General features: G+C 48.4%; 4 protein-coding genes across 4 annotated transcripts; 2 read left to right on the forward strand and 2 right to left on the reverse strand.

Moving 5' to 3' along the window:
- Positions 1-12,878: 12,878 nt before the first annotated feature.
- LOC110260333 (hydroxymethylglutaryl-CoA synthase, mitochondrial-like) lies at positions 12,879-31,640 on the forward strand. The gene is made up of 10 exons (XM_021089968.2): positions 12,879-13,031; positions 16,056-16,510; positions 18,764-18,889; positions 19,432-19,596; positions 21,426-21,591; positions 24,938-25,108; positions 26,409-26,515; positions 27,528-27,653; positions 29,122-29,230; positions 31,268-31,640. Exons 1-9 carry the CDS (start codon positions 12,928-12,930, stop codon positions 29,226-29,228), a joined length of 1,527 nt encoding a protein of 508 aa, XP_020945627.2. The 5' UTR covers positions 12,879-12,927; the 3' UTR covers positions 29,229-29,230; positions 31,268-31,640.
- A 3,844-nt stretch (positions 31,641-35,484) lies between these two features.
- On the reverse strand, positions 35,485-43,273 carry LOC100156167 (D-3-phosphoglycerate dehydrogenase-like). Its single transcript, XM_001926763.5, has 6 exons — positions 43,031-43,273; positions 39,217-39,349; positions 37,922-38,052; positions 36,939-37,176; positions 35,709-35,880; positions 35,485-35,599 (listed from the first exon to the last, which is right to left on the reverse strand). Exons 1-6 carry the CDS (start codon positions 43,256-43,258, stop codon positions 35,485-35,487), a joined length of 1,017 nt encoding a protein of 338 aa, XP_001926798.5. The 5' UTR covers positions 43,259-43,273.
- Positions 43,274-48,298: 5,025 nt separating this feature from the next.
- On the forward strand, positions 48,299-67,621 carry HMGCS2 (3-hydroxy-3-methylglutaryl-CoA synthase 2). The gene is given in 10 exon segments (NM_214380.2): positions 48,299-48,449; positions 51,962-52,416; positions 54,646-54,771; positions 55,314-55,478; positions 57,285-57,450; positions 60,775-60,945; positions 62,251-62,357; positions 63,759-63,884; positions 65,338-65,446; positions 67,516-67,621. Coding segments are annotated over 9 exon segments (1,527 nt in total). The 5' UTR covers positions 48,299-48,345; the 3' UTR covers positions 65,445-65,446; positions 67,516-67,621.
- Positions 67,622-73,287: 5,666 nt separating this feature from the next.
- Positions 73,288-105,437, reverse strand: PHGDH (phosphoglycerate dehydrogenase). Its single transcript, NM_001123162.1, is given in 12 exon segments — positions 73,288-73,594; positions 74,655-74,892; positions 75,644-75,774; positions 76,939-77,071; positions 80,763-80,915; positions 81,799-81,947; positions 82,487-82,619; positions 93,032-93,130; positions 93,216-93,270; positions 96,568-96,633; positions 99,361-99,512; positions 105,150-105,437. Coding segments are annotated over 12 exon segments (1,602 nt in total). The 5' UTR covers positions 105,288-105,437; the 3' UTR covers positions 73,288-73,439.
- Between the last annotated feature and the right edge of the window lie 37,190 nt (positions 105,438-142,627).

Consider the following 142,627-nt stretch of genomic DNA (forward strand, 5'->3'; position numbering starts at 1 on the left):
CAGCTTTATTAGGATACTACATTTTCTAACTTCCAGTGTGATAATAAAGCAGGGGAGTACATTTAAAGTGATTTTCTGGGAGTTCCCTTTGTGGCTTGGTGGTTAACGCACCCAACTAGGATCCATGAAAATGCGAGTTCCATCCCTGGCCTCGCTCAGTGGGTTAAGGATCCAGCGTTGCTGTGAGCTGTTGGATAGGTCACAGACATGGCTTGGATGTGGCGTTGCTGTGGTTGGGGTATACGCCAGTGGCTACAGCTCCAGTTGGACCCCTAGCCTGGGAACTTCCATATGCAGTGGGTGCGGCCCTAAAAAGACAAAAAGAAAAGAAAAAATATACATATATATATACACCAGCAGCAGCACTGCAAATGGTGAGGTCTGAGAGGATATGGGCAGAGCCAGATCGCACTGTACCTTTACAATCCCAAATGTCACAAGTGTGATCACTAGACTCTCACCCTTGGAATTTAGCATCTAACCACCCTAAGAAGTGGAACAAAGAGGAGAAGATGAAGAAATATGCCTGAACTGTGAAGTTAGTGGAATCCCCAGTCTCTTCTTCTAATCTCTCCCTTGGGAAGAGAATTCGTGAATCCAAAGTTGTAAATATTTGCAAACACTTTTCTTAGGTGAAAAAAAAAAATGAATGAGAACAGTTCACTTGCTATTCACGAGAACTTCTGGAAGAACTATTGAAGGCCAGAAGGCCAGGTAGGGCCGTTCTCTGGGAGAATGAAAAAACTAGACCTTCCAGGAAACTGTGCAAAATAGGGAAGGGCCCTTGTTTGGAGTAGGAGCTGAAAAGATCCTTGAGCATGAGGGGGCAGCAGGGACACAGCCGGGAGAAGAGAGAGAGAGGGAGGACCCTGGCTGGCCGGGCAGGCCAGCAGCACCTTTGGAAAGAACAGGAATGTCTAATAAGATTTTTTCCCCCTTTTTATTGAGGTATATAAAATACACACAAAAAAAGTCTGCATGTGGCAAGTGCACACCTCAATGAATTTTCACTAACAGAACACACCCGTGGAACCAACACCCAGATCAGGAAACAGTGCGACCAGCATCCTGGCAGCTGGCCTCGCGCTCCCTCCCTGGCGTGACCTCCACCCCCAGGGGTATCCACCAGCCTGATCTTGAACAATAGGTTTAGTTTGGCCTGTTTGTTGCTTTAAATGGAGCTGTACGATCTGGACTCTCTATTCCCTTTTGTTTGCCTTCTTTCACTCCACGTTTGTGTGTGTGTGTGGCCATTCACATCCTGGCAGAGCTGTAGATCACGCCTTCTCGTGCCACATGGAGGTGCCCTCTGCAAATGTGCAGGTGTGCCAGATTTTCTGTGTCCATTCTACTGACGATGGACACGAGGGTCATTTCTGAAAAGAATTTAATTCATTTTTTGGTAGCGTGCAGTACAACCTCTTCCCGTCTTGGCACAAAATCTTTAATTGATGATGTGTGATCTGAGGACCTTCTCTAAAGTGAAGGCAAGGAACTGCCAGGGCCAGTGCGACAGGCGACGGGTAGTGTGGGGTGAGGCCAGAGCCACATAAAAATCAGCCACTTCAGGAGGATTTTGTTTTTAATATCTTGAATTACTTATTTAGAATGCATTCAACAAGAGTGCATTCAAGCCACCTAGTCAGGCTGACTGGAAACAGGCAGGTCTACAGAAAGGCCTCTCGTGAAAGCTGTTGTATTTTTGCTTCTTTCTTTCCTTCTTCAGAAATTCCATACAGTTTGGAGCTGCTGGTTATAAAATTCCACTTACTTATCAAGGGAGTGGAAATGTGACCCAATACAAACCATTTAAAGTTTGTTTTTCTGGAATTTGAATCTTGAGAATTGAGATTTGCTTGGAATTGAGTTACCTAACAGAATGTCTTTTTTTTAGGACCACACCTGTGGCATATGGGGGTTCCCAGGCTAGCGATCAAATCCAAGCTACAACTGCCAGCATATACCACAGCCACAGCAACGCTGGATCCAAGCCCTGTCTGCAACCAACACCATAGCTCATGGCAACACCAGATCCCCTACCCACTGAGGGAGGCCAGGGATCGAACCCACATCCTCTTGGATACTAGTTGGATTTGTTTCCACTGCACCACTGCAGGAACTCCCAACAGGAAGTTTTGTTTTGTTTTAATTTTCTCATGAGTGATTCTTTGAAGGTCTACTACTGTGCAAATGAAGGCAATACTACAGCTGATGTATGAAAGTATTAGGGAGGGGAGCTCTATTACTGACAAATGAGTTGTCAAAGATTTATCAGCTCTTGTTTATCATTCTTTCATGAAGGAATAGAATATAGAATAGATTGTTTGGGGTTAGAATGAGGCAATTTGGCACACGACACCCCTCCAGGAGACAATCTCTGGGCCACTGGAAGAAGGGTACCAAAGGGTGAGTAGCGGTCGGCTGAGCGGGAGGAGGCTGTTGGAGACAACAACTGAGGGTCCTCCACACCCACCGTTTCCACGTTCATGAATTCAGCCAACCTTGGCCCAAAAATACTCAGGAAAAAAAATTCCAGAAATTTGCAAAAAAGCAAAGCTCGAATGTCCCATACTCCAGCAAACTTGTACATAGCATTTACAGTCTATGTTCTATACGGCTATTGACATGGCAGTTGCATTTTGTAAGTCCTCTAGAGCTTATTTAAAGTATGTAAGGGGGTTGTGTAGGTGGTGTAAAAACGCTGTGCCATTTTGTACAAGGGACTTTTAGAGTTTAGCATTATTTAAGACCATCTGCAGATGTTGGTATTCACGGGGCTCCTGGAATCAATCTCCTAAGGATATCGAGGGTCAATTGCTTATCAGCATCATTGGCTAGGCCAAGGTAGTTTATTGTAGGTAGTCAGGACTTCTGTAGGTGGCCTCCTATCCGGAACAAACATCCCAGAAACATGTTTTCTGGTTTTGTTTTTGTTTTATTTCCCTCAATGATTCTTATGTGCAGTCAGTTTGGGAACCATGGAGTTAAGTGACGTCTTTTTTTAAAAGTTGTATTGAAGATTAGTTAATTTACATACAATGTTGTGTTAATTTCTGCTGCACTGCAAAGTGATTCAGTTATACAGATATATATACATATTTTCATATTTCCATTATGGTTTACCACAGGATATTGAATATAGTTCCCTGTGCTATAAAATGTAGCACCTTATTGTTTATCCTGTATATATACTATTTTGCTTAAATGACTTATAACAACTTTGCATTAGAGTCTCCCGCAATCTATTTCTATTTCTCATTTTACGTGACATTACTTTTCCTGAACTTTTAGAAGGTAGTACAGCTCAGGGTAGATTTTCTGATTTTACAGAGCTCTCACTTTTTTTGTTTTCGATCGGTATTCTGGGGCAGCTCGCTTTCTGAGATTTCCTGGCTGTTTCACTCTCCAGTGTTTACCTCAACCCTCTGTTTCCTTCACTGCTGATCTGGTCCTACTCAGTTTTGATTCCGCTCTCAGCAGTTTCTATTCAGTGTCCCTGCAACTCTGGAAGAGAGTCCTGGTTCTGCCCAGCGTTCACAGTCGGCTCTCACTTTGCAAGTATCAACTGTGCACATCTCTTCCCAACGTTGTGTGCATGTCAGTAGCTTGTACATGGCCATGAGGGAAATATTCAGACTATGGAAACCAGCAAACAGCACAAATTGGGCTGTTAAGCAGTTGCCAGCACACCGCTGACTACGCTGCTCTGGTGCGTGCAGTCTTACTGAGGGGCTGGGAGTTGGAGATTGCACTCCCTGGCACTGGGGTGGGCAGAACTACCCCCACTGGCAGCTGGTGCTCCTGAATTGGCCTGCCTGCTCTCCAGTGGTTTTGTTCTCACATTCCTCAGACACACCGCTGCTGTCAGCTGCCTTTTCTTTTGCAGATGCCACTGCAGGTTTTATGACTGTTGATTTATCCTCATTCACTTGTATTTTGGGGGTCACTGGGATATGCTATCACTTAGTTTTATTGCAAATGTTTATGAGATTTTTGGGGTTTCTTCTGCCTGTTTTTATGTGGGGACTCAGAGAGTCAAAGAAAATGTCACCATTATATTCCCAGAATCTACAAGTTGGATGAATTCCAAGATTTGTTCCAGGTTTTTTGTTTGTTTGTTTGTTTTGCTTTTTAGGGCTGCACCCATGGCATATGGAAGTTCCCAGCCTAGAGGTCAAATTGGAGGTACAGTTGCCAGCCTACACCACAGCCACAGCCATGTGGGATCCCAGCTGCATCTGCGACCTACACCACAGCTCACAGCAATGCGAGATCCTTAACCCACCGAGCGAGGGCAGGGATCGAACTCACATCTTTATGGATACTAGTTGGATTCGTTTCCACTGTGCCACAACGGGAACCTCCAGATTTGTTCTAGTTTTGAAATTGTCGGGGTACAAATCACTGAAAACTCTTTTGTGAATCAGTGACTTGGACCTGGACCTGTCACTGGCCTCCCATGGAACCCTCGAAGGCCTCCTTGGGGCAGGGGCTAGAGGGCTGTGTTCAGTCTCAGCAAAAGCTCTCGTAGAAATCCTTCCTCGGCTGCGAAGCTGAGCTTCCCCCCTGGGCCTGATGACTTTCCACCTGCTTCACATAGACTCTGAAGTTCCTCCAGCTTCCTGGTCACCGTTTATTGCATCAGATGCCAAAGTGATCAAGCAAAACAAAACAAACCCAGGTTTGACATCTTTAATTTCCTCATAGACTGCTACTTTTCTGGAACTGCCTCCTTCAGAAAAGAAGATTCCAGGATTCGTGGTCAGGAAATAGCTTCTCAGATTTAACATCCATTCCTTACTTGGCAAATAATACGGTTTCCACAGGACTGGAGTGGAGAGGATAGTCAAGTTACCTTGAACATTGTGGAAAGTTATGTGAGATAGAACCTTGGCATAATAACAAGGTTCTTACCCTGTTGGTCAGAGTTCTCCAGAAAAGCAGAACCAATAGGACATATGGAGAGAAAGAAAGGGATTTATTGTTAGGAACTGGCTCGTGCAATTATGGAGGCTGAAAAACCCCAAGATCTGCAAGCTCCCAGGATAGCTCGGTGTGGTTCTAGTCCAAGGGGTGGCAGGTCCCAGAGCCAGGAAGAGCTGATATGCTATTTTAACTCTGAAGGTGGGGGCGTAGTAACCAATGGCCTGGCTCGAAGGTTGTCAGGCGGGAGGAATTCCCTCCTATTCAGGGGCACATCGGCCCTTGTGTTCAGTTCAGACCTTCGACTGATGGAGTGAGGCCCATCCACATTAGGGAGGCAATCTGCCTTACCCAGTCTACTGATTTAATGTTAAACTCATTCAAAAATACCCTCACAGAAACATGCAGAATAATGTTCAGCCAAGTATCTGGGCATCCTGTGGACCAGTCAAGTTGACACATAAAATTAACCCATCACAGTCACTGACATTTATTGAGTATTTGCCCAGTATTAATTACTTACAAATGATCTCATTTAATCCTCACAACACGTCATAAAATACTTAGAGTTATTATTCCGGTTTTGCATATGAGCAAATTAGATTTTGGATGTTACATGTATTGACTGAGGTCTCATAGTGAGGAAATAGCACGTGAATCCAAATCTAGGATTTTATACCCTCCTTTCAGTTTTCCTTTCTCTCTTCCCTTCCTTTCCTCCTTCCCTCCCCCCTTTCCTCTCTCCCTTCCTCCCTTCTTCCCTCCCTCCTTCCTTCCTTCTTTCTTTCCTCTTTCCTTCCTCCCTTCCTTCTGAATTTTCACAGGAGTAGGAGTCCTCAATCCTTGGCATCACCACTTAAACAAAGCATCTCATGTTTCTGAGCCTGTTCACTCAGTTTATTTTGGTTTGAGCTTCTCTGTGAACAACAGATCATTTACAAAACTGCTTGATCACACCTCCCTTTTTTTTCTGTACCCAGTGCTACGTACTCCTGAATTTATTTCTGTTTTCATTTGCTACTTCCTCCAACTTTGTTTTCATTATGGGTCTTTGGTTACCTGAGAACGTATTTGTTATGTGCTATATTTGAATGGCCATCTGCTATGTCATTTCCTTAATTCCTTAAATATGTTACTTCACTGTCTTATTGAGTCCCATGTTGCTATTGAGAAGTGCAATGCCACTTGACTTTTGTTCTGATTCGGGTAACCTTTCTTTTTGGAAATGTTTAGAACGTCGTCTTTGTCTATACGTGCTCTACGTCCATTTTCTCCTTAACTCTCTTGCTTGTTCCTTGATAATTTCTTTTTCCAGACTGAGATGTGTCGGCTTTCTTTAACAATTAAAATGTATCTTTACTATTTCTATCAATGGCTCTCCTTTGGGGACTCGCATTATTCCAATATTGATACTTCTACATCTATTCTTCCAATCTCTTAGCTTAAAAAATTTTTTTTTCTCATTTTGTTATTTCTGTTGGCCTTTTTTTTAGAACTCCCTAATTGGATATTCCTACTCACCAATTTTTTAAGCTGTGATCCATCCTGTAATTGCTCTCATCTATAATATTCTTTTTTTTCAGCATTATATAGAATTAGTTATATATGTAATTCTTTGTTGTGATTCTTATTATTGCCCTGTCCTATTAAATTTTCCTCTCCCTTCTTAAGGACACATAGGATAATTATTTTAAATTCTTGGTCCGTTTCAAAAATTCTGTTCAGTGCATTCTCTCCCTTTTATAGACCTCACCGTATCCTTATTCTGGCATATGAGTTCATGTCCCTGGGGTAACAGTTACTCTCTAGTGCTGCATGTTGGAGAAGCACTGAAGGTCTGGCCCCCATCTGTGTTCCTCAAGGCATATTCCAAGTGAGGGGTGGGATAAACCCCACAGTGGAGAGCCCCAATCGTGACCATCCTGTTTGCTGCCACTTCACCAGGAGACTCTCTTCACTAAGGCTGGGCCACCAATTCGGGGTTTGAGCATGGAAGTCTGTTAGAGGAATTGTCAGTGTATGACTGGCCAGTCTGCAACTCTTTTCAGATCAAGGCACCAGGGTAGGGCTTTTTCAATGTTCTTCCTCCCACTGCCCCTTCCAGCCATCCTTCCTCTGCAGGCTCCAGCCCTCATCCCCCCCACCCCTCATCCCTACCTCTCTCCCACAGCTCTTGATCCATGGCATCCTTTGGACTCCTTGGGGATTTCTCACAGCTTTTTTTTTCTAAGACATTCTTCAAATGTATGTTTTACTCATTTTTCTGGTGTTTTCCTGGTTGATTTAAGAAGAGACATTCAATAGCCTATGACAGTTTGCCATCTTAACAAGTAGAAACAAACTGGACATAACATGGTATGAAATATAAATTAGGATAATTAAGACAAATGCATGATAATTATCTAACAACAAAATACTGACAGCTCAAAAAAGAAAAGGAGATTATTTGTGCAAATTAGTTATTTTGTGACATATTATTTACTATTGACATAAAATGACTGGAAGAATGTAGGTTTTTTTTTTTTTCAAACTGTTTAAATGTCTAGGAAGATGAAGGCTGGACCATAAATGCCAAAGAAGGAATGACCAATGATACCAGGGGTTGCTCATCGAGAATCATGGTCACTACACAATACTATGTCTTCCCCGTGCAAATATTGAAACTTTCCCCTTTGAGACTGGACATCATCTTACTAGGTTTGCTCCTTAGATGACAGAACAAATGCAGGGTAACTCCTGGCACAGTGGAACTCCAACAACATCACAAACACCACTGCTCAGTGTTTGCTTCTGAGATATGTCATCGGACTCCAGGCCCTTTCTCGTACTTTTCTCAGGACCTCTCACCTAATTAGATAGGAGTCTATGCATACTTCCTATAAGCCTCAGTCTTGCTCCACCACAAACGTGGGAAGCTTTGGAATCAAAGTTCTGAACTTCACCACAGGCAATCACAAAGGACAAGACCTGGCAAAGGAGAGATGGGTTAAGCAGTAACACAAGCCAGCATTGGAGTTCCCATTGTGGCTCAGTGGTTAACGAACCCGATTATCATCCATGAAAGCTGTGGTGTAGGTCGCAGACAGGGCTCAGATCCCGTGTTGCTGTGGCTCTTGCGTAGGCCAGCGGCTACAGCTCCGATTAGACCCCTAGCCTGGGAACCTCCATATGCCGCCAGTATGGCTTTAAAAGACCAAAAAAAAAAAAAAAAAAAGAAAGAAAGAAAGCAGCATTGATGCCCCCCCGTCTGTAGCAACATCCACATGTAGATGTGATGAAATATCCCCAGACTTGAAGCTACAGCAGCGATAGCTAACTGCCAGCCATTGCCATGAGTTCGTCGCATGTCCACAAGCCAGGTCACTTCATCTCTGGAAGCTTCAGTGTTCAAATCAGCTTAGAACTGGTGTCGAGTACACATTGCATGTGAAAGCATTTCAGAACTGATCAAGTACCAGATATGTTTGTATTGTTTTAGTATTAGTGTTAAGTAAACCAGGTTCTTGTCCCTAAATATGAGGACTTGTCCCTAGATCTATGCTTTCTGTAGAAATTACTTCCCTACACACTTTCCGCTGCCTAGAATTCTGAAAGCTGCTTTCCTTTAAGTTTATATATAAAGTGTAAATCTACATGAGAAGGCATTCACTTCAATTTTTCAGTCATAGGAACACTGATTAAATGCATTTTCAGGGCATTTATTGAAATGAGGACTGTGAGTTTCTGAGAGAGAAGAAGCAGATGTCACTAAAACGGTAAATCTAGATGCCTGGGAACCTTGTTTATAATTTTGCCCTTCTAAACCAGCTTTTTTTTTTTTTAAGGAGAATTGCTTAAAAAACAAACATCGTTTTTTTGAGATTCATCCTAGATGTCTAAACTTTCAGATCCACAATGTTTATCTAGTACCTGACACGTTTTGTGATTAATCAACACTCTATCTTTCATCAACAGTCCAGCTAAAGAGCTGCAGACTGGGAGCTGAAGGACCCAAAAATCTCAAAGCAAGAATAAAAATGTCTGGAGTTCCTGTTGTGGCTCAGCAGGTTAAGACCCTGACAGCTCTGTGAGGATGAAGTTTCCATCCCTGGCCTTGCTCAGTGGGTAAGGATCCAGCGTTGCCACACACTCCAGCATAGGTCACAGATGTGGCTCAGATCCGGTGTTGCTGTGGCGTAGGCCTCGGCGACAGTCCCCATTCAACCCCTGGCCTGGGAGCTACCACATGTGGCAGGTGAGGCTGTAAACAGAAGAGAAAAAAAAAGAATAAAAATGTCTGTCTTCATTTGGAAAGTGTCAAAAATATGAGCTCATCTAAGTGTTTCAGGGTTTCTTCTTTAGCATCCAGATGCTGTACTCTAGTTCCTTCAACTCTTTAAACAACTAACAGAAAAACCCATCACTGTATTGTGCTTGAGTACAATTACTTAACTAAGTCAACTACTTTCTGTTCAATATGAAAAACTACCTCCCGACGGAATCATGCTATTATTTCTCTCGATTTATACTTTACATCATGTATTCCTGGTACTTCCTCAACCTACATGTTTCCCTTATTTCAAAGAAACAGCTTAATATTAGATTTAACCGCATGACATTGCCATTTTCCAAGTCAAAGTGGTTGAACCTTGGCTCGGATTATGCACATATCCGGACAACCTAGATTCAAAGCCCATCTCAGCCACTGGCAAGGTCTCAAGCCATGCATGGTGATATAGATTTTCTAAACCTCAGTTTCCTCTTCTGCAAAATGGATGTAATAATAGCACCGATGTCAGTTGTGAGAATCGAGATAACAGCAAAAATTGCTTAGCATCGTGCCTGGCACTCAGTAATTGCTTAGTCCATGCTGAGTTTATGACTTAAAAGAGAGAAAGAAGTGGAGCTCATCCATCCACTTGTATTCCCAATGCTTAGCACAGTGCTTAACCTGTTACTTTATCAAGGTAAAAATAACTAAAATATCTAACCCAACAAAAACAACTGAAGTTTTACTGGGTTGACAGGTTTGGGGCTCTGATTGTTATCAGAATGATCTATTATGTAATTTCTTTTTTTTTTCTGTCTAAGAGCCTACTGTTCCTGTTCCGTTCCATCTATTTTCTTAGTGAAATCAGGAGTGTGTGGGAACTAGCTGGGTCGCTCCCAATTTTAGGGTTCAGAGTGAGGAGGAGCAGCTCTGAGGATAGGCCAGTGATTTAGAGGAAACCCGTGGGATTGCCAGGTTCTGTAAGCCAAACGAAAAAAGGTGTTTCAAAAAAGAGAGAGTGAGAAGACTCGCCATGTGCTCCTGAGAGGTCTAATAAGCTGAAGGTTCAGGAGCCACCATTGAATCTGGCCAAAAGGAAGAAGTCACTGATGACTTTGATGAAAGGAATTTCAATGGAACAATGGAGACAAGAGCCTAAATGAGTTGGTTAAAGACAATGAGCAGTAAGGATGTGAAACCCTGAGAAGAGACAATATTTTCATGGCTTTCGCCATGAGAGGAGCATAGCTTTGATGGCACACTCGGTAAGGTTTAGCATCTAGAGGGTGTTTTTAAAGATGGGATTGGACTGATAAGAGCTACCTAGGAGAAAGGGGAAATAATCAGGAAGAAGAGAGGGGACCACTGCAGGACTTTAGTAGTCCTGTGGAATAGAGCAATACAGTCAGGGCACAGGTGGTGACACATCCAGAGCAGGAGCTGTTCCTCTAGACAGGAACTGCAGGAAGGCAGAGTATGGAGCAGAAAGGCAGGCAATTTGCTGAATTTGCTCATGAGAGATAGAGCATTCTCTTCTGATTGTTTCTATTATCTCAGAGAAATAGGAGTCAAAGTAATCTGATGAGAAGGAGCAGAGGAGGTGGGCCGAAAGCAAAAGAGGAGGCGGGACTAGTCTTTCGGGACTGGGAGAGCGGAGGCACTAGGAAAATATAGAATCCGCAGGCTGAGCTGAGGCTCCATTTGCGATATGTGTTTGTAAATGTAAAGCTAACCCATCAGTGCCATGTTGTGTTTCTCTTCAGCCTTGGCATAGAGGCATAGAGTAGACCAAGAGTGAGTTTACTCAAAGCTGAAGGTTGACGGAGCCAGTCTGACAGAAAGAGTAAATTGCAAGGTGTGTGCCAGGTGTTATTTGCTGTAATGCACCACGGGTAATCTGAGCCGAGGAAAGAGAGAAAAAAGTCATGACGACGCCAAAAGGTGAAAAAGTGGAGGCATCAATGGTGGTCCCAGGGAAGAAAACAGTGAGGGCACTTTAAAAGTGAGCTGGGGAGATGACGTTATTAGAGTTGGGCTGCAAGAAAGGAAAACTTTAGAGGTGGTATAGATGCTGGACTGACAATGTCAAGAGGGTGAATGTGAGTGGGAGGCTGAGGTCAAGTGCAGGACGAGATCGTGGAAGTGGGAACTTAAGTGGGAGGCCAGGATGGATGATTTCTCCAAGTGAAGACTGGCATCTGCCTTAATGCCCAGAGGATTAAGGGTAGAAAGGAAAGCACCGATCCATGTGCTGTAATCTTCATTAATGAGGGAAGTGGAGCAAGACCGACAGATGAGTGGAGGAAGGAAGGGCACCAGATGGTCCCAACTGATGGCGGGTGCTTGAAGAGAAGGAGGCTGTTGAGAGGAAGGAGAGGAAAATTGCTCTGGAGGTTTCTAGTGAAGACCAAAGAGGACATCTGTCTTATTCCCGGGACAGCGTACGTCGGGTACCAGTGGCCAGGGAGTGCATTTTGTGGAAAGCAAAGAGCACAACCACCATGTGACAGCTACAGTCTGAGATCGAGAAAGAAGTCCAGGGCATCTTCAGAACAAAGATAGGAAACAAAGAATTTTCGACTGATGGCCGGACTTTGCAAACAGCTCAGTGGAAGGGCATGAGGGGACAGAGCAAAGCGGCTTAGAGCAGTAATGCACCAAGATATGTGGAGGCAAGGATCTAAAGATAATGGAAGACCTAGGAGACTTGGACTTGTGGGGGCACCTGGAAGTCCTCTGTCTTCCGGAAAACGAAGTTGTCTCTGTCTCCCCTAAAGCGGGAACCACTCTGGCTCTTCTCCGTGCCCTCCGCAGAGTCGGGAGGGACAGGGGAGTTAACTGAGTGAACTAACGAGTGAATGCATGACTTTTGGAAAAGACAGAGCAAGATCAGTGCCATGAGAGAGGGATGGAGAGAGAGATTCATTGGAAGCTCAGAGGGCAGGAAACTTTTTAATGGACAGAGCAGAATTGGAGCCAAAAATATTGTCGAGTTCCCAGCCTGTCACTTACTAGCCATAGGTCTTTGGGAAATCTAGATTACCCATCTGCATATCACTAGCCTCATCAGCAGAATAGACATTTCATCTCTAGGAGATCTTGAGCTTCAAATGACAATCACCTCTTTAAGGATCCCGTGCTTTCACGGAGGCACTTAATTTCATTCCACTTGGAAATTGTGTAAAGTCATACACATACAGTAAAAATAGAAGAAATATAACAAGTTCCATATCCCGCGAATACCCAGCCCTTTTGCTATGAGCCAGCATGCAACTACTTACAAAGCTACTACGAAAAGACTTGTTCCTTTGGGTTGTGAAAGATTTTTTTTTTCTTGTTGTGTGGAATACATTAAAATCCCAGCAGCTAACTCGACAGCTTTCTGGACCCCCAAGGGAGAGTAACTCAGACAAGAGTCCAAGACAGACCAGGTGGGGTTACTCGGGGTGTGTTAGAAGGAACACCACAGCCTCTTGAGGCAGCTGAGCATACACAGGGCTGCTGCGAGAACTCAGGAAAGCCGGAATCAAGCCACCTTTTCCTACTCATGCCCAGGAATGGGGCAGCTATGTAGGTGTTGGAGGGATGTTTTTCTTTGACTGGGCCAAGCTCTGAGTGAGACCTTTCACATAGATAAGCAGGGGCAGGGCTTCCGGAGGCAGGAGTCTCAGGGCTCTATAAAGCCTGGCCCTGGGCACGACGGGGCAACTCTCCCAAAGACTGTGAACTGCTGGCTTTCTGCTATTCCTCTGAAAATGCAGCGCCTGTTGACTCCAGTGAGGCAGGTCTTGCGAGTGAAGAGAGCGATGCAGGAAGCTTCCTTCATGCCGCCTCTCCTGCCTCCAGCAGCCCACCAAAGGTGAGTCACGTTGGTCCCAGGGACACCCCCCCCCCAGGTCACTCTCAGAAGTGGCACACAACCAGCAAAAGATGAGCAGAGAGCCTGCTCTAGGGAGAATTCCAGTCAAAAGTTGGCAAGGCTTGTGCACAGCCTCAGCTGAGCAAGTTAACCTCTCAAGGTCTCGCTTACCTCATCTCTAAACAGACAGCCCAGGTCTGTTCACAGAACCGCAGGATCCCAAACCTCTGAGACCTGACAATGCCAGCAATGGCATATTCTCCTCCTCCAGCTGCACGAAGCAGTGGAAATATCAGTACCAGCTTCTCCTTGCCACCACTGTTCCCATTTTTATTCCCAGCCCCTGCTGAGACCGCCAGGATTCTGTGCCAACTGCAGTGTTAGAACCAGCTGCTTCAAGTCACAGCTATAAGCTTCAGAATGGACTGAGGCTAAGAAGTCTTTCTCTGCTCTCTGACTTTATGAAAGAAGGAAATGAGATGTAAGGATAAGCATGTGTGCGTGTGAGTGTGTGAGCATGTGTGTGTGTGAGCATGCGTGTGTGTGCCCACACAATATGCTTATAGACACTCGCCCAGTCTGGCCCAAGGGCTTGCAGCCTCCCAGCATTGTTGGTAACACAGCTACCACCAGCAACCCTGGGTCCCTAAACCATCCACTGTACTTTAGGACTAGCCCTTTCTTACCTCCTGTTTCTACGCCACAGTCCAAGAATTTTTAGAAAAATCCCTTTGGTCTGGTGTCTCCCCTTGCCTGGCACCCAGGGAGCATGGGTGTGTGGATGCAGGGGGTAGGAGGTGATGCTCTTTAACCTTCTTTTTTTCCTCTGGACTCCCCTCCATTGTCCACACCCTCCTCCACCCCTTGCAGGCAGGCCAAGTCTCCCAGCTCAGAATTTAACCTGTTTTTGTATTTATGAGAAAGAGATTGACGTGGCTTTGCTTGTTTCAATAAACAACTGTTGGCTTTCCTCCAAGAGACTTACCTCAGAGCCCCCACCTCGCCCTTCCTTCTGATGTCCTTGGCTCAAACACCTGGCGTCATCATTCTCCTCTCCCCTTTGGTGAACTCACAGCTAATCCCGTGCTCCATGCCTTCTCTACGGCTCTCCTTTTCTCTGTATGTCTATCCCCTCGAATCCAACGTGCATCAATCAGCTCTAAATCCACCATAGCGACCTGTCCTATCTCAGGATGTACTTCACCGTCTTTAAAATTAAGGACGTGTTGTGCCCTCCACCTCCAGCTCCCCACCTGTTTGTCTCATGCGTTATCCCCTGCCCCCCTTTGCTCTCCACCCCAGGTGTCCTCACCTATTCAGTCACCCCCTGCTGCCCCTGCAGCCCCCTCCAATTCTCCATCAGCAGAAGCTCCAAGTATCCATCAAGCTTGATCTCAAACACAGCCTCCTCCATGAAGCCCCTCCTGATCCTCCCTCTCACAGGAAAGATCCACCTCTTTTGAACTCCAGTGGGATTTTGCCAACATCCCTCTTGTGGCCTTTCTCACGTTCTGACTCTCGGCTGGGTTATGTAAATGTGGGTGCCTATCACATTCCTCCCACTCGTCCAGGAGGTTCCCCAAGAACTTGGAGCTCCTCCTTTCTTTTCCCACCCTCTCTACCCCCATAGCCCTCCATGGCACAGCGCCTGGCACGGCAAAGCTAAGGTTGAAACACAGAGAAGGAGGTGACATGGAGTAAAAAAAAAAAAAGCTGGATGCATGTTCTCGAACCCAACAACACCAGAACCAACACAGTTTTTAATTAAATAAAGTGTTTACTCTTTAGAGAAAGTGCAAGATTAGAGGGACCCGCAACACTCTAGCAGTCCGAGGTTTCTGGAAACCTCTACGTGTTAACTTTTCTTCAAAGCTTTGAAATCCATTTCCAAACAAGAATCCCCTAGCAAGGGGGCTAAACATTGCCGAGTGACTGACTCCTGAAACCTCTCCTTGGGACCTGAGATGTCTAACTGGAAAGAGAGGGATGGAGTGAGCTCAGAGAAGACAAAAGGAAAGCGAGGCTGAGGGAAAGCCCAGCCCAGCCCAGCCCAGGACCAAGCTCTGGTAGCCATTAGCTCCTAGGTATGGGGGAAGCTCCTCCAGCAAATATTTGAGAGTATAAACTCCAGTTACTTGAGTGGCACCAAATAAATAAGGCAGAAAACTTAACTTCCATCCTTTGGTCAGATATGGATACACACTTCTCACTTGGTCCCACTATCTTGTGATCACATGATCCGCTTTTGCCTCACCCCGGTGCTTCAAAGTGACCTTTGTGATGGGAAAACTGGGGTTACCAGAAGCCCAGAATCCTGAGGTCGACGGATGGATTCGTTCAATCTGAGCTACAATTCCTGTGGCTTGGAGCTAAATTTATAAGTCTGCAGAGCCACCCTGTCACTTTCCATGATCAGGAATTCTGCCGCCAGATGCCCGTCCAAGGAATTTGCTGGCACTTGTGTGTTACACATTGGACTGGCACCCAAGGCAGTGAGAGGATAGAATATTTTGAACACGTGACCAAGTCAGAAGTCACTCCAAGCACATCACCTGAGCACGGTGTGCCTTGCTTTCCCCATCTGTAAAGTTAAGAATATCACCAATGTCACCAGCTTTCAGGTGCTCTCACTGGGAACAGACAGAAGCTGGGTGCGGTGAGTTCCTAACTTGTAGCTAGAGAGAGAAGCTCCAGATCTTGTCCAGGGGTATTAGCAGGCAGGGTTGAAGAGAGGTGACGGGTCCGGGAAAGAAAGAGTTTATCTCTTCCCTTTTCTCTTCTTTCCCCGTTTTTTCCTTCCCCAGCTTTAGAAGTACCCTCTCTGCCTTCTGTATTCCTAAAGGCTTTACTTGTTCCTATTTAGCTATGAAAATGCTAAAGGGACATCAAAAAAGATAAAAAGTATAAATTCAATCCTAAATTCGTATTCATCTGCTATCTTCAAAATGTACTTTACCAAATGAAATGATTGCCATATTGTCTTTTGAGACCATCATGGGATTCTGGTTGTTATGTCTAATACAGGTTTTCTACAGTCCCTGCCGTCCCCGTGGCCAAAGCGGATACTTGGCCAAAGGATGTGGGCATCCTTGCCCTGGAGGTCTATTTCCCAGCCCAATATGTGGACCAAACAGACCTGGAGAAGTTTGACAATGTGGAGGCAGGGAGGTACACAGTGGGCTTGGGCCAGACCCACCTGGGCTTCTGCTCCGTCCAGGAGGACATCAACTCCCTGTGCCTGACGGTGGTGCAGCGGCTGATGGAACGCACGCAGCTCCCATGGGACTCTGTGGGCTGGCTGGAAGTGGGCACTGAGACCATCATTGACAAGTCCAAGTCTGTCAAAACCGTGCTCATGGAGCTCTTCCAGGACTCAGGCAACACTGACATCGAGGGCATAGATACCACCAATGCCTGCTATGGTGGCACAGCCTCCCTCTTCAACGCTGCCAACTGGGTGGAGTCCAGCGCCTGGGATGGTATGAACTGCCAGGGGCTTTGCATAAGAAAGGCACCGTTTTGGAGGCTGAATCCTCTGTTTTGCTTCTCTGTTCCCGGGGGTGGGGGCGTGGGGTTCATCCAGGGAGGTAATGGTGCTAGTAACCGCTCAGGCGTGTATAGCTTTATGCCATTAACCAGGTGGCACGTTCACATAGCCATTCATTACAGCAGCCTCGTTTACAGATGAGAAAATAGACGACCTGAAGTCTTACAGGGGATGTGTAACAGGAAGAAGACTTCAAACCAAATTCAGGGAGTTCCTGTTGTGACTCAGTGAGTTAAGAACCGGACATAGTCTCTGTCAGGATGTGGGTTTGATCCCTGGCCTTGCTCAGTGGGGTAAGGATCTGGCCTTTCCACAAGCTGTGGTGTAGGTTACAAATGCTGCTCGGATCCGGCGCTGCTGTGGCTGTGGTGTAGGCCGGCAGCTGCAGGTCTGATTTGACCCCTGGCCCAGGAATGCCTGGAGATGCAAGCCTTAAAAGGAAGAAAAAAAAAAAAAAGATTTAAACAAGTTTAGGTGTTGAGGAGAAAACGCCCTTGTGAAAACAGACCCAGAGACTCACAGGTTAAACTATTACACAGAGTGTTTCTACTCTCTCTCTCTCTTGCCTGTTACCTAGGAAATTGCTTTTTGCTTCACAAATTCACATTACCCTGTATCTTATGTATAATCTTCCCTCGATGCTGTATTAGAGGGAGAACCTCTGTTGTGATGGCAAGAAAAGATCCAAGGGAAATAGTACAAGGTGAGAGTTAGAAACCTAGCTCTGTCAAAAATCGATGCCAGTGGGTTCCCTAATGGCTCACTGGCTGAGGATCCGGCATTGTCACTCCTGTGGTGTAGGTGCCCTCCTTGACTTGGGAACTTCTGCATGCCATGGGTGTGGCCAAGAATGAAAAGAAAAGAAATGAAAAAAAAAAAAAAAAAACAAAGAAAACGAAAATAAATGCAGGGAGAAGTGTTATGAGGTGTGTTGGGCAGCAAATGATTTTTTTTAAAAGTTGGGGGTGTTTCTGTTTTTGTTTTTGTTTTTGCTTTTTAGGGCCTCATCCATGGCATCTGGAAGTTCCTAGGCTAAAGGTGGAATCAGAGCTATAGCCACCAGCCTACACCACAGCCACAGCCACAGCAATGCCAGATCTGAGCTGCGTCTGTGACCTACACCACAGCTCATGGCAATGTCAGGTCCTTAACCCACTAAGAGAAGCCAGGGATCAAACCCGAATCCTCATGGATCCTAGTCAGGTTCCTTAACCACTGACCACGAAGGGAACGCCCAAGCACGTCATTTCAAATGAGTCTATTCTGCGGAGTGGTTGGGTATTCCCCAGCAGAGGGCTGCAAATGCATCCTTCCTTAAAATGGTGTCTTGATGGGAAAAAATTTTTAAACAGACCTTTAGGATGTGAATTGATAGTCTGTATTAAGACAAAAAGCATATTTAAGCTTGAGCCTAATGCCAATCGCCAGGACCAGACAGGGCGAGTATAGATGTGATCTCTGCTTCGAACCTGGCCAACCATCCACCCAGGGACCCTCAGATGGAAGGAGGTGGTTCTGGTTCTGCTTCTGGTCCCTGTGGATCATCTTCCTTAAATGGGCTTACTCAACATAAACACTCCTCACGAGACCAGGAGTACCAGATTGTTGAAAGCACGTGGTTCAGGATCCAGTGAGAACTTGGTTTGAAGACAAAATTCCATATTCACTAGGTGGGTGACCTTAGACAAATTACTTGAATTCTCTGGCAGGCAGTGTTTTCCTCTGTCAGTGTGGATGTTACCCGCCTCACTGGGTTGTTTTTAGGATTGTCTGAGGATGACTAGTGTTCATCTAGTATTTGCTGCATGAATGTCCCTCCTTAGCCCTTGGCTTTCTGTGATTCGAAGGGAATTTCCCCTATAGAACTGTAAAGTGCTGTCAGGTGATCAGTACAAACCTCAGATCCCTCAGAAGTGCCAGTTGATAAATTTTTCATTGAATTCAGAAACTGCATTCTGAATAAATGAGGATTTTACCCCCAGAGTCACGGGACACTGAGTGTTGACATTGCATTTCAAAAGTGTCATGAGAAGTTTCCCTAGAACGTGAGTTCCACGGGGCAGGAATTTCTTTCTTGCTTCACCAATCCAAGACCAGCACCTACAATTGTGCCTGGCACTCAGGAGGCTTTCGGTCTACGTGAGAACTAGTAGTGATAATAATTCTCTCTCGTCTCTCACTACAGGTCGCTATGCGGTAGTGGTCTGTGGAGACATTGCCGTCTACTCCGGGGACAACATCCACTCCTTGGGCGGGGCTGGAGCCGTGGCCATGCTGGTTGGGCCTGAGGCCCCTCTGGCCTTGGAGAGAGGTTTGTAGTAAAGAGGGGCTACCGTTCTGGGAAGCTGTGCATGGCAGAGCCAAATGACCCCAAATGGATATATCCCCATCAGGGCTGAAGCTTGGGTTTGAGGATGATATGGCTGCCTTCAAGAGACTGGACTGGGGAGCGGAGGACAGGGAGGAGGGGGAGAGAGGGGTCAGCACCATGACACAGCGGGATAACGATGTGTGCAATGGGCAGCATTGATGCTGCTGCTGGGGACCCTTTGGGAGGGAAACGCACAACTGAAGATGAAAAAAGATCATTGGCTATAAAGCAAGAGCTCTCCTTTGAGATTTTGGTGTCTATTACAGATTTTTTCAAGCCCATGTTGGTGTGGAAATGGAAACCTAAATCTCATTTATATAAAAGCGACAATCTAATCAACTGCCTTGGGACCCACGAGGGATGTTCCGTGGGCTTGGGCGTTAGACAGATAAAGACCAGGAGGCTGTTCGTTCAAGGTCTCCCCACCGTCTCTGCTCAACATGGGCGGAGTTGTCCCTGAACCTCTCTGTGTGCTTTGCCAGGGCTTAGAGGAACCCACATGGAGAATGCGTATGACTTCTACAAGCCAAATGCCACTTCTGAGTACCCACTGGTGGATGGGAAGCTCTCCATCCAGTGCTACCTTCGGGCCCTGGACCGATGCTACACATTATACCGTCAAAAGATCGAGAAGCAGTGGAAGCAAGGTATGGGGCCCAGGGGGCAGAAGGTGGGGACTCTAATGACATGAGGCCAACAGCATGTCCTAAATGCTTAAGACAAGGACACTTTTTTCTCCTCTGCAAACGATCTCAAGAGAATTGTTTCATGTCTCCTTCTTCTTACACCCTTCCCTGGGTCTATACTAAAGGTCCATTGGAAGTCATCCACAGTCAAGTGTGAAATGGCCTCTGACTTGAACAAAATGAAAGAACTTAAACAACCCAAGGCCAAAGCCAAAGCCAGTGGGTGTCAGCCCCCTGGGGAGGTTCTGGGTGGATCAGACCCACCATGTCCTATGGAATCTCGGACTAGTTTCTGTTGAAGTCAGGAGTGATTTGACTCTTGGTTTATAGTTTGCCCCCTGTTGAAATCTTGTTGATGTTGAAAATTCTCACTTATATTTTCAATAAGTATTATCAGTGATTTTTTTCCCCCCTCTGCGTGGTAGTGTTATAGGTTGACTTGAGTTTCACTTTTAATTTCTGGACATTTCTGCTAAAAAATATGTACGGATTGCCAGAACATTGTAAATCAACTCTAATATAAAAAAAAATTAAAAAGAAGAGAAACAAATCTTTTAAAAAATACAGAGAAACCGACCTACTTCAAAAAATAAAATAAAAAGAGTTCCTACCTGTTCAGCCACACCCGGGGGGGGGGGGTGTGCCTGAAAAAGCCAGTGTGGGAAAAGGCATGGCTGAGCATAGATAGGGTAGCCCATGGAGTCACTCCTTGTGCCCTGGGTGGGATACTGGCCACCCCATGGGGAAGGAGTAGATGTGGATCTCTCTGCCTCTGCCCACACTCTGTAACATTACTCTTGGCTAATGGCTCTTGTGTCCTCTGAATTCTCTAATTGCACTCCTTATTATCATGTGGAATTTGGTGGATGCTGCTTTGGATCTCAGCACCAAATTTTAAACTTTCCCAAGGGCGGATGATACTTGGCCCTTCTCTTCCACCTGAGAGAGAATCTGGAGTGTAGAGTCAGAAACAGCAAAACAGTTCCCGTTGTGGTTCAGCGGAAACGAATCTAACTAGCATCTGTGAGGACACGCGAGTTCAATCCCTAGCCTCGCACAGTGGGTTGAGGATCTGGTGTTGCTGTGAGCTGTGGTGTAGCTCGCAGACATGGCTTGGATCCTGTGTGGCTATGGCTGTGGCGTAGGTAGGGCAGCTGCAGCACCGATTCAACCCCTAGCCTGGGAAATTTTGTATGCCATGTGTGCGGCCCTTAAAAAAAAGAAAGAAAGAAAGAAACAAACAAACAAACAAAAATCTAAGTCCAAAGCCAGCCAAAGAGGCTGGATGACTTTGAACACAGGTTAGCTTCATATTTTGGAGACTTTTTTTGGAAAATAGAGAAAATAATAGAGTATCAGGTTGATTTGAGGAATTACCTGTCATAGAGAGCAAAAAAAAAGTTCCTTCCCTTCTTTCTTTATGAATAGGGTGCTTAGCAAAATGCTTGTAGGAGTTCCCACCGTGGTGCAGTGGGTTAAGAATCCAACTGCAGTGGCTCGGGTTGGTGCAGAGGTGCTGGTTTGATTTCCCGACTGGGTTAAAGGATCCCGTGTTGGTTGCAGCTGCAGCTCATATTCAGTCTCTGGCCCAGAAACTTCCACATGGCACAGGTGCAGCCATAACAACAAACAAATAAACAAATGAAATGCTTGTAAAATGAGTGAGCAAACCTCTACGCTTTTGCCGGCGGTAGGAGCTCGTTCTCTGGGAGGCCTCAGCACAGGTGGATCTTGCAGAGTAGGTCCAAGCGGCTCACGCCACATGCTTGCTTTTACGCTTCCTCCTCCAGCTGGCATCGAGCGACATTTCACCCTCGACGATTTACAGTTTATGATCTTCCACACACCCTTCTGCAAGTTGGTCCAGAAATCCTTGGCTCGCCTGATGTTCAGTGACTTCCTGTTGGCCGACAGCGACACCCAGTCCAGCCTCTACAAGGGGCTGGAGGCCTTCAGGTGAGTCCTCTTCACAAGGAGCCGGGAGGCTCATGAGGGTGAAAAGGAGGCGGCTTCATCAAGTCTGGAGCTGGACCAGCACGCACTCCTGGGGTGAAAAAATCAAGTGTCCACAACACTGTAGAAAGGACAGCAGGTCCTTACGCAGGTTAGTGAGTTATTGTCTGCATAGGTTCAGGGAGCACAGGGACCCTGCCAGCACCAGGTGACCATGAGAAACTTCAGAGAATAAGAAAAAGGGGAAAGAGACTATGACTAAATCATTCAGCCAATAGCAGCAGAAACGAATCCGACTAGGAACCATGAGGTTGCGGGTTCGATCCCTGGCCTCGCTCAGTGGGTTACGGATCTGGTGTTGCTGTGAGCTGTGGTGTAGGTCACAGACGCAGCTCAGATCTGGCGTGGCTGTGGCTGTGGCGTAGGCCGGTAGCTGTAGCTCCGGGATTAGACCCCTAGCCTGGGGACCTCCATATGCCACGGGTGTGGCCCTAAAAAGACAAAAAGACAAACAAATAACAATAATAAAAAGAAAAGAAAAGAAATAAATCATTCAGCCAATAAGTACTTTATGAACATCAGCTATGTCAGGCAACATACGAAATTCTAGGGACGCAAAAGTGAATGTGTCTCCACGACCTCTGCCTCGAGGGGCTCACGGTTTGTACAGGAAGAAACACCTAGAGGCAAATACAGGATAGCAACTTGGGGAGTGTCTGGTCTCACTCATTGCCACTGGCTTCATTGATGTCTTGCTTGTTGCCTCAAAAGCCCCCTCTATAAAATAGGAATAGTTCCAGCTCAGCCCCCTTAGATGGCAATAGCGGGAAGAATGCTGTTTCTTGATAACAATACCCCAAGACATTTAAGGAAGAATCCCCAGTCCAAAGGGTTCTCACGGGAAAAGGAATCTTCCCCTTCCTTCTTGGTATCTGTTCAAGTTTTGGAGTGTTCTACCAGCATCTGCCCTTATTCTTACTACTGCTGCTCACCCCGCCACAAACTAAGATGCCAAAATTAGCACAAACACGACTTCTAAGACCCGCCCCCAGGAAAACATTATAACACATACCAAAGATAATGGCTTACTATCTTTAATATACGAAAGACTCATCAATAATAAGATCCACACACTAGGTAGAAAACTGAACAGAGGATTTGGACAAGAAATTTCCTCAAGGAAGAAATGCACATAATCATATTTTTAGATCTGCATGCCCACTGGTAACAAATATAAACAAGCTATTGTTCTCTTGATACAGTCTTTTAAAAATTTGAATACCCAAAATTGAGTCTATGGGAAAATGAGCAGTAGTGGATGGGTAAATTGATACAAAGTTTTGGGAGAGTGATAGGAAAACACAAAATAAGACTCTTAAAGAGAGGCATAACTTTTGGCTCAGTAATTTCACCTGTTTAAAAGAACATGTAGCTGTTCCTCAAAAAGCAAAAACGAGAACTACCGTATGGCCCAGCAATTCCATTCCTGAGTATGTATCCAAAAAACCCAGGACCACTAATTTGAAAAGATACATGCTCCCCAGTGTTCAGAACAGCATTATGTACAATGGCCAAGACATGGAAGCAACCTAAGTGTCAGCAACAAATGAAAGGATACAGAAGATATTATATATATAACACATATATATGTGTGTGTGTGTGTGTGTGTGTGTGTGTGTGTGTGTGACACACAATGGAATGCTACCCAGCCATAAAAAGGACAAGATTTTGCTATTTGCCACAACATGGGTGGACTTGGAGGGCACTATGCTAAGTGAAATAAGTCGGAGAAAGACAAATATTGTATAATATCACTGATATGTGGAATCTAAAAAAAAAAATACAACAAACTAGGGAATATAACCAAAAAAAAGAAAAGAAATGAAAAGAAAGAAAGAGAGAAGAAGAAGAAGCAAAGTCACAGAGAAAACAAACTAGTGGTTACCAGCAGGGAGCGGGAAGGGGGAGGGCCAATACAAGGGTCGGGGATTAAGAGGTACAAATTATTAGGTATAAAATAATCTACAAGGATATATGGTACAATACAGGGAATATAAACAGTGTTTTATAATAACTGCAAATGGACAGAAGCCTTTAAAATTACACAAAAAAATGTTTAATTTAAAAAGAAGTTTGTGTCCTGAATGAAAAAGAACATGTAGTGAGGACAGAAATGGGGAGACTGGTTAACGTAAGGTACATCCTACCCTGGTCTATTTGGCAGCCTTTTAAAAAATGTTAAAGAAGATGATTTAGTGTCATAGAGAAAGTTAGTTCAGGAAGAAAGCATGCGAAACTGAATGTCCAGCATGATGTTATCTTGCATGAAACATTATAAAAGTAGGGATGGAGGAGTTCCCACTGTGGCAAAGCTGGTTAAGGTTCTGGCATTGTCTCTGTAGCAGTTCAGTCGCTGCTGAGGTGGAGGTTCAATCCCCAGCCCAGGAGTTCCTGTCGTGGCTCAGCGGTTAACGAACCTGACTGGCATCCATGAGGACGCAGGTTCGATCCCTGGCCTCGCCCAGTGGGTTAAGGATCTGGCATTGCCATGAGCTGTGCTGTGGGTCATTGACAGGGCTCGGATCCTGCATTGCTGTGGCTCTGGTGTAGGCCAGCGGCTACAGATCTGATTGGACCCCTAGCCTGGGAACCTCCATATGCTGTGGGTGCAGCCCTAAGAAGACAAAAAGACCAAAAAGAAACAAACAAAAAAATCAATCCCCAGCCCAGCGCAGTGGGTTAAGGGTCCTGTGTTGCGGCAGCTGTGGCATAGGTCACAGCTGTGGCCCAGATTCCTGGCCCAGGAACCTCCACATGCCATGGGTGTGGCCCCAAAAAAAAAAAGTAAGGGTGGATTCTTTTTTTTTTTTTTTTTGTCTTTTTTTTTGCTATTTCTTGGGCCACGCCCACGGCACATGAAGGTTCCCAGGCTAGGGGTTGAATCGGAGCTGCAGCCACCAGCCTACACCAGAGCCACAGCAACGCTGGGTCCGAGCCGCGTCTGCAACCTACACCACAGCTCACGGCAACGCCGGAACCTTAACCCACTGAGCAAGGACAGGGACTGAACCCGCAACCTCGTGGTTCCTAGTCGGATTCGTTAACCACTGCGCCACGACAGGAACTCCATAAGGGTGGATTCTAAGACAATTATACCCTAAGGGCTCTCTCTGACTAGTAAAATTATTTGTGACGGTTTTCCTTTGTGTTTTCTGTGTTTCCTAACGTTCTGTACTAAAAACACATGCCCCAAAGTCTTCTTGTCCCGTGGCCATTGTGCTTTTCCCCTTGCTGCCTTCCTTCCCCAGTGTGGCTTCTCATCCCATCTGTTCCTCTGGCTGCCTCGCAGGGGACAAAAGCTGGAAGACACCTACGCAAATAAAGACATAGAAAAGGCATTTCAAAAGGCCTCTCTGGACTTGTTCAACAAGAAAACCAAGCCCTCCCTCTACCTCTCCCTGCACAACGGGAATATGTACACCTCATCCCTGTATGGATGCCTGGCCTCACTTCTGTCCCAGTGAGTATTGCTCCGGCCCCACCTCCTTGGACCCTTGGCCTCTGGTCTGGGGGCGGGGTCAACCAAGTTTCGTTCCTCTTCTGGCTCAGAATGTTTTCCAAAAAGGAAGAAAGAAGGAAGGAAGGAAAATGAAAAAAAAAAAAAAACTTCAAAAGTAAATGTGTAGGGAGTTCCCACTGCAGCTCAGTGGTAACAAACCAACTGGTATCCATGAGGACAGGGGTCAATCCCTGGCCTCCCTCAGTGGGTTAAGGATCTGGCGTTGTGGTGAGCTGTGGTGTGGGTTACAGAAGCAGCTCGGATCTGGCATTGCTGTGGCTGTGGCGTAGGCCAGCAGCTGTAGCCCTGATTTGACCCCTAGCCTGGGAACTTCCATGTGCCACCAGTGGAGCCCCCAAAAGACACACACACACAAAAAGCATATGTGTAGGCAGGTTTACTATCGGTATTTGCTAACAGTGGTCTCCAAAGTGGAGTGCATGTATGATCTACTGCAAGATCTGTTTGGATGCAGCAAGAAAATAGTAGAATTTTTATGCTCACATTTATCTCATCCATTTAAAATCTCTGTACTTAATAAAGCATGGTGGTTAAGAGAGTCTAGCTTGAGAGTCCACAGCTTGTGTTCAAATCTCCTTGCCACTCATTAGCTTTGACCTTGAAAAAAATACTTAACCTTTATGTGCCGTATTTTTCCCAACCTATTTTCTCAGGTTTTGATGAATAGTAAATGCCTAGAGCAAGTAAAACAGCAATGTTCAGCAGGTGCCCAAATGTCAGTTTTTGTTTTTATAAGTATTTTATCTTGTGTATTTTACAAGAAAATGCTTGTACCATAGTGCATGCATATTAGAAATATGTGTGTGTGTGTGTGTGTGTGTGCATCTGATATGATTTGCTCAAATTACTAATAATGAGGAGATAATTTAAAAGTTACAACTGCTGAAGCCATGACAGTCAACATGGGCATCTTAAGGTGAGTCCAGTGGTCTGACCTCCTCTTGGAGGTACCTTCAGAGCTCATTGACTTCATCTTGTCTTCGTGAGTGGGGAGCAGTTCTCTTTACATCCTGGAAAATCTGTTTTGCTCATGGTGACTTCAGCATCTCAGATTTTAGCTGCTCTCCTCTTGGCAAGTGTTCCCTCTTCTGGGCCTACGCCCGGGGTCTTCCAAAAGCCCCTCGTTGTGTGGAGTGCCCAGAACCTATTTCTAGCTGCGAGAGGGTTGACTAAACTGGTTTATTTGCAGTGCAGAATATAATACTGATGTGTTTTTGGGTTTTGATTTCTTTCCCTGCAGGTGCTCTGCCCAAGACTTGGCTGGTTCCAGGATTGGTGCCTTCTCTTATGGCTCTGGCTTGGCAGCAAGTTTCTATTCACTTCGAGTGTCCCAGGATGCTTCTCCGGGTGAGTCCAGTCTTCCTATCAGGCACTTTTGGCAAGGGTCACCTGATAAAAGAAACCATTCTGGAGTTCCCACTGTGACACAGAAGGATAAAAATCTGACCACAGGGAGTTCCCGTCGTGGCTCAGTAGTTAACGAATCTGACTAGGAACCGTGAGGTTGAAGGTTCCATCCCTGGCCTTGCTCAGTGGGTTAAGGATCCGGCGTTGCCGTGAACTGTGGTGTAGTTTGCAGATGCGGCTCAGATCTGGTGTTGCTGTGGCTGTGGTGTAGGCTGACAGCTACAGCTCCAGTTAGACCCCTAGCCTGGGAACCTCCATATGCCTCAGGAGTGGGCCTAAAAAGACTAGAAAGAAAGAAAGAAAGAAAGAAAGAAAGAAAGAAAGAAAGAAAGAAAGAAAGAAAGAAAGAAAGGAAGGAAGGAAGGAAGGAAAAGGAAGGAAGGAAGGAAGGAAGGAAGGAAGGAAGAAAGAAAGAAAGAAAGAAAAGAAACCAGTTTCTGCCTCATCACTACTGAAGCTCCTCTCTTAACAGAATTATGTTGAAATTAAGAGCAAAGGAAAGCCCTGAAGAGGTTTAAACAATGGAGTAAGTTTGACCAAAAGCACTTCCCTGGCTACTACTTAGAGGCTTAAAGATTAATGAAGACCAAAGGTGTCTATGGGGAGAATAGCCAGATTGCCCAGGCGGTAGTCTAGGCAAGAGGTGATGGCGGTGTGGCTGCAACTGGTTAAAGAGACATAAACATTTGTTGATTATTTTATGATTGATGTGATCAAGGACATACATCTAAGCACTAAATGGGATACACCTTGACTAAATGAGTGTATCTACCTGCCTGTTTCCCTATAGTATGTTTGCTGATCTTTATCATTTCTTGACATTTCAAGCCACACACAGAGCGCTTTTCCCTGGGGTAGAAACTCCCACAGAGCCTGGCTCTCCTGGGACCATGCTTGGTTACAGGGATAATGACAGTGAAACGAATGGAAGGATTTTGCTGTTGCCCCCCAGGCTCCCCCCTGGAGAAGCTGGTATCCAGTGTGTCAGACCTGCCAGAACGTCTCGCCTCCCGGAAGCGTGTCTCCCCTGAGGAGTTCACGGAAATAATGAACCAAAGAGAACAATACTACCACAAGGGTAAGAAAAACGGAGAGAGAGAGGAGGGGAAGGCAAGTTTTCTCAGATGCTATGCCAGTAGATGAAATTCCTTAGACGTCCAGAGTATAGAGGAGTGAGAATGCTGACTTCCATGAGATATGATTGGGGAAGATCTGTTAGGGGCAAAGCAGGGGAAACTGGGTGGGGACGCAGAGGGCAGAGTTGGGAAGAGGCAGGAGGCAGCACGTGACTCCCAGTAGACTGTCGCTCACCACCCAAGATGGGATATTGGACATTGAAGTCCCATGGAAACCGCATGTATGGTCTTTGAAAATGCCGTGTAAGGGCTGGACAAGCCCAGACTTTCAGAGATACTGTTGTGGCTCAGGGGGTCACCCAACACGGTCTCCGTGAGGATGTGGGTTTAACCCCTGGCCTCGCTCGATGGGATTAAGGACCCAGTGTTGCCTTGAGCTGAGGAGTAAGTGGCAGCTTCAACTTAGATCTGACATTGCTCTGGCTATGGTCCAGCAGCTGCAGGTCCAATTCGACCCCTAGCCTGGGAACTTCTATATGTGGCCCATGTGGCCATAAAAAGAAAGGAAAAGCAGGAGAGAAAAGAAAACTCCCAGACTTTGGACCTAGAAATCCAAGTCTAAACGGACCCGTGGCACTCATCATCTTTGGGAAAATGATTGAACTTTACTCAGTTGTCTCATTTCTAAAATCATACCAACTTTGCAAGACTTCCAAGCAGGTTAGTGAACTGATTAGTGGTAAGTGAGTTATCAACAAAGATTACCATCTCCTTCCCATTGGTCCCTTTCCTGGCCAAATATGAAATAAACTATTGCCCTCAAAAGCAACGAAGCGAAAGCTCACCAGAACTAAAGTTAGGACTGCAGAGACCAGATACGGTGATTTTAAAACTGGGGTAACCGTATTTTTTCAAGAAAAACTTGGGACACATGGTTTGCACTGTGATCCAAAAAGAAGACTTGAGCGTATGGAAATGGGACTGTTCCAGAAAACCTGGACACTGTAATCATTGATCTTATCTGCATCTGGTTAGAGCAAAGAAGACAGGTAAAAACAGGGCCCCTGCGATAAACGTTAACTGACAAACCTCTGAAATACTACAATGAATCGGAGTTGGAAAGCCTCAGGCTAGGAAGGAAGAGTCTACTAGAAAACAGGATGCTGTGAGGTACACCTCAACCTGGCTACCACTGGTAGAAGGACTCAGGAAGAGCTCCAAGGAGGAAGGGCATCGTATTCCTTTAACAAAAATTCAGTAGGCAAGTCTTAGGTACTAGCTCTCTCTTGGAGAGCGGCTTCTGGCTCTTCCGCTGGCCTGGTGCTCTCTTGGGTGTAGACCAGGTGACTTCCAAGCCCCTTGCCGCTCAGCCAGGGAAGCGTCTCGTGAGGCTCTAGGCATCCCTGTCACCGTTTTCCCTCCCCCAGGCCCATAGAGCTCTTGTGAGTGTTGCCTCTTCTCTTTCCACAGTGAATTTCACACCACCTGGTGACCCAAACAGCCTTTTCCCAGGCACCTGGTACCTGGAGCGAGTGGATGAGCTGTATCGCCGGAAGTATGCCCGGCATCTGGTCTAAAGGTGGGGAGTGAAATTTTGGAGGGCTGGTGGCTTGGGGGTTTTCCTCTGGGTAACAGATGCAGTTCTGAGAGAGTAAACAGGCCAGAGAGGGTTCGTAGCTTCTGAAATGGTCAGACGTGGGGAGTCTGTACCTCGGGGACCAAGTAAAAGTCTTGGGACCCTTTGTCCAGGAAAGACCAAAGCTGGGGGAGGGGCACGTCCTTCAATCTTCAATCTGAAAAAAAAAAAAAAAAAGAGGTAGCGTGTTTACCTGATCTACTCATGATCAGAAGCTCCCCTCGACTTGATAGAAACAAGGCTGGCATCCACCATGGGGAGCGGGCTGTGAACCTGAGACCGTGGGACTCATTGCTCCGTGGGGGTGAGTCAGGAACAAAGATGAAGAGCTCCTGAGCAGGTGCACATCGCTGTGCTGGAGACAGATTTAAAAGGAAGCAAGGTGTCGGGGATTCTGTTAGAGCCAGAAGCCTCAGCTGGAGGAAGCCTTGGGCCAAGAGGCCATAGAGCAATCAACCTTCTGGGGATTCCTTCTGGGGAGAAGCAGTGGGATTTGGGGAGTCCGTGGGAGGGGCAAAGGAGAGAAAAGGTTAGTGGGAGAAGACTGGGTTGGGGGAGAAATAGGATTCTTTATGGTACTCTTAAAAGGAAAATCAAGGACTTGGAATTAGAATCTGGACCCAGCTAGCTGCCTTCTGTTTCTCTTCCACACCGGCAAGGTGAGCAGAGTGGAAGAGTGAGAGGCAATTTCTCTTTCATCCCATAAATCCCAATAAATCAGTCCCTGTGCCCAAATACTTCCTCCGTATTTTCCCGGTTTTGTTCCTCTTTAAGTTGTTCCCTACTTTGGTGCGTGAAGGGGGAAAGACTAAAAGGGTTTGCCAAGGGCAGGGTGGGGAGCAGGGGAAGCGGAGGAGGAAGTCCCTGGGTGAAGGAGATACCCAGATAAAAGGAAATCCGCAGGATGAGGGATGTCCCCTGGTCACTCCCAAGGGCGGCCAGGGTTCCCGGCCACGTGGCCTCCTGTGCTCGGTGGCTGAAGTGTGACTCTGGGATGTTAGAGGCTGGGCGAGGTGGGCTAGGTGGGGAAGGAGGGTATTGACAGCTCAGGCCGCAGAGTGTGGTTGAGAATGGTAGGCTCAGGAAGCAGGTTCACCAGGCGTTGGCACTACCAGGGAGTGGTCTGTTTGCCTGTCCACTGTTTGGTGTAAGACGGTGCTGAAGGGCATGTTACGGCACAGTGGGGGCTATTAACTAGTGTCAATCTAGTTCAGTCATCAGAAGCAGAGGAGAAAGAGACCGAGCGTGATAATTGAGATCGTCAAGGGAGAGTTTCCAAATCAGGCCCCTCCCTCTCCTGGTGGACAAGCTTAGGCAGCATTGTCCCCATGAAGAGGAATGCTGGGCTCATCCTGGCCTCACAGGAGCAGTGAACCTACACCAGTGGGATGTCAGCTAAAACAAAGATTTTGGAAGTTCCCCTCCTGGCTCAGTGGTTAACGAATCCAGCTAGGAACCATGAGGATGAGGGTATGATCCCTGGCCTTGCTCAGTGGTTTAAGGATCCGGTGTTGCCATGAGCTGTGGTGTAAGCCCCAGACGTGGCTCAGGTCCCAAGTTGCTGTGGCTGTGGCATAGGCCGACGGCTACAGCTCCGATTAGACCCCTAGCCTGGGAACCTCCATATGCTGTGGGTGCAGCCCTAAAAAGGCAAAAAGGCAAATACATAAATAAAAGGTTTTGCATCAGCACCGTGCTCTGTGGAGCTCTGCCTCTGCACTGCTTGGCCTGCTTTCCTATCTCAGGCAGGATGTGCCCTGGGCCCCTGCCCACTCCCAGCCTTGGCTCTCCCGTGGCCTTGGACTCGGGATGCTCAGGCATCCAGGCTTGTTGCTGGATGGCCAGTGGAACACCCTAGACCTCAGAGGCAGTTAGGAGGGCCTGCCTTGGGCGAGGAGCAAGTATGGGGAAGCGGGGGAAGTCTGGGACGAGACTCACACTTGAACGTCCTTTTTTCTTTTGTTTCTTTAAACTTTGCAGATACTTGGAGAGGTTCCTGGGGAACGTGTGCTACACAACTTCTGCCCTCCATCGATCATATACAACCCCCCACTTAACTGGTAAATAAATTGGATTGGACACAGCAGCCCCCATATGCGCTGGTCCTGTAGAGGGAGGGGCCATCCTCCGGAGTCCTTGGTGCCTTTCCCTGCCGCAGTCACTGTCATGGGCTTGTGTTGCTGGAGGAGCTCTCTGTGAAAGAAAGAGAGGGAGGGATGCAGGGAAGCTCAGCCTGGAATCACAGGCCGGAGAAGAGGCAGATCCTTTGTCTCCTTCCAGGGCCAGATAACTTGCTTCTCAGCTGTTATCGCTTTGTGGTTGTTATTATTATTACATTTCTGTGCTGTTATTATCTTTGTTTCTTAGTTGTTTTTTTGTTTTTTTTTTTTTCTTTTTAGTGCCACACCCATGGCATATGGAGGTTCCCAGGCTAGGTGTGGAATCAGAGCTACAGCTGCCGGCGTACACCACAGCCACAACAACGCAGGATCTGGGCTGCATCTGTGACCTACACCACAGCTCAACACCAGATCCTTAACCCACTGAGCAAGGCCAGAGATTGAACCTGTGTTCTCATGGGTATTAGTCAGCTCCTGTTTCTTAGAGTTTTCTGTGAGCTTCTAAATTTTTTTTTCTTTTTACGGCCACACCTGTGGCATATGGATGTTCCCTGGCTAGGGGTCAGATCTGAGCTGCAGGGACACCATAGCCACAGCCACACCTGATCGAGCCACAGCTATGACCTACACTGCAGTTTCTGGCAATGCCAGATCCTTAACTCACGGATCGAGGCCAGGGATTGAACCCTCATCGTCTTCAATACTAGTCGGGTTCTTAATCCACTGAGCCACAATGGGAACTCCCGGAATTTCTAACTTTTGACATCTGTTATCATGCTTATATAATGCAATTAAAAAGTAGAGAGGGAGGGGATGATGCCTGCATTTCTTGGGAACTAGAACACAAGCAGGCGCCAGCCGCCAGCCGTCATGCAGAGAAGCCTGCCAAACCTCCTGGCTCTGAGGCCCCATGGCCCCCGCCCCACAGACCCCCCACAGGGTGAACTTGACCCCCACAGGGTGAACCTACCAAGCACTCACCTCCCACTCTCCCTCCTCCCTTCCCATTCCCTTCGAGAGGTACAGGAGAAACAAAGGGTGAAACACAGGCTCTACCCTTAGCTTCCTTCCCTGAATTATACACACTTTAGGGGAAGAGTCAGCAGATGGGGGCCAGAAATGACCTTGGGGGCTGAGGATCAAAGTTCTTTGGCCGCATGCCTGGTCAGTAGTACCTGCACGGGTAAACACAGGACAGAGGTTAATAGGTTACATTTCGATGCCTCCTGTTTATTTATTTTTATTTATTTATTTATTTATTTTATTGAGGGGACTTTGAGTATTGGTCCAAAATTATTTATCTATTTATTTATTTATTTATTCATTTATTTCTGCTTTTTAGGGCTGCACCCTCGGCATATGGAGGCTCCCAGTCTAGGGAGTCTAATCGAAGCTACAGCTGCTGGCCTACACCACAACCACAGCAACACCAGATCTGAGCCACATCTGCGACCTCCACCACAGCTCACTGCAATGCCAGATCCTTAACCCACTGAGGGAGGCCAGGGATCGAACCCTCAACTTCATGGTACTTAGATTCATTTTCGCTGTGCCACAATGGGAATTCCTCACTCCTCCTGTTTAACAAAAAAAAAAAAAAAAAAAAAAAAAGATGTTTTCCATGCCTGGCAGGAAATGTTGCCTCACCTAGAGGATCATCTGTCCCCCTGGAGTTAGGGCACTGCTTTTCCCAGGATCCTCTTATAAAAGGGCAATGGTTTAGGGAGGTGGGGACAGAGCAGAGGGGAGTGGGACACATCCAGTTATTTCCTCGTAGAAGCTTTCCTCAGCCGCCCCGGTGAGCAAGGGGCACTTTGGAGGAGGGGGGATGGCGTCTGTTGGTGGGGAGAAGGGCTGGCATTGGGAGGGGGGCTCTGGGGTGACAGGACTCTGGGCACAAGGGAACGAGATGCCGGCCCCACTCACTTCACCGCCCGCCTCAGGATGTTCTCCTCACAGCAGGCACCAGAAAATCCTAGATAAACCCCAGCCGAGCACTAATCCTGCATCAGCTGACCCCGGTCCCAGGCCCTCTCTCTCCTGGTGGTGCTCGCCGAATCCTGCTCTATTACAGCAGCTGTAGCCACTGCTCAGCAGCCCACCCACTGCCTGCTCCCCCTCGGGGGGCCCTCAGGAGCTGGCCCCCCTGGCAGGGCGACATAGGCCTTTCCTAAGATCTCAGGAGCAGCGTCTGTAGTTGTGGGAGAAAAACCCACATTCGCCTGAGCTCTGAGGTAGGAGGACCCAGGCTTCACCTTCTATCGCGGCAGTGCTTGGTGGGGAGTTGGTGCTGAAACTGCTGTCTCCCTTGGCCTGAGCAGCCAGGACCTTCTGTGTCACCCGGTGCTGGAGCCAGGCCTGCTTCCACTCGGGAGTCATTTGGACACAATGTGTGTGGTGGGGGCGGGGGAGGTGACATTAAAAGTATTTAACAAAGAGGAGTTCCCATCATGGCTCCATGGGTTAAGAACCCGACTAGTATCCATGATGACATGGGTTCTATCCCTGGCCTCGCTCAGTGGGTTAGGGATCCTGCATGGCTCTAGCTGTGGTGTAGGTCGCAGATGCGGCTGCAGCTCCAATGTGACCCCTAGCCTGGAACTTCCGTGTGTCATAGGTGTGGCCCGAAAGACAAAAGAGAGAAAAAAAGAAAGCAAAGGAAGGAAGGAAGGAAAGAAACAGGAAGAAAGAAAGGGAAAGAATTATAAAATGTTTAACAATGAGGATATCAGGGTGCTGGCCAGTTGAATGGGTGCCACCCATACCCTGTGCCCAGCTGGCTCTTAGCCCTGGGTTAGCTGCAGGGCACCCGGGTGGAACTGGTCATTGTCAGCACCTCACAGACAGAGGCTCCCAGCCCCTTCCTCTCCCCCTCTTCAGCAACTTGGATTCTAAGCCCCAGACCTTCCTCCGGTAGTTCTGGGACCCACTTCGTTAAAACTAAGTCCTCCTGGCCCTGAACAAAGCCTTCTCCCCCGGTGTAAGGTCAGCACATGAGGGAATGCTCTTCCAGTTCCTGGGCACCATCATCCTAAGGTCGACCACTATCGTGCAGGTGAAGAACTTCCTCATGTGAGCAAAAACTCAGCCAGAACAACCCAGAGCAGGAAAGAGGAAGGGATGGATGAGGGCACTGAGCCCCGGTTCGCTCATCCTCGAGCAAGAACCCCAACGCGTTACACTAAAACAGGTGTGGAGAGCGGTCCAGCCCACTGACCACAAGGCAACTTCTGGTCTCCAGGGCCATGTAAACACACACACACACACACACACACACACACACACACGCGCGCGCGCGCGCGCGCGCACGCACACACACACGAGACACAGAGACACACACATACAGAAAGACACAGACACACATACACACCCACACACATACACCCAGAGACACAGCACGGAAGAGACACACACACCCCTTTCCAAATCTCAGAGTTCCAGCAATCATCATTCGGAGGCCAGTTCCCTCCTGTCCCAGGGTTTCTTCCTCCTGCATCCCTGAGCTTTCAGTGAAACATCTGCTTCCCAGCCAGGATGCACAGGAAGGAAATGCCACTGTGAAGTGAGGCGGTGCAGAGACGCCCCAAACCACAGAGAAACACAGAGGAGTGAACTGCACCAGCTGGATCGTAGACCTCACCTTGGCTTTTTAAGTTTAGCAGAGTTTATGAGACCAGACCTGGGACGGGGTGATGCAGGGACTGTGTCCCATGCCTCGCAAGCCACCCCTGCCTGGGGGTATTGGGCTGCTCATGTAACCTGGGTTTCTAGAGCTCTTCTGAACACCCCAGAGCACAGAATATGGTGTGTCTAGGGCTTCTGCGGAAAGAACCTGGGAGGTGGAAGACGAAGATTTTTAACGACATGCAATTTCATCCATCTCTGCCTGTTTTCCTAGTGGGCTCCAGAGGTCCCACCCCAGGTACCACGTGACGCACGATCCCTTCCCAATAGGAGGGCACGGGCTGACCACCGTCAGGACATCCCATGTCCAGATCTGGCAGAACACTGCCACACAAGCCAAGCGAGGGCCCTTTGGTGCCTGGGATTCTGTAAGAGAGCCTGGGTGGGACCTGCTCATCTGCTCTTTAAGCATCGGGATGAAAAAACCACGTTCACCGAGTGCCTCAGGCACTTCCCATAAACCACTCCGCAATCCATCCAGTCCCCAGGAGCATCATTATCCCTCTTACTGATGAGGGAACGAAGGCTTAGGGGAATTAAACATCTTGCTCAAGGTCAGAGCAGCACAGACACCTTGCTGTTCGTGTCTAGACCGCTGTGGCAAGGCCCAAACGCACGTGTTCTGAACACAGCGAGCGGATACGGGGGACGGGGGTGGGGGGGAGTTTCTCTTGCTGGGCTCCAGGCTGGGCAGCAGGGAGGAGATGGCCATGACGTGCCAGGTCTCCCCATCCGACACCACTGAGGTCTGGTAGGACAGCAGCTGCACCCTTGCTTCTGCCAGGAGGCCTGGAAGCAGAAGGAACCCCTGCTTGGCACAGGGCACCGGGGAAGGAGAGGCAAGAGGCTGGGAGTGGGCTCACGAGTCGGATCCCCGAGATCAACATTGCAACAAGGGGGACGGACGGTCTCAGAGCTGCAGAGCTGAGACAGAGGGAACAAAGGGATCTGCCCAGTTTCCCTCAATATTCCAGGGGGCTTCGGAACACCACGACCACTGGGCAGGGCACGGAGGGGAAGATCAGCCACAAAGAGCTAGAGAGCCATCGCCAGGCTTGCTGGCTGCCAGTTTTATCCAGACCATCAGCAAGGGAGAAAAGCAGGGCAAGGTCCTCTGGGCAGCAGGCAGGGGCAGTGAAAGCAGGGCCTTTGAAGTCTGTGGATGCTTTCTGCCAAACTTGGAAGAGAGTGCAAGCCCGCACCAGGACGGGGGCAGGTCCAAGATGCCCACACTGCTGGAGGGGGTGCCCTCTTAGGCCAGCGGGCCTGCGGTCAGAAGGGACCCTGCACTCCATGGCTCTGAGCGCCACAGGCAGCTCTAACTGCGCCCTGGGATCTGGGGAATGTGGCCAACAGGGACCTGCTGTATCGCACAGTTAACTCTACCCAGTATCCTGTGATAATCTATAGATAAATCTATATGGGAAAGACTCTGAAAGAGAATGGATGTGTGTGCACGTGGAACTGAATCACGTCACACAGCAGAAATGATCACAATATTGTAAGTCAACTACACTTCAATACAACTTTAAAAAAACGAAAAATAAAAAGTAAAAACAAACGGTGCCCTTAATGTGATGAGTGCCTGACTAATAACAGCGGCCCTGGGGTCCTACCCCTGCCACCCTGCTCTGCGACCTTACAGAAGGCACTTAACCTCTGAACTCCGTAGCCACTCTCCAGATGTGCTGGAAGCCGGCATGACAGACCCTCTGTATGCTGCAGATCCAGAGATGCCCTCACACGTGGAGAGGGGCTGAAGGAGGCAAAAATCCAGGACAGAGCCTCCCCCATGCCCTCCTCTGACGCAGGGGCAGCACCAGCCGGCCCTACAGACCCCTCCTCACCAATCATGGTCGGCAGCATGGTAGGGTTGGAGGGCTGAGCCCGGAACAGGAGCAGGGGCAGGCCTCGGCGCAGAGGCACTTCTGGTCTGAAGACAGCTCCGTTGAGTGCGTGCAGCATGGGTGCAGTGCCCTGGACCAAGCCCACGGCCTGATAGGGGGCACCTGCCAGGGCCACGGTCAGGAGGCATTCTGCACCGCCCTGCTCCTCCGGAGCAGCAGGGTTGTGGGAGGTGGTTACCTGCAGAGAGAAGGCAGGGAAGCAGTTATGCCCACCCCCTCTTTGGCCTAATCACTAACTTGTGGGGGTCCAGCCTGGCCAAGGCACTCGGCAATTCGGGGCCGGGGCAGAGGGAGAATGGGTAAGCCTTGTGCCCCCAACCAGGAGCTTCCTCTCTAAAGGGAGAGCAAAGAGAGATCTACCAGGGACAGGTGATGGCCTGGAGGGGAGAGTGGGAAGTGGGGAGAAGGAGGGAGGAAGAGGGGGAGGCAGGGCTGTGAGAAAGGCCGGGATCTGCTGGCCTGTCCCCGAGGCCGATCCAGCCTGGTCCCTCCGGCCCCGACTTACTGCTGCTTCCTGCGCAGAACCAGGGGCCTGACGGGGATGCAGGGGAGCGGGGGTGGGGGGAGAAAGCCCTACTGCCCAGAACCACAGACTTTGATCTAAAAAGGGAACCAGAAGGGAGGACGTCAAAGGGAAGCCCCGAAGGGCAGCAGAGGCTCAGAGGATGCGCTGCGAGCTCCCAGGGTTCGCAGGTGCCCTGGCACAGGTGGGGGGTCAGAGGTGAGCACGCTGAGCTACCTGCCAGCTCCCACCCTGGCTCCCCAGCTGTGAAATGGAGGTCCTGCTTCCCCTCCCATTCACTTGCCACTTTGCAGGTGAACCAGGCGCTACCGCTCAGGCCGACACTGTCACCCGCTCAAGGAGCAGAACTGAAAGGTGCTCTCAAAAGGCCAGGGAGACGGGGGGGTGCGGGGGGGCGCACATGGAGGCCAGCCTCTTTCTCCAGCAGCTTGGCGTTCACCAAGTTCACGTCCGCCCGATGGGAAGCTTCCTTCAGGAGGCCAACAATGACAGCGGGGCTCAGGCAGGTCCCAGAATTCTTCAGGGACGTTCCTGGGACCGAGAGATGCCACTGTAAGGGTGCTGTGTGTTGAACAACACAGGGGCAGGCAGGGGACCACAGGGGCCACACTCCGGGTCACGGCTCTGCACTGTCCTGCCCCCCCACCCTGCCCAGCAGCCTGCTGGGAGGTTCTGCTTTCTGTTCGGGGGCAGAGAGCCAGCCAGCGGGACGCGCTGGGGTCCAGGCCAGGTCACCAGGGACCCTCTTCACTGGTCTAAGAAACTCCTCTCCACAGCTCAGCCCAACTCCACTGCCCCTGGCCCGCCCGTCATTCCCCAGGGGGCACTTGAAGAACGTCCTACACTCACCCCTACCTGGCACTCAGGACCTTGGCAGCCTCAGGAAATGGAGGCACAAAGGGGCGACTAAAGCACCCGTGCCCACTTCCCCACCTCGTCCCTTGGGGCCTGGACACCCAGCCAGCGGGGACCCCTGGTTCTGCCCCTGCCCAGTACTGGCAAAGCTCAAGGTCTACCTGCCTCAAACCCAACCTCTCCCCAAGTGACTAGATGCCCAACAGCCAATGGAGGACATGCCTCTGGAGACCCACTGCAAAGGCGGCCAGAGCCTGTGGCCCCACAGACAGGAGACACAGCCTCATGCCCGCTCCCCCGCCGGGCCAGTGCCCCCTCGTATGTCTGCTTGCCTGAAAGCCCACCCTAGAATGTCACAGAGCACAAAACGTCCCCACCACCTGCCTCTCCTAACACACCTGCCCCGGCTTTCAACTCACAAGTGGAGAAGGGCCTGGGCCTCACGGAAGGGAGGGTGCACAGCAGGTGAGCAACCAGGTCACCAGCAGAATAAAATGTCCTGTTGCTTCACCCAAACTCCCTTCACAAATGCCCCTGCCTCTCATGTGAAACTCCGAATCTTGGGGAGGTCCCTCTTGCACCCCAAACCTGCTCATCTTAAAAATGCTGCATAAACAGCTGCATGAAAATCAGGTATATTTCCCGATGGCTTTCTGTGCCCCTCCCCTCCTGCCCCGCTCAGAAGCAAGCGAGTCACACTCGGACCGAACATGAGACGTGGCGTCCCCTGAACACGGTCACCTCCGAGTCCCTCGCTGGTCTGTGGCCTGCAGCAGACACACCCCTGTGGGGTGCAGGGCCCACGACCCTCCCCCTCCCTCTGCAGAGTCCCCGGCTCACCCTGTGTTACCACCTGGATGGTCCCTTTGGGGGACCCAGCCCAGGCTTGCATCAGTGCCCCCAGAGCTTCAGCCAGACCAATCCAAGGCTTGGTGTGTGGAGAGAAGGCACTGGTAAGAGCCTGGGCGTTTACCTGCAGAGAGAGGGGGAGCAGGGCTGAGGCCAGGAAGGGGTCCAACAGGGCACACCTGCCAGACTCAGCCCCCCCAGAGAGGTCTCACTGGGGACACTTAGCGCCATGTGGAGAGCAGAAGGCACGGGGCCCCCTTGCGTTGGGTACCTGGGGGGTGACAACCTCCATCAAGCCACCAAGACGACACCTTGTTCCTAGAGCTGAGGAGAGCTACAGGGTCAGAAAAGGGCACAGGCTAAGACCCACTTTGCATTGCCAGCGGGGGTGCAGGGGGGCGCTCCCTCTTCTCTGAGCCTCTGTCCCACTCCAGGGACTTGTTTTTCTGTGCAGAGGGAGGAAGATTTTATGTCAGAGACGTAAAACATATGGGGAGTCACAGATCCCTTGGATGGCGGGGTGGGTCCCTCTGAGACGGCACTGCTCACTTGCCTTCATTTGTATTTTCTATCTTGATTTTTTAATTCATTTTTGTTCTTTTTTGGCTTCACCGGCAGCATGTGGAGTTCCCAGGCCAGGGATCAGATGTGAGCCGTTGGTGCAACCTAGGCCGTGGCTCTAGCCACGCTCCTTTGACCCACTATGCCAGGCCAGGGACCGAACCTGTGTTCTGGTGCTGCAGAAACGCCAGTGATCCCATTGTGCCACCACGGGAGCTCCTCTCTCTTGACTTTTTTTAAATGTGTTTTTAGATGTTCCCTGGGCTCAGTGGGCTAGGGAATTCAGCATTGTCCCTGTCGTAGGGATGATGGGCCAATCCCTGGCCCTGGAACTTCCACATGCCATGGGGGCGGGGAGAGGAGGGGCAGCCAAAAAAAATAGATGTTTTTACCTTGTCACAAAACGTTCTATCCAAATATCACAATTTAAAAGCCTGGGTTCCTACACTTCTGATATGCTATCAGTCTTCAAATGGTGATTCCGGTGAACTTCTCTACCCCAGGCGTGCTGGGCAGGTGGACGGAGGCAGAAGCCACACCATCCTCTAATGTGATAAATCCAAGGTCTGGCTGGCTAGACCCCCACGAGGGGCTTGAAAACAAAGCCAGCTCATCCTGGATCAAAACGTCTCTTCCATCTCGTGGCTCGAGATGTTGTGGCTCTGAATGAAGCGGCCACTCTGACGGAGGTGACTTACAAAGAGACCCATCTAAGAAGGAATTAATCAGAAACCTGGGGTTGGCCGCAAATCAATCAGGCACTTATTAGATGTAATGCAAAGGCCACTTCTACTCCTGTTTTCGTAAAGACACAACGGGCAGAAAATTAGAGAAGAGAGAGTCGTGACACTCATGGAAACGACCGAGGAGGCAGGACTCCCCAGGGCACCTTTGGGTGTGAGGGGTGGCCTGGTGGGAGAGCTCCCTGTGGCCAAGCTCCCCTCTGGCCTCTCCGAGGACCAGAGGAAGGAAGGAGCCCAGGGCTGCAGCGCCAGGCGACAGCTGGGGGCGAGCGCCTACAGCAGCCAGAGGAAAAGCACTGGACTGAGAAGCCACCAAGGCGGCACTACGCCTGGTTCTGCCCCCGTGCGGGCCAGGCCATGCGCATCACAGGCTGGCCAAGTAACAGGCGCGTTCCGTGGCCTCCAGAGGATGAGCAAGAGGCTCCGGGAAGAGCCAGTGCCTTTGGGCATCAACCTGACCCTAAGGCTCGTCTGTGCCTGTGGTTAGAGAAGACGTGAGCTCTCTTAGAGAGGACCCAGTACAGAACAAGGGACAGAGAGGGTTCCTAGGTGACAAAGCGTCTTTCTTTCCGAATGCCTACTCTACCCCACCAGGCGCTGTGGTTGGAGCATTCAATTTGTCTAAACCTTAACTCCTTTTTTCTTTGTTTTCCTTTTAGGGCTGCACCTGTAGCATACAGAAGTTCCCAGGTCAGGGTCTGAATCTGAGCTGCAGCTGCCAGCCTACACAAAGGCGGGATCCAAGCCACATCTGCGACCTACACCACAGCTCATGGCAATGCCAGATCCTGAACCCACTGAGTGAGGCCAGGGATCAAACCTGTATCCTCAGGACACTATGTCGGGTTCTTAGCCCACTGAGCCACAAGAGGATCTCCCAAAGTTTGACTATTTGGCCACGAGATTTGACCTCTTATGTAAGAGGGGACCATTTTGTGGGTCCCCTTGATGGGGCTGGTGTTAAGGAGTCCCCTTCAGGAAAAGGCCTGGAATGCCACCGCTCCCCAATGACAACGGGAATGACTCACAAGGGCTGCAGTGCTGAGGCCTGCAAACTGCCTTGAGAGTGGACAGGAAAGGGATGAGGCCAGCCCAGACTGGGTGGCAAGGGTCACAAGGGTCACGACCTCAAGCTCACCTGGGTACCCCTCAGCCTCCCCAGGGGAGGAATGAGCCACTCAGGAGCCCATGGGGTGGAAAGGGAGCGAGAAGCTGTGCCCTCCTCTGAGGAGCCCACAGACACACACAGAGAGAGGAGGGCGCAGACACTGATGGACCACATGGCTTTGTCGACCGCCGAGCTGTCACCAGGCTCTTGAAGAGCCCGCGGCAGGGCAGCGGTGGGCCCCTTTCTCGAGAGGTAGAGGCCAGGACTGCCTGGGGAGCCAGGCTCTCCACTCAGCGCCGGCAGCGTTGAACAAAGCATCCTGTGTCTCAGTTCTGTCCTCAGAAGTGAAAATCCCTACGCTGAGTGAGAGTCGGCCAGAGGGGTCAGGGACCACCCCCTGGCCCTGCTCCCACCCTCGTTCATTATTGGTTAAATGCTACGGGCAGTGCCCCACGAGCTGCAGAGAAGCTTACCTCCTGGCTTGGGGTTTGGGTTTGTTTTGGTTTTGGTTTGGTTTTTGCCCTTCGAGAACTGAGAATTTAATTAAGGACGAAGATACAAACTCATACATGTTACTAACGAGAGAGAACGTGGCTCATTGCACAAGGGTTGGGCTGGAGCCAGAAAGGCCAAACGTGTCTCCACGGAGGGGTTGGGGAGAGCCCTGAAACCAGAGTCGTGCCTTCCTTATTCATCGCCAGGTCCACACAGGGCGATGACGGTATCTGGTACCCCCAGGAGCTTAGGGACCATCTGCAGACCGAACGAATGAAACAGGAATGAAGTCTAGGTCAAGTTCAGCGTGAAGGTGAAACACATGTCAGGAAGGGCCCGCTGTGAGCACAGTCAAGAAGCCATGATTAGGGGAAAGGAAGGGGGCCCGCTGGCGTGGAGGGGTCCTTTGGGGGGAGGGGGAGATGCAGGCTGTGGGGCAGGACGTGTCCCGGCCCAGGGGTCTAAGAGGGACGAGATGCCAGGCGCATGCTCCGGGTCACGAGGTGAGAACGCCCTACCAGGGCCCTCTCCACAGGCGTCCCCCAGCCGCCCCCACCTCAGGCATCCGGCCATCTCGCCAGCCACCCTCCTTCACTCCCAGGGCCTATGGAGAACAAAGGAGCCTTTCTCTGGAGGCAGGGCCCTGGGACAAGCCACCATCTCAGCAGCAAGGCCGCACTGTAACAGGCCGAGCTGGCTCCCCACTGCCGGCCTCTGCTGTCAAGGCCAAGCATGGGCAGCTCCTGCCGCCCCACCCGGAGCGCCGGCTCACGCGGGTCCCTCCTCTCCAGCTCCCAGCACTGCATCCGGTCACTGCTCAGCCCCACTGCCACCAGCAGCACGCCCTCCTCCGGCTGCTCCCCCGCCATCTGGGCCCAGCCCCCCATGGCACACTTACAACGCCGGCCAGGGACCTCCCCTTCACCATGTCCACGAACTGGATGGCGATTTCCTCCCCGCAGCGGCTCTGGGCCTCCCTCGTGCTGGCGCCCAGGTGGGGGCAGCTGATGACCTTCTCGTGGTCCACCAAGGCCCGGTCCCGGGGTGGTTCCTGCCCAGAAAGAGACTCCTCTGGGTGGGCTGCTATAGACATGACAGGGGGCCCACCTGGGCACCTCTTCCCCATCCTCCAGGGCCCCTTCCAGCCTTCTGCTCACTGGGCACAATGTAGGACCCGTGGAAATGTCGCTTAAGCCCCCTCTCTTCTGGTCATTCTTCCCAAGACCCTACCGGTTCCCAGTGGATTCTGGCCACGCAGGTCTCAGAGCGCCGGCCACAGAGCATAAGGGCCACGAGGAGGCCAAAGAGAGCAGGGAGAAGGGGATGCATTAGGGAGACGGCAACACCAACAAGGTCAGGTGTACCCCGGCTTCCAGACGCTGAGAAAGATGATCAGGACCACAAGCCCAATGCACAGTGTGCCCAGGGCAGGGAACAGACGCTGAGTGCTACAGGGGCTCAGAGGGTCAGGACTTGCCAAGGCCACAGAGCCCCTCCACTGAGCACAAAGCCCACGCTCTGTCCCCTGGATGTCTGTTGCCAGGGATGGGATTTTTAAGAGGGGTGAACAGGATTTGCCTGGAAATGCACTCATCATCATTCCGGCGGCGGTGAGGGCAGGATGCGGGCAGTGGGTATGAGACAGTTCCTTACACCCTTCTGTCCCTGCCCCCAATCCTCCCCCCTGATCTGCAGCTCTGTCTGCCCCCAAAGTTAGCATGAGATCAGGAACAGGTCCCTCTGAAAATCTGTCTATCTCAGAAGACAGCACGGCCGCCTCTGTCCCCAGCTCTGCCAGGGCTCCTCAAACCACAAACGTGTTATTTTTGGCGTCACAACTTCTCCCACTAGAGACAGTAGGCCCAAGCTGAGCCCTCTGCACAGCTGGGCTCCCCATCTGGGAGGGCGCCGTGCTCCGCTCTGGCCCCAGCACTAGGCCGGCCACTCACCTCTGTGAACACGTCGAGCGTGTTAGAATTTTGCGCTTCTAAACCAGCTTTTTCTTTTTCTTTCTTTTTTTTTTTTTAGGCAGAATTGCTAAAAAACAAACATTGTTTTTTTGAGATTCACCCTAGATGTCTAAACTTTCAGATCCATAATGTTTATCTAGTACCTGACACGTTTTGTGATTAATCAACACTCTATCTTTCATCAACAGTCCAGCTAAAGAGCTGCAGACTGGGAGCTGAAGGACCCAAAAATCTCAAAGCAAGAATAAAAATGTCTGGAGTTCCTGTTGTGGCTCAGCAGGTTAAGACCCTGACAGCTCTGTGAGGATGAAGTTTCCATCCCTGGCCTTGCTCAGTGGGTAAGGATCCAGCGTTGCCACACACTCCAGCATAGGTCACAGATGTGGCTCAGATCCGGTGTTGCTGTGGCGTAGGCCTCGGCGACAGTCCCCATTCAACCCCTGGCCTGGGAGCTACCACATGTGGCAGGTGAGGCTGTAAACAGAAGAGAAAAAAAAAGAATAAAAATGTCTGTCTTCATTTGGAAAGTGTCAAAAATATGAGCTCATCTAAGTGTTTCAGGGTTTCTTCTTTAGCATCCAGATGCTGTACTCTAGTTCCTTCAACTCTTTAAACAACTAACAGAAAAACCCATCACTGTATTGTGTTGAGTACAATTACTTAACTAAGTCAACTACTTTCTGTTCAATATGAAAAACTACCTCCCGACGGAATCATGCTATTATTTCTCCCAATTTATACTTTACATCATGTATTCCTGGTACTTCCTCAACCTACATGTTTCCCTTATTTCAAAGAAACAGCTTAATATTAGATTTAACCGCATGACATTGCCATTTTCCAAGTCAAAGTGGTTGAACCTTGGCTCGGAGGATTATGCACATATCCGGACAACCTAGATTCAAAGCCCATCTCAGCCACTGGCAAGGTCTCAAGCCATGCATGGTGATATAGATTTTCTAAACCTCAGTTTCCTCTTCTGCAAAATGGATGTAATAATAGCACCGATGTCAGTTGTGAGAATCGAGATAACAGCAAAAATTGCTTAGCATCGTGCCTGGCACTCAGTAATTGCTTAGTCCATGCTGAGTTTATGACTTAAAAGAGAGAAAGAAGTGGAGCTCATCCATCCACTTGTATTCCCAATGCTTAGCACAGTGCTTAACCTGTTACTTTATCAAGGTAAAAATAACTAAAATACCTAACCCAACAAAAACAACTGAAGTTTTACTGGGTTGACAGGTTTGGGGCTCTGATTGTTATCAGAATGATCTATTATGTAATTTCTTTTTTTTTTCTGTCTAAGAGCCTACTGTTCCTGTTCCGTTCCATCTATTTTCTTAGTGAAATCAGGAGTGTGTGGGAACTAGCTGGGTCGCTCCCAATTTTAGGGTTCAGAGTGAGGAGGAGCAGCTCTGAGGATAGGCCAGTGATTTAGAGGAAACCCGTGGGATTGCCAGGTTCTGTAAGCCAAACGAAAAAAGGTGTTTCAAAAAAGAGAGAGTGAGAAGACTCGCCATGTGCTCCTGAGAGGTCTAATAAGCTGAAGGTTCAGGAGCCACCATTGAATCTGGCCAAAAGGAAGAAGTCACTGATGACTTTGATGAAAGGAATTTCAATGGAACAATGGAGACAAGAGCCTAAATGAGTTGGTTAAAGACAATGAGCAGTAAGGATGTGAAACCCTGAGAAGAGACAATATTTTCATGGCTTTCGCCATGAGAGGAGCATAGCTTTGATGGCACACTCGGTAAGGTTTAGCATCTAGAGGGTGTTTTTAAAGATGGGATTGGACTGATAAGAGCTACCTAGGAGAAAGGGGAAATAATCAGGAAGAAGAGAGGGGACCACTGCAGGACTTTAGTAGTCCTGTGGAATAGAGCAATACAGTCAGGGCACAGGTGGTGACACATCCAGAGCAGGAGCTGTTCCTCTAGACAGGAACTGCAGGAAGGCAGAGTATGGAGCAGAAAGGCAGGCAATTTGCTGAATTTGCTCATGAGAGATAGAGCATTCTCTTCTGATTGTTTCTATTATCTCAGAGAAATAGGAGTCAAAGTAATCTGATGAGAAGGAGCAGAGGAGGTGGGCCGAAAGCAAAAGAGGAGGCGGGACTAGTCTTTCGGGACTGGGAGAGCGAAGGCACTAGGAAAATATAGAATCCGCAGGCTGAGCTGAGGCTCCATTTGCGATATGTGTTTGTAAATGTAAAGCTAACCCGTCAGTGCCATGTTGTGTTTCTCTTCAGCCTTGGCATAGAGGCATAGAGTAGACCAAGAGTGAGTTTACTCAAAGCTGAAGGTTGACGGAGCCAGTCTGACAGAAAGAGTAAATTGCAAGGTGTGTGCCAGGTGTTATCTGCTGTAATGCACCACGGGTAATCTGAGCCGAGGAAAGAGAGAAAAAAGTCATGACGACGCCAAAAGGTGAAAAAGTGGAGGCATCAATGGTGGTCCCAGGGGAAGAAAACAGTGAGGGCACTTTAAAAGTGAGCTGGGGAGATGACGTTATTAGAGTTGGGCTGCAAGAAAGGAAAACTTTAGAGGTGGTATAGATGCTGGACTGACAATGTCAAGAGGGTGAATGTGAGTGGGAGGCTGAGGTCAAGTGCAGGACGAGATCGTGGAAGTGGGAACTTAAGTGGGAGGCCAGGATGGATGATTTCTCCAAGTGAAGACTGGCATCTGCCTTAATGCCCAGAGGATTAAGGGTAGAAAGGAAGGCACCGATCCATGTGCTGTAATCTTCATTAATGAGGGAAGTGGAGCAAGACCGACAGATGAGTGGAGGAAGGAAGGGCACCAGATGGTCCCAACTGATGGCGGGTGCTTGAAGAGAAGGAGGCTGTTGAGAGGAAGGAGAGGAAAATTGCTCTGGAGGTTTCTAGTGAAGACCAAAGAGGACATCTGTCTTATTCCCGGGACAGCGTACGTCGGGTACCAGTGGCCAGGGAGTGCATTTTGTGGAAAGCAAAGAGCACAACCACCATGTGACAGCTACAGTCTGAGATCGAGAAAGAAGTCCAGGGCATCTTCAGAACAAAGATAGGAAACAAAGAATTTTCGACTGATGGCCGGACTTTGCAAACAGCTCAGTGGAAGGGCATGAGGGGACAGAGCAAAGCGGCTTAGAGCAGTAATGCACCAAGATATGTGGAGGCAAGGATCTAAAGATAATGGAAGACCTAGGAGACTTGGACTTGTGGGGGCACCTGGAAGTCCTCTGTCTTCCGGAAAACGAAGTTGTCTCTGTCTCCCCTAAAGCGGGAACCACTCTGGCTCTTCTCCGTGCCCTCCGCAGAGTCGGGAGGGACAGGGGAGTTAACTGAGTGAACTAACGAGTGAATGCATGACTTTTGGAAAAGACAGAGCAAGATCAGTGCCATGAGAGAGGGATGGAGAGAGAGATTCATTGGAAGCTCAGAGGGCAGGAAACTTTTTAATGGACAGAGCAGAATTGGAGCCAAAAATATTGTCGAGTCCCCAGCCTGTCACTTACTAGCCATAGGTCTTTGGGAAATCTAGATTACCCATCTGCATATCACTAGCCTCATCAGCAGAATAGACATTTCATCTCTAGGAGATCTTGAGCTTCAAATGACAATCACCTCTTTAAGGATCCCGTGCTTTCACGGAGGCACTTAATTTCATTCCACTTGGAAATTGTGTAAAGTCATACACATACAGTAAAAATAGAAGAAATATAACAAGTTCCATATCCCGCGAATACCCAGCCCTTTTGCTATGAGCCAGCATGCAACTACTTACAAAGCTACTACGAAAAGACTTGTTCCTTTGGGTTGTGAAAGATTTTTTTTTTTTCTTGTTGTGTGGAATACATTAAAATCCCAGCAGCTAACTCGACAGCTTTCTGGACCCCCAAGGGAGAGTAACTCAGACAAGAGTCCAAGACAGACCAGGTGGGGTTACTCGGGATGTGTTAGAAGGAACACCACAGCCTCTTGAGGCAGCTGAGCATACACAGGGCTGCTGCGAGAACTCAGGAAAGCCGGAATCAAGCCACCTTTTCCTACTCATGCCCAGGAATGGGGCAGCTATGTAGGTGTTGGAGGGATGTTTCTCTTTGACTGGGCCAAGCTCTGAGTGAGACCTTTCACATAGATAAGCAGGGGCAGGGCTTCCGGAGGCAGGAGTCTCAGGGCTCTATAAAGCCTGGCCCTGGGCACGACGGGGCAACTCTCCCAAAGACTGTGAACTGCTGGCTTTCTGCTATTCCTCTGAAAATGCAGCGCCTGTTGACTCCAGTGAGGCAGGTCTTGCGAGTGAAGAGAGCGATGCAGGAAGCTTCCTTCATGCCGCCTCTCCTGCCTCCAGCAGCCCACCAAAGGTGAGTCACGTTGGTCCCAGGGACACCCCCCCCCCCCCCAGGTCACTCTCAGAAGTGGCACACAACCAGCAAAAGATGAGCAGAGAGCCTGCTCTAGGGAGAATTCCAGTCAAAAGTTGGCAAGGCTTGTGCACAGCCTCAGCTGAGCAAGTTAACCTCTCAAGGTCTCGCTTACCTCATCTCTAAACAGACAGCCCAGGTCTGTTCACAGAACCGCAGGATCCCAAACCTCTGAGACCTGACAATGCCAGCAATGGCATATTCTCCTCCTCCAGCTGCACGAAGCGGTGGAAATATCAGTACCGGGGCCCCCGGCTTCTCCTTGCCACCACTGTTCCCATTTTTATTCCCAGCCCCTGCTGAGACCGCCAGGATTCTGTGCCAACTGCAGTGTTAGAACCAGCTGCTTCAAGTCACAGCTATAAGCTTCAGAATGGACTGAGGCTAAGAAGTCTTTCTCTGCTCTCTGACTTTATGAAAGAAAGAAATGAGATGTAAGGATAAGCATGTGTGCGTGTGAGTGTGTGAGCATGTGTGTGTGTGAGCATGCGTGTGTGTGCCCACACAATATGCTTATAGACACTTGCCCAGTCTGGCCCAAGGGCTTGCAGCCTCCCAGCATTGTTGGTAACACAGCTACCACCAGCAACCCTGGGTCCCTAAACCATCCACTGTACTTTAGGACTAGCCCTTTCTTACCTCCTGTTTCTACGCCACAGTCCAAGAATTTTTAGAAAAATCCCTTTGGTCTGGTGTCTCCCCTTGCCTGGCACCCAGGGAGCATGGGTGTGTAGATGTACAGGGTACAAGGTGATGCTCTTTAACCTTCTTTTTTTCCTCTGGACTCCCCTCCATTGTCCACACCCTCCTCCACCCCTTGCAGGCAGGCCAAGTCTCCCAGCTTGGAATTTAACCTGTTTTTGTATTTATGAGAAAGAGATTGACGTGGCTTTGCTTGTTTCAATAAACAACTGTTGGCTGTCCTCCAAGTGACTTACCTCAGAGCCACCACACCACCCTTCCTTCTGATGTCCTTGGCTCAAACACCTGGCGTCATCATTCCCTTCTCCCCTTTGGTGAACTCACAGCTAATCCCGTGCTCCATGCCTTCTCTACAGCTCTCCTTTCCTCTGTATGTCTATCCCCTCGAATCCGACGTGCATCAATCAGCTCTAAATCCACCATAGCGACCTGTCCTATCTCAGGATGTACTTCACCGTCTTTAAAATTAAGGACGTGTCGTGCCCTCCACCTCCAGCTCCCCACCTGTTTGTCTCATGCGTTATCCCCTGCCCCCCTTTGCTCTCCGCCCCAGGTGTCCTCACCTATTCAGTCACCCCCTGCTGCCCCTGCAGCCCCCTCCAATTCTCCATCAGCAGAAGCTCCAAGTATCCATCAAGCTTGATCTCAAACACAGCCTCCTCCGTGAAGCCCCTCCTGATCCTCCCTCTCACAGGAAAGATCCGCCTCTTTTGAACTCCAGTGGGATTTTGCCAACATCCCTCTCGTGGCCTTTCTCATGTTCTGACTCTCGGCTGGGTTATGTAAATGTGGGTGCCTATCACATTCCTCCCACTCGTCCAGGAGGTTCCCCAAGAACTTGGAGCTCCTCCTTTCTTTTCCCACCCTCTCTACCCCCATAGCCCTCCATGGCACAGCGCCTGGCACGGCAAAGCTAAGGTTGAAACACAGAGAAGGAGGTGACATGGAGTAAAAAAAAAAAAGCTGGATGCATGTTCTCGAACCCAACAACACCAGAACCAACACAGTTTTTAATTAAATAAAGTGTTTACTCTTTAGAGAAAGTGCAAGATTAGAGGGACCCGCAACACTCTAGCAGTCCGAGGTTTCTGGAAACCTCTACGTGTTAACTTTTCTTCAAAGCTTTGAAATCCATTTCCAAACAAGAATCCCCTAGCAAGGGGGCTAAACATTGCCGAGTGACTGACTCCTGAAACCTCTCCTTGGGACCTGAGATGTCTAACTGGAAAGAGAGGGATGGAGTGAGCTCAGAGAAGACAAAAGGAAAGCGAGGCTGAGGGAAAGCCCAGCCCAGCCCAGCCCAGGACCAAGCTCTGGTAGCCATTAGCTCCTAGGTATGGGGGAAGCTCCTCCAGCAAATATTTGAGAGTATAAACTCCAGTTACTTGAGTGGCACCAAATAAATAAGGCAGAAAACTTAACTTCCATCCTTTGGTCAGATATGGATACACACTTCTCACTTGGTCCCACTATCTTGTGATCACATGATCCGCTTTTGCCTCACCCCGGTGCTTCAAAGTGACCTTTGTGATGGGAAAACAGGGGTTATCAGAAGCCCAGAATCCTGAGGACAACAGATGGATTTGTTCGATCTGAGCTACAATTCATGTGGCTTGGAGCTAAATTTTTTTTTTTCCCACCATACAGCAAGGGGATCAAGTTATCCTTACATGTATACATTACAATTACATTTTTCCCCCACCCTTTGTTCTGTTGCAACATGAGTATCTAGACAAAGTTCTCAATGCTACTCAGCAGGATCTCCTTGTATATCTATTCTAAGTTGTGTCTGATAAGTCCAAGCTCCCGATCCCTCCCATCAGGCAGCTCCAAGTCCATGATTTTCTTTTCTGAGGAGATATTCATTTGTGCTGGATATTAGATTCCAGTTATAAGTGATATCATATGGTATTTGTCTTTGACTTTCTGGCTCCTTTCACTCAGGATGAGATTCTCTAGTTCCATCCATGTTGCTGCCAATGGCATTATGTCATGCTTTTTTATGGCTGAGTAATATTCCATTGTGTATATATACCACATCTTCTGAATCCAATCATCTGTTGATGGACATTTGGGTTGTTTCCATGGCTTGGAGCTAAATTTATAAGTCTGCAGAGCCACCCCGTCACTTTCCATGATCAGGAATTCTGCCGCCAGATGCCCGTCCAAGGAATTTGCTGGCACTTGTGTGTTACACATTGGACTGGCACCCAACGCAGTGAGAGGATAGAATATTTTGAACACGTGACCAAGTCAGAAGTCACTCCAAGCACATCACCTGAGCACGGTGTGCCTTGCTTTCCCCATCTGTAAAGTTGAGAATATCACCAATGTCACCAGCTTTCAGGTGCTCTCACTGGGAACAGACAGAAGCTGGGTGCGGTGAGTTCCTAACTTGTAGCTAGAGAGAGAAGCTCCAGATCTTGTCCAGGGGTATTAGCAGGCAGGGTTGAAGAGAGGTGACGGGTCCGGGAAAGAAAGAGTTTATCTCTTCCCTTTTCTCTTCTTTCCCCGTTTTTTCCTTCCCCAGCTTTAGAAGTACCCTCTCTGCCTTCTGTATTCCTAAAGGCTTTACTTGTTCCTATTTAGCTATGAAAATGCTAAAGGGACATCAAAAAAGATAAAAAGTATAAATTCAATCCTAAATTCGTATTCATCTGCTATCTTCAAAATGTACTTTACCAAATGAAATGATTGCCATATTGTCTTTTGAGACCATCATGGGATTCTGGTTGTTATGTCTAATACAGGTTTTCTACAGTCCCTGCCGTCCCCGTGGCCAAAGCGGATACTTGGCCAAAGGATGTGGGCATCCTTGCCCTGGAGGTCTATTTCCCAGCCCAATATGTGGACCAAACAGACCTGGAGAAGTTTGACAATGTGGAGGCAGGGAGGTACACAGTGGGCTTGGGCCAGACCCACATGGGCTTCTGCTCCGTCCAGGAGGACATCAACTCCTTGTGCCTGACGGTGGTGCAGCGGCTGATGGAACGCACGCAGCTCCCATGGGACTCTGTGGGCTGGCTGGAAGTGGGCACTGAGACCATCATTGACAAGTCCAAGTCTGTCAAAACCGTGCTCATGGAGCTCTTCCAGGACTCAGGCAACACTGACATCGAGGGCATAGATACCACCAATGCCTGCTATGGTGGCACAGCCTCCCTCTTCAACGCTGCCAACTGGGTGGAGTCCAGCGCCTGGGATGGTATGAACTGCCAGGGGCTTTGCATAAGAAAGGCACCGTTTTGGAGGCTGAATCCTCTGTTTTGCTTCTCTGTTCCCGGGGGTGGGGGCGTGGGGTTCATCCAGGGAGGTAATGGTGGTAGTAACCGCTCAGGCGTGTATAGCTTTATGCCGTTAACCAGGTGGCGTGTTCACATACCCATTCATTACAGCAGCCTCGTTCACAGATGAGAAAATAGACGACCTGAAGTCTTACAGGGGCTGTGTAACAGGAAGAAGACTTCAAACCAAATTCAGGGAGTTCCTGTTGTGGCTCAGTGAGTTAAGAACCGGACATAGTCTCTGTCAGGATGTGGGTTTGATCCCTGGCCTTGCTCAGTGGGGTAAGGATCTGGCCTTTCCACAAGCTGTGGTGTAGGTTACAAATGCTGCTCGGATCCGGCGCTGCTGTGGCTGTGGTGTAGGCTGGCAGCTGCAGGTCTGATTTGACCCCTGGCCCAGGAATGCCTGGAGATGCAAGCCTTAAAAGGAAGAAAAAAAAAAAAAAAGATTTAAACAAGTTTAGGTGTTGAGGAGAAAACGCCCTTGTGAAAACAGACCCAGAGAGTGTTTCTACTCTCTCTCTCTCTTGCCTGTTACCTAGGAAATTGCTTTTTGCTTCACAAATTCACATTACCCTGTATCTTATGTATAATCTTCCCTCGATGCTGTATTAGAGGGAGAACCTCTGTTGTGATGGCAAGAAAAGATCCAAGGGAAATAGTACAAGGTGAGAGTTAGAAACCTAGCTCTGTCAAAAATCGATGCCAGTGGGTTCCCTAATGGCTCACTGGCTGAGGATCCGGCATTGTCACTCCTGTGGTGTAGGTGCCCTCCTTGACTTGGGAACTTCTGCATGCCATGGGTGTGGCCAAGAATGAAAAGAAAAGAAATGAAAAAAAAAAAAAAAAAAACAAAGAAAACGAAAATAAATGCAGGGAGAAGTGTTATGAGGTGTGTTGGGCAGCAAATGATTTTTTTAAAAGTTGGGGGTGTTTTTGTTTTTGTTTTTGTTTTTGCTTTTTAGGGCCTCATCCATGGCATCTGGAAGTTCCTAGGCTAAAGGTGGAATCAGAGCTATAGCCACCAGCCTACACCACAGCCACAGCCACAGCAATGCCAGATCTGAGCTGCGTCTGCGACCTACACCACAGCTCATGGCAATGTCAGGTCCTTAACCCACTAAGAGAAGCCAGGGATCAAACCCGAATCCTCATGGATCCTAGTCAGATTCCTTAACCACTGACCACGAAGGGAACGCCCAAGCACGTCATTTCAAATGAGTCTATTCTGCGGAGTGGTTGGGTATTCCCCAGCAGAGGGCTGCAAATGCATCCTTCCTTAAAATGGTGTCTTGATGGGAAAAAATTTTTAAACAGACCTTTAGGATGTGAATTGATAGTCTGCATTAAGACAAAAAGCATATTTAAGCTTGAGCCTAATGCCAATTGCCAGGACCAGACAGGGCGAGTATAGATGTGATCTCTGCTTCGGACCTGGCCAACCATCCTCCCAGGGACCCTCAGATGGAAGGAGGTGGTTCTGGTTCTGCTTCTGGTCCCTGTGGATCATCTTCCTTAAATGGGCTTACTCAACATAAACACTCCTCACGAGACCAGGAGTACCAGATTATTGAAAGCACGTGGTTCAGGATCCAGTCAGAACTTGGTTTGAAGACAAAATTCCATATTCACTAGGTGGGTGACCTTAGACAAATTACTTGAATTCTCTGGCAGGCAGTGTTTTCCTCTGTCAGTGTGGATGTTACCCGCCTCACTGGGTTGTTTTTAGGATTGTCTGAGGATGACTAGTGTTCATCTAGTATTTGCTGCATGAATGTCCCTCCTTAGCCCTTGGCTTTCTGTGATTCGAAGGGAATTTCCCCTATAGAACTGTAAAGTGCTGTCAGGTGATCAGTACAAACCTCAGATCCCTCAGAAGTGCCAGTTGATAAATTTTTCATTGAATTCAGAAACTGCATTCTGAATAAATGAGGATTTTACCCCCAGAGTCACGGGACGCTGAGTGTTGACATTGCATTTCAAAAGTGTCATGAGAAGTTTCCCTAGAACGTGAGTTCCACGGGGCAGGAATTTCTTTCTTGCTTCACCAATCCAAGACCAGCACCTACAATTGTGCCTGGCACTCAGGAGGCTTTCGGTCTACGTGAGAGCTAGTAGTGGTAATAATTCTCTCTCGTCTCTCACTACAGGTCGCTATGCGGTAGTGGTCTGTGGAGACATCGCTGTCTACCCCAGGGGAAACTCCCGCCCCACAGGCGGGGCTGGAGCCGTGGCCATGCTGGTTGGGCCTGAGGCCCCTCTGGCCTTGGAGAGAGGTTTGTAGTAAAGAGGGGCTACCGTTCTGGGAAGCTGTGCATGGCAGAGCCAAATGACCCCAAATGGACATATCCCCATCAGGGCTGAAGTTTGAGTTTGAGGATGATACGGCTGCCTTCAAGAGACTGGACTGGGGAGCGGAGGACAGGGAGGAGGGGGAGAGAGGGGTCAGCACCATGACACAGCGGGATAACGATGTGTGCAATGGGCAGCATTGATGCTGCTGCTGGGGACCCTTTGGGAGGGAAACGCACAACTGAAGATGAAAAAAGATCATTGGCTATAAAGCAAGAGCTCTCCTTTGAGATTTTGGTGTCTATTACAGATTTTTTCAAGCCCATGTTGGTGTGGAAATGGAAACCTAAATCTCATTTATATAAAAGCGACAATCTAATCAACTGCCTTGGGACCCACGAGGGATGTTCCGTGGGCTTGGGCGTTAGACAGATAAAGACCAGGAGGCTGTTCGTTCAAGGTCTCCCCACCGTCTCTGCTCAACATGGGCGGAGTTGTCCCTGAACCTCTCTGTGTGCTTTGCCAGGGCTTAGAGGAACCCACATGGAGAATGCGTATGACTTCTACAAGCCAAATGCCACTTCTGAGTACCCACTGGTGGATGGGAAGCTCTCCATCCAGTGCTACCTTCGGGCCCTGGACCGATGCTACACATTATACCGTCAAAAGATCGAGAAGCAGTGGAAGCAAGGTATGGGGCCCAGGGGGCAGAAGGTGGGGACTCTAATGACATGAGGCCAACAGCATGTCCTAAATGCTTAAGACAAGGACACTTTTTTCTCCTCTGCAAACGATCTCAAGAGAATTGTTTCATGTCTCCTTCTTCTTACACCCTTCCCTGGGTCTATACTAAAGGTCCATTGGAAGTCATCCACAGTCAAGTGTGAAATGGCCTCTGACTTGAACAAAATGAAAGAACTTAAACAACCCAAGGCCAAAGCCAAAGCCAGTGGGTGTCAGCCCCCTGGGGAGGTTCTGGGTGGATCAGACCCACCATGTCCTATGGAATCTCGGACTAGTTTCTGTTGAAGTCAGGAGTGATTTGACTCTTGGTTTATAGTTTGCCCCCTGTTGAAATCTTGTTGATGTTGAAAATTCTCACTTATATTTTCAATAAGTATTATCAGTGATTTTTTTTTCCCCCTCTGCATGGTAGTGTTATAGGTTGACTTGAGTTTCACTTTTAATTTCTGGACATTTCTGCTAAAAAATATGTACGGATTGCCAGAACATTGTAAATCAACTCTAATATAAAAAAAATTAAAAAGAAGAGAAACAAATCTTTTAAAAAATACAGAGAAACCGACCTACTTCAAAAAATAAAATAAAAAGAGTTCCTACCTGTTCAGCCACACCCAGGGGGGGTGCCTGAAAAAGCCAGTGTGGGAAAAGGCATGGCTGAGCATAGATAGGGTAGCCCATGGAGTCACTCCTTGTGCCCTGGGTGGGATACTGGCCACCCCATGGGGAAGGAGTAGATGTGGATCTCTCTGCTTCTACCCACACTCTCTAAAATTACTCTTGGCTAATGGCTCTTGTGTCCTCTGAATTCTCTAATTGCACTCCTTATTATCATGTGGAATTTGGTGGATGCTGCTTTGGATCTCAGCACCAAATTTTAAACTTTCCCAAGGGCGGATGATACCTGGCCCTTCTCTTCCACCTGAGAGAGAATCTGGAGTGTAGAGTCAGAAACAGCAAAACAGTTCCCGTTGTGGTTCAGCGGAAACGAATCTAACTAGCATCTGTGAGGACACGCGAGTTCAATCCCTAGCCTCGCACAGTGGGTTGAGGATCTGGTGTTGCTGTGAGCTGTGGTGTAGCTCACAGACATGGCTTGGATCCTGTGTGGCTATGGCTGTGGCGTAGGTAGGGCAGCTGCAGCACCGATTCAACCCCTAGCCTGGGAAATTTTGTTTGCCATGTGTGCGGCCCTTAAAAAAACAAACAAACAAACAAAAATCTAAGTCCAAAGCCAGCCAAACAGGCTGGATGACTTTGAACACAGGTTAGCTTCATATTTTGGAGACTTTTTTTGGAAAATAGAGAAAATAATAGAGTATCAGGTTGATTTGAGGAATTACCTGTCATAGAGAGCAAAAAAAAATTTCCTTCCCTTCTTTCTTTATGAATAGGGTGCTTAGCAAAATGCTTGTAGGAGTTCCCACCGTGGTGCAGTGGGTTAAGAATCCAACTGCAGTGGCTCGGGTTGGTGCAGAGGTGCTGGTTTGATTTCCCGACTGGGTTAAAGGATCCCGTGTTGGTTGCAGCTGCAGCTCATATTCAGTCTCTGGCCCAGAAACTTCCACATGGCACAGGTGCAGCCATAACAACAAACAAATAAACAAATGAAATGCTTGTAAAATGAGTGAGCAAACCTCTACGCTTTTGCCGGCGGTAGGAGCTCGTTCTCTGGGAGGCCTCAGCACAGGTGGATCTTGCAGAGTAGGTCCAAGCGGCTCACGCCACATGCTTGCTTTTACGCTTCCTCCTCCAGCTGGCATCGAGCGACATTTCACTCTCGACGATTTACAGTTTATGATCTTCCACACACCCTTCTGCAAGTTGGTCCAGAAATCCTTGGCTCGCCTGATGTTCAGTGACTTCCTGTTGGCCGACAGCGACACCCAGTCCAGCCTCTACAAGGGGCTGGAGGCCTTCAGGTGAGTCCTCTTCACAAGGAGCCGGGAGGCTCATGAGGGTGAAAAGGAGGCGGCTTCATCAAGTCTGGAGCTGGACCAGCATGCACTCCTGGGGTGAAAAAATCAAGTGTCCACAACACTGTAGAAAGGACAGCAGGTCCTTACGCAGGTTAGTGAGTTATTGTCTGCATAGGTTCAGGGAGCACAGGGACCCTGCCAGCACCAGGTGACCATGAGAAACTTCAGAGAATAAGAAAAAGGGGAAAGAGACTATGACTAAATCATTCAGCCAATAGCAGCAGAAACGAATCCGACTAGGAACCATGAGGTTGCGGGTTCGATCCCTGGCCTCGCTCAGTGGGTTACGGATCTGGTGTTGCTGTGAGCTGTGGTGTAGGTCACAGACGCAGCTCAGATCTGGCGTGGCTGTGGCTGTGGCGTAGGCCGGTAGCTGTAGCTCCGGGATTAGACCCCTAGCCTGGGGACCTCCATATGCCACGGGTGTGGCCCTAAAAAGACAAAAAGACAAACAAATAACAATAATAAAAAGAAAAGAAAAGAAATAAATCATTCAGCCAATAAGTACTTTATGAACATCAGCTATGTCAGGCAACATACGAAATTCTAGGGACGCAAAAGTGAATGTGTCTCCACGACCTCTGCCTCGAGGGGCTCACGGTTTGTACAGGAAGAAACACCTAGAGGCAAATACAGGATAGCAACTTGGGGAGTGTCTGGTCTCATTCATTGCCATTGGCTTCTTGTTGCCTCAAAAGCCCCCTCTATAAAATAGGAATAGTTCCAGCTCAGCCCCCTTAGATGGCAATAGCGGGAAGAATGCTGTTTCTTGATAACAATACCCCAAGACATTTAAGGAAGAATCCCCAGTCCAAAGGGTTCTCACGGGAAAAGGAATCTTCCCCTTCCTTCTTGGTATCTGTTCCAGTTTTGGAGTGTTCTACCAGCATCTGCCCTTATTCTTACTACTGCTGCTCACCCCGCCACTAACTAAGATGCCAAAATTAGCACAAACACGACTTCTAAGACCCGCCCCCAGGAAAACATTATAACACATACCAAAGATAATGGTTTACTATCTTTAATATACGAAAGACTCATCAATAATAAGATCCACACACTAGGTAGAAAACTGAACAGAGGATTTGGACAAGAAATTTCCTCAAGGAAGAAATGCACATAATCATATTTTTAGATCTGCATGCCCACTGGTAACAAATATAAACAAGCTATTGTTCTCTTGATACAGTCTTTTAAAAATTTGAATACCCAAAATTGAGTCTATGGGAAAATGAGCAGTAGTGGATGGGTAAATTGATACAAAGTTTTGGGAGAGTGATAGGAAAACACAAAATAAGACTCTTAAAGAGAGGCATAACTTTTGGCTCAGTAATTTCACCTGTTTAAAAGAACATGTAGCTGTTCCTCAAAAAGCAAAAATGAGAACTACCGTTATGGCCCAGCAATTCCATTCCTGAGTATGTATCCAAAAAACCCAGGACCACTAATTTGAAAAGATACATGCTCCCCAGTGTTCAGAACAGCATTATGTACAATGGCCAAGACATGGAAGCAACCTACGTGTCAGCAACAAATGAAAGGATACAGAAGATATTATATATATAACACATATATATGTGTGTGTGTGTGTGACACACAATGGAATGCTACCCAGCCATAAAAAGGACAAGATTTTGCTATTTGCCACAACATGGGTGGACTTGGAGGGCACTATGCTAAGTGAAATAAGTCGGAGAAAGACAAATATTGTATAATATCACTGATATGTGGAATCTAAAAAAAAATACAACAAACTAGGGAATATAGCCAAAAACAAAAAAAAAAAAAGAAAAGAAAGAAAGAGAGAAAGAGAGAAGAAGAAGAAGAAGCAAAGTCACAGAGAAAACAAACTAGTGGTTACCAGCAGGGAGCGGGAAGGGGGAGGGCCAATACAAGGGTCGGGGATTAAGAGGTACAAATTATTAGGTATAAAATAATCTACAAGGATATATGGTACAATACAGGGAATATAAACAGTGTTTTATAATAACTGCAAATGGACAGAAGCCTTTAAAATTACACAAAAAAATGTTTAATTTAAAAAGAAGTTTGTGTCCTGAATGAAAAAGAACATGTAGTGAGGACAGAAATGGGGAGACTGGTTAACGTAAGGTACATCCTACCCTGGTCTATTTGGCAGCCTTTTAAAAAATGTTAAAGAAGATGATTTAGTGTCATAGAGAAAGTTAGTTCAGGAAGAAAGCATGCGAAACTGAATGTCCAGCATGATGTTATCTTGCATGAAACATTATAAAAGTAGGGATGGAGGAGTTCCCACTGTGGCACAGCAGGTTAAGGTTCTGGCATTGTCTCTGTAGCAGTTCAGTCGCTGCTGAGGTGGAGGTTCAATCCCCAGCCCAGGAGTTCCTGTCGTGGCTCAGCGGTTAACGAACCTGACTGGCATCCATGAGGACGCAGGTTCGATCCCTGGCCTCGCCCAGTGGGTTAAGGATCTGGCATTGCCATGAGCTGTGCTGTGGGTCATTGACAGGGCTCGGATCCTGCATTGCTGTGGCTCTAGTGTAGGCCAGCGGCTACAGATCTGATTGGACCCCTAGCCTGGGAACCTCCATATGCTGTGGGTGCAGCCCTAAGAAGACAAAAAAACCAAAAAGAAACAAACAAAAAAATCAATCCCCAGCCCAGCGCAGTGGGTTAAGGGTCCTGTGTTGCGGCAGCTGTGGCATAGGTCACAGCTGTGGCCCAGATTCCTGGCCCAGGAACCTCCACATGCCATGGGTGTGCCCCCCCCCCAAAAAAAAGTAAGGGTGGATTCTTTTTTTTTTTTTTTTTGTCTTTTTTTTTGCTATTTCTTGGGCCACGCCCACGGCACATGAAGGTTCCCAGGCTAGGGGTTGAATCGGAGCTGCAGCCACCAGCCTACACCAGAGCCACAGCAACACTGGATCCGAGCCGAGTCTACAACCTACACCACAGCTCACGGCAACGCCGGAACCTTAACCCACTGAGCAAGGACAGGGACTGAACCCGCAACCTCATGGTTCCTAGTCAGATTCGTTAACCACTGCGCCACGACAGGAACTCCATAAGGGTGGATTCTAAGACAATTATACCCTAAGGGCTCTCTCTGACTAGTAAAATTATTTGTGACGGTTTTCCTTTGTGTTTTCTGTGTTTCCTAACGTTCTGTACTAAAAACACATGCCCCAAAGTCTTCTTGTCCCGTGGCCATTGTGCTTCTCCCCTTGCTGCCTTCCTTCCCCAGTGCGGCTTCTCATCCCATCTGTTCCTCTGGCTGCCTCGCAGGGGACAAAAGCTGGAAGACACCTACGCAAATAAAGACATAGAAAAGGCATTTCAAAAGGCCTCTCTGGACTTGTTCAACAAGAAAACCAAGCCCTCCCTCTACCTCTCCCTGCACAACGGGAATATGTACACCTCATCCCTGTATGGATGCCTGGCCTCACTTCTGTCCCAGTGAGTATTGCTCCGGCCCCACCTCCTTGGACCCTTGGCCTCTGGTCTGGGGGCGGGGTCAACCAAGTTTCGTTCCTCTTCTGGCTCAGAATGTTTTCCAAAAAGGAAGAAAGAAGGAAGGAAGGAAAATGAAAAAAAAAAAAAAAAGCTTCAAAAGTAAATGTGTAGGGAGTTCCCACTGCAGCTCAGTGGTAACAAACCCGACTGGTATCCATGAGGACAGGGGTCAATCCCTGGCCTCCCTCAGTGGGTTAAGGATCTGGCGTTGTGGTGAGCTGTGGTGTGGGTCACAGAAGCAGCTCGGATCTGGCGTTGCTGTGGCTGTGGCGTAGGCCAGCAGCTGTAGCTCTGATTTGACCCCTAGCCTAGGAACTTCCATGTGCCACCAGTGGAGCCCCCAAAAGACACACACACACAAAAAGCATATGTGTAGGCAGGTTTACTATCGGTATTTGCTAACAGTGGTCTCCAAAGTGGAGTGCATGTATGATCTACTGCAAGATCTGTTTGGATGCAGCAAGAAAATAGTAGAATTTTTATGCTCACATTTATCTCATCCATTTAAAATCTCTGTACTTAATAAAGCGTGGTGGTCAAGAGAGTCTAGCTTTAGAGTCCACAGCTTGTGTTCAAATCTCCTTGCCACTCATTAGCTTTGACCTTGAAAAAAATACTTAACCTTTATGTGCCGTATTTTTCCCAACCTATTTTCTCAGGTTTTGATGAATAGTAAATGCCTAGAGCAAGTAAAACAGCAATGTTCAGCAGGTGCCCAAATGTCAGTTTTTGTTTTTATAAGTATTTTATCTTGTGTATTTTACAAGAAAATGCTTGTACCATAGTGCATGCATATAAGAAATATGTGTGTGTGTGTGTGTGTGTGTGTGTATCTGATACGATTTGCTCAAATTACTAATAATGAGGAGATAATTTAAAAGTTAGAACTGCTGAAGCCATGACAGTCAACATGGGCATCTTAAGGTGAGTCCAGTGGTCTGACCTCCACTTGGAGGTACCTTCAGAGCTCATTGACTTCATCTTGTCTTCGTGAGTGGGGAGCAGTTCTCTTTACATCCTGGAAAATCTGTTTTGCTCATGGTGACTTCAGCATCTCAGATTTTAGCTGCTCTCCTCTTGGCAAGTGTTCCCTCTTCTGGGCCTACACCCAGGGTCTTCCAAAAGCCCCTCGTTGTGTGGAGTGCCCAGAACCTATTTCTAGCTGCGAGAGGGTTGACTAAACTGGTTTATTTGCAGTGCAGAATATAATACTGATGTGTTTTTGGGTTTTGATTTCTTTCCCTGCAGGTGCTCTGCCCAAGACTTGGCTGGTTCCAGGATTGGTGCCTTCTCTTATGGCTCTGGCTTGGCAGCAAGTTTCTATTCACTTCGAGTGTCCCAGGATGCTTCTCCGGGTGAGTCCAGTCTTCCTATCAGGCACTTTTGGCGAGGGTCACCTGATAAAAGAAACCATTCTGGAGTTCCCACTGTGACACAGAAGGATAAAAATCTGACCACAGGGAGTTCCCGTCGTGGCTCAGTAGTTAACGAATCTGACTAGGAACCGTGAGGTTGAAGGTTCCATCCCTGGCCTTGCTCAGTGGGTTAAGGATCCGGCGTTGCCGTGAACTGTGGTATAGGTTGCAGATGCGGCTCGGATCCTGCATTGCTGTGGCTCTGGCGTAGGCTGGTGGCTACAGCTCCAATTCGACCCCTATCCTGGGAACCTCCTTATGCTGCGGGAGTGGCCCAAGAACAAAAAAAAAAAAAAAAAAAAAAATGACTACAGCAGCTCGGGTTGCTTGTGGAGGTGCAAGTTCTATCCTCAGCCCAGAGCACTGGAGTAAAGGATCCAGCTTTGCTTTAGCTGTGACGGTCAATCCTTGCAGCTCGGATTCAGTCCCTGGCCTGGGAATTTCCATATGACACGGTGAAGCCTTTAAAAAAAAAAAAAAAAAAAAAAAAAAAGAGGAGTTCCTGTTGTGGCACAGTGGAAACGAATCCGACTAGGAACCATGAGCTTGCAGGTTCAATCCCTGGCCTCACTCAGCGGGTTAAGGATCCAGTGTTGCTGTGAGCTGTGTTATAGGTTGCAGATGCGGCTCAGATCTGGTGTTGCTGTGGCTGTGGTGTAGGCTGACAGCTACAGCTCCATTTAGACCACAACCTGGGAACCTTCATATGCCACAGGAGTGGGCCTAAAAAGACTAGAAAGAAAGAAAGAAAGAAAGAAAGGAAGGAAGGAAGGAAGGAAGGAAGGAAGGAAGAAAGAAAGAAAAGAAACCAGTTTCTGCCTCATCACTACTGAAGCTCCTCTCTTGACAGAATTATGTTGAAATTAAGAGCAAAGGAAAGCCCTGAAGAGGTTTAAACAATGGAGTAAGTTTGTCCGTTTATGTGTTTAAAGCACTTCCCTGGCTACTACTTAGAGGCTTAAAGATTAATGAAGACCAAAGGTGTCTATGGGGAGAATAGCCAGATTGCCCAGGCGGTAGTCTAGGCAAGAGGTGATGGCGGTTTGGCTGCAACTGGTTAAAGAGACATAAACATTTGTTGATTATTTTATGATTGATGTGATCAAGGACATACATCTAAGCACTAAATGGGATACACCTTGACTAAATGAGTGTATCTGCCTGCCTGTTTCCCTATAGTATGTTTGCTGATCTTTATCATTTCTTGACATTTCAAGCCACACACAGAGCGCTTTTCCCTGGGGTAGAAACTCCCACAGAGCCTGGCTCTCCTGGGACCATGCTTGGTTACAGGGATAATGACAGTGAAACGAATGGAAGGATTTTGCTGTTGCCCCCCAGGCTCCCCCCTGGAGAAGCTGGTATCCAGTGTGTCAGACCTGCCAGAACGTCTCGCCTCCCGGAAGCGTGTCTCCCCCAAGGAGTTCACGGAAATAATGAACCAAAGAGAACAATACTACCACAAGGGTAAGAAAAACGGAGAGAGAGAGGAGGGGAAGGCAAGTTTTCTCAGATGCTATGCCAGTAGATGAAATTCCTTAGACGTCCAGAGTATAGAGGAGTGAGAATGCTGACTTCCATGAGATATGATTGGGGAAGATCTGTTAGGGGCAAAGCAGGGGAAACTGGGTGGGGACGCAGAGGGCAGAGTTGGGAAGAGGCAGGAGGCAGCACGTGACTCCCAGTAGACTGTCGCTCACCACCCAAGATGGGATATTGGACATTGAAGTCCCATGGAAACCGCATGTATGGTCTTTGAAAATGCCGTGTAAGGGCTGGACAAGCCCAGACTTTCAGAGATACTGTTGTGGCTCAGGGGGTCACCCAACACGGTCTCCGTGAGGATGTGGGTTTAACCCCTGGCCTCGCTCGGTGGGATTAAGGACCCAGTGTTGCCTTGAGCTGAGGAGTAAGTGGCAGCTTCTACTTAGACCTGACATTGCTCTGGCTATGGTCCAGCAGCTGCAGGTCCGATTCGACCCCTAGCCTGGGAACTTCTATATGTGGCCCATGTGGCCATAAAAAGAAAGGAAAAGCAGGAGAGAAAAGAAAACTCCCAGACTTTGGACCTAGAAATCCAAGTCTAAACGGACCCATGGCACTCATCATCTTTGGGAAAATGATTGAACTTTACTCAGTTGTCTCATTTCTAAAATCATACCAACTTTGCAAGACTTCCAAGCAGGTTAGTGAACTGATTAGTGGTAAGTGAGTTATCAACAAAGATTACCATCTCCTTCCCATTGGTCCCTTTCCTGGCCAAATATGAAATAAACTATTGCCCTCAAAAGCAACGAAGCGAAAGCTCACCAGAACTAAAGTTAGGACTGCAGAGACCAGATACGGTGATTTTAAAACTGGGGTAACCGTATTTTTTCAAGAAAAACTTGGGACACATGGTTTGCACTGTGATCCAAAAAGAAGACTTGAGCGTATGGAAATGGGACTGTTCCAGCAAACCTGGACACTGTAATCATTGATCTTATCTGCATCTGGTTAGAGCAAAGAAGACAGGTAAAAACAGGGCCCCTGCGATAAACGTTAACTGACAAACCTCTGAAATACTACAATGAATCGGAGTTGGAAAGCCTCAGGCTAGGAAGGAAGAGTCTACTAGAAAACAGGATGCTGTGAGGTACCACTGGTAGAAGGACTCAGGAAGAGCTCCAAGGAGGAAGGGCATCGTATTCCTTTAACAAAAATTCAGTAGGCAAGTCTTAGGTACTAGCTCTCTCTCGGAGAGTGGCTTCTGGCTCTTCTGCTGGCCTGGTGCTCTCTTGGGTGTAGACCAGGTGACTTCCAAGCCCCTTGCCGCTCAGCCAGGGAAGCGTCTCGTGAGGCTCTAGGCATCCCTGTTACCATTTTCCCTCCCCCCAGGCCCATAGAGCTCTTGTGAGTGTTGCCTCTTCTCTTTCCACAGTGAATTTCACACCACCTGGTGACCCAAACAGCCTTTTCCCAGGCACCTGGTACCTGGAGCGAGTGGATGAGCTGTATCGCCGGAAGTATGCCCGGCATCTGGTCTAAAGGTGGGGAGTGAAATTTTGGAGGGCTGGTGGCTTGGGGCTTTTCCTCTGGGTAACAGATGCAGTTCTGAGAGAGTAAACAGGCCAGAGAGGGTTCGTAGCTTCTGAAATGGTCAGACGTGGGGAGTCTGTACCTCGGGGACCAAGTAAAAGTCTTGGGACCCTTTGTCCAGGAAAGACCAAAGCTGGGAGAGGGGCATGTCCTTCAATCTTGAATCTGAAAAAAAAAAAAAAAAAAAAAAAAGAGGTAGCGTGTTTACCTGATCTACTCATGATCAGAAGCTCCCCTCGACTTGATAGAAACAAGGCTGGCATCCGCCATGGGGAGCGGGCTGTGAACCTGAGACCGTGGGACTCATTGCTCCGTGGGGGTGAGTCAGGAACAAAGATGAAGAGCTCCTGAGCAGGTGCACATCGCTGTGCTGGAGACAGATTTAAAAGGAAGCAAGGTGTCGGGGATTCTGTTAGAGCCAGAAGCCTCAGCTGGAGGAAGCCTTGGGCCAAGAGGCCATAGAGCAATCAACCTTCTGGGGATTCCTTCTGGGGAGAAGCAGTGGGATTTGGGGAGTCCATGGGGAGGGGCAAAGGAGAGAAAAGGTTAGTGGGAGAAGACTGGGTCGGGGGAGAAATAGGATTCTTTATGGTACCCTTAAAAGGAAAATCAAGGACTTGGAATTAGAATCTGGACCCAGCTAGCTGCCTTCTGTTTCTCTTCCACACTGGCAAGGTGAGCAGAGTGGAAGAGTGAGAGGCAATTTCTCTTTCAGCCCATAAATCCCAATAAATCAGTCCCTGTGCCCAAATACTTCCTCCGTATTTTCCCGGTTTTGTTCCTCTTTAAGTTGTTCCCTACTTTGGTGCGTGAAGGGGGAAAGACTAAAAGGGTTTGCCAAGGGCAGGGTGGGGAGCAGGGGAAGCGGAGGAGGAAGTCCCTGGGTGAAGGAGATACCCAGATAAAAGGAAATCTGCAGGATGAGGGATGTCCCCTGGTCACTCCCAAGGACGGCCAGTGTTCCCGGCCACGTGGCCTCCTGTGCTCGGTGGCTGAAGTGTGACTCTGGGATGTTAGAGGCTGGGCGAGGTGGGGATGTTAGAGGCTGGGCAAGGTGGGCTAGGTGGGGAAGGGGGGTATTGACAGCTCAGGCCGCAGAGTGTGGTTGAGAATGGTAGGCTCAGGAAGCAGGTTCACCAGGCGTTGGCACTACCAGGGAGTGGTCTGTTTGCCTGTCCACTGTTTGGTGTAAGACGGTGCTGAAGGGCATGTTACGGCACAGTGGGGGCTATTAACTAGTGTCAATCTAGTTCAGTCATCAGAAGCAGAGGAGAAAGAGACCGAGCGTGATAATTGAGATCGTCAAGGGAGAGTTTCCAAATCAGGCCCCTCCCTCTCCTGGTGGACAAGCTTAGGCAGCATTGTCCCCATGAAGAGGAATGCTGGGCTCATCCTGGCCTCACAGGAGCAGTGAACCTACACCAGTGGGATGTCAGCTAAAACAAAGATTTTGGAAGTTCCCCTTGTGGCTCAGTGGTTAACGAATCCAGCTAGGAACCATGAGGATGAGTGTATGATCCCTGGCCTTGCTCAGTGGTTTAAGGATCCGGTGTTGCCATGAGCTGTGGTGTAAGCCCCAGACGTGGCTCAGGTCCCAAGTTGCTGTGGCTGTGGCATAGGCCGACGGCTACAGCTCCGATTAGACCCCTAGCCTGGGAACCTCCATATGCTGTGGGTGCAGCCCTAAAAAGGCAAAAAGGCAAATACATAAATAAAAGGTTTGCATCAGCACCGTGCTCTGTGGAGCTCTGCCTCTGCACTGCTTGGCCTGCTTTCCTATCTCAGGCAGGATGTGCCCTGGGCCCCTGCCCACTCCCAGCCTTGGCTCTCCCGTGGCCTTGGACTCGGGATGCTCAGGCATCCAGGCTTGTTGCTGGATGGCCAGTGGAACACCCTAGACCTCAGAGGCAGTTAGGAGGGCCTGCCTTGGGCGAGGAGCAAGTATGGGGAAGCGGGGGAAGTCCGGGACCAGACTCACACTTGAACGTCCTTTTTTCTTTTGTTTCTTTAAACTTTGCAGATACTTGGAGAGGTTCCTGGGGAACGTGTGCTACACAACTTCTGCCCTCCATCGATCATATACAACCCCCCACTTAACTGGTAAATAAATTGGATTGGACACAGCAGCCCCCATATGCGCTGGTCCTGTAGAGGGAGGGGCCATCCTCCGGAGTCCTTGGTGCCTTTCCCTGCCGCAGTCACTGTCATGGGCTTGTGTTGCTGGAGGAGCTCTCTGTGAAAGAAAGAGAGGGAGGGATGCAGGGAAGCTCAGCCTGGAATCACAGGCCGGAGAAGAGGCAGATCCTTTGTCTCCTTCCAGGGCCAGATAACTTGCTTCTCAGCTGTTATCGCTTTGTGGTTGTTATTATTATTACATTTCTGTGCTGTTATTATCTTTGTTTCTTAGTTGTTTTTTTGTTTGTTTTTTTTTTCTTTTTAGTGCCACACCCATGGCATATGGAGGTTCCCAGGCTAGGTGTGGAATCAGAGCTACAGCTGCCGGCGTACACCACAGCCACAACAACGCAGGATCTGGGCTGCATCTGTGACCTACACCACAGCTCAACACCAGATCCTTAACCCACTGAGCAAGGCCAGAGATTGAACCTGTGTTCTCATGGGTATTAGTCAGCTCCTGTTTCTTAGAGTTTTCTGTGAGCTTCTAAATTTTTTTTTCTTTTTATGGCCACACCTGTGGCATATGGATGTTCCCTGGCTAGGGGTCAGATCTGAGCTGCAGGGACACCATAGCCACAGCCACACCTGATCGAGCCACAGCTATGACCTACACTGCAGTTTCTGGCAATGCCAGATCCTTAACTCACGGATCGAGGCCAGGGACTGAACCCTCATCGTCTTCAATACTAGTCGGGTTCTTAATCCACTGAGCCACAATGGGAACTCCCGGAATTTCTAACTTTTGACATCTGTTATCATGCTTATATAATGCAATTAAAAAGTAGAGAGGGAGGGGATGATGCCTGCATTTCTTGGGAACTAGAACACAAGCAGGCGCCAGCCGCCAGCCGTCATGCAGAGAAGCCTGCCAAACCTCCTGGCTCTGAGGCCCCATGGCCCCTGCCCCACAGACCCCCCACAGGGTGAACTTGACCCCCACAGGGTGAACCTGCCAAGCACTCACCTCCCACTCTCCCTCCTCCCTTCCCATTCCCTTCGAGAGGTACAGGAGAAACAAAGGGTGAAACACAGGCTCTACCCTTAGCTTCCTTCCCTGAATTATACACACTTTAGGGGAAGAGTCAGCAGATGGGGGCCAGAAATGACCTTGGGGGCTGAGGATCAAAGTTCTTTGGCCGCATGCCTGGTCAGTAGTACCTGCACGGGTAAACACAGGACAGAGGTTAATAGGTTACATTTCGATGCCTCCTGTTTATTTATTTTTATTTATTTATTTATTTATTTTATTGAGGGGACTTTGAGTATTGGTCCAAAATTTTTTATTTATTTATTTATTTATTCATTTATTTCTGCTTTTTAGGGCTGCACCCTCGGCATATGGAGGCTCCCAGTCTAGGGAGTCTAATCGAAGCTACAGCTGCTGGCCTACACCACAACCACAGCAACACCAGATCTGAGCCACATCTGCGACCTCCACCACAGCTCACTGCAATGCCAGATCCTTAACCCACTGAGGGAGGCCAGGGATCGAACCCTCAACTTCATGGTACTTAGATTCATTTTCGCTGTGCCACAATGGGAATTCCTCACTCCTCCTGTTTAACAAAAAAAAAAAAAAAAAAAAAAAAAGATGTTTTCCATGCCTGGCAGGAAATGTTGCCTCACCTAGAGGATCATCTGTCCCCCTGGAGTTAGGGCACTGCTTTTCCCAGGATCCTCTTATAAAAGGGCAATGGTTTAGGGAGGTGGGGACGGAGCAGAGGGGAGTGGGAGACATCCAGTTATTTCCTCGTAGAAGCTTTCCTCAGCCGCCCCGGTGAGCAAGGGGCACTTTGGAGGAGGGGGGATGGCGTCTGTTGGTGGGGAGAAGGGCTGGCATTGGGAGGGGGGCTCTGGGGTGACAGGACTCTGGGCACAAGGGAACGAGATGCCGGCCCCACTCACTTCACCGCCCGCCTCAGGATGTTCTCCTCACAGCAGGCACCAGAAAATCCTAGATAAACCCCAGCCGAGCACTAATCCTGCATCAGCTGACCCCGGTCCCAGGCCCTCTCTCTCCTGGTGGTGCTCGCCGAATCCTGCTCTATTACAGCAGCTGTAGCCACTGCTCAGCAGCCCACCCACTGCCTGCTCCTCCTCGGGGGGCCCTCAGGAGCTGGCCCCCCTGGCAGGGCGACATAGGCCTTTCCTAAGATCTCAGGAGCAGCATCTGTAGTTGTGGGAGAAAAACCCACATTCGCCTGAGCTCTGAGGTAGGAGGACCCAGGCTTCACCTTCTATCGCAGCAGTGCTTGGTGGGGAGTTGGTGCTGAAACTGCTGTCTCCCTTGGCCTGAGCAGCCAGGACCTTCTGTGTCACCCGGTGCTGGAGCCAGGCCTGCTTCCACTCGGGAGTCATTTGGACACAATGTGTGTGGTGGGGGCGGGGGAGGTGACATTAAAAGTATTTAACAAAGAGGAGTTCCCATCATGGCTCCATGGGTTAAGAACCCGACTAGTATCCATGATGACATGGGTTCTATCCCTGGCCTCGCTCAGTGGGTTAGGGATCCTGCATGGCTCTAGCTGTGGTGTAGATCGCAGTTGCGGCTGCAGCTCCAATGTGACCCCTAGCCTGGAACTTCCGTGTGTCATAGGTGTGGCCCGAAAGACAAAAGAGAGGAAAAAAGAAAGCAAAGGAAGGAAGGAAGGAAAGAAACAGGAAGAAAGAAAGGGAAAGAATTATAAAATGTTTAACAATGAGGATATCAGGGTGCTGGCCAGTTGAATGGGTGCCACCCATACCCTGTGCCCAGCTGGCTCTTAGCCCTGGGTTAGCTGCAGGGCACCCGGGTGGAACTGGTCATTGTCAGCACCTCACAGACAGAGGCTCCCAGCCCCTTCCTCTCCCCCTCTTCAGCAACTTGGATTCTAAGCCCCAGACCTTCCTCCGGTAGCTCTGGGACCCACTTCGTTAAAACTAAGTCCTCCTGGCCCTGAACAAAGCCTTCTCCCCCGGTGTAAGGTCAGCACATGAGGGAATGCTCTTCCAGTTCCTGGGCACCATCATCCTAAGGTCGACCACTATCGTGCAGGTGAAGAACTTCCTCATGTGAGCAAAAACTCAGCCAGAACAACCTAGAGCAGGAAAGAGGAAGGGATGGATGAGGGCACTGAGCCCCGGTTCGCTCATCCTCGAGCAAGAACCCCAACGCGTTACACTAAAACAGGTGTAGAGAGCGGTCCAGCCCACTGACCACAAGGCAACTTCTGGTCTCCAGGGCCATGTAAACACACAACACACACACACACACACACACACATACACACACACACACACACAAAGACACACCCACCCACACATATATACATACACACACAGACATAGAGACACACATACATAGAGACACACAAACACACACAGACACAAACACAAAAACTCACACACGAGACACACAGACACACACACAGACACACACAGACACAAACACACATACTCACATACAACAGACACACAGACACACACACACAGAGACACACACATACAGAAAGACACAGACACACATACACACCCACACACATACACCCAGAGACACAGCACGGAAGAGACACACACACCCCTTTCCAAATCTCAGAGTTCCAGCAATCATCATTCGGAGGCCAGTTCCCTCCTGTCCCAGGGTTTCTTCCTCCTGCATCCCTGAGCTTTCAGTGAAACATCTGCTTCCCAGCCAGGATGCACAGGAAGGAAATGCCACTGTGAAGTGAGGCGGTGCAGAGACGCCCCAAACCACAGAGAAACACAGAGGAGTGAACTGCACCAGCTGGATCGTAGACCTCACCTTGGCTTTTTAAGTTTAGCAGAGTTTATGAGACCAGACCTGGGACGGGGTGATGCAGGGACTGTGTCCCATGCCTCGCAAGCCACCCCTGCCTGGGGGTATTGGGGTGCTCACGTAACCTGGGTTTCTAGAGCTCTTCTGAACACCCCAGAGCACAGAATATGGTGTGTCTAGGGCTTCTGCGGAAAGAACCTGGGAGGTGGAAGACGAAGATTTTTAACGACATGCAATTTCATCCATCTCTGCCTGTTTTCCTAGTGGGCTCCAGAGGTCCCACCCCAGGTGCCACGTGACGCACGATCCCTTCCCAATAGGAGGGCACGGGCTGACCACCGTCAGGACATCCCATGTCCAGATCTGGCAGAACACTGCCACACGGGCCAAGCGAGGGCCCTTTGGTGCCTGGGATTCTGTAAGAGAGCCTGGGTGGGACCTGCTCATCTGCTCTTTAAGCATCGGGATGAAAAAACCACGTTCACCGAGTGCCTCAGGCACTTCCCATAAACCACTCCGCAATCCATCCAGTCCCCAGGAGCATCATTATCCCTCTTACTGATGAGGGAACGAAGGCTTAGGGGAATTAAACATCTTGCTCAAGGTCAGAGCAGCACAGACACCTTGCTGTTCGTGTCTGGACCGCTGTGGCAAGGCCCAAACGCACATGTTCTGAACACAGCGAGCGGGTACTGGGGGGGGGGGGTGGACTTTCTCTTGCCCTCTGGCTCAGTCACAGCACAGTGATGGGTTTGCTCGTGTGGTGCCAATCAGCCACCCTGTGCTGGGTCTTCTCAGCCTGGGGAAAGCCTCTAAAACAGGCGCTACGGGGCCCAAGGTAGTAATGGGTCATGCCTGCTGATGGAGGAATAAAAACCTCAAAAGTTGAAAGACTTAAGGTGCGGGAGTACACCTCTTCCATGTTTCCTGAAAATCATCTTTATTTTTTTTATTATTTTGTTTTAAATCATCTTAAAAAAGACTCAAGTAACAGGAGTTCCTGGTGTGGTTCATTGTGTTAAGAGCCCGACATTGTGTCCCTGAGGATGTGGGTTTGATCTCTGGTCTTGCTCAGTAGGTTAAGGATCCGGCGGTGCCTCAAGCTGCGGTGTAGGTTGCAGATGCAGCTCAGATCCAGTGTTGCCATGGCTGCAGCTCAGATTCAACTCCTAGCCCGGAGCGTCCATATGCCATGGGTGTGGCCCTAAAAAGAAAAAAAAAAAAATGAAGTTACATTTCATTTATCTCATACTGTGCTGACTTTGTAAACTCGGCAGAGTAACCCTCGGGCCCCATGCCTTTCCTCACACTTTCTTCACCTTATGAAATCTTTCCAAACATCTCCTGGGAGCCCCCATCCTCGGCTCAAATTACTTCCCCCTCTGGCCTCGACAGAATTCACATACACCTGTTGTAGCACCTTCTTCACTGCTTCCAGCGACCTCTGTGTGCCCTGTCCCCCCAGCAGATGGAGACTTCCAGGGGAGCAGTCAGATCTTTAATCTTCTGGGGCAGAGGACCTAACCCAGTACCTGGCACATAGTGCTGTACATGATTGTTTAATTCTATTTATCAAAGTGCATCCATACTCTCAGGTAGAAGGGCTATTCGGAATAGCATAGGAACCCAAAATACCTTGAGCATTATTCCTGTAAAAATGTCTCCAATAACCTGAGAGATAGGGAGGGACTCTCCCCGGAGCAGCCACATCCAGGCACGCAGTCAGCCCATCAGGATCTCCCATCACTGCTCTTTCTGCGAACAAAAATGAGCCCCACAGCTGCCTGCGGGTGCCCTCTGGTGGCTCCTCAGGGTAATGACAACACAAGGAAGCCCGGAGCATATTGGGTAAGCTCTTTATTGAGTGGTTATCATTGCACTGCAGGAGTCTGCAGCAAAAGCGGTGTCAGCCCCAGGAAAGCGGATCGCCTCGCCCAGTGGGTATGTTTCATCAGGGAAACCCGGCGAGGCTGCTGCGGGTGATCCTCAGGTTAGAAATGGAACTGGAAAGCCTCAGTCACGTGCTGCTTCCAGGGCTCCAGGCTGGGCAGCAGGGAGGAGATGGCCATGACGTGCCAGGTCTCCCCATCCGACACCACTGAGGTCTGGTAGGACAGCAGCTGCACCCTTGCTTCTGCCAGGAGGCCTGGAAGCAGAAGGAACCCCTGGTTGGCACAGGGCACGGGGGAAGGAGAGGCAAGAGGCTGGGAGTGGGCTCACGAGTCGGATCCCCGAGATCAACATTGCAACGAGGGGGACGGTCTCAGAGCTGCAGAGCTGAGACAGAGGGAACAAAGGGATCTGCCCAGTTTCCCTCAATATTCCAGGGGGCTTTGGAACACCACGACCACTGGGCAGGGCACGGAGGGGAAGATCAGCCACAAAGAGCTAGAGAGCCATCGCCAGGCTTGCTGGCCGCCAGTTTTATCCAGACCATCAGCAAGGGAGAAAAGCAGGGCAAGGTCCTCTGGGCAGCTGGCAGGGGCAGTGAAAGCGGGGCCTTTGAAGTCTGTGGACGCTTTCTGCCAAACTCGGAAGCGAGTGCAAGCCCGCACCAGGGGGCGGGGGCAGGTCCAAGATGCCCACACTGCTGGAGGGGGTGCCCTCTTAGGCCAGCGGGCCTGCGGTCAGAAGGGACCCTGCACTCCATGGCTCTGAGCGCCACAGGCAGCTCTAAGTGTGCCCTTACTGGGATCTGGGGAATGTGGCCAACAGGGACCTGCTGTATCGCACAGTTAACTCTACCCAGTATCCTGTGATAATCTATAGATAAATCTATACGGGAAAGACTCTGAAAGAGAATGGATGTGTGTGCACGTGGAACTGAATCACGTCGCACAGCAGAAATGATCACAATATTGTAAGTCAACTACACTTCAATACAACTTTAAAAAAACGAAAAATAAAAAGTAAAAACAAACGGTGCCCTTAATGTGATGAGTGCCTGACTAATAACAGCGGCCCTGGGGTCCTACCCCTGCCACCCTGCTCTGCGACCTTACAGAAGGCACTTAACCTCTGAACTCCGTAGCCACTCTCCAGATGTGCTGGAAGCCGGCATGACAGACCCTCTGTATGCTGCAGATCCAGAGATGCCCTCTCACATGGAGAGGGGCCGAAGGAGGCAAAAATCCAGGACAGAGCCTCCCCCATGCCCTCCTCTGACGCAGGGGCAGCACCAGCCGGCCCTACAGACCCCTCCTCACCAATCATGGTCGGCAGCATGGTAGGGTTGGAGGGCTGAGCCCGGAACAGGAGCAGGGGCAGGCCTTGGTGCAGAGGCACTTCTGGTCTGAAGACAGCTCCGTTGAGTGCGTGCAGCATGGGTGCAGTGCCCTGGACCAAGCCCACGGCCTGATAGGGGGCACCTGCCAGGGCCACGGTCAGGAGGCATTCCGCACCGCCCTGCTCCCCCGGAGCAGCAGGGTTGTGGGAGGTGGTTACCTGCAGAGAGAAGGCAGGGAAGCAGTTATGCCCACCCCCTCTTTGGCCTAATCACTAACTTGTGGGGGTCCAGCCTGGCCAAGGCACTCGGCAATTCGGGGCCGGGGCAGAGGGAGAATGGGTAAGCCTTGTGCCCCCAACCAGGAGCTTCCTCTCTAAAGGGAGAGCAAAGAGAGATCTACCAGGGACAGGTGATGGCCTGGAGGGGAGAGTGGGAAGTAGGGAGAAGGAGGGAGGAAGAGGGGGAGGCAGGGCTGTGAGAAGGGCCGGGGTCTGCTGGCCTGTCCCCGAGGCCGATCCAGCCTGGTCCCTCCGGCCCCGACTTACTGCTGCTTCCTGCGCAGAACCAGGGGCCTGACGGGGATGCAGGGGAGCGGGGGTGGGGGGAGAAAGCCCTACTGCCCAGAACCACAGGCTTTGATCTAAAAAGGGAACCAGAAGGGAGGACGTCAAAGGGAAGCCCCGAAGGACAGCAGAAGCTCAGAGGATGCGCTGCGAGCTCCCAGGGTTCGCAGGTGCCCTGGCACAGGTGGGGGGTCAGAGGTGAGCACGCTGAGCTACCTGCCAGCTCCCAGCCTGGCTCCCCAGCTGTGAAATGGAGGTCCTGCTTCCCCTCCCATTCACTTGCCACTTTGCAGGTGAACCAGGCGCTACTGCTCAGGTCGACACTGTCACCCGCTCAAGGAGCAGAACTGAAAGGTGCTCTGTAAAGGCCAGGGAGACGGGGGGGGTGGGGGTGGGGGGGGCGCACATGGAGGCCAGCCTCTTTCTCCAGCAGCTTGGCGTTCACCAAGTTCACGTCCGCCCGATGGGAAGCTTCCTTCAGGAGGCCGACAATGACAGCGGGGCTCAGGCAGGTCCCAGAATTCTTCAGGGACGTTCCTGGGACCGAGAGATGCCACTGTAAGGGTGCTGTGTGTTGAACAACACAGGGGCAGGCAGGGGACCACAGGGGCCACACTCCGGGTCACGGCTCTGCACTGTCCTGCCCCCCCACCCCGCCCAGCAGCCTGCTGGGAGGTTCTGCTTTCTGCTCGGGGGCAGAGAGCCAGCCAGGGGGACGCGCTGGGGTCCAGGCCAGGTCACCAGGGACCCTCTTCACTGGTCTAAGAAACTCCTCTCCACAGCTCAGCCCAATTCCACTGCCCCTGGCCTGCCCGTCATTCCCCAGGGGGCACTTGAAGAACGTCCTACACTCACCCCTACCTGGCACTCAGGACCTTGGCAGCCTCAGGAAATGGAGGCACAAAGGGGCGACTAAAGCACCCGTGCCCACTTCCCCACCTCGTCCCTTGGGGCCTGGACACCCAGCCAGCGGGGACCCCTGGTTCTGCCCCTGCCCAGTACTGGCAAAGCTCAAGGTCTACCTGCCTCAAACCCAACCTCTCCCCAAGTGACTAGATGCCCAACAGCCAATGGAGGACATGCCTCTGGAGACCCACTGCAAAGGCGGCCAGAGCCTGTGGCCGCACAGACAGGAGACACAGCCTCATGCCCGCTCCCCCGCCGGGCCAGTGCCCCCTCGTATGTCTGCTTGCCTGAAAGCCCACCCTAGAATGTCACAGAGCACAAAATGTCCCCACCACCTGCCTCTCCTAACACACCTGCCCCGGCTTTCAACTCACAAGTGGAGAAGGGCCTGGGCCTCACGGAAGGGAGGGTGCACAGCAGGTGAGCAACCAGGTCACCAGCAGAATAAAATGTCCTGTTGCTTCACCCAAACTCCCTTCACAAATGCCCCTGCCTCTCATGTGAAACTCCGAATCTTGGGGAGGTCCCTCTTGCACCCCAAACCTGCTCATCTTAAAAATGCTGCATAAACAGCTGCAGGAAAATCAGGTATATTTCCCGATGGCTTTCTGTGCCCCTCCCCTCCTGTCCCGCTCAGAAGCAAGCGAGTCACACTCGGACCGAACATGAGACGTGGCGTCCCCTGAACACGGTCACCTCCGAGTCCCTCGCTGGTCTGTGGCCTGCAGCAGACACGCCCCTGTGGGGTGCAGGGCCCACGCCCCTCCCCCTCCCTCTGCAGAGTCCCCGGCTCACCCTGTGTTACCACCTGGATGGTCCCTTTGGGGGACCCAGCCCAGGCTTGCATCAGTGCCCCCAGAGCTTCAGCCAGACCAATCCAAGGCTTGGTGTGTGGAGAGAAGGCACTGGTAAGAGCCTGGGCGTTTACCTGCAGAGAGAGGGGGAGCAGGGCTGAGGCCAGGAAGGGGTCCAACAGGGCACACCTGCCAGACTCAGCCCCCCAGAGAGGTCTCACTGGGGACACTTAGCGCCATGTGGAGAGCAGAAGGCACGGGGCCCCCTTGCTTTGGGTACCTGGGGGGTGACAACCTCCATCAAGCCACCAAGACGACACCTTGTTCCTAGAGCTGAGGAGAGCTACAGGGTCAGAAAAGGGCACAGGCTAAGACCCACTTTGCATTGCCAGCGGGGGTGCAGGGGGGGCGCTCCCTCTTCTCTGAGCCTCTGTCCCACTCCAGGGACTTGTTTTTCTGTGCAGAGGGAGGAAGATTTTATGTCAGAGACGTAAAACATATGGGGAGTCACAGATCCCTTGGATGGCGGGGTGGGTCCCTCTGAGATGGCACTGCTCACTTGCCTTCATTTGTATTTTCTATCTTGATTTTTTAATTCGTTTTTGTTCTTTTTTGGCTTCTCCGGCAGCATGTGGAGTTCCCAGGCCAGGGATCAGATGTGAGCCGTTGGTGCAACCTAGGCCGTGGCTCTAGCCAAGCTCCTTTAACCCACCCACTATGCCAGGCCAGGGACCGAACCTACGTTCTGGTGCTGCAGAAACGCCAGTGATCCCATTGTGCCACCACGGGAGCTCCTCTCTCTTGACTTTTTTTAAATGTGTTTTTAGATGTTCCCTGGGCTCAGCGGGCTAGGGAATTCAGCATTGTCCCTGTCGTAGGGATGATGGGCCAATCCCTGGCCCTGGAACTTCCACATGCCATGGGGGCGGGGAGAGGAGGGGCAGCCAAAAAAAAAAAAAAAAAAAAGATGTTTTTACCTTGTCACAAAACGTTCTATCCAAATATCACAATTTAAAAGCCTGGGTTCCTACACTGATATGTTATCAGTCTTCAAATGGTGATTCCGGTGAACTTCTCTACCCCAGGCGTGCTGGGCAGGTGGACGGAGGCAGAAGCCACACCATCCTCTAATGTGATAAATCCAAGGTCTGGCTGGCTAGACCCCCCACTGGGGCTTGAAAACAAAGCCAGCTCATCCTGGATCAAAACGTCTCTTCCATCTCGTGGCTCGAGATGTTGTGGCTCTGAGTGAAGCGGCCACTCTGACGGAGGTGACTTACAAAGAGACCCATCTAAGAAGGAATTAATCAGAAACCTGGGATTGGCCGCAAATCAATCAGGCACTTATTAGATGTAATGCAAAGGCCACTTCTACTCCTGTTTTCGTAAAGACACAACGGGCAGAAAATTAGAGAAGAGAGAGTCGTGACAATCATGGAAACGACCGAGGAGGCAGGACTCCCCAGGGCACCTTTGGGTGTGAGGGGTGGCCTGGTGGGAGAGCTCCCTGTGGCCAAGCTCCCCTCTGGCCTCTCCGAGGACCAGAGGAAGGAAGGAGCCCAGGGCTGCAGCGCCAGGCGACAGCTGGGGGCGAGCGCCTACAGCAGCCAGAGGAAAAGCACTGGACTGAGAAGCCACCAAGGCGGCACTACGCCTGGTTCTGCCCCCGTGCGGGCCAGGCCATGCGCATCACAGGCTGGCCAAGTAACAGGCGCGTTCCGTGGCCTCCAGAGGGTGAGCAAGAGGCTCCGGGAAGAGCCAGTGCCTTTGGGCATCAACCTGACCCTAAGGCTCGTCTGTGCCTGTGGTTAGAGAAGACGTGAGCTCTCTTAGAGAGGACCCAGTACAGAACAAGGGACAGAGAGGGTTCCTAGGTGACAAAGCGTCTTTCTTTCCGAATGCCTACTCTACCCCACCAGGCGCTGTGGTTGGAGCATTCAATTTGTCTAAACCTTAACTCCTTTTTTCTTTGTTTTCCTTTTAGGGCTGCACCTGTAGCATACAGAAGTTCCCAGGTCAGGGTCTGAATCTGAGCTGCAGCTGCCAGCCTACACGAAGGCGGGATCCAAGCCACATCTGCGACCTACACCACAGCTCATGGCAATGCCAGATCCTGAACCCACTGAGTGAGGCCAGGGATCAAACCTGTATCCTCAGGACACTATGTCGGGTTCTTAGCCCACTGAGCCACAATAGGAACGCCCAAAGTTTGACTATTTGGCCACGAGATTTGACCTCTTATGTAAGAGGGGACCATTTTGTGGGTCCCCTTGATGGGGCTGGTGTTAAGGAGTCCCCTTCAGGAAAAGGCCTGGAATGCCACCGCTCCCCAATGACAACGGGAATGACTCACAAGGGCTGCAGTGCTGAGGCCTGCAAACTGCCTTGAGAGTGGACAGGAAAGGGATGAGGCCAGCCCAGACTGGGTGGCAAGGGTCACAAGGGTCACGACCTCAAGCTCACCTGGGTACCCCTCAGCCTCCCCAGGGGAGGAATGAGCCACTCAGGAGCCCATGGGGTGGAAAGGGAGCGAGAAGCTGTGCCCTCCTCTGAGGAGCCCACAGACACACACAGAGAGAGGAGGGCGCAGACACTGATGGACCACATGGCTTTGTCGACCGCCGAGCTGTCACCAGGCTCTTGAAGAGCCCGCGGCAGGGCAGCGGTGGGCCCCTTTCTCGAGAGGTAGAGGCCAGGACTGCCTGGGGAGCCAGGCTCTCCACTCAGCGCCGGCAGCGTTGAACAAAGCATCCTGTGTCTCAGTTCTGTCCTCAGAAGTGAAAATCCCTACGCTGAGTGAGAGTCGGCCAGAGGGGTCAGGGACCACCCCCTGGCCCCGCTCCCACCCTCGTTCATTATTGGTTAAATGCTACGGGCAGTGCCCCACGAGCTGCAGAGAAGCTTACCTCCTGGCTTGGGGTTTGGGTTTGTTTTGGTTTTGGTTTGGTTTTTGCCCTTCGAGAACTGAGAATTTAATTAAGGACGAAGATACAAACTCATACATGTTACTAACGAGAGAGAACGTGGCTCATTGCACAAGGGTTGGGCTGGAGCCAGAAAGGCCAAACGTGTCTCCACGGAGGGGTTGGGGAGAGCCCTGAAACCAGAGTCGTGCCTTCCTTATTCATCGCCAGGTCCGCACAGGGCGATGACGGTATCTGGTACCCCCAGGAGCTTAGGGACCATCTGAAGACCGAATGAATGAAACAGGAATGAAGTCTAGGTCAAGTTCAGCGTGAAGATAAAACACATGCCAGGAAGGGCCCGCTGTGAGCACAGTCAAGAAGCCATGATTAGGGGAAAGGAAGGGGGCCCGCTGGCGTGGAGGGGTCCTTTGGGGGGAGGGGGAGATGCAGGCTGTGGGGCAGGACGTGTCCGGCCCAGGGGTCTAAGAGGGACGAGATGCCAGGCGCATGCTCCGGGTCACGAGGTGAGAACGCCCTACCAGGGCCCTCTCCACAGGCGTCCCCCAGCCGCCCCCACCTCAGGCATCCGGCCATCACGCCAGCCACCCTCCTTCACTCCCAGGGCCTATGGAGAACAAAGGAGCCTTTCTCTGGAGGCAGGGCCCTGGGACAAGCCACCATCTCAGCAGCAAGGCCGCACTGTAACAGGCCGAGCTGGCTCCCCACTGCCGGCCTCTGCTGTCAAGGCCAAGCATGGGCAGCTCCTGCCGCCCCACCCGGAGTGCCGGCTCACGCGGGTCCCTCCTCTCCAGCTCCCAGCACTGCATCCGGTCACTGCTCAGCCCCACTGCCACCAGCAGCACGCCCTCCTCCGGCTGCTCCCCCGCCATCTGGGCCCAGCCCCCCATGGCACACTTACAACGCCGGCCAGGGACCTCCCCTTCACCATGTCCACGAACTGGATGGCGATTTCCTCCCCGCAGCGGCTCTGGGCCTCCCTGGTGCTGGCGCCCAGGTGGGGGCAGCTGATGACCTTCTCGTGGTCCACCAAGGCCCGGTCCCGGGGTGGTTCCTGCCCAGAAAGAGACTCCTCTGGGTGGGCTGCTACAGACATGACAGGGGGCCCACCTGGGCACCTCTTCCCCATCCTCCAGGGCCCCTTCCAGCCTTCTGCTCACTGGGCACAATGTAGGACCCATGGAAATGTCGCTTAAGCCCCCTCTCTTCTGGTCATTCTTCCCAAGACCCTACCGGTTCCCAGTGGATTCTGGCCACGCAGGTCTGTGAGCGCCGGCCACAGAGCATAAGGGCCACGAGGAGGCCAAAGAGAGCAGGGAGAAGGGCATGCATTAGGGAGACGGCAACACCAACAAGGTCAGGTGTACCCCGGCTTCCAGACGCTGAGAAAGATGATCAGGACCACAAGCCCAATGCACAGTGTGCCCAGGGCAGGGAACAGACGCTGAGTGCTACAGGGGCTCAGAGGGTCAGGACTTGCCAAGGCCACAGAGCCCCTCCACTGAGCACAAGGCCCACGCTCTGTCCCCTGGATGTCTGATGCCAGGGATGGGATTTTTAAGAGGGGTGAACAGGAAATGCACTCATCATCATTCCGGCGGCGGTGAGGGCAGGATGCGGGCAGTGGGTATGAGACAGTTCCTTACACCCTTCTGTCCCTGCCCCCAGTCCTCCCCCTGATCTGCAGCTCTGTCTGCCCCCAAAGTTAGCATGAGATCAGGAACAGGTCCCTCTGAAAATCTATCTCAGAAGACAGCACAGCCGCCTTTGTCCCCAGCCCTGCCAGGGCTCCTCAAACCACAAACGTGTTATTTTTGGCGTCACAACTTCTCCCACTAGAGACAGTAGGCCCAAGCTGAGCCCTCTGCACAGCTGGGCTCCCCATCTGGGAGGGCGCCCTGCTCCGCTCCGGCCCCAGCACCAGGCCGGCCACTCACCTCCGTGAACACGTCGAGCGCGGCTCCAGCGCATTGACCCGATTGCAGGGCCCGAAGCAGGGCGCCTTCGTCCACGATCCCTCCGCGAGCACAGTTCACCACGCGCACCCCCTTCTTGCAAAGGGCAAAGGTGCTGTCGTTCAGCAGGCCTGGAGGGAGGAAGGAGACTTCTTGAGACCGAGGTGCCTGGAGAGTTCTGATCCATCGCAAGGCGCCTGCGCTCCACCCCGCAGCCCCTCCCTCCCCCGCACCAGCTCTTCCCCACATGCCTCCTTCCTGCAGGACCCAGCTTCTCTGGTCTCACTGCTCCCTTCTCAGGTGCTCTGGGGCAGGAGATTCTCTTCTGGATTTGGACCAGACTCAGTTTAAAAACATCCCAGACATCCTTGAGATATCAGTGCGTCTTCCAAGTGGGTCTTGAAACCAGAAAGGCCTGGAGGAGCCCCAGGTGGGGTCACTGGTCCTGTGTGTCCACTCAACTCACCCACACCACCTGCATTTCCCCAGCTAGCTCGCCCCTCCTCAGTCTGAAGCAGGGCTGTGCAACGAAGCATCAACCACACTCCATGCTCCTGGGACCCGGATGCCCCCGCCCCCCATCAGTGTAGACAGGAGGCCTAGGATGGGGACCCACCCTTATCTGGTCTGTGGCTTCTGTGGCCACCCCCCAAGGCAGGGACACACCTACCTGTGGTGGAAGGCAGGAGAGGTGTATGCACGGTGATAAAATCACAGAGGGGCCAGATCTCCTCCAGGGGCAGCTGCTGCACACCAAAGGAGGCCGAGACCTCTGGAGCAATGATAGGATCATACCCTATAGTCTGGGGAAGTGAGAGAGGGAGGAAGTGTCATTATTAATTATTAGTACTGGTATTATTCATCGCGGCCTCCGTTTATGGCCCATGGACCATATACCATGCACTACCATTATTTTTTCTTTCTTTTCAGGGCCACACGGGCGGCATATGGAAGTTTCCAGGCTAGGGGTTGAATCAGAGCTGCAGCTGTTGGCCTACACTACAGCCACAGCAATGCCATATCTGAGTCACATCTGCAACCTGCACCAAAGATTGTGGAAAAGCTGGCTCCTTAATCCAGTGAGCGAAGCCAGGGATCGAACCTACATCCTCATGGATACTGGTTGGGCTCTTAACCCACTGAGACACCACAGGAACTCCACTACTGCTAAGTTTTCCCCAGCACCAGTTTACTTCTCATGACCACACAAGTGAGTTGCACTATTCTTTCTACTTTAGAGCTGAAGGGAGTGGGGCTGACACACGGAGGGGGAGGGCCAGAGTGCAAAGGCGGGTCTGTCCACCTCCAAGTTCTGAACCACAAACAAGTGCATGGGGAGGTGGTGTGTGGTTGGACCTGTGGAGCTCAGAAGCCCTTGGAAAGCAGGGAGCCCACGTGAGGGAGGGCGATCCCATGGGGAGCAGTGACGCAGTCGGAGGGGGCAAGAACAAGGAGGGGAGAAGCCAGCTGCAGCTAGAGGCCCCCCAGGCCTTAAAAACAGGCCTCACTGCCCACTTCAACAGAGTGAGGAAGAAGTGAGGGAGGAGACGGGTTAAGAAACCGCTTAGTGGGAGTTCCCGTCATGGCTCAGTGGTTAACGAATCTGACTAGGAACCAAGAGGTTGGGTGTTCGAACCCTGGCCTTGCTCAGTGGGTTAAGGATCTGGTGTTGCTGTGAGCTGTGGTGTAGGTTGCAGACTCAGCTTGGATCCCGCATTGCTATGGCTCTGGGGAAGGCCAGTGGCTACAGCTCCAATTAGACCCCTAGCCTGGGAACCTCCATATGCCACAGGTATAGCCCTAAAAAGACAAAAAAGAAAAGAAAAAAAAAAAACCACCTAGTATCCATGAGGGTGCTGGTTCAATCCCTGGCCCTGCTCAGGGGGTTAAGGATACAGTGTTGCCGTGAGCTATGGTGTAGGTAGCAGATACAGCTCGGATCCCAAGTTGCTCTGGTGCAGGCCAGCAACTGTAGCTCCTATTAGACTGGGAATTTCCAAGCGCTGCAGGTGCGGCTCTAAAAAAACAATACTACTACTACTAATAATAATAATTAAGGGAGGAGGGCAGCGGTGTGCAGCCTGGGGTTACCACAGCAACAGGGACTCAACAAGAACTCATCTCTGGGGAAAGGGGTGAACACCCATGCTGTCACCAGAGGGGAGAGCATGGTCTCCTCTCTTGAAGTTTCTCTCAACAAGGAGAGTGCTTGAAGTGCTTCTGGACTTGGAAGGTATAACTTGGTGACTAATCACACAGACGTAAAAATGACTAACGACAGATCCTTCCAACAGGGCCCATTTAATTGGGCAATGGAAGGACATCAAGAGGAAGAAAGTGAGACATGAAGGCACCTCGGATGAGGAGGACACAGGAAGACCCTTGGTCTGGGCTGGCCGGGGAGGAGGCAGGCCCCCAAAGCAGAGGGACCTCCCTGAGGTTGCGGAGAAGGAAGAAAGGTTGGCTCCTGGGAGCTGGGGGCAGGCAGGAAACTCGGGGGTATAAACTTCATCAACCTCCTGAAAGCAGCCAAAGCTCGAGGCATATTGATGGGCGGAGGGAGAGCTGGAGAAGACAAAGCTCAGGGGAAGGAAGACAGGATGCAGACTTTGCTGAGAAGGGCAAACATATCCTCAGCATTTACTAGGCCCCCCATACCTGATGGGTTAGTTTCCCATTTTACAGATAAGGAAACTAAGGCAGAGGTTAAATGATTTAGCCAAGGGCACAGAAGTAGCAAGTGGTAAAGCGAGGACACAAGTATTCTGACTCTCAGGCCTGCACTCCTAACACCTATCTTCTCATAGGGGTGGAGAGGCCCACAGCCCCACTGAGAAAACAGGGATAGAAAACAGATGGAAACATCTCTCTTACACCAGAAACGGTCTTAGGTACCAGCCACACATCTCTCAGCAAGGGTGATGCTTTAAAGGTTGTCAAGGCAGCACAGGCAGCTGGGAAGAATGCGTGGCTGGGTGAAGAGCAAAAACCTACCCCCTTTCTGCCTGGTCCACCCAGGAGGCCTCCCCAGTGCTTTCTCCATGGGTTCAGCCCAGGCCAGGAACGCTCTCCAGGGGGCAGAGGTGTCAGAGCCCTAAGACTCTCAAAGGCATCGGGGTCTCAAGAAGGCAGGGCAGCTGACTGAGCTGGGCGGGCCTGCAGGATCCACGATCTGGACCCTGAACCAGGGCACAGGCCTGCGTCCTGCCTCAGCTGCCGTCTCCTGTGTGTCAAGGCAGAAGTCAGTGCCCTCCCTCCAGACCTGTGTCCTCAGCCCTGAGCAAAGGAGCAGGTGGACAATTTCAGAGGTGGGCCCTCTGCTCTGATTTCCAACAATTCAATATTCCACGAAAAGAAAGCTCCCTTACCCTGAGAAAATGTGCAGAGTTGGCCCAGGATTGAAAAATAGATACACAGAAAGAACACGAAGTCTAACACTTCCACAGGGGTTACCTCTGGGTGGTAGAAGTGATGGGTGTTTTCTCCTTTACACGTTCCTATGCTCTTTTCACTTTCCCCCACTGACCATGAATTTCTTTTGAAGTTAGGGACATATGAAAGTTATTTTAGAAAATAATGGCAAAGAAGATCGCTGGATCAAGTCAGGGCTCCTAGAAAAAAAAAAACTGAAAACCGTCGTGTACGAGGTATGGGTTTTGGATGGCAGTTTTCATCATCAGCCTTGTGGGGCAAAAAAAAAAAAAAAGGCCAAGTGGGCCCCTCCCCAAGCTTCAGTGGATGTATATGGAAAGAGGCTGCCTGCTCCGTGCCCTGCAGGACCGTGAGCCCGGGGCCACCTCAGACCCACGGGGCCATCCCGCAGATGCAACCTGTCCAGGGAGGGAGGATCCTGCCCTTGTTCCCATGAGTCTTCTTTGTCGGCTGGCTCGGAGGCTTGCTGGAACATTGGCCCCGTTCTTCTCTAACCCAGTTGTACTTTTTGTCCAGTGGAGTCGGGATTGGGGGGCGGAGGATGGGAACCGAAGGAGGTCACCCAGCCAGCCTGATGGAGCGAGTTCACACAGCTCTGTCACCTCTGGGTTCTCAGGGGCCAAGAAGCAGCGTGGAGCTGTGGGAAGCAAGGGTACTGCAGGCTGAGCCTGGCCCAGGGCACCCTGCAAGTGTCTGGACAGGGACGGGGGACAAGCCTCTGCCACGGTGGTCAGCAGGCCCTGGCACAGCTTTTTTTCAGAGACAGAACCTCGTTCATCGGCAGGCAATGGCAGGGGAGGGATTCGACTGAGAAAAACCCCTCTTCTCACTTTTCACAGGAGATATGCAGGGCGTGCAGGAGCTGAACTCAGCTATGGGGTGGAGTTCTTACACCAGGAGACCGCATCCGGGGAGATGGAAGGGCGACGTCAGGTCCTGATGTGTCCTGGAAAGGTCACGTGTCCTAACATGTGAAAGCTGGGGCGCTTCCGGGTACACAATGTTGAGCTTAGAGAGGAGCCTCAGGAGATGCAGAAAGGGATTCCCCACCCCAATCCCAGCGCCTGGTCAGACTCCTGATGTGGGGGCAACAGAGGAAGCACAGCTTTTCCAACAGGGCTCCAGGTCCGAGTGCTGGCCGAGAAGGCAGCCTTGAGAGGCTGCTGCTCTGGTCCCGCTGGCTCACAGGGCCTGGAGAGCAAGGAGGCCTTCGGGATAGAGGGGCTCCACCTGAGGGGCCTGACTGCTACGCCCTCCCTCCAGCCCGGGGTTGAACTTGGGCACTTAGCCTTGAACTCTCAGCCCACACAATGAAGCCTTAAACAGAAACCCCATATAAAACCAGATCAATTCAAAGCGGCCGGGGGAGGGCACAGAGACTCCCACCTGCTATCTTCCTGGGCCCGCACCCTGGAAGTCCCTAAGGCCACTTACTAAGTCTAACACCCGAGGCTCTGGGAAGAAATTGAAAATGACTGCTCTAGGGCAGCAGGAAAGACTGAGAGGGGAACTGCCTATTCTGCGTGCCAACCGCTGAGTGCAGTGACGTGGCACCAGGACTGATTAATTACCATGAATCAGGAATAAAGATGGTGGTGGCAGCGGCGTGGGGCAAAGAGCACCAGATTGGAACCCAGGAGGCCCAGAGTCTGAGCTGGACTCCACCCCTTACTAGTCCTATTACCTTGAGCAAATGATCAACCTCCCTGGGCCTCAGTTTCCTTATCTGTAAAACCAGGATTACAGCATTGACCCCCAGAGGGTCACTGAAAGCCCAGGATCAAACACGCAGACCTCACTACCATGAGCAGGATCTGAAGGAATCGGTGACCACTGGGGCCTCGGGGTCAACGTCCGTCTCTCTGGGCTAACATCGGACTCATCACACCACTGGCCACAAAGAAACTGTTAAGAGATGCTGGTCTGTGCCTCAGAAAACCTTGATAAGAAAGTTCAAGGCTCAGTTCCTGGCTGGCAGGGGCCTGTTAACACATTCCAGGGGACGGGCCAGCTTGAAGGAGCTGAGCCTCCTGAGTTGTACCCTGCTAACCAGCAACACCAGGAAGAAAAAGTTTCAAGCATAAAGGATACTACAGAGGGTAAGACCCCAACGATTCAGAACTCCAGCGGGCTGCCAGAACCACTCCGAAATCCACATCTACACCTGAGGCTCAGAGCGGGTCAGCAGCTGCTCTTGGGTGGCATCCAAGGCTCCTTCCAGGAAGTAGCATCACAGGTGGGCCTTCTCCCACCCATACCCCAGGTGACACTGGGAAGCCACCCAGATAAGTGCTCTCTTCCCTGAGTGACCAGAGGGTCACAAAGAAAGGAAGGGAAGAGGGTGGGGTTCCCCAGCATCTGAGCACGAGAAGGTCTCTCCTGTGATATGAAGGAGGCAGCTCTTACATCCTGACACCTTAGAGAGGGTCACACATCAGTCATCCATTAATAGCCTAAGTGGTGATTAACAGCCCAGGGGACAGATCAGGCACAGGATAAGACCCCGAGTGCCAGGACCAAAGGATGTGATAAAGATAACCTTTGGGAGTTCCCCTATGGCTCAGTTCCCCTATGGATCGGGTGTTGTCACCCTGGCTTGGGTTGCCGCTGTGGTGCTGGTTCCATCCAATGGGTGCAGCCAAAACAAAACAAAACAAAAAAACTCCTTCATATGCTTTGCTGTCCTGCCCCAGCCAGCCCAACGAGCACTATTCCAAGTGTCCCTTATGCCTTCTGGTCCACTGTCTTTAATCAGGTTGTTCTCCAAAGGTGACTGTAACAAACCCAGTCCTTAATAACTTGACACCCTTTCCTAGGACCACACAGTGAACTCACTGCCAAGCCCATCTCACAGACTAAAGAAACTGGTAGCCATGGAGCTGATGGATGCTCAGAGATGTCAGGGCTTCTACCTCTCTGCCGATGTTCACACCATCCCCTCTTCACAGGCTGGCCCAGCAGTTATCCAGGCTTGCCTATGTGTCAGTTATGGGAGCTCACTGTCTCCTGAGACCACTCATTCCATCTTGGGCCAGCTCTGTCTGTCTGTAGCTCTGTCCTTCCAGCTTGCAGCTAGTGGTCCGCCGTGGATCTGCTTCTTAGCACAACTCTTCTAGGCCTTCCCTTTGGCAATTTGAAGGCTTCCCGTAGGACTCCCAAGTCTTTTTTTTTTTTGGTCTTTTTGGAGCCCTACTGCTGAACATGGATGTTCCCAGGCGAGGACTTGAATCAGAGCTGCATCTGAGACCACTGCCACAGCCACAGCAACTTGGGATCCGAGCCGCATCTGTGACCTATGCCGCGGCAACTCTGAGTCCTTAACCCAATGAGTGAGGCCAGGGATAGAACCCGAATCCTCGCAGACACTATGTTGGGCTCTTAACCTGCTGAGTCACGAGGGGAACTCCATGACTCCCCAAGTCTTGATTGGACTCGGGTACCCCCGTACCTCCAACCCTTTCTTCGGGAGCATGGACATGAGCTCCCCCCCACCCCCGATGTCTCTAAAGCTTCCACAGTCCTGAAGAACTTGGACTACTCTCAAATACTCACTTAGGGGCTGCTAGGTACAGAGCATGAAGAATGTCACCTCCCTTGCTCTGAAAGCCATTGTCCTTTTAATGCTGCTGCAAGTCATGGAATCTTTCCTGTCAACCAAATCACTGTTAACCACACTGCTATCAACCAAAGGCCTCCTCCCCTAGAAAGCCTTTTTAATTTTTTTCTCTTTTGGCTGCCCCATGGCATATGAAGTTCCCTGGCCAGGGATCAGATCTGAGCCACAGTTTTGACCTACGCCGGAGCTGCAGCAATGGCAACGCTGCAGCTGTGGCAACACTGGCTCCTTTACCCACTGTGATGGGCTGGGGATCCAACCTGCATCCCAGGGCTCCAGAGATGCCGCCAATCCTGTTGCGCCACAGCAGGAACTTCTAGAAAAGCCTGTTATCATCTCCCCCATACCCAAGTCTCATTGCTTTGGGGGCTCATATGTAGGGCACTGATATGCATTCCAGTGACATTTCCTATTAAAGGGTCTGCCTATTGTAGACGTCCTATGTCTTTCAGGACTTGATTCTGCGCTTTTCACTACTTCTCCCTACTTCCTATCAGCCACAAATGACTCATCATCCAGGCTATTGAAGAGAATGGTGGACAAGGCCGAACCCCCCACCGTTCCGTACTACCTGCCTCCAGATTGAGACCGATCCATCCTTGAACCGGGCACTAAACCCTTGGCACCAAGCTCACCAGCATCCATCACTGAGGGAATGGCCAGATACAAGCTCTTTGGCCTTACAACGCAATCCCGCGCAATGGTTTAAAAATATGGTAAACCTCTGTATTCCAAGATAGACGTTTTTATCTTAACCACACTAAACATTCTATTCTCTCTAGCCACAGAACTCCTCTAAAGGCAGAGAATGGTCTGCATTTCATGCAAGTACATAGGAAAAAAATCTGAGATGACCCAGACCAAACTGTTGTTACCTATGAGGAAACTAGGTTTGGGATAGTAATCTAGACCTTGATCTATATTTCAACTTTTTTTTCATGAGAATGCTCTCACTTATTACATGATTAAAATATAATTAAAATATAATTTTAAAGCATCGAGATATAAGACCTCTGGGGAGTCTCATGACCAAGACTAGCTTGAAGCCACCTGGGTTTAAGACCCTAAGCAGAGAGCATCCTCTCTGGATGCTGATAAACTGTCTCCTTTACAATTATTCAAGAATCTTCTTTCCTTCTTTGCCCTTTTGAAAATCTTGCTCGCCACAACTGTTCCAACATTAACAGAGGCTCGGGTGATGCAGGCCAGTGAACTCTCTGCCCTGAGACAAAATTCAGAACGTGTTAGGACACAGAAATGTGTTAGGGAGTTGGCTCAAAGTGAGCAGCGGACACCAAGAGAGGCCAGCTGGGCCAGGGAAGGACCCAACCGGGCAGCTCTTGAGGGGCTGGGGCTGGGGTGGGGGGGACTTTGCAAGGTGTGTTTCAGGGGTTACAAAGAAGCAAGACGGTCTTGGGTGACCCTCCAGAGACATCTGGACAGAAGAAAACCCCCAGCGAGGCAGCTACGTACTGCAACGCACAAGAAAGCACCCATGCCCTAAACACCATGCTGGAAATAAAACATTGGGGCATGTCTGGCGTGCTATGCCCAGAGACACAGATTAGCAGGCACTACACATCTCTGAGCCGCGTCAGCCACTTTCAGGGCTGATGCCCAAGGTCCTGCATCCCTCTGTGCCTATCAGAAGCAGTGGTTGAATAGCTGAGTGGTACCAGAGGAACAGACAAGTCTCAAGTCCTTGACAGTGAGTGTTCCTGAGCGAGGAGGGTCCAGTGTGCTGGGGCACCACTCGGAAAGGGACTGACTGTAGTGGAGTGGCTGCCGGGCCTGGCAACCATCCCAAAGTCCCATGTCAACAAGGAAATGCTCACCTGTTTGCTTACGTGTGCCCTGAACTTTACTTAACCCCTGACCCCTGCTGTTAGCTGATCAGAATTTTCCATGAGCTGAACTTTTACCCAGACCCCTCCCTGTGGCTTGGGGCATCTCGCCACTCCTGCACAAAGGACGTGGCTTTGGTTTGTTTTCATGATCAATGGATCCTGCTGCGCCACGCCCACCTCTCCAGTGAGCTACCAAAACACACCTGCCCTTCCCAGTGCTGAGGCTTAGGAACAACGTCTGGCTGATTTAAATCGCTATGGTAGGGGGGGGTTGTCCAGTGTGGTACAATGGAATGAATGCCCACCTGGTGCTCATCCACTGTCCATTTGCTGTGAGCCTTTAGCAAAGGCTTACAAACTCCACAGGTGGATACAAAATTAAGAGTTAGGGAGTTATCGCTGTGGCTCAGCAGTCACAAACCCAACTAGTATCTGTGAGGCTGCAGGTTCAATCCCTGGCCTCGATCAGTGGGTTAAGGCTCCAGTGTTGTCATAAGTTGTGGTATAGGTCACAGATGTGGCTCGGATCTAACGGTGCTGTGGAGTAGGCTGGCAGCTACAGTTCCGATTTGATCCCTAGCCTGGGAACTTCTATATGCTGTGGGTGCAGCCCTAAAAAGACAATAGAAAATGAAATAAAATTGAGGGTTAGGAGTTCCTGCTGTGGCACAACAGGGTCAGTAGTGTCTCTGTAGCACCAGGGCACAGGACCCCTGCCCAGCACAGCAGGTTAAAGGATCCGGTATTGCCACAGAGGTTGCAAATGTAGCTCAGATCTGATCCCTAGCCTGGGAACTCCATATGCCATGGGGCAGCCAAAAGAGGGAAAAAAAAGCACAAGTATGGGTTAATCTATAACGTTCCTATATCGGAGGTGGGAGAGACATGCAGGAAGGAGGGAGTAAGGGGAAAATCCACAGCGGCTCTATGTACATTTTTCTAGACCTAAAATGATCTGATTTTCAAAACTCTTTAATGTTTAACTAAAGCTCTCCCGGCTGCCGTTTGAACCCATAATCCATACCTTGGCAGCCAGAGTGACCATGGAGACGTCAGCCAGCCCTCCTAGCTCCTCATCGCCCTGGGCCACCTGGGCACCCCTGAGGGTCTCCTCTCTTGGCTGAATGGCCTCTCTCCTTGGCAAGGTCTCCTGGCTTGGTCCTGGGGGGTCTCACTGCTGCTGATGACTATGCTCCTTCAACCAGAAGAGCTACTAAGCTCCCGGAATAGGATAAGGCAGAGCCCTGGTGGGAGGCAGGGACCAGGGATGATTTTTGATTTTTGATTTTTTGATTTTTGATTTTTTTTTACTTTTTAGGACTGCACCCACAGCATATGGAGGTTCCCAGGTGAGGGGTCAAATCGGAGCTGCAGCTGCCAGCCTACACCACAGCAAAGTTGCATCTGGGACCTGGGCTGCAGCTTGAGGCAACACCATATTCTTTATTATTATTACTATTATTATTACCATTTTAATTTTTTGTTGTTGTCTTTTCTAGGGCTGCACCTGTGGCATATGGAGGTTCCCAGGCGAAGGGTCTAATTGGAGCTGTTGCTGCCAGCCTACACCACAGCCACAGCAACTCCAGATCCAAGCCATGTCTGCAACCTACACCGCAGCTCACAGCAACGCCGGATCCTTAACCCACTGAGCAAGGCCAGGGAGCGAACCTGCAACCTCGTGGTTCCCAGTCGGATTCGTCAACCACTGAGCCACAACGGGAACGCCCCAACACCATATTCTTAACCCACTGAGCAAGGCCAGTGTTTGAACCTGCATCCTCATGGACACTATGTTGGGTTCTTAACCCTCTGAGCCACAACGGGAACTCCAGGATCTGAGAAATGTGTGAGGTCTCCCAGCCGCCACAGGCTGTGTGATCATTTCAGAGGTGAGCGCCCTCCGATTTTTCTGGACTGTGGAAGGGGCTAGAAGATGGATGGACAGTCGCTCTGTTGTAAGGCTAGAAACGTGCTCCTGGTTTCTGAATTATCACAGGAGAGAGAAGCAGCCCTCACAAGGAGGCCCTCACAGCAGGGGCAGGAAGGGAGGGCAGGCTACACAAGGACTCAGGGCAGTTCCTCACCCTGGCGCTGAAGGACCTCCATCACTTATCGCCAGATTTTGAGTTCAAGGGTCAAGGTCAGCAGGTCAACGTTCTCTGCCTCCCTGGCTTTGCCCCCTATTTACTCAAGGGCTTTAAAGGGGCCTTGGGTCAGCCCCTCCGAGCACAAAGACTTTAGCTTCTCTCAAGCAAAGCTGCCTCTTCGAAACTGCTACAGGAAGCCCCACATCGAAGGGATCTGGGTGACCTCTTACCTTCATCCCAAAGGATTGCATCCGGGTGGCCACCTCTCTCCCAATTCTGCCCAGGCCGAGAATTCCCAGGACCTTTCCGTTCAGCTCTGTTCCCATGAACTGCAACCAAACAGGCAAAACCGTCAGCGCCCAGCATAGCCCTCGGGCACGGAGCCAGGTGGGATGAGGGAAGGGCGCTGCTCACCTTTTTCCGCTCCCATTTGCCATCCTTCATGGAAGCTGTCGCCTGGGGAATCTGCCTGTGAGGACAGACAAATTCAGTGCACCCACCCAGACACCTGCCAGCCCAGGAAGGAGGAGCCACACGAGGGCTGCAGAGCCACCACTTCTGCCAGTCATCCCCTAGGGAACCGAGCTCAGGCAGGGCGGGGTCTGGGGACTCAGGTTCAGAAACAGAGGACGGTCGAGGGAGTATAGTGGGGAGACCCCGGCAGGACCTGACAACCCTTGGCAAGCCCTTGGCAAGCCCTGGGGTTTCTGTCTCCAGCCAGGAGTCTGGGAGGAGGTTCTGATCCCATCTCGGCCACTGGAGTATCAACCTGAGTGACTGTGGGGGTTTAAAAAGCAATCGCTGATCCTTGGGGTGTGTAGGGATAAGGAAATGGGATATTAGGAGACTTGGATAATAGCAAATGTTCCAGAAGTTCAAGGATTTCCACTTTCCTATTGTATCCAGGGCCACAACCTGCATCTTCCACTATATTGGGGGACAGTGATTGCTTATTCTCCCCTGAGAGTCAGGCTAGATTGGGGTGGATGCGTGCTGTGGTCCACGTACTTCTACCATCACACCACCTCCTGCCTCCCCAACACCACCACCACCACCACACACACACACACACACACACACACACACACACACACACACACACTCCACAGCCTATCTCCTCCCGTTGGTCAACATGGAGGTTTTCCGAAGGAACCAAGGAAGCTAGGGCAGAGTTAAAGGTCAGAGGGCAAGCCATGGCATGCGGGACACAGTTCTCCAGGCTTATCTGGAAGCAAAAAAGGAAGAAATAGGAAGCAATGTTGAAACAATGCTCACAACACCTGCATTTGGGGAGGCACCGGGGGTCAAACACCTTGCCCAGCATCCCTCAATTAGAAGTAGCAGAATCAACTCAAAGTTAAGGAAGACATCCCCACCCTTTAGCCTCCTAAGTACTTAAATGCAGGCTCTCCTGCCGGCCACGAAATTCAGTGGTGTGTGCATGTCCGCGTGTGCAAGAGAAGATTCCAAGATTGCTGCTCCCGTATTTCCACTTCACTGCCCTCCTAGGAAAAGCCTTCGTTCCTGTCTACACGTTACCAGGGCACAGGCTTCCGTCTGAGGGTGAGGCAGAGGGGGGAATCTGTTCTACGATCAGAGGCCCACGAACTCCTGGCTAAACTCAGCAAAGATCAAGGAACAAGGTCAGGGAAGACGCTCCATCTCACTGCCCTGGCCCATCGGGCCCCTCTTCAGGGCGTCACTAAGGACAATGACTGGCCATGAGGAAGTGCTCCGTCCTCAGCAAAGCCAGCCTAATAACACACCCCCGACGGCCGGAGACAGACCCCCACCCCTGCCGCCTCTTCTGTTCTGTTACCTCCAGATTTCTGCTCACCCGACAGTGCGGTGCCAGCCAAGGGGCGGGTGTGCAGCCCCACGAAGCGCAGGAAACCCCCACCCGCTCCCAGGGTGCTCCAGCCAGCCGGCCACAGAGCCTCCCCAGCTTTCAACACGTTGGGGTCCTCACCAGGCCAGTCTGGGGTATCCATGACACCGGTGAGGGCCTGACTTACAAGGGAAAGTGAAGCAAACCTACGCTTGTTTGGTCTCCTCGCTTCCCTTCCGTGTCCTTGCTCTCCTCCTCCTCACCTGCTGCAGTTTGCTTCTGTTCAGAGCCCCCCCCCCGCCCCAGGGAGGCCCATCCAGGCCGGCTCTCCACCCACGTAGTCCCACATTCCCAACTTTACCGTCCACACCTCCCGTCCCCTCCTCCTGCGGCCTGATTAGACCAGGTCACAGAGACTGGTCATTGCTTCTGACAGGGTATGTGTTTCCTAGTTTGGATGCATCTTCATTGAGCAAGGTCGTGATGAATGGGGAACAGGGGAGCTTCCCTCAAATCATACCCCTTGGCCGACTCCTTGAAATAAAGATGGTCCTAGAATAGGATGAAAAAGATTCCTGGCTCCCAAAGGAAACTCCACCTCAAGAAAAAAATTGGGAGTAAAAGAAAGCTGCCCTAAGACCTTTCCTTCCCTCAAATCCCCCACCCCAAAAACACCACTGCATTTAATAGCACAAGTGACACAAGGGCGCCAGGCCTGGCCCCTTCTCCGGGTATCCTGGGAGACCCAGGCAGCAGCCCAGGAACCTCTTCCAGGCTGGTTCCCTTCCACTGTGCAAGTCCTCCCCGTTCCTCCACCCTCTCTCTATCCTTCTCTCCTCTTCACTACCCAGTGAAGCGCAGTGAGTATCCAAGATCTCAGGTAGACACTTTAGGGACACGTCAGAACAAAGGTGAACTCCCCCCCGACTCTCTCCCAGCAGAAGGGTCGTGCCATTCTCAGCCCCTGAAGGTGTCAGGCCTGCGTAGAGAAGTTAAAGGGTCCTGGAAGCCTGGGTTCCCCAGTTTAAGGAGCCAAGGATCTGCGAAGGGACCTGGAGAAGCTTCCTGCCTGTCCACTGGCTCCCAGCCCTTCCTGCGGACTCACCGCCTGTTTAACAGCCGTGCCTCACACGGTCAATGCACCACCCAGCACAGCAGGACTCATGCCCACAGTGCACCGTGTCCACTGGCCGCTGACCCTGACGTTATGAATCCACAGGTCAGCACAGGGACCCCAGGGAAGCTTTCTATTGCATTCTGTCACCTACAGATCTGTGAGGATAGTGAGAGAGGTGAGCCTGGGGGCCAGGCAGATGAGCAAGGGACTCCCCAGAACTAAATGGAGACCGGCCTGACTTAGAAGGGAAAGTAAAGCAAATTCCCAGCTAGGGAATCCAGTGGATGAATGAACACTCAGCTTAATCTCCAAGAATGAGAGTTACAGAGATGATGGAGAACGATGCTCCAGGCAGCAGAGACGGCAATTGCAAGGCTTAGAGGTTAGAGAAGGCACTGTGCATGCGTGTGTGCGTGCGTGTGTGTGTGTGTGTATGTGTGTGTGTGTGTGTGTGTGTGTGTGTGTGTGTGGACACCTACTGTAGTGGCTGGCACGGAGGGTGGGCGTGGAGGGTGGAAACGATAAGGAGAAACAGAAGATCACACACATACACCAATTTCCTCAGTGAGCCTGCTCTGCTCCGAGGTAACGCAGCAGCCGGGTAACCGCCCCTCCTCCAGGTGCAAGCCACCTAAGCCTCCCGACTGTGGTGCCAGAACCAGAGAAAACTTTCAGGGGAGGACTGATGGCCTTGAAGGTTCTTAGCAGCCTGCATGTCGCTGAGCAGAAGCGTTTCGAAGTTTCTCTGGTCAGTTTACTTAGGGAGTCGAAACAGTTGACATACCGCAGAGAGTGACTCGGCTCAGAAGTCAGGGACTTACCTGGCCAGGCACAAGATCATCCCACAGGTGAGCTCCGCGGCACTGAGGCTGTTTCCATTGGGGGTGCTAAAGGCGAAGAAGAGAGGGGACCTCAGCGGGCCAGACCCAGGAGTCCCACTCCCGTCCCAGTGGGAAGACCAACGCATGCCGTGCTCCCTCTCCTGCTCCATGAGCCTACCTGTCCTTTCTTTTCCATTTTAACTTTATAGGGTTTTTTTCTTTTACATTTTTAAAAATCGAAGTACAGTTGAGGTACAAGATTATATAAGGGACAGGTGTATAACATAGTGATTCACAACTTGTAAAGATTAGGCTCCATTTATAGTTATCATAAAATATTGGAGAGTTTCCCTGTGTTGGGCAAAATATCCTTATAGCTTATTTTATACCTAATGGTTTGTAGCTCTTAATCCCCTCCGCCCCCCGCCACAGGTAACCACAGTTTGTTCTATCTGGGAGTCTGTTTCCTTTTTTTTTATTATAGTTACTAGTTTAATGTATTTTTCAGATTCCACATATAAACAATATCATGCAGTATGTGTCTTCCTCTGCCAGACTTATTTCGCTTAGCTTAATACCCTCCAAGCCCATCCATGTTGCTGCAAATGGCAAAACTTCCTTCTTTCAATGGCTAAGTAGTATATTCTCTCTCTATATATATATATAGATATCTATATATATCTATATAGATATATAGATATAGATATAGATCATATATCATAACTTCTGTATTCATTCCTCTGCTGATGGGCACCGAGGTTAATTCCCTATTTTGGCAATTGTAAATGGCGCTGCTATGAACACTGGGGTGCATGATCTTCTCAAATGCGTGCTTTTGGTTTTTCTGGATCTATACCAAGGAGTGGAATTGCTGTGTCGTATGGTAGTTCTACTTTTAGTTTTTTGAGAACCCTCCATACTGTTTTCCATAGCGGCTGCACCAATTTACTTTCCCACCAACAGTATACAAAGGTTCCCTTTCCTCCACATCCTCACCAACATTTTGCGCTCACCTGTTCAAACCGCCGAGCCCACGCCACCGCCCTGGGTTCTGTGCTGTACTCCTGCCCTAACCACAGGGTTGGAAGAAAACCCCTTTGCCCTGGCTCTATGTTTTCCTGAGGTGGGACCTCCACTACAGAAACACAGCTGGCCTCTCTCTACCCAACTCACTTCTCCCGAAGCAGAAAAGTATTCCACTCTATCGGGAGAGATATGTGGGGCTCAGCCCTTTTCTCTCTTCTCTTATGTCAGGGTCGACCTGCCTTCAGAAAGCCCAGATCCCTGCTGCTCCAAGCTGTCGATCTTACCGAGGCAGTGCCTGTGACAGATGCAGAGCTCAGCCCCTTGCCCACAGACCTTCGTCAAGTTACCTGACCTGGCTTTTATTAGGAACAAAGCTAATATTTTTATCTCCTCCTGTTTGATGTCTCCTGTCTCCCAACAAGTTCTGCACTGAGAAAGCTTCCTCACACATTGAATCATGGGGCAATGCTGACTCTACCATCTTACAGAAAAGAAAATAGACATAAAAGCCATGAAACTATTTTTTTCTCAAAGGCGCTTTTTTGGGGGGATAATTTATTAACACATGTTCACCTCCCTTCCCTCTACTGGGACTCAGCTTCTCTGGAAATGAAGGTTATGGGGAGAAAAAAACATCAAAAGATTCTATTTTTTTTAAATTAAAAATCAAAATGTTCTCTCGGGGCACAGCAGGTTAAGGATCCAGCATTGTCACTGTAGTGGCTCAGGTCATGGCTGAGGCTCAGATTTCATCCCTGGCCCGGGAACTTCCACATGCCATGGTGTGGTCAAAAAAACAAAACAAAACAAAAAAACAAAACTAAAAATCAAGAAAAAAGGATTCTCAGTATCTGTTTTTCCATAAGAACAAGTGGGTTCCTGTGGCCCCATGAAACGACCAGGCTACATGCGTTGGGGGCAAAAGGACTGGTGCCCCCGGGTCCAGAGCAGGATGTAGGATGGGTTACCATGACCGTTTCTTCTGTGGGATGTTGACTCAAGCAGAGGCTTAGGTCAGGTAACCCCTATGCTACAGAGGGAAGTGGAGGGAAGGAGGGGAAGGTCTCAAGGACAACGAGGCTCCCCACAGAAGAGAAAAGGCTTGAGGACAGAGGAGTGCACCAGGGATAACCATCTACGTGTCAGACAGGAACCAGAACTGGGTATCACCCGGCGCTGGCAAGCGGCCATGACCTCTGCCCCAGGCGTCTGCAGAAACAGCTCTAAAGGAGACCCTTCTTCTCTTGACCCTGGAGTGCGAAAGAGAAATTGGGGTCCTGACCCCAGAAGGGCGAGGGGAAGGGAGGAAGAGAAAGGATGGAGAGTCTGCCTACCAGCAAAAGTTGTGCATCGTCACAGTGGGGAGCATCGGGACCCAGAGCCGACAACACGGGGCTCCCGACAGAACGACGGCGGGGGCGGGGCTGAGGCAGGACGGAGACCAGCGCACTCACATTCTTCTGATCCCCAACCAGGCTGCAGACGTGCAAGCGCCTGGGGGGGGGGGGGGGTGCGGATTCCACCCCTACACTGACATTTTATGTTTTAAAACTAGAATGTGGGGGGTTTGGGAAGCCCTCCGAGATTATAGAGAGCTTCAGTGTCAAACACCCGGGGAACCAGTAGGCTGTGCTGACAAACCTCCCACCCCGCTCCCTGCCTGGAGCACGTGGCCTCCTGGAAGCCCTTCTCACATGACCCAACTTTCTCTACCGGTTTTTCCTCCCTCCGGGCGGTCCCGTCTCCACCCCTACCCCCACGACTTACTTCATGACCAGGATCCCCTTCCTGGTGGCAGCTTCCAGATCCACGTTGTCCACGCCCGTGCCGGCCCTGCCCACCACCTGGAGCTTCTTGGCCGCGTTGATGACATCGGAGGTCACCTTGGTGGCCGAGCGGACAATAAGGCCTTCGCAGTCCTGAAGCAGAAACAGAAACACCCAAGTCCACAGTTGGTCACAGAGACCTGGTAGAGCCTCTCTGTCCAGAGAGCGAGTTCCTGCAGGCCGGCTGGCTTTAGATATATTCAGGAAAAGAGGCATGTGTATCTGCACACACAGCGGACAGCCTCAGTCCGTCAGGCTTGGGTTCAAATCCAAGCTCCAGCCCTGAGGAGCTATGACTCTGCGCTTTGGCCTTCCTCCATGTGAGGAAGAAACGAGCCAGGACAGGTCCAACACCTGGATGACATCTGGCCCTGCTCAATGGACATCACTTCCTCCATCTGACATGGGCCGTCTAAAGGAGAGAGACGGGATCAGATTCTGCTTTGTAACTCCCTATGCCTGGTACACAGAAGGCATTCAATAAATGCTGGTTGGCTGAATGAATAAAACAAGTGAATAAAAGACAGATTATTAAAAGAAAAACAATTCTTAAAATAGAGACCAAAGTAAAGGGGGGAGGGGCACCATTAAACTGGGCTATAGTTACTTGGAAACCCAGGAAAGAGTAGACTAAAACGATACATATGTGAAAAATCCGACTTTCTGGATTCTTCAGCCATTTTACTTAGGCTAAGCCAGGTCCCATGACCGTCTTGCCCAGGCTCATATATTTGCAGAATAAGGTATAATTGCAGAATAAGGATATTACTGCCAAACGCCCACTAAGAACCCCTATGCAAAGGAGAAGGTAAGCATACTCGCCCCCACACTGGCTGTCCCAGGTTGGTGAGGAAGCAGCAAGGGTCCCTGTCCGAGCAGCAAGCTGGGAACCGAGGGGCTGGGGTTCTAGTCCTAGGGCTGTCCTGTCAAGCTGGGTCACTGTGCCAAGCCATGTCACCCCCACCCCTGGTCTCCTGGAACATAAATGCTTTGGGGTCCCTCTCACATCTGATCTGACACCCATGAGTGTAAGTCACTCTGCATTTCCCTAGGGGAGCATCCAGCTGGGTCCCCTGAGAACCGTCTCTCTTCCCTCCCCACTGCACGGACTCCGGAGGCAGAGAAAGGCCATGGGCATCTGGCTCCAAGGGCATGGCCCACATTGTGTTTACTGTGCACAAGCCTGGAGCCTAGGACCAAGTTTGGGCAAGTCACACGCAGAGAGAGCAGAGGGTTCTTTCTCTCCGAAGAGGAGACGAGGGAGGAAGCTCATGCTGTAGCCTCTTTAGATCCGGAGAGCTTCTCAACACTGGGCTGACTGTTCAAGAGAGGCTACAGAATTACTTCTCTGGAAAGGACTTTAAGCATCCCTACTGCCTGGGGGCTGTGCCAGAATGCAGAGAGCTAGCTGGAAAGGAGCCTTTATGGGGACTCCGAGCCCTTTCATGCCTGGGGTCCTGAAACAGAAAGCTCTTGCAAGGCTCTCTCCAAAGCTGGCAGCCCTTCTCCAAACTCTGCTTCTCACAGGACAGGCGGACTGCATTGGAGGATGCAGACTCCCCAGGGGCCCATGCTATTCCTGCAGGCCCTGGGGACAAGCGTAGAAACAGGACCTCGAGTTTTCCTTTAAGGAACAGCCCCTCTCTGTGGAAGGATCTCCCTTCTGGAGATTTACCCTGCAGCCTCTCTCGACTTTTCCCTCAGGGGTGGGCATGTCCCTCAAACTAGCATTGTTTGAAGCCAAGTCGAAGAGCCTCCAGCCAGACCAGCACAGCTTGCTGGGCCCAAGCAGCCATCTGCCTTTCCAGGCTCCCACTCAGCAGATGCTGGTTCTTTGTGGTCCGGGCACCAGCTTATGATCCAAGTTCCCAAGCTTTCAAGACCTCTTACACCCTTAGCCACCCCTGTTCCATTCCAGTCTTCACTCAGTCACATCAGCAATTATTTCATTCAATCAGCACACATTTATTGAGAGCCTATGTGCCACCCTATCTCCTGTGGATCCCACAACACCCCGGCACTCCCAGGCACCGACCCCTTCTCAGGCTCCAAGTCACCCCTCCAAGATGTGCCGCCCCGCTCTTCTGCTTTACTGATGCACTGCAGGCCTTTGCAAATCCACCCACAGCCTTGTAACTCCTTATAACTTTCTTCTGTGTATCTGTGTAGGAGCTCCAGCTGAAACAAGCAGTCGTTACATTTCATCTTTCTCCCCACATCCTTCTCCCTACTCCCAGTCCCTCAGCTGCCTTGGAGCTGGAAAACAGCAGGCCACTGTTCTGCTGGATTTATGGCTGTTCTGGACAAACTGCCAATTCAGCAGTGGAAACCCATTCACCTTCCTCAAGTTCACACATGCTTCCTTTCCCAAGGAGGACAGGCTCAGCCTTGGGGGTGATTCTGGCATTGCTCCTGCCTCTGACTTAAATCCTAGGGAAAGTCATGACCCTAAATCCTCCAGGTCATGTTCCCCAGCTACAGAGAAGGCAGGTGGCCGCTGTTTGGCACAATATGTGTGATCCTGATTAAGGAGATGGCTCTTTAACGTTTGCAGACCAAATCTGAGCATGAAGGCTGGAAATCTGCTATTATAAAAGAGCCTTTCAAAACATGGACTCTTGAATGGAAATTTACCCCCTTCTTTTCCTTTCTTAAAATTCTAAGATAAAAAGGTGGTTCCCTAAGTTAAACGCCTGTGCTTGGTGGATTCTAACCAGCATTACTATTTAATAAAACAGAAGAAAAAATCAGAAGGCTGCACATACCTAACGGGTATCTTTCATGAAACTTTAGTGTATGTGTGAACACGTGTGTGAATACTGACTTATGCTATAAAATGAATTTACTAGTGTGGGTCAGTTTGAAAGTTTAAAAACCACTTATGAGTGGTCAGAATTAACTGTTCCTGTATATCAGGTTTATTTAAGATGTGACATCTGCTGACGGAAGGGGGCAGACTGTCTAAAAGTTTTGCTGAGTTCCAAACAAGATGTTTTATTTTTCCAAGCCAGTTTTTTTCCAAACTTTTGACTAAGACCCACATTTAAGTTGTGATTTTCTACTCACTTACCCCCCCACCCCACCCCCACACACAGAGCACAATCACACACATAATTGAAACAAATTTCCTGACATAGTCCTTAGCCTGACTAGCTGCATTGGCTCTTGGGTATTGCTTATTTTGTTTTTTTTTTAAATGCAAATCATGACCCATTATCCACTAATGAGCTGTGACTTGCTTCAAGACTGGAAAGCAGGTTTTTAAGGAATGATTGTACTTCCTAACCACCGGCTGTGAGAGACAGTAAACCCTCTCTGCTCAGAATACCAGGGAGCAGCAATGGAGGCCAGGCCTGGTTCAGACAATGTCTTCAGGTTGTTTCCTTCAGTATTAGAAAGGTTTAAATGGGGGGGGGGGCACTAACCCAGACACCTCTCCATGCAGATTAGCAAGACAGAGTGCAGATATGAGGACCCTCCAGTGGCCCAAGGAGACTCGCCCACATTCCAAACCTAGTGTTTTACAAAGACCCTAAGACAGGGCACTCCCAAGTCCCCTGAAACTATAGTCAGCAAACACCCCTCCTCCTCTCCTGCCAGGAGTTTGGGTTTTATTTTATTTTTTTATTATTATTATTATTATTTTGTCTTTTTAGGGCCGCACTGCAGCATAAAGAGGCTAGGGGTCAAATTGGAGCTGTAGCCACTGGCCTACACCACAGCCACAACAACGTCAGATCCAAGCCGCATCTGCGGACCTACACCACAGCTCATGGCAACGCCAGATCCTTAACCCACTGAGCAAGGCCAGGGACCGAACCTGCATCCTCAGATTCATTTCCACTGAGCCATGTTAAGAACTCCATTGCCAGGAGTTTTCAATGCCTTTAAAACATCCTCCAAGTTCTAGCTCCAGACTCCCAGCACCCACCCGCTGACTTCCTTGGAACCCCTCCACTACAGGCCAAGGCCTCCCATTCTTGTCAATTCTACACTTACCACTCCTTCACCCCGCCCTAATTAAAATTTCTTAATTTCCATAAGAAAGCCGTAAAGCCCCAAGTCTAGGACACTTCCCAACCTGGTGCTCTGGTGGAGATGAGGTCTAGACTGGTCTAGAGACCACTCCACTGCCTTCTGGCTACTACCTAGAGCCAAAGCCATTGACACCATCTCCACAAAAGAGAACGTGGCAGGTGTGAGGCACTGGCCTCCCATCCAGTCCTAGGGTGCTCCGAGAATCAGGTCCTGAGCCCAGGCTGATCACCCCTTTATCTCCACTTGTGCTGCAGCAGATCAGGCAACAGCCAGGCTTCTAGAGGGTCTCAGCAGTCAAGTACTGTGTCATCTGGTGGCCAGGCTCCCTAACTAGCCTACAAGCTTTTTGAAGACAGGGACCAACCAATCGGACACTTCTCTGAATACAGGCCACAGGCTGTAAACAGCACCATGGGGAGTGCACGGCAGGGGTTCAACAGCCAAACACAGCAGCAGATACTGGCACAGTCTGAGAAGCATGCATGCGAGTGCCCCACAGCTAAAGCAACAGCAGCTGCCCCCGCGGTTTGATGTAAGGGACCAGGGGAGCAGAGAAGGGTGGCGGGGATGGATAGGCTCCCCGAAACTGGTTGAGCTAGGTAGGAGCCTACACGTTGGGCTGTGGAAGTTGAGTGGCGGGGAGAATACTTCTGACAGGTGGGGTAGAGACCCCTGGGCTTTGGATGCAGCACAGAAGTATGAAGTCCAAGAACTGAAGAGTTCACAGAATAAATGTTATAAGCCTGGACGAGGCCACCAAGTCCCACAGGATGTTGACAAACAAGGCAGACAAAGATTTGAATTAGACTACACAGCAAACACAACAAACGGTGATACGTTCCTGAAGATGTTCTAAGAAATATAAAATTTCCAGGGCGTGTGGGATCTAGTCTGATCTGGTCATTCCTGACCACGGTGGGGACCTCCGCCAAGGCCATGGAGAGCTGGGACTAAGCCTGGACAGCTGCGGCTAGCGGCTCGCGGCTCGCGCCGGCATCTCGGGAGCCCACAGCCCGTCCCCCTTCCTCCAAGAGCTCCCAGGAGGCCGAGGGGCGGTGAAAACTCTCAGCAGTCTTGCATCAGACGAAAGGCGGGTATGCCGTTTGCTGCCCCAGCCTGGCAGCCTTTCCTGCAGCTTCTCTAGCAGCCACGAGACAGGCTGGGACTCCGCCAGCCAACACTCCACCTCCCCCCACCCCCCCGCTGCCCCAGGGAAGGTAGGACTTGGCTGGGCAAGCCAGGGCTTGGCCGGGGAAGGATCGCTGGTCCCTGAGCTCCACCGAGGGAAGCCACTTTGGCGCTCCTCCCCCGGCGCCCTCCGCGCGAGGCAGAGGAGGCGCTGAACTGCCAGGGCCACTGTGCGCAAGGGGGAGCCGCGTTGGCATCCGGCGGGCAGCATGCAGGACAAGTTGGAGCAGCCTGCACTTTGCAATGCTGGCGGAGGCATGCCAACAAGAAACAGGCAGTTGCAGACGGAACGGAAAGTTTGCATCCTGCAGCTTGCCACCATTTGGTCCTCCCTCCAACTTCTCCCTGACCCCCTCCCCAACCCCCAATTTCCGTAAACCCCGAGACTGACTGACACCAGGGATGGGAGTGGGGCGCGGGGGTGGGGCGCGCTGGGCCGGGCTCGGTGAGCCGGGGTTCGCGGAGGATGCCACCGAGCCCTCGTCTTTCTCCCGTTCATCTAACCTGCAGCTCGGCTATCAGCTCCTCTTTGCTCAGATTCTGCTTCTCCACCACCTGCAACCCTCCATCTTGCAGGATCTCCCGGCAGCAAGGGTCCAGGCTATCACTGATAAGCACTTTCCGTAGATTTGCAAAAGCCATTACTGGAGTCGGCCTCAGAAACTGCAGCTCGCCCGGGGCAGAAACACCTAAACCAAACCGCAAAGCAGCTCTTCCGGCTGGCGGGCTTCTGTAACTGGGCAGGATTCACGATCTCCCGCTCCCCCTTTATCTCCCCCTCCTGCTCCTACCATCTCCTTCTGATTGGACAGAAATGCTCCAACTCTCTGTGGCTCCGCCTCCTCCTCGCAGTTCTGAGCCTTCAGATCCCACGCCCATTTAATTATTCTCCAGAGATGAATTTCTCAATCTAAGCCAAAACTTTTCCCTACACCTGGTGAGCACAGTTTATGCTGACTTGCTGATTCATATCTGAAACAAACTGGGAAATACTCGTTCTCATCGTGAGAGAAATGTTTCACCCTCACTTCTTTCCTCCTAAGGACTCATGCACGAATTCCTTAACAGGAATTTATTGAGCGCACCTACTATGTGCAAGACAGGGTAGTGAATGCTGAAGCGGCTCCAATATCAAAAAGACATAGCCCTTTCCTCGGTGATGTAACATCAAGGATACCAAGGACACAAACATGGAAAAGCTAAATAGTAAAAAGCAATAGAAAACTGTTTCTGAGACCTCACTAAGCAGTGATTAATCTCAAATGAAGGATGCAATGAGAGTTATGAGCTTAAGAGATCAAAGGCCTGGATGTATTTGGACCAGCCAGGAGGTTTGTTCGAGTTCAATAGTCTCTTCTTCCTCTGCTTCCTCTCTGATTATAACAAAGAAGAAAAGGAAAATGAGACGTCCGTCTGGCCTAATATACATGCTGACCAAGGAGGCACTTCCCAGCTCTTAACTCCTTTTGTTTAAATCCCACAACAAACATGCTCTTCCATGCCCCATCTCCCAGAACACTGGAAAAATTCCACTTTGGGTTATTTAAGGGCACCTAGGATCAGAAGTAAAATCAGAGATGCTCATAGGTGAATTAAATTCAGTTTTATAGACATATGCAGTCCAGTTACCGGATGTGTTCTGTTTTCCAGCACCATTCGCAAACCTCAAGTGCTTGGTCCTTATCCTATAGAATTAGGCAATGTTGATACTCTAATGAAACTTTGGACAGATAATCCCTAGGCACACATCCGATGTTAGAGCAAATGCTCCCAATGGGAAAGAGGATAATTTGGCTGTTCTGTTTATTGGTTTGCATGATTTCTTGGTCCCACACTCCAGCACTTCTGTTTCTCTTCCTCTCACGAGGTGCCCAGCAGCCCTGGGGGTCCTGGACAAAGACAGTGGACCTGTGCCCACGGGCTAACAAAGCAACTGGGGAAGCACCCATTTTGGTTACCACTTTCATTCCACTTCTTCCAGGACTCACCCTCTACTTCCATTCAGTGTACAATCTAAAGCCTGCTGTCTATAAAATGTAAGCAGCCCCTGCCTTTATCCCAAATCAAACTTCTCAGGTACTGTTCAACTCACCACCAGAGGCCCTCCTACACCTGCCGCCTGGACATTATTTTCTTTCTTTATTATTTATGCCCTGCCTACTTTCATACTGGGCACACTGAAGATACTTTTAAACACATCAAAAAATAATCAATAGATGAGTCTGTTTCCAGGTAGAAAGGAGGATGCTTAAGAATCTCTACCCTAAAAAAAGTCAGAAACATTCCTGTTTAAATTTCTTTGGTGTCGTCTTCAAATTATCTCCCAGTGCCTTGTACCACCTATACGTGAACCTTTCATGTCTTGTTCTCCTCCTAGGATCAGAGACTCATCTTTATCTCCCTCTAACAGTGCCTGGCATTTCATTCAAAACTAATTTATTGAGCACCTGCTATGTGCCTGGGTACCATGGCATAATACAAGGGGCGTGGTGGTGCACAAGTCACACCTCTTTCCTCAGAAAGAACGAAAAACAACATTTCAAGTATAGCATTCAAGGATAACTAGAGATGGGCTGACGTGCTTTGGGAGCAAGACGGAGATGCCCCTAGCACAGCCCTGGGGCACCAGGCAGACTTCTAAAAAGTTGATGCTATCCTCTGAGAGGCCCAAGGATACAGACATGCAGACATGCATACAGCATAATCTGCCTTCAAACTGCTCATGGTCAACCGCCTAATCTAGGAAGCATAAAGGATAAACAGAGTAGGAAGCAGCCAGGTAGAGGAGAAATAAGGCGTACAAAAGCCCGGAGCTGGGAGGAATTACACCATGTTCTCCAGGGGCGCTGGCAGTGGGAGGTGCCAGGGGAAGCAGATGACCCTGCAGAGTGGTCCTATCCTGAGAAAAGGCTTAGACTTGACTTGAAAGGTAGTACAGAGGTGCTAAGTCAGTTTTTTTTTTTTTTTTTTTTTGAGTGATATGATGAATTAGCTGGCTGAGCTGAGCCTGATCTTGTTAATGTAGATGATATCCCCACCCACCCCACCCACTCCCACTCCTACTCCTCCCACCCTTGTCTCCAACTTCTATTGTAACTCAGGGTTTTTTCTTTTGTACTGGAGGGCTGGCGCGAGCCAAATGTCCTCCCTCGCCCCATGTTCTTGCCTCCATCCATAAAACAGGAACTTGGGCTCTCTTGGAAGTATCAGGAAATAGTTCTGCCCTTTTCCAGACCCCTCACTCCCTCCCCTCCCCTGAACCCAGCCCCTTGGGAGGAGAGCCTGATCTGATTCATGAGTTTGGGGGAAAGGTCGTGTATGAGCCCGGGCCAGCTCTTTCTTGGCCCTCTCTTTTGGAGCCAGAAGCAGACAACTACTGTACACTCTCCTGCTTCCTTGCGCATGGTGAACCCCCAGCACAGCCCCACCCCACCCAAGCACCTGAGGGTGCTGGAGGTCCAGCGGCCCTGCTGCTGTGCCTGTGGAAGGTAAGTTCAATGGGGGAGGACGAGGCGGGAGAAGAAAGAATCCCATTTTTCTACTTGAGCCCAGCTGGGATCTCCACACTCACACTGTGGGCCATAAAACAGATACTTTGCGAGGTAAAGGGTGAAGTGTCATTGGCAAAGCATGCACATCTGGATTTGAATTCCAGCTTCTCAAATGACTGATCTCTGTAATATGAGACTACTGGCAGGATGGTGCTTATTTTACAAGCTTGTGGTGAGGATTAAATAACGCAGAGCACACAGCGAGTGCAGTCCCGAGTGCTGGGTTTTCAGTCAGTCAGTCAGTCAGTCAGTCAGTCAACACATATTTGTTGGGAGCCTGGAAGCCAGGCGCTGCTGAAGGTGCTGGGAATGAAGCTTTGAATTGGGACAAACATAGCCTCTGCTCTCATGTTCTGGTGGGAGAGAAAAAAGAAAGAAGTGAAAACTTGTGCAAGATAATCTCACGGTTTAAGTGTGATGAAGGATATAAAACTGAGAGATGCGATAGAGAGGATGGGGTGAAGGGACATTGATTTTAGATTTTATGCTCAGGGAAGATCTTTCCAAGAATATGATATTTGAGTTGAGACTCAAATAAGAAGTCAATTGTGGGAGTTCCCATTGTGGCACAGTGGTTAATGAACCCAACTAGGAACCATGAGGTTGTGGGTTCGATCCCTGGCCTCGCTTAGTGGGTTAAGGATCTGGCGTTGCCGTGGGCTGTGGTGTAGGTCACAGATGCAGCTTGGATCCCACATTGCTGTGGCTGTGGTGTAGGCCAGCGGCTACAGCTCCGATTAGACCCCTAGCCTGGGAACCTCCATATCCCACGAGTGCGGCTCTGGAAAAGACAAACAAAACAAAACAAAAATAAAAAAAGAAGTCAATTATGCAAAGAAATAAGGAGAGTTCTAGGCAGAAGGGAAAGCAGAACCAGTCAAGGAACATTCAAGGAACTTGCCCACAAATATTTGGGTGGCACTTACTGTGCGCTAACCACTGGAATAAAGATGCTGAAAAGTCACATAACGTCCCTGCCCTCAGGGAACATGCAGCCCAGCGTGCGCGCGTGCCCTGCATGGGATCTATATTGGACCATCAGGTAAGCCTCTGAGAAGGCAGCACTGAAACAGATCTGAAAGTGGAGGAAGAGCCCTAGTGAACTGTGGGGGAAAAGAGAACAGTAAGAACAAAGTCACTTCGGTAAGAAAGCATGGGTTTTTCTAGGAAATGACAGAAGGTCTGAACACTTGTCATGTAGGGAGAACAAGGGGGAATGTGGCCTAAGACAAGGTGGGGAGGTCGGCAGGGGCCAGACCTTTCAGGGCATGAGAATAGTGGATGCAATGAACACCATACTGACCCAAGGGGACAAGGGATCCGTCAGGTGTCCCAAAAGGTCAAGAGCAGACAGAATGGAGCTCGAATGGTGTCACCGGTAATCTGTGTCTCTCTCCTGCCTCCTGTCTCTCCTGTGTCTCTCTACCCAGCCCTGTTCCAGGAGGAAGAGAAGAAAACAAGGCATGTGACAGCCAGGAACGCTGCGGTCATTAGCAAGGTGTACTCTGATGTGGGACAGAGAGAATTCATCAGATTTTATCACAATCTGTATAAAACATCCCTTCCAATTATGCAGTTCTTTTTCTTACCATTCTTCTAAGTAATTATTTTATTTTCCAGGTAGCCTGAGGCCAGCAAGGGGCTGCTGGGTGAGTCTGTTTCTCACCAGATCCCATTGTCTTTGAGCCTTGTGGCAAAAACAGAAACAGGCAGAAGCTAAAAGGCTGATTTTGAAGGGCACCTGTTAACAGGGTAATGCTGTGAGTGACAGGGGCCAGGGAACAGGAGTGGCGGTCACACTCCCCTGGTCATGAACACTGGAGCTTCCGGGTTTGTACTCCGGTCTCCTGTGAGTTAGGCTCGTGAGAGTCTCTGAAACTCTGATCAATACCAAGAGCTCTGGAGTTCCCATCGTGGCTCAGTGGTAACAAATCCAACTAGTATCCATGAGGACATGGGTTCCATCCCTGGCCTTGATCCATGGGTTGAGGATCTGGGGTTTCTGTGAGCTATGGTGTAGGTTGCAGATGTGGCTCGGATCTGGCATTGCTGTGGCTGTGGCGTAGGCTGGCAGCTATAGCTCCGATTTCACCCCTATCCTGGGAACTTCCATATGCGGCAGGTGTAGCCCTAAAGGGGGAAAAAAAAAGATATTGGTATTTACTAAGAAATGCCATAGTGTACATGCCATAGTGTGGGAGGTGGAATAATGGTCCACTATGACGTCCACATCTCAGTGACCAGAACCTGGGAATATATTTTCTTATAGTCATTCAAAAGGAACTTTGCAGATGTGATTAGCTGAAGGAGTTTGAGGTGGAGAGACAACCCTGGTTATCCGAGGGGGGTGGATATAATCACAATATCCTCGTTAGACGGGCTCAGGAGGAGCCAGAGTGAGAGAGAAAGAGAGAGAAGGCCGTGGGATGGTAGGAGCAGAGATCAGAGTGGATGTGCTTTGAAAACGGAGGAAGAAACAAGAGCCAGAATCTAGCGGTCTCTAGAAATTGGAAAAAGCAAGAAAACAGAATCTTCCCTGGAGCCTCCAGGAGGAACCAGCCCTGCTGACCCCTTGCCCAGTGAAAACTGATGGCCGAAGCCTAAATGCCAGACCTCTGCAAGCATAAATGTGTGTTGTTTCAAGCCACCAAATGTGTGAGAATTTGTTACAGCAACAATAGAACACTGATACAGTTGGAAAACATGCAAAATGAAAACAAAATTTGATCCAGGACAGAGATTAAGTAGCTGTGAAACAGAAAGAACTTTTAGAAAATGGAGAGGGAAGTTCCCATCGTGGTGCAGCAGAAACAAAGCAGACGAGGAACCATGAGGTTGCGGGTTCGACCCCTGGCCTCGCTCAGTGGGTTAAGGATCCGGCATTGCCCTGAGCTTCAGTGTAGGTCACAGGCACAGCTCGGATCCCGCACTGCTTGGCTGTGGTGTAGGCCAGCAGCTGTAGCGCTGATCAGACCCCTAGCCTGGGAACCTCCCTGTTCTATGGGTGAGACCCTAAAAAGACAAAAAAAAAAAAAGGGGAAATAGAGAGGGCAGAGGGAACATTAATGGACTCTCCCCCTTTGCCTCTAATTAACCAAGGAGTTTATATTAAAACAAAGAAATGGACAAAACCTGAGGCCAGAGATGAAAGACATGGGAAATGAGGGTCAGGATAAAAACCTTATGGTCTCTGGAGGAGACAGTTTGGGGGGTGGAGGGATGTGCTTGGGTTGTGGGATGGAAATCCTGTGAAATTGGATTGTGATGATCATTATACAACTACAGATGTGATAAATTCATTTGAGTAATAAAAAAAAATTCCCTCAAAAAAAAAAAAAAGATCCTGACCTTCCCCCAAAGAGTTCAGATGGCTAGATTTTGAGCCACTGAGTGTGGCACTATAGCAAAATCTAAAGAGCTGTTTGAGGGAGGTGACTCTGAGTCACAGGGGAATGCTGCTCTAGTGCACTCAGGTGACAGAGGTGGGGAAGGGAGGGGTGCACTGTCCCCATTCCTCATCCTTTCTTTCTGCACACACCGTATTGCTGGGTAACTCTGACATGTCAGATGGTTGTAGGGTCCTAGCTTTCATAGAATTTGCTTCTAGTGGAGGCGACACACATTACTCAAATAATTACAGATTTGGTGGGACATAACATAAACAATCTGTCCACAGCACCTTCCAAAACCTTAGTATAGCCCCCCCAGAGCCTGGGCTCCAATGTTAAGCTTCCTCAACATATACCAAACCCAAGAGTCCATACTTCCACAGCTCAGTGCATAGGGGATTTCAGAACACGGAGATGTGTGGAAAAGATGAGCTACAAATTCAAAATCTCCATTTACATAGTTTGCATTGACTGTACTACAAGGCATTAATCTATCTTTTTTCCAGGTTCTTCTAATTTTGTTATTCTTCCAGATAGTAAACTCCCCATTTCTTGCTTCAGTGGTAGGGAAAAAAATAGCTCTAAACTAAGCATTGTTTTGGTTTTGCCTAACGAAGCTTAAAAGAAATACCTGAAAGGAGCAAACTGTTCCTAATTAACTTAACCATATCCCAGAACAACTTGAGAATACATCTAGGGAGACAATAATAGCCGGCATGCAGAAGGTAAAATTTGTCATGTATAGAATTCAATAAAAATCACCAGGCAAAGAAATAAGAACATGTGATTCATAATAAGGAGAATAATCAATCAATGCCAACAACCCAGAACTTGACACAGATGATAGAATTAATAGACAAGGACATAAAAACAAGTATGATAACTGTATTCCATATATTCAAAAGATTAAAGGGAAGTTTGAACATGTTAAGTATAGACATGGACAATATAAAAAGAGTCAAATCAAATTTCTAGAGATGAAAACTACAACATCTGAGATGGAAATTCTCAGGATGGGATTCTTTGCAGATTAGACATCATGGAAGAAAGTATTGGTAAATTTGAATACATATCGATAAACACTGCCTCACGTGAAATACTGCATAGAATAATAGCACTGGGAAAAAATCACAGTGAGCTATTGGGAAACTTCAAATGGCCTAATATAAATGTTATTGGAGTCCCCCCTTTGGGGGAGAGATAAAACATTTGAAGTAACAATGGCCAAAAAATTTTCCAAGTTTGATGAAAACTATAAATTAACACATTTAGAAGCTCAGTGAACCCCAAGCAAGAGATAGATAAAGAAAATAACACCAACCATCACCTGATTAAGTTGGAAAAAAAAAAAAGGGGAAATCTTAAAAGCTGCTAGAGGAGGGCAAAACACATGATGTTATATATAGAGGACAAAGATAAGAATTATGGCTGGCTTCTCAGCAATGAAAGCCAGAAGAAAGTGGAACAACATCTTTAAAGTACTGAAAGGAGGAGTTCCTGTCATGGTGCAGTGGAAACAAATCTGACTAGGAAACATGAGGTTGTGAGTTCTATCCATGGCCTTGCTCAGTAGGTTAAGGATCTGGCATTGCCGTGAGCTGTGGTGTAGGCTGGCAGCCATAGCTCCAATTCAGCCCTAGCCTGGGAACCTCCATGTGCTAAAGGTGTGGCCCTAAAAAGACAAAAGACAAAAAAATAAAAAACAAAAACAAACAAACAAAAAATAAAATAAAGTACTGAAAGAAAAAATATATACCCACCTAGAATTTTCATTTTCTTTCAAAAATGAAAACACATTCTCAGACATATAAAAGTTGAAAAATTAATCATCAGCAAATTTTCACAATAAGAAATATAAAAGGAAGTCCTTCAGAAGGAAAATGACACCATCCAGATCTACACCAAGGGATGAAGACCCCCAGAAATGCTAATTATATGAATTATGTGATGTGCACAACTTGACCAAAGTCAGGTAGTGGCAGACCAGGGACTTGAGCACAGGTCTTGTAATGCCAGGGTCAATCTGTACAAATACCTTGCAGCTATGCATAATGCCATGTCATTTATTTAATTAACAAACACTTATACACCTCTTTTGTACAAAGTACTATGCAAAACTGGCAATACAGGGGGATCCAAGAGTAAATAAAATAAGTGCTCTCCTCCCAAAGGAGTTTACATTCTATCTGGGGAATCAAACATGGAAAGGAAGGGGCTAAATTTAGGGAAAGACATGGAAAGTTCTGAGAATAACCTGAGAATGGAGCAGTACCATCAACATTATGAATTAGAGCACTTACATCGTGGGTCCACTTTCGATCAATAGCAAGGCCACTTCTTCCCCTGGGCATTAAATGCTCAGGGCTCAGGACATGTGATGGTCCTAAAATAGTTCTTATTGAAAATTCAAACTAAGTCTGGCATTAGAAGATTTAAATGAAAGCATAACCCCTCTTCTTTTGTTTAACAAGCATCTATTAAGGACTTTGTTATGAGCTCTAGTACCTATTGAGGATTAAAAAACTTTATCATAAGGCACTAGGTTATTACTATTATTATCATTTAGCACCAAGAAAATGGACTGGATCAAATGGTTAGCTCAGAGGAAGACTATGTCACTGGAAGCTAATGTTTCTGAAAGCCTTCGTGGAATTGCTGGGCTGGGCCTTTAAGAAAGAATAGGATAGGATAGGACAAGCAGTGAAGAAGGATGAGCCTTTCCAGAGAGTTCTAAGCACAGCGATGAGCACAGGAAGGTGGGAGGCAGGGGTGAAGGGTGAGGAACCTGGCCTGGCTGTAGAAGACATTATTGTTGGGGGGGAAAAAGGAAATTAATTTGGAAAAGTAGGTTATAGAAAAACCTTTTATTTCATGTAGAAGTGTTAAATTTAGAGACTGACACAAGACTCAGGCCACTAATAGAAGGGGGAAAAAGACAACTCACTATAACTTCTAGAATCAAGCCCATGATTACATCTTCATTAGTAACTTGCTCAACTGTCTGTATCATCAGTTCTTAGGCAATGTATATCAGATAAACAGCATCTTTCTGTGTCACCCTGAAGACAAACTTTTAGGAAATAGATAGGCAGATAAGGTATAAATTGGTGATTCAGTAATCAGAAGCTGTACCAAGGAACCCATATTGAGTTAAAGACCTGAGCTGATAGACATCCAGTTTGGTCATCTAGTGGTTATAGGATCTTTGATAAATCACTTCTCTCTGTAGCTCATTGTCCTCATCTGAAGAACAGAGTTGTAAACGTGTCCTTCAAAAAAAAAAAAATTGTGTAAATGCTTTGAAATACACATCCTAAACAACTGTTACTTGTTATTACTGTTCAATGATGAGAAATAAAGCCACCATTGTTTTGGATATGTTGAAGGAACATATGCTTGATTTAAGAAGGTGAATGTGTTCCAGGTGGCCATTATTTTGTTTTTCTTTTATTCCACAACCACTTCCTTGAACCTGTTTTTTCTTTAAGATATCTTATGTATTGGTCATTTTTTTTTTTGCTCCTATATCTCTTCTTGCTTTGCCCCTGTGTCCAAGGTTATAAAGTACCTCAAATACAAGTCAAGCCAACAATAAGAGTTGACACATACGGTGTGAATATTGATGTATTCATTTATGCATTTATTTATTCATATTTATTATGGTTCAATTAAAGTATGTCAGGAACTACTCAAATAAAAAAAGCATACTATATCCTCAAGGAGCTCACAGTGTGTGGGCCACACAGTCAGGTAAACCAGCGACACTACTCCCAAAGTTGATGAGGCTTTCTTGTATGCTCCAAGAAATCAGATGGGTTGTCTGAGATGGAGGGCTGAGCTGAGGAAGCTCTCAATATTAGGGACACTGAGCTGAGCACTGAAAAATCCCTGGTGCAATCTAGTAAATCAATTACACTTGTGCAGAGGGAAACCCAAATAGATCAGGAATTTCAGAGTGTTATGCAAGTAAATGGATGTTGGCCAGGTCCAGAAGATCCATGAAATCAAAGGAGTGTGTGTATTAGTTAAAAAAAAAAAAAAAAAAAAAAAAAAAAAAGTAGGGAAGCTTTGAAGGGATGGAGAAGATGTTCAGATAGTGGGGTTTTGCCTGGAATATATATCCACAAGATATTCTAGGTGTGGAAATGTTGACAGCATTCAGTTATAAAATACTGTGGAGCCTTTAACCCCATTTGGATGACCTGGTCTTTTGACTCATTTCCTGGCCCTCCTACTGAATGCCTTTGGACCTCTTCAATGTCTATAACATTAGTAACGTGATAGGATGAGAAAAGAAGATAAATGAAAACAGGAGCATTTTACTCTGTTTAGCCTGTGTTCAGTAGCTTTACCACTGGCATCAAATGATTTATGTGGTGGGAGTGGACCAAGTAGGATAATGTACCTGGAAGTGGTTTGTGAGCAACAGTGACCATCAAAGGCTAGTATTATTATTCGAATATATGTTTTGTGTCTAGATGCTTCGGATAGAGAGATGATAACATAGGCAGCATTTCCAACCTATTTGGATAATCAAAGGGCTATTACAAGTGAATCTGGCAAAACCATGTAGTGGGGCAGGAAGTCCACAGAAAGATCAGAAACATAGTTCTGTGAATTGCTCTAGCATTAAATACTGGGCATAGTGATGAGTTTGGTGCAGAAAACATAGCAGAGAGCAAAGGGACAGCCTGTACATTGGAATCTTACCCAAACCCTTGAGGGTTAACAGACGTCCACAAATAATCATCCAGAGAGTGGAAAAACTGGCTGGTTGAAGTTTGGGGACATTAATAACGCTCTGTTTCTCCAGTGACCCTTTCCCTCAGGGAAGCTGGGCATGCTTGGCAAGCATCTCCATTACTCACAATCTTGTTCGTGCCAGGGCTGGCAAGATTGGGAGGCATCATTAAACACACTATGGTTGGTACAGCAATATCAATGAAAGGTATGGGTAGCTTTCTTCAAGCCACCCCAGGAAGTTAGGTCCATTCAATAGTTAAGAAACATTTACAGAGGGTCAATAGAAACCTGGCATATGGTAAGCACTCAATAAACCTTAGCCTCAGTTTCTAGCTTATGGTTAAGTACTACATATTTATTTATTGTGGAAGAGATCAGACTTACCATGATTCTGGGCCAGGACCTCTGCTACCACATGTTCCTTCTAAATCCACCACAGCAGATACTACTGGGTAATCATTAGTTTTGCTCTTCTCCAGGGCACACTACCCCATGGGAACACAGGTAGACCACATTTCCCAGCATTCTTAGAATGAGGTGTTCTTGAATTCTAGCAACAGAATGTAATCAGCACTGGTGAAAACCAGTTCCGTCCTGGCCCTTAAAACCTCCTCCATAGTTTCTGTTTCCCATGATAAGAAGGTAAAATGTTATAGGACCAATCCCCCGACCCCAGAAACAACTACTAAATCTGAACATAATGCGAAAAGCAGCTGTCTTACGGTATTGGAAAGTACCAATAATTAGTATACATTTTGCTTGTATCCAAACTATATAAAGAACCTTACAACTCAATAAGAAGGCAGTCCAAATTTTTAAGGAGCAAAAGATTTGAATAGATACTTCATGCATAAAATATGCAAATAGCCAACAAGCACATGAAAAGATGCTCCACATCACTAGTCGTTAGGACCATGCGAGTGAAAACCAAGATTCTGTGACTAATGACCGAAATGGAAAACACTGATAATTCCAAATATTGATGAGGACCTGGAACAACTAGAGCTCTCAGACATTACTGGTGAGAATGCAAGATGGTAAAGCCATCTTAGTAAAGAGTATAAAACTATGCAACGCTTACCATATGTTCCAGTAATCAAACTCCTAGGTATTTGCACAGAGAAATGAAACTATATGCACGCACAAGCCATATATGGAAATCATAACTCATAATCAGACTCATAATACCTCAAAAATAGAACCTCATCCAAATGCCCTTCGACTTGTGGATGGATTAACAAATTGTGGTACAGCCATGTAATGAAATACTACTCAGCAATAGAAAGAAGTAAACTACTAACGCAATCATCAACATGAATTATACTGAGCAAAGGAAGCACATCACGAAAGCGTACATATGGTATTTCATTTAACCCATGGTATTCAAGAATAGACAGAGCAAAAAGACCAGACAAAAAGAACAGACAAAAGTTATCTATATTGACATAAAGCTTCCTGGGGCTAAAGGTTGAGAGAAGGGATCAGATATAAAAGGGCATCAGGAACGTGTTGGAAATGTCTGCATTTTGATTGTCATAGTCGACTTACAACTATGCCCCATCACCCAAGGTTCAGCAAACCATTAAAATGGGTGAATTTTATTTTATGAAAACCTCCCTTGAACCTCTCTCTCCGGCTCATCTGCAGACTGATGGCGGCAGCTCTCTATTGACAATGGCAAAGCCCCCATCACTCTGGCCCCACTGTGAACCTGTGGGACAGAACATTCATCAGCATGGCCGACTGCGACCCCCACATGGGACGATTATATGAATGAGAAACCAATAGTTGTAGAGTTAGGACCCTGGGATTTGGGGAACTGCAGAAGCTAGAGTTTCCTTCAGTAATATATCTCTAAAGTAAAACACATAGTCAAGACTGTTTCAAGGGTTCTTGTTCAATTCACAGTATTTAAATTAGAGAAAAATGAATGATAAACTAAATGTTCAAAATAAGGGAACAATTAGGTAATTATGGTATATGCATCCTATGTAATATTTATTATCTAACCACTTACATATGATTATGAGAATTATGTAGCAAGCTGGGTGCAGACTCAAAGGGAGAAAGGAAAAAAGGCAAAACCCCCAATCGGGTCTGTGCTATTGCATCAGGAGGTACCTTCAGTTGTGTTCATCCAAGGCTGTAAACACATTTAGGCCCGTCTGATGAGGCTCACGTTTGCATGTGGGACTGAGGGACCTCTAAATAAAACTTCATCATAAGGAGAAGAGAATCAAGTCACAGAAACTCAGCCCAGTCACAGAGTCCGCAAAAGAGAAAAGGTGACAATAAGAAAAGTCTCTGTCATTTAGTTTGCCCTCCTGCAAACCCACAGACCCACAGGTGCTCAAGGATGAATGAACTGCAATAAAAGCTTGTCAAAACCACAAGTGCAGTTTCACTGAAATCTCCATGTTTGTACTGCTTTCTAACCTGCCTCCCTGATTCTGTCACAGTGGGTTTGTTGATGGAGCAGAAGCAACCTGAACCGGACCTCACTGGCTGGGGTGGTTTCCGAGGTTACGATGCAGCAGGAGACGCTTTTGAAGGGAGATGCTAAAAAGCAGGGGGAAATTGGAGATGGCACATGACAACCAGGAGGATTAGCTCCTGAAGACTCAAGGTCTAGTTAGGAGGGATTTCCGCAGAATGAGTAGGGGTGAAATCACAGAACTAGTATCTGATTATTGGTATGTGACCTGATGTTCACCCCCAGGCTGGTCTCATGTGTAGACACACAAGATTCGCATGTGTTGACTTGTGTTTGTGCGTATGTGTGTTTTTCATTGTCTTTGTAAAAAAGAGGTAGGTAAACATATAAATAAAGTATGAAAGGAAACCTACAAATTAAAATATAGTCAAGCAGTAGGTTTCTACATAATATTTTCTTTTGTTTTGATCCTGTTCATGTTACAGCTTTTATAGAAACAAATTCAATCCTCCAGTTATTTGTTCTGTAATTTCTCAGTAATTTATTCCTGCCGTTCTCACAGCACAGACATTAGAAGAACAGAAAGAATAAAAACTCAAGATCTCCTCCTTGATTTGTGTATTCTCGAGAACAAAAATAGATCTATTGCAAAGAATACTCTGGAGTTAAATTTTTTTTTCCATTTTAATTTTTTGCTGGAGTTAAATTTTTTTTCAATTTTAATCGCTTGCTTCCTATCATGTCATAGCAAGTTTATCATTCTCCCAGTTTGATGATGGCTCTTTGATAGAAAGAAATCTGAAGCAGCAAACAAAGAATTTTCCCAGGTCCAGCGGTGATATGGTGAGTCAGTAAAGCTTAGAATTGGAGTTTCTGGAGTTCCCACTGTGGTGCATCAGAAACAAATCTGACTAGTATCCATGAGGATGAGGGTTAGATCCCTGGCCTCACTCAGTGGGTTGGGGATCTGGCATTGCCATGAGCTGTGGTGTAGGTCGCAGACACAGCTCAGATCTGGCATTGCTGTGGCTGTGGGGTAGGTTGGCAGCTGTAGCTCCAATTTGACTTAGTCTGGAAACTTCCATATGCCACGAGTGTGGCAAAGAAAAGAAGAAAAGAAAAGAAAGAAAAGAAAAGAAAAGAAAAAGAAAATATCCCTAGACTATCTTTGCCACTGGCCTAGGATATATTCAGCACTGGCTTCCCACAATGATTTTTATATAAAGTACCACTAAGAATGGGAATGCCATTGATATCCCTATTGGTTTCAGCCTGGCTCTCTGCCCCCTCAAGACCTCCAGGACCCCCTACTAGATCCATTTGGTCCCACTTGTAGGTTCAGCTCCATTCCTGACTCAGGGATGGGCCATTACCCAAGAAGAGTGTTAGGAATTACAGAGCCAATGCTCATTGACTTAGAATCAACCCAACTTTACTTCTTATCCTGCTGGGACCTTATACTTTTGTTTGTGGAGTATTTCTTTATTTCGATACACCACTTTCTCACTGCAACATTGATAACTGGGCACCTGGCTTTTTGTTGTTGTTGTTGTTGTTGTTTCCTCTGTGTCTAAGTTCCCTTAACTCTGAGCTAAGAATTCTAGTTCTTGTCTTGCCTCTCTTGATCCTAGAGATTAAAGTCCTGGCTCTGGCCCTCAGTTTCTGGGCTAGGTTCCTAATGCCACCTGATATCCTGCCAGGCTTTCTTAAGGCTCTGCACTGCCTGCCTGCCTGGGTATTTACCTGCTACAATTCCCTGGTCATCTACACATTCCCTGCCACTGAAGCCTCTCCCAACCTGGTAGAATGGTCAGGTCTGTGCATCTTAGCCTTCCCCTGGTCAGCCCATCGAAAAGGATAACAGAACCCCAGTTCTGACCTTAAACTCAATCCTCATATAGGGAGAAAGATATGGCTAAATGGAGGAGACAGGACTCAAGCAAAAAGTAAGATGTGCTAATGCTTAGTGGGCCAGTGTGACCTAAGGTGGCACCTATGGCATGTGGAAGTTCCCAGGCTAGGGGTTGAATTGGAGCAGCAGCTGCTGGCCTACACCACAGTCACAACAAAGCGGGATCCAAGCCATGTCTGTGACCTACACCACAGCTCACAGCAATGCAGGATGCCAAACCCACTGAGCGAGGCCAGGGATCGAACACACATCCTCATGGGTAATAGTTGGGTTCGTACTGCTGAGTCACAGTGGAAACTTCCTGACCTTAACAAGTCTTAATGGAACAGGGCCCTGAGTTCCTAAGGGAACAGAAAAAGGGTATCTTAGAATCTTGGTTCAGTTCTGCCGGAAGGTGTGATGTACTGAGGGAGAATTTATGGTCAACAGGCCTCCTTCAAATCAAATTAGATCTACGGGCTCTGTGTGGTTGCCCTGCCCTTCACTCATACAGCAGGGATTCTTGTACTTGAGGTCCATGTACTCCTAGGGCTGCTGCAGCCTTTGGAAAATAATAGGCCTATGCATGTTTTGTGTGAGGGAAGGCTCGGTTGCTTGGATCAGATTCTCCTATGGGCTCGGACGGACAATTCTAGAAACTTTCCCACAACTCTCAGCAAAGATGAGTTAAGGAGTCAGACATTTTCCATCAACTCCTTCTCTCCACACTGAGTTCTCTAGAACTTTCAAGCTGTGAATAAAGTGAAGACATGCATAATTTTGATTATACCAACAAAAAGTTTATATACATAATTACATATATACATATAAATATATGTATAAAATTATATGTATGTATACAGACAGAAAGGTCGACATTCAATTCTGTTCCTTTTAAAGAGCAATTGGCAAAGTCATTCACTTGCATTAACACATGGTGCTTGATTGGAATTAGTGTCATTAATTTGATAGCATAATAGTCTTCTCAATAAATAAAATAGAAAGTTTGAGAAAGAGTGCACCCTGGGGAAAAGATCGGGATGAAGAGACCTGATCCAGTTCAGGTGCATAAAACACAGCATGCTGCAGAGATCTGTCTCAGAGAGAAGCACAGGAGACAGCTGTCCATAGTCAGGTGGTGTGGGATTGGGGGGTGGAGGTGGGCACTGCTCTGGAAGATATTTTACCTAAAGAGAAACACTTCAGTATTTTTCCTAAAGAAAAGCTCATTGTCCTAAAACTTCAAAGAAAGAGCACTTCTGACCTTGTGGTTCACACTGAGCTAGGATTATCAATTGACCTTATTTCAAAACTAGTCATGCATAGACAGGGCAGAGGTCAGAGCCACAGTGAGTCAGAAGAGTGGAAAGAAGCTTAGAGAGACTAGTTGATGGATTACTAACTGTTGGCCACAGACACATGTGTTTTTGAACCATTGAGTGTTTCAAAAGTAATTTGAGCTGATACTGGAAAATTAAGGAATTTCACGTTAAGATTTCCATTTATTGGCATTCCTGCTGTGGTGCAGTGGGTTAAGAATCTGACTGTGGTGGCCTGGGTCACTGCAGAGGTTTGGATTAGATCCCTGCCTGGTGCAGTGGGTAAATGATCTGGCTTTGCTGCAAGCTGCTGCATAGGTTGCAGCTGCATCTTGGATTCAATCCCTGGCCTGGGGACTTCCGTATGTCACAGGTGAGGCCATAAAATAAAATTTTAAAAATTAAAAAAAAAAAACAAAAAACGAGCTCCTGGTGTGGTGCAGCAGAAACGAATCCGACTAGGAACCATGAGGTTGCGGGTTCAATCCCTGACCTCCCTCAATGGATTAAAGATCCTGTGTTGCCATGAGCTGTGGCGTAGGCCAGCTGCTGTAGCTCCAATTGGACCCCTAGCCTGGGGACCTCCATATGACTCAAGTGAGGCCCTAAAAATCAAAAAAAAAAAAAAAGATTTAAAAAAGATATTTTCATTTCTTTTGAAAAGTCTGAAATCATTGCAATACAGATCTCACCCAATGAGCCCACACATTAGCGACAGTCCCCTTTAGGAGAAAGTGCTTTCCAGCTCCCCCAGGACCCACTCTGGCATTGTGCTATTGGGGATGGAGCAGGGCAGACCTGAAATGACTGGGACTCGTTAAATTATACACCAGAGACGCCGGAGTCCACCACTGCCACACGTTGCCTAGGCTCCAATGGGATTCTATTAGCTCCCTATGTGTCCTCCGGAAGTCTGTTTGGGATTTCAGCAGCTCTTTGGCCTGGAGGTGGTTTTATTTTTTAGTTGCAGACATTGCACTCACCCTTCCCAACCAGGACAACTTATCCCTGCTTTTCAGCAACTTCTCTCAACACCAGTTCAGTCCTGATGCCAATATCCACTCCCAGCTTATAATGCATCAACATTTGCTCTTTCAGCAAACACTTTCTTGTTGCCTATAACCTGTCAGTTGTACAAGGTACTGATGCGTAGACAGCAAGACATAGCCCTGTCCAGAGAGGAACTTAAAATGTAGACAGTTGGCATCCTATGATGAAAAAATGTTTTGTGGGGAAGGGGAGAGCCTCTCTGACGTGCTAATAGAAATCTGGCCACCAGATGGCGCTCAAGAGACCTCAGTTTAACAAAACGAGAGGAGGGGACCTAAAAGCAAATTTTCTCTCTTGGAGAACAAACAGCACTAGCACTCCTGTTTCACGTGCTCTGTGACCTTTTGTCACGCCTCTAGCTGTTACATTTCCCAACTCTGGACGCGGCACTTGCACAGGTAGGAGCTCCAGCTCCCACACGGCCCCTGCCCTCCCAACACTAATCTCCTGAAGGCAGAGCACCTCGGATGGAGAAAATCTGGCTATCTGTGAGATGTGCTCCTGGGAGGCCTGATTTCTTACCCGAGTTCATCACCCAGCCTGGGAGCCTCCTTTGGAAACAAGCCATGCCTCTCCTCTCCTGGCTGCCCTGGTCTTGCCCTCTCCCTGTCTGCTCATTTGCTGCATAATTTGATTAAATATATTGATTTCTTCCAACTATTATAGTTTTCAAAACTTTTTTTTCCAGATTATAACAATCTTATCAAAAGAAATGCAACCAGAATTAATGACTTAGAAAGAGTTTCATTGCTCCACAATTCAACTCTTGGAAATACCCACTGATAAGAGTTTGGCATGTATTTGTCTAGAACTGGGTTTCTTAACATCTATGCTGCTGGTATTTGGGGCCAGAAAAGTCTTTGGAAAACCACCCAGGACACTGTAGGATATTTAGTGGCATCTCTGGCCTCAGTTCTAACCCCACCAACACCACTACCCAGTTGTGACAACCAAACTGTATCCAGCCTCAAATGATTTCATACTATATACACTTTCCTGCAACTTGCTTTCTTCTCTTTTTTCAAACTTAATAACTGATCTTGGCCATCTTTCCCACCTCAGAACATCTAGAGATATTCTTTTTTTCTTTTTACGGCTGCACCTGTGTCACGTGGAAGTTCCCAGGTTAGGGGTCAGATCCAAGCTGCAGCTGAGACCTACACCACAGCCACGGCAACACTGGATCTGAGCTGCACCTGCAACCTTTGCTGAAGCTTGAGACAATGCCAGATCCTTAACCCACTGAGCGAGGACAGGGATCCAACAAACCTACATCTTTATGGACACTGTATCTGGTTCTCAGCCGGCTGAGACATGGCAGGAACTCCTAGATCTATTTATTCTTTATGGGATCTTGATTTATTTCACCTGCTATCTTTACTGATGAGCATTTGGATCAGGTTTCATTTTCTTACTGTTACAAATGTAGCTAGTTGAAAAAATATTATTTAAAACCCAAACTGTCTGGGGCCCCTTCTGCCTTTTAAAGGAAGAGGAAAGATACATTTCATATGAACGGAAAACAAATATCTATACTGCTTCTCTTTTCCTTATAAGAAAGTCTGAAATGGGAACATCTCTACGCATTTTCTCTGTTGCTAGAGCTTGAGGCCAAATTAATGGTCCTTTGGGTAAGTATGGCCAAATGGCTGAAGCTTTAGATAAGCTGGGAACTGGAGGCTTAGAAAGAAAAACGGCTCTAAATAACAAAAGGAGACATTTCCACTGTCCCTAAGCAGCCGCACCAGAAACTCAGACTGATATGTTGGGAGCCAAATCCCAAGGTGAAGAGAGGAGGCCAAGGGACAATCAGGAGAGGAATCTTAGAGGAAATGTAGCCAGTGAGAAGTTCTTCATAGGAGGGTGGCCTAAAGACTTTTATGTATCAGAATGTCTAGCATTAATTTTTGAATGAGTCCATTTGTGTGGCTGTAAAAACCCATTTTGTCATCACAAACCGTAAATGTTGCTGCCTCTCCAGTCGCCTTGGGAGGTGATTTTGTTATTTTGCTCTGTCTTGTTTTAAGAAGATGGACAATCAAAAGGAGGACTGAATGCCGTGTGGAGGTCTGTTCAGATTAAAAACAAACAAACAAATACAAAGATCGGACTAGCTGTGAGAAGCAAGACCCAAGTGGGATCAAGGTCAGATAGAACCAGAACTCTGAGCAAGATAGAGGGAACCACCAGAAAATAAAACAGCCCAAACTCTCAGGAATCATGGGGAGGTCAATGAACAGGCCTGCAGGATTAGACTCTTGAGTCAATTTCATTTAAATCCCCAGGCACAGAGTAACTGCTGGCATCTGACTTACACAACCAGGACTGCAGTGACATCCTTGCACATACACCTTTGTTTTGTGCAAATTTTCTTTCCTTATTCCATAACATTTTTTGAATCCCTCCCATTCTCTGGAGGGAGCAATAAGCAATAGTCAGTGGCCCTAGATAACTGAAGATGAAGTTTGCATTCTCTTAAATTGCTGGGTCAAAGGATATGACAATTTTAAACTTCTGGAAGATATTTCAAAATGTCCTTATCCATCCAGAAATAAGATGCTCTTCCAGGTTTTGTTTATATTTGCTAATGTTTTAAAATGCTTCTTCCCCTTGGCCTGGGAACGTACATATGCCACAGGAGCAGCCATTAAAAGAAGAAGAAGAAGAAGAAGAAAAAAAAAAGAATCTCTTTCTGAGCTATTCCTTCTGTTTCATTGATTTACCTATCTTTTCCTAGGCTAGAACCATGATTTTTTTCATTGTTACAGCTTTATGAATAATTTAATATCTGGGGAGGCAAATACTCCCTCTTTACTCTCTTTTTCTGTTCAAAAAGTTCTTGGTGATTCTTAGCTATTTATTTGTTCAGTGAAACCTAAGACTAATTTTATTAAATCCAAAAAACCCACGCGGATATGGGTTTTTTGATCCAAATGATCACTCAATTTGGAAAGTTTTAAATCTTTACAATAGTCAGGCTTCCCATCCTGGTATGTCTCTCCAGATATGGGAACAGTGCAAGTTTACCCGAACTGCAAACTAGAAAGTTAACCTGCCGCAGTGGGAAGGATGTTGGCAGAAGACATGAGATGCCCAGGTGAGAGACGAAGGACTTTATTTCTCCCAGCATTAGCAGTAGTCAGAGTGTCAGAATTTATCAGTTTCCTGAGCCCCGGTTCTCATAGGGCGATGTGGAGAAGGCCAGGTACCACTGGCATATGCACAGGGTTGCATTACAGAAGAACTCTGAACCTAGGGAAATGACAGTTTTATAATGGACCTTTTTTCCTGAAGGGAGATATTATTTTTATTACATTGGACAGTAAACAAGCCTGTCCGTTGCTCTGGATGGAGACTCTATCTCTGGTTTCCAAGGCTATGCGCTATACAACAGTCTGGAAACAATAGCCAGGAACAAAGGCTGCCAATGCTACTGCTCATAAGATGTGCAGAAATGAGAGAGACCCTGAGAAATTGTCTCCCATACTTTCAGCCTGTGAGAATTCAATAATGGTAATAAGAATCACTGTAATAATAACGGCGATCATAATGAAGAGTGAGGTCTGGTTCATTCTAGCTTTGCTTCACACTAGCTTTGTGACCCTGGGCAAGTTCGTTTCCTTCTCTCAGCCCCCGTTCACGCTTCGATAAAAGGAGATAATGGTAGTACATATACGTGTTGTGGTGAAGTTTCATTAATTAGTGACTAAAGAGTTTTTAAAAGATTAATTTAGATTGTGAATGAAAAGCACTCAGCACAGTGCCGACTGCATAACCTGTGTTCATGTAATATGAGTACTATCATTGCTATGATCAAAAAAAGATATTGAATGATATTGACCTTGGGTTTGGCCATTGTACTTCCTGTTCTTGTTGATTTTATCAATTTTTTTCAGTTGATTTCTTTGAGTTTTATAGTGGCTATTATCATTTGTAAAATAGTAATTATTTGTGTTCTCCTTTCTAAAAGTCAATCATTTTATTTTTGTGGCACATCTTAATGTATTAACCAGGACCTTTCAAATGATAATAATACTAAAACTAGTAGATTTACAGTGAGGTGACGTTCGATGAGTCATCATTAAATACAGTGTTTCTCTTGGTCTGATGTATATATTCTTTATCATTATTTTTTTTTTTTTTTGTCTCTTTAGGGCCGCACTCACGGCATATGGATGTTCCCAGGCTAGGGGTCCAATTGGAGCTACAGCAGAGCCGCAGCAAGGCACAATCCGAGTCACGCGTGGACCTACACCACAGCTCACAGCAATGCCGGATCCTTAACCCACTGAGCAAGGCCAGGGATCAAGCGTGTGTCCTCAAGGATGCTTGGATTGGTTAACTGCTAAACCACGACGGGAACTCCTATTCTTTATCATTTTTAAGGAGGCATTCTTGTATGAAGTTTTCTGTTTTGTTTCTTTTAAAAAGACTTAAGTTTCTAAAAGAAGTTTTAAATTCACAGCTGAATTGAGCCAAAAGTATGGAGTTCCCTTACACCCAGTGCCCCCCACCCCCATCAACACCCCACCCCAAGGTGTTATGTTTGTTACAATTGACGGACCTACACTGATACATCATTATCCCCCAGAGTCCATAGTTTACACTGGGTTCACGCTTGCTGTTATACTGTCCTATAAATGACTAGTTTTTAAATAGACTTATCAGGAATAGATATTTTATCAAATGCTATTTAGCATCAACTGAACTGGTATTGCTTTCTTTTTTAACCTATTGTTGATATTAATAGACTTTTAAAAAGTGCTTTTTCCTTGCATACTTCATATAAAACTGCTCTTTTTTTTTTTTTGTCTTTTGTATTTTTAGGGCTGCACCCACAGCACATGGAGGTTCCCAGGCTAGGGGTCAAATCTGAGCTACAGCTGCCAACCTACACCACAGCCACAGCAAGGCCAGATCCGAGCTGCATCTGTGACCTACACCACAGCTCATGGCAACATGGGATCCTTAACCTACTGAGCGAGGGCGGATGGAACCCGAAACCTCATGGTTCCTAGTCAGATTGGTGTCTGCTGCGCCAGGGTGGGAATTCCTAAAACTGCTCTTTCATCATGATTGTTCAATTAATAGTACTGCCACATTTGGTTCATTGGTATTTTTGGCTAAGATTTTCATAGGTGTGCTCATAAATGGATTGAACTGTAATTTTCCCTTGTCAGACCATGAAAAGTGTTCCAAACACTGAGCCATTCTCGCTTCAATTTAATCTTCTTTCTATTTAATAAAATCTGTTTTTGACAATGAGTTTGCCCCTTTCAAGTTGCAAGGAATATGCTCTCTCAGCTTTTCTCATGGTTTGAGCAAACATTCAAAAAAGAATTAGTACCAATTATTTGCAATTCTTCAAAAAAAAAAAAAAAAGAAGAAGAAGAAGAAGAAGAGGAGGGAGCACTTTCCAACTCATTCTCTGAGGTTAATATTACCCTGGTCCACCAAGCAAAGACGTCATAAGAAAAACTACAGACCAATATCCTTTATAAGTGCAGACACAAAATTCCTCAATAAAATGCTAACCAGCTAAATCCAGCGACGTGTAAAAAGAATTATACACCATGACCAAGTAGGGTTTATCCCTGGAATACACAATTGACTTAACATGTAAAAATTAATTAATATAACACAAGACATTGATAAAGTACAAAAACTATGTATCATTTGAGTATGCACATAGATGCACAAAAATAATTTTATAGACTCCAACACCTTTTCATGATGGAAATACTCAGCAACTAGGAATGGTAGGGAACCTCCTCAACCTGATAAAGATAAAGAGCATCTATGAAAGATCCATAAGTAACATCACACTTAATGGCAAAGACTGAATCCTCTCTCCCCTTAAGATCAGGAGCAAAGATGCCCACTCTCACCATGTCTGCTCATCATTGTACTTCAGGTGCTAGCCAGGAAAATTTGGCAAAAAGTGAAATAAAATTCACTAGAATGGAAGGAAGAAGGACAGTTATTTCTGTTTGTAAACCACATGAACTTCCAAAAGGAAAGAGTAATAAGGACTTTAAAAAAAAAAAAACTATTAGAATTAATTAGCAAGTTGCAGGATTTAAGACATATATAAAGTCAGTGTCTTTCAATATACTTTATGAAAACCTTGAAAAAAATTAGGAAAACAGTTCTATTTACAGTAGCACCAAAATGAATAAAGTAAGACTAGGAATGCATTTAGTAAAAGAAGTGTAAACTTTGTTTTGGTTTGGTTTTTCCCTTTTTACAGCTGCACCTGCAGCCTATGGAAGTTCCCAGGTTAGGGGTTGAACTGGAGTTGCAGCTGCCAGCCTATGCAACAGCCACAGTGACACCAGATCCTTAACCCACTGAGCGAGGCCAGGGATCAAACCTGCATCCTCATGGATACTAGTTGGGTTCATTTCCACTGAGCCACAACAGGAACTCCACGTGTAATTTTGTTATCTGAAAACTGTAAAACAATTTTGAAAATAACTTAAAACCTAAATAAATGGAAAAACTTCCCATGTTCAGGAATAAGAAGACTTTATATTGTTAAAATGGCAATTCTCCCTAAATTGATATCCTGGCTCAACACAGTATGTAAAAATCCCAGCTGGCTTGGTGCAAAAATTGACAAAGGAATGCCAAAATTCATATGTAAATAAATGCAAGGCACACAGACTAGCCAAGCGATCTTGACAAAGAAGAAAAAAGTTGAGAGAGTCATACTTCCTGATTTCAAAATTTAGTAAAATCCCCAGGAATCAAGACAATTCGATGAGGGAAAGAATAGTCTTTTCAAGAAGTGATGCTGGGACAGCTGCGTATCCACATGTAAAAAGATGAAGCTGGATCTTTCCTCACATCAGGCATAAAATTAACTTTCAAATGGGCCATGGAGCTAAACTTAAGAAACAAAACTACAAACCTCTTAGGAAAAAAAAAAATGGGGATACATTTTTCTGAACTTGGTTTAGGCAAGGCCTTCTTAAATGCAATACTCAAAGCACCAGCAACAAAAGAAAAAAATAGGTAAATTATATTTCTTCCAGTTAAACATTTCTGTACTTCAAAGAATATCATGAAGAAAATGAAAAGACAGTTCACATAATGTAAGATAATATTTGTAATTTGTAAAGCCCATTAGCGATTGTATCAGAACATATTTTTAAAACTCCTAGAACTCAGCAATAAAAATAACCAGATTTTTTTTTTTTTAAAGAGCAAAGGATTTGAATAGACATTCCTCCAAGGAAGGCATGCAAATGGTCCATAAGTACATAAAAATAGGTTCAACATCATTCATCATTAGGGAGAGGCTTCAAATCCACAAGGAGATACTCCTTCACATCCACTAGAATGGGTAATAAAAAAGAGAGATATCTCAGGATATGGAGAAGTTGGCACCCTCATATGTTGCTGACGGGAACCATGGTACAGCTGCTTTGGAAAAGGGCTTGTCAGGTTCCCCTTTTTTTGTAAACAAAAAGTTAACGTATTGACAGAAATGCCACTGAGAACATTAGGTAAGTTAGCTTTACCCAGACCTATTTCTGCGGGTCAGAAATTCCACTCATAACTGTATAGCTAAGAGAAATGAAAACATTACATCCATACAAAAACTGGTACACACATGTTCATAGCACCATTATTCATAACCATGAAATGAAACACCCCAAATGTTCATCACCTGACCATAAGCACAGCCAGAGATAATTCCCTCTGCTTCAGCCTTTCTCTAATCCTCTCATACTCTCCTGAATAGAGACAGTTGGTATCTCCTGCAAGATGCTAAGCTCTAGCTTAAGCTGCTGTAACACCCACCCTTAAAATCTTAGTAGCTAAAAACAGATACAGATTTGTTCTTTATGCTCCACATCCAGCAAAGTTTGGCTGGTGGCTCTGCTCACTCTAGGACCCAGGTTGACAGAGGGGCCTCTGTTGTCAGTTGTCAGTTGTCAGGTTGTCAGAGGAGAAAAGAAAAATTTGGAGTGTTTCGCAGTAGCAGTTAAATGCACTGGCCACAAACTCAGGTCTGCTTACAGCCCCTTATCCAGAACGAGCTACCTGGCCTTAAAAGGGGGCCAGGAAACACAATTCTATCATGTGCCTGGAAGATAGATAATCAGAAACTTTGGGCCACCAGCATTAATGACTACCACACTGAGAATTTCCAGAATCTCTACAGATCTCCAGCATTCATGTACCTGTAGGTAGCCTCTTTTTCCCCCATTTTCTGCCCACTGCTGTCAGAGCTCTAACCAGCAATCGCCAGGTGAGAATGTCAAGAAATTCCATAGGAATATGTCTGGGTAAAGCTAACTTACCCAAAGTTCACCCCTGTGAAATCTCACCTGCCCAGCCCTGACCTCCTGGAAGAATTGATCAGCTATTTCTTGGCCCCTCCTCTGTCCCAGGCAAACCAGGATGACTGGTCACTCCACCAGCCTGGCTTCTGAGCCCTAGAATGGCCCCACTAGAGTCAGCTGAACATCTGTTTAATTTCCCCAAAATGTATTATGGCAGTTGGGAAGCTAAGCTGCCCACACACAGGATCCCTAAGGGACTGTGTTGCTTATCTTTGGCTAGACTTTGAGAAATTGATTGAGAATTAAAAAAAAAAAAAAATGTGGATGGAGTTCCCACTGTGACTCAAAAGGTTGTCACTGTGGCAGCTCAGGTCGATACTGTGGCATGGATTCAATCCCTAGCCTGGGAATTTCCACATGCTGCAGGTGTGGCCAAAAAATTTTTTTTAATAAAATTTTTTTTTTAAATGTGGACCCACAGTCAGTTGAAGAATCTGACCTAAATTTGGCTGACCTGATTCTTCTGGGCCAACATGAGACATGTCTAGACAATTCTTAGAGGGTCTGGAGCTGAGGAGTCTGCTGGCTTTCCAGACCAGTCACTTGTGTAAAGGCAAGACTCACAGGGACTTGAGCCAGATGATCAGAACACTCACAGATCATCACCAAGGACACTGGCACAGGACAGCCTGAACCAGTGAATACTTTGAACCCATCAGAAGAGATCCAGGGACCACACAGATGGCCCAATTCTTTAGAATAAATGCCAACCAAGGAGAGAAAATTCTCATACTAATGGCCTGAGGTAAGCGAGAAGTTGAATTGGCTAAAGTGCATTCCATTGGGAGTTTCATTGTCATTAGGCAAAGCTGTCAAATAATAAAATACTAACTAGCTCATTGTTCACGCTATGAACACACTATGAACAGAGGTGATTTTAGGTAGTGGTCCTTAAACACATTCAGGTGAAGAATAGTCTGAAATCAAAGTATTCCACCAATACCAAACAAGCAAAAAAAAAAAAAAAAAAAAAAAAAAAAGCAAGCAAGAAAGAAATCAAACACTCCCCCCCACCATAAAATACTGCTATACTAAATGTTCACTGAAGGAATACTTTTGTTCTGATGCTAGATTAGAGTATAAGCAAGAGAGAAATAATCACAGATAGAATTGAGAACATTTTTTCCATTAACTTAATTTTTTCTGGGGAAATGCCACGATTTGGTTCAAAGTCAGTTCAAGAAACCTTCGTGTTTATGGACTAAGTAGGAGGCAAATTTGAGAACCACTGCTCCGACGAACAAGTAAGACATTTGGATTTGAGATCCAGCTTGCTTCAGGCCTGTTTTCTTAAGTTAAACATTTCCTACCACATGCCTTTGTTTTGCTCTTTATTTACCTTGCAAATCCTGTTATTCAAATAGTTCCAAGAGATCCAATTTGTCGACCTCTTACTCTATGGAATGAGACCTGGCTTCTCTTTCTTTAACGTGGCCCTGCTTACTTCCTCCCTGGGCTTCCAGCTTTTTCCCAGGTGACTGGCATTGGGCCCCAGGGTGGCTGTGTATCCTCTCTGCAATGCATGGACTTGGTCCCTTGGTCAGTCAGCAAGCCTTACTCAGCAATTCAGGAAGTGACTTATTGGGGAGGGGGGAGGGGCATCGCAAGCCTGTTGCAAAGGAATGTCTTGTGACTCCAAATGGTGGCTTTGGAAAGAACCATTAGGTCTTCCCTGTTGGGTAGCTTGGCTTATCACCTGGAAAACTGCTTTGCCTGAAGCATACCAAGGTCAATCAGAACCCTTTGGCACTGGGAAAGTTTTCAGTGAGATGGGTTGATGGTTTCCTACTGTGGTTCACTTTGTTCTGGTGTCGGCAGCATGTAAAACCATGGGGGGGGGGGTGGCAAAGTGTCCCACTATTTGCCCTGGTTAAGCCTTATCTGCTTTGCCTACCCCCAACACCCTGGCTGCTCACTCGATTTATGTCATGAAATATGACTTGGGCTAAGTCCTTAACCACCTCTCTTCAGCTTCCTCAAGAGCAAAACATCCCACAACACAAATGAGGTCACATATAGGGGGCTTGTACTAAGTAGTCCCCTGGCAGGTCATACTCATCTCGATTAATCCTACTGGGAGAATTAAACTGCAAGAATTCAACTGAGTTCTGTAAACCTCCATTAGGGGGCGCGCTTTCACTCCATACTCCCTATGACGTTCTATTCTAAATTCAGCAGGTGGAATTCCCTGCTTTTTTTTCTTAAACTTAAGTGGCAAGGAAGGGGAAGGTAGTGTCTCAAGCCCTCTCAGCCTAGAATTTGGACATGGGTATCCTTTATTATTATGACTGGAAGAGTCCCTGTTCTTCATGTCGTTAACATACGACATCCTAAGAAATCTATTGATTTGGGAGCCCATTCTTCTGGGGGAATACTATGGCCAACACTTCAGAAAAACAAGCAATAAAGAATATATGCATAGGTCTCAACTACATCAGAGTGTGGTAATGGGGGTAAAGCCCCTTTTGGGAAGCAAAAGGAATTGGCAGAGGCGAGAATGGTTATTTGAAGTCTATTTTGTGCTAGGTGTTTTACAGATATTATTTCACATAACCCTCTACAACAAGGGTTAGAAGACTATGCCCCAAAGTCAAATTCCACTGGCTGACTGTTTTTGTAAGTAAAATGTGGCTGGGACATGGCCATGCATTTGTTTACAGGTTGTCTGTTGCCTTCACTGCACAATGGCAGCGACCACAGGGCCCGTGGAGTCTGAAATATTGACAATCTGGCACCACGGAAAAGGTCTGCTGACTCCTGCTTTATAACTAGGTGAGACGGGAATTACTGATGAATAAACAGCAACTCAGAAAAAAATAAGTAACTGTAGTCCAGTTCTCACCACCAGTAAATTAGAGTCAGACTGACTCGCTTTGGAGGTCAGAGTTGAACTCCTTTTCAAAGCCCTTGCTCTCTCTGCTTTTACTGCCCAACAACCTCCCCAGTTTATCAAGGGCCAGCACAGGCCTGGTGTTTCATGCCGTGGATGGTACTGATTTGAACAGCTTTGCATGGTTTTCAAGGGTCTGCACCACCTAATTTCAGCTTGCCTTTCCTGCTTCATCTCCTACTCCTCCCCGAGGGAGCCCAGCTAAACTGACCTGACGCCTGCACTGTTTCCGCACACACTTTTTGCATCCTTGTTGCACACCTCCATTTCGAGCTTCCACTACCTCCAAATAAATACCCTCCCTCGCGGAGCCCTGCCTTGTCCTCTGGGAACCTTGCCTTGGCCATCAATTCAGAAGTGACATCTCCCTCCTCCAAAGTGGAGAGAATTTCCTTGTCCTGTTGATTTAGTGCTTATGCTGTGCTGCCTTGGGTTGCCTTTTGATAGGCTTGTCCTACCTTCCAAAGAAGGCTGTAAATCTCCTGAGAGTGGGAACGCCATGCACCCCACCCCGCACCCTGGTAGACTGTAGGGACCACATAATGGTAGGTCCATTGACCCATGAACATTTTTCCATTGAAATAAGCCCTGTTCACCCTTCCACACCACTCAGCATGTGACTAAGGGCACAATATTGGCATATGGATATGGGGGGTAAGTGTGATACAATGAAGAAAACTAAGAAAAAGGAAATAAGCAGCTTACCCTTATTTTTTAATCCAGGACTACCGTAGTAGATGTCCTTTCAGGTGCCTTTTCTAGGACAGCGTGGAGATCAGCAGCCTGAGATCTGGAGTCAGACCTGGGTATGAAATCAGACTCCGTGACTCACTGGCTCTGTGACCTTGGGCATATTATCCAGCTTCTCTGAGCTTCAGTGTCCTCACATATACAACAGAGAAGGCAGTGATGCCTAACTGGTTTGCTGTGAGCAGTAAATGAGGAGATACACTTAAAGCTCTCAGCACCACCTCTGGCACATACGAAGCTCTTAATAATTACCAGCCATTATTTTTCCAAAGCTCTGTCCCTAGATGGGCACCAGATCTCAACATTTAGGACTGACTGGACCCAGTTCCCCTACCTGTGCATTAACCGTGCTTCCTGACCATGTCAGCCAACAACACTACTAAGTGGCCAGCGGAAATGAATCCAACTAGGAACCATGAGGTTGCAGGTTCAATCCCTGGCCTCGCTCAGTGGGTTAAGGATCTGGTGTTGCCATGAGCTGTGTTGTAGGTCGCAGACACAGCTTGGATCTGGCATTGCTGTGGCTGTGGCATGATTAGACCCCTAGCCTGGGAACCTCCATATGCCTCGGGTGTGGCCCTAAAAGAACAAAAGAGAAAAACCCAAAAAACAACAAAAAAACCACAAAGTGGCCCACTGCAATTTGAGGGGTCATCATGAAAGCAGATGACAAAGACCCTGCCCGCAGCTAAATTTTGATAGAGACACGAGAGGCTCAAGCCTCCCCTTCATCCCTCCCACTTCTCTCCAAACACCACTTACAGCAGCCATGTGGTCCCAAACCCAAGGACAGAGTTGAGAATGTCTTAAGCACCTATTCCTTTTTCCTTACACTGTCTCAGTTCGTTATCAGCCCAGGATAGACCTGAGTTTTCATATTTCAAAACCGACTCTCCTGGAGTTCCCCCAGTGGCTCAGTGGTAACGAACTTGACTAGTATCCATGAGGATTCGGGTTCAATCCCTGGCCTTGCTCAGTGGGTTAAGGCATTACCGTGAGCTGTGGTGGAGGTGGCAGACAAGGCTTGGAGGATCCAGCGTCGCTGTGGCTGTGGTGTAGGCCGGCAGCTATAGCTCCTACTCAACCCCTAGCCTGGGAACTTCCACATGCCATGGGTGTGGCCCTGAAAAGCCACACACACACACACACACACACACACACACACACACACACACAGACTCAACCCCTAGCCTGGGAACTTCCACATGCCATGGGTGTGGCCCTGAAAAGCCACACACACACACACACACACACACACACACACACTCAACCCCTAGCCTGGGAACTTCCACATGCCATGGGTATGGCCCTAAAAAGCCACATACACACACACACACACACACACACACACACACTCCCCTCTAGGATGAGGAACTGGGGTTGATGTAAGTGGTATACAGGTAGAGAGGCTCCTGGAATGAACCACAGGCACTGAATCCAGTTAGAGAGGCACTGAACCCAGGCTTTGCGGCTCCTGGCTCTTTCCCTTTCTACGTGGTCAGCCAACTTTTCAATATGGTCCTTGAAAACACCTGGTGTTTTCTGATGACTCTGAGGTTTTATCTCTGCTTCTGGTGCAAACTGCAATTTTTTGTAACCATCTGAACTCCTAAAACAGTTATTCCCCTGGATTCTGTGTTTTTAAAACTCTTCACATAATCTTTATCTCGAGAGACCCCAGCCTGGGATGGACACTTCTTTTAATTTTCACAGGGAGTAAACCCAGGTATGGAAACAGATGTAGCTAAGGGCGTGATCCCAATCGAGCCCCGGGGCCCGGCGTTCCACTCCCCCTTCCCAAACCATCTTGACATAAGATGTAAGAATAACTCTCCCTAACTCTTCCATTTATTTTTAATGAGTGTACAGGTTGACAAGTTCCTTTTTCAGTTGACCTTTTGAAGCTGTTAAACTGGTTTCTTTATATCAACAGCCAAAGCAAATGACCATGAATAAAATCTCACAGGGAAAAAAAAAAAAGTGCATTATTTTCTCTTCAAAGTGAAATCACTTTAACTTTGGACAGACTGTGTTCTAGGCAGGGGAACATGCTGGTACAATTTAAGCACATACGACACAACCATCCTGGGATAGAATTTCCCTTTGCTTGGGCCTGAATGGAGATAAACATTTCATGGGCTGGTGTGGGGAATCTCTAAAAATAACCGTAAGTGTTAATGATTAAAGCAACTATTATGGAGCCCCTTGGCAGTGGATGAAGCGTCTCTGGAAGGAGCCAGAAAGATACCAGCTCACGTGGTACAGAGGAGGGAAACTGAGTCAGTGAAAAAAGAGAGGCAACAGTTGACGTCCTGGACCGGAAAGGGTTTCTGGCTGAGAGAACCTGAGCCAGGAACTCAAGTGCAGCTGGAGTCCTGACTGTAGGACCCAAAAAAGTTGCTTTGGGGGAGCAGGGCCATGGAGGGGCTGAGTCTGCGGAAGTAGACAGCCCTCAGTAGATGGAGTAGATGCATCCACTACTGGGGGTTGCTACCCAGCTCTGAGGAGTTTCTGCTGCGTTAGGGCTGAAGGGATGCAGCTGCTTGGCAGTCTGAGTTTTTGAGAAGAAAGGGGAGGCTACCCTCCTCTGGGGGGTTGTGAGTCCACTCTGGGCAGAGCGCAGCCAAGACACTTGGTAAGGGAGGCAGGGAGAGGATAAAAATGAAGGGAGATATTTTTTTCCTCCAAGAAGCTTTGGGTTTTGCGGGGGGAGAGAACCAACAAGGAGCACAAAATGTCTCAGGAACCAATGAAAATCGTATACAATGAAATGCAAGTGTCTTATGGCAAATGGGGCAGAACTCCAGGCATCCGCAGGGGTGGGAAACATGATAGTGGAAGGAGCAAAGGATTTTAGGAAAAGGCAAAATGCTGTAGAATCAAAGAACGAAGCCTTAACCAATGAATTGAGGCGTCCGGGGGCAGATCCAGACCCTGGATACTTGGATGTCCCTTTACATTCATATTCTTGAATAGAGATGGGTGACAAGAAATGATGATTATTTCCAGTAATGAACATCAAATCGCTCTTTATGCTTAAGTAAGGGATTTAGTATCTGCACTAAGTATAGCAGAATATTTTATTTATTTGGAACTGTCCTTTGTTTCGCAGTTTTTCCTGCACTCATAACTGGAAAGCATTAGTCACTCACACTCACCATGAGAGAAAGAACTTACTTGGATACAGTTACAAGGTCTTGTTCAAGAAATAGTCCTAAAACAATATTTTTCTTAAATCATTGGAAGGGTAGCCTGGCCACTCATGTCTATGAAGGATCATTTTTACTTTTTTTTTTTTTGGTCTTTTTGTCTTTGTTGTTGTTGTTGTTGTTGTTGCTATTTCTTGGGCCGCTCCCGCGGCATATGGAGGTTCCCAGGCTAGGGGTCGAATCGGAGCTGTAGCCACCGTCCTACACCAGAGCCACAGCAACGCGGGATCCCAGCAGCGTCTGCAACCTACACCACAGCTCATGGCAACGCCGGATCGTTAACCCACTGAGCAAGGGCAGGGACCGAACCCGCAACCTCACGGTTCCTAGTCGGATTCGTTAACCACTGCGCCACAACAGGAACTCCTCATTTTTACTTTTCAATCCACTTTATTGTTTAATTCCATAATAGCAAGAATGTATTCTCTCATCACTTGTGTAATCTATGATGTGAATATCTATATCTATATCTATTATTTTTTGAGTTTCCTTTCCAGTACTTATTTATCAATAAAACTTTTACCTTGTTTTTACCTTGTTTTTACAGTTTGGTTCTCTCTTTCCAACCAGATGATTCCATGAGAGGTATATGAAAGGGATTAAAACGGGTATTAAATAAAAATTCTCTGTTTCCCTGCACGATGTCACGTGCTGTTTGGTTTCAGAATTCAGCAGCCAGTTTAAGGTCTTCTTGCAGTTGGGCAGGACCCTGTTTATACCAAGAACCATGCGTGGGTAGATGAATCTCAGCTAAGATAAATCCACAGCCCTGGGAGTGTTTTTACACTTCTATCCGAGGAACCTTCCTTCTAGAGTGGGAATAGAAACAGTTTACATTTCATCACTTGTGTGGGGAATATTGGAAGAAACTTGAGGTAAATGGCACAGAATATCGGGTTTTTTCCCAGGATGTTTGAATGCCTCTGTGGATTGAGGTCTGGAGAAGCTGACCCTACCCTTCTGGCTCTGACTTTGTAACCATACTTATTTCCCTGAAACTCTAAAACTCATTTTCCTTATCTGCATGGGGATGTCAATATCTACAGAGCCTGCCTCATAGGGTCCCTTGAAGCCCAACTGAGATAGTAAACATGGAAACATTTCTGTAAGCTAGACAAGGTTGGCCATAAATAAGCTGTTACCTGGTGAGAGGAGGAGAATGTTGGGTTGGTAGAGAAGGGCTCCAGTGGGAACCCTGACTTATACACCCCTTGACTTCTTGGCAAACACGTCTCTTGAATGGAGGGTTCAGAATGTGTAAGAGAACGAGGTGTCCCTGGAAAGAGCAATGGCTTGGAAGTGTGACTCCAAGCCAAGTCCCCAGAACCCCGCTACACTGAAATGTATAAACTTGGGTAAACCACGTAATCTTTCTAGCTGTAAAATTTGATGTTTGGACAAAAACCCTTATATGTTCTAAAAGTATGAAAACCATGCTTTCAAATTTTCCAAGATACTTAGGATTTGCTGAAATATGCATAGTGCCAGGTCATGGACCTGTCTTCTTCACTAAGGTGTCCTCTGGTGTCATCATATCCTAAGCCAGACATATAGTAGGTGCTAAATAAACAAATGTTGAATATAAGAATGACAGTTCAGTCTTAGTAGTAATTGATTTGTGGGATAGTTTTATACTTATTTTAATGCAATTTTACTCCTGTCAACAAAGATGAATATTTAAATATATAACTCCATGTCATTGGCAAGGTAATTAATAAGAAATACTTTTCTAAGATATTATCTAGATGAATCCATTGATCCAAAAAAGGATTCTGGGAGTTCCTGTGGTGGCTCAGTGGTTAACGAATTCAGCTAGCATCCATTAGGACACGGGTTTGATCCCTGGCCTTGCTCAGTGGGTTAAGGATCCAGCATTGCTGTGAGCTGTGTAGGTCGCAGACGCGTCAGGCCGGCAGCTACAGCTCTGATTGGACCCCTAGCCTGGGAGCCTCCAAATGCCACAGGTGCGGCCCTAGAAAAACAAAAAAAATAAAATAAAACAAAACAAAACAACAAAGAAGGATTCTGATTTTGGTTTGGAAAAAAAAAAAAATTCATCCTGCCTTAAAAAGGACACAATATTTAAGCTTAGGATTTTCCAGAACTCAGTTCCATTGCCTTGTCTATGTGATATCTTCTAGCCATAAAATGTGAAGTAACACCAACTTTACTTCTCTTCTTCCTCACTCTCACACCCACCTCTCATCCTGGCCTCATTTGGGCCATCCAAGATCCCTGCAATAAGTGCCAAATCATATCTAGGCTCAGGATTTTTGCATGTAAGATTCCTTTAAGCCTCCCTTCCTCTGTCACCCAGCTAAGTCCCTACTCCTCCTTCCAGGCTCAGCTTGAAACTTTCCAAGAAAATATTTCCTGACCCCTACAACTGGGTTAGTAGCACTTTGGATGTTATTTGGATGCAACTCACCTGCCTTGTGTTAAGTTATCACACTGGATTGCCATCAGGCCATCAAGGGGAAGAAGGTAAGAGCACAGACGCTGGAGTATATACTGCTGGCTTCCAGGCTGACTAACAGGGTGAACTGGGCAGGAAGGCCTCTTAGCACCTGCCTCCTAGGGTCGCTGAGAGTATTAAATGATTGAAGGATTCATATGGAACAAAGACTGGCACATAGTATCATGTTATGTTTGCTGATTCTGGTGTTAAATGTTATTATCTATTTGGTCAACCCATGAGCTCCTTGAGAGTAAGAAGCATATTTTATTCATTGTTATACCCTAACCATATAAATGTTCTATAAATACTTGTTGAATAAACAGAGTTACCTTTTCTGCCTCACTGGAACCATATTGGGGGATCGTTTTACCTGATAAAACTAGTGATGAAACCACAGTATCAAAGAGAGAGATAATGAGTGGGTGGTGGGGTACCAGTCACCTGCTCACACTAAAGCAGTCTTATTCAGAACAGGATAAAATTTGGTAATGCTATTTAAAAAGATGTGCCTAGTGATACCTTACAAGAAAATCAGCATGTCAACGGAAGGGATCCTTGATACTGTTGGAGGTAGCACAGTAAAAGAACACAAAGACATTTAACTCTACTCTCATTCAACTTCTAAGGATGGAGCTATTTTCTCTTCAATCTGTCTCCTTGCCCCAGTGCTGCACCCACAGTCCACTCTTACTTAGCATGGCTCACAGTGTCATTCAGGTCTGGGCTCACGCCTACTTCTCTAGCCTCAGTCACTGTCATTCTGTCTGACCTTGCTGACCCACCCCCTCCTCTCCAGCATCTCCCTCACCTGAAGCGCCCAGACCTGCTTCTGTGCTTCAAGACTCAGTTGTGGTGTCACCACTGAGAAAGAAATCGCTGACAATCCCAATTTCTCCTGTGCCCCAGTTGCTCTCCATTCAAGCTCAGTCTCAGAGTTATCACCTCATGTGGTTATCATTCTGCCACCAGATTGCTATCAGGACGTGCAACTTTCATTCTGACATCCTCAGCACCCAGCACTGTGCTTAGAAGGGAGCGAGCATACACTAACACAGCAAGTGTCCAGCTGCTGAATGGATGGATGGATGCACGAAGGGACAGATGGATGAAGGGGTGGATGCATGAAAGGACGGATGGATGAAGGGACGGATGGATGGCCTTCACCGCTCTCCCCTTCACACTCTCATTGTGAATGTTCTCATTCTTTCTTCTTGCCTCGGAGGCTTAAATTCAGCCTCTGAGACCTACTTCTGAACAACATTGGGTACATACAACCTCTCAGTCTCATTTGCCTTATTTGTGAAAAAGAGATGATCTGTGGATTTCAAGCAAAGAGGTGGTTCCTGATTCATAATAAATTCTATGTAGATAATTGTATCATCTGGAAATAACTGTTTTGTTTCTTCATTTTTAATGTTTATACTTTGATTTTTCTTCTCTTGTTGGATTGACAAAGATTTCCAGTACCAAGGGGAAGAGTAGCATTCTTTTCCTGTTTCTAATCTTAGCGAGAAGGCATCTAAAGTTTCTCCATTAAGTCAGATACAGACTTATTTTAAAAGTTTAGTGAACTAAAATCTCTTTCTAAGCTTTAGAGTACAGAAGTGAGTGAAATCTATGCTTTGCCCTATATGACCTAGTTTTTCTATGGCTCACAATTTATTTCCATTCTCTCCCCATCCTTCAGGGATAAAGGGTTCCAGAGCTCAACTACAACAGCAATGATAACAACAACATCAAAACAGTCTTGTGCTCCTGGGAGGGGGGACTTGTGTGAGAGGCAGACTATTTCAGAACCAGCCTTCAGCCCAGCTAATCCCAAGGAAAACATCCTCCTCCCTCCACTGCCTTTGATCAGATGGGAAATAGTCTCACCTTCCCCTCCCCAGATTCTCATCTAGGGTGGAAGGTGTTCAATATCTGAACACATTAGACTTTAATGAA

Source organism: Sus scrofa, chromosome 4, assembly GCF_054392235.1.
Source record: "Sus scrofa isolate SSC_HxYL_T2T_F1_AM1 chromosome 4, Sscrofa_HxYL_maternal_Yorkshire_Landrace_v2.0, whole genome shotgun sequence".
Classification (NCBI taxonomy): Eukaryota; Metazoa; Chordata; class Mammalia; order Artiodactyla; family Suidae; genus Sus; species Sus scrofa.

Excerpts from the sequence above, each read along its gene's own strand:
- LOC110260333 (XM_021089968.2), top strand. The coding sequence starts at position 12,928 with ATGCAGCGCCTGTTGACTCCAGTGAGGCAGGTCTTGCGAGTGAAGAGA. Across the intron at positions 18,890-19,431 it reads CCCTCTGGCCTTGGAGAGAG|GGCTTAGAGGAACCCACATG; the intron begins GTTTGTAGTAAA and ends GTGCTTTGCCAG. Across the intron at positions 26,516-27,527 it reads GTCCCAGGATGCTTCTCCGG|GCTCCCCCCTGGAGAAGCTG; the intron begins GTGAGTCCAGTC and ends GTTGCCCCCCAG.
- LOC100156167 (XM_001926763.5), bottom strand. The coding sequence starts at position 43,258 with ATGGGGAAGAGGTGCCCAGGTGGGCCCCCTGTCATGTCTATAGCAGCC. Across the intron at positions 38,053-39,216 it reads CATCCAGGTGGTAACACAGG|GAACGTCCCTGAAGAATTCT; the intron begins GTGAGCCGGGGA and ends TCTCGGTCCCAG. Across the intron at positions 37,177-37,921 it reads AGAAAGAGGCTGGCCTCCAT|GTAACCACCTCCCACAACCC; the intron begins GTGCGCCCCCCC and ends TTCTCTCTGCAG.